This window comes from Solea solea, chromosome 18 (assembly GCF_958295425.1).
Source record: "Solea solea chromosome 18, fSolSol10.1, whole genome shotgun sequence".
Classification (NCBI taxonomy): Eukaryota; Metazoa; Chordata; class Actinopteri; order Pleuronectiformes; family Soleidae; genus Solea; species Solea solea.
The window spans coordinates 19,558,394-19,698,945 of record NC_081151.1 but is presented as its reverse complement, the minus strand read 5'-3'; the positions used below and the strand labels follow the sequence as shown (position 1 = coordinate 19,698,945).

The following is a 140,552-nucleotide window of genomic DNA, read 5'->3' as shown; positions in this document are numbered from 1 at the left end:
GACAACTTGGTCACAAGATAAGAATAAAAATAGAAAGATAATATTATGTATAAATTGTTATTTGAATTGCTCACTCTAAATGGAAGCGCGTTGCGAGAACATTGCAAGGTCATGACATCAAGACTGAACAAAAGTGAAATGGCCTTAAACTAGAGCTAAACAAATTATTATTTTCCAATCTATCAATCCATCTTCTACCACAGCAGGAGCTGGAGCTGATCCCAGGTGACAGTCCATCGCGGGGGACAACACACGGAGATGAACAGCCGTTCGTTCTCACACCCACAGTACTGTCAGAAACCCCTGCACACCACGTGGCCCCCCATTTTCAAGTCCAATTTGCAAATTGGAACAAAGCACTTAACAAATGGCAGAGGCTGCAATTAAATTCTTCTGTTTTCACTGTTCTTTTTTTAAAAACTGCGACTCAAAGTTCTCATCCTCGCAATAGAAGATGGAGTGGCGATGTGTGGTCACGCTCCACTACACTTAAGCTGATCTTCATCTTCATTTAACAATCGCAATTAGTTATTTCCTCCAAATGGAAAGCAGGAGATCATTGGACAACTCTTTAAACTGAAACCAATGCCACGTGCTATAAAACACCAAAGAGGAGGCAGAGGAGAAGAAGTAATGGACGATTAAACCCAGGAGAAAGCTGTGATGCAACAGCACAGACGCCAGTGGCCGTAAAACATCACCAACGATAACCCAAGTTTCACAAAGAAGTCTCGCAGGGGAGACGTTAACGTTTTCATGTCTGTGTTGTGTTAAAAAAAAATCTGCTCTCTCCGCAGGTGCTCTTCCATCTGGCTCGCATTGTTCGTTTGAACAAGACACATGTGGCTGGTCTGTGTCCAAGCAGCGCTCGGCCTGGAGGAGGGTCGCTGGAGAAGAGCTTCTGGAGAGAGGAGACATGCAGGGCACAACCCTGCAGAGCACACCAGGTCAGCTGTGTGTGAGACACAACATCTCATTCTTCATTCTGTACTGCTTTATTATTACTAGCCCTCATGTGGATCTCCTACCTTTTTAAGGGCCAGTTATTTGTTTTTTTTTTCCTGGACAGCTTGAGCCACAGATCTCAGTTCTGGTTGTCCACATTGTTTCCTTACGGTACCTACACACAGACAGGAACGCCTACTGGCAGTATAACATTACAACGATACCTTGCAGAGGCTTAATTAGACGCAGATGTAGACTGTGTTTGCGGAGCTCAAACATGCCTTTTTATACTTAACCTAACTGCACCATTCGTCTGTGTATTTGGTTCCTAACACTTTATTCGTTTTGCTTAATTGTGTAGTTATTATTTTTCTGTTTTTTTTCCCAGGTTACTTCTTATATCTGCAAGTGAGAGAGAGTCAATCTTTACAGGAAGCTTCCGTTCGGAGCGCCACTTTCCCTCCTCCAGTCTCGACAGCTGCCTGCCAGGTCGGCTCTTTAAGTCTTTGCGTTTCACCTGATTTAAGTTCTTGAGCCCGTTGAAATGTTGCTAAATCTTTGCTCAACCTTTCTTGCCGCGCAGTTACGCTTCTCTCTGTATATCCACGGTGACTTCAACGGCTCGTTGTTGGTGGCCATAGAGGACAATGGGACAAACACGGTACCACTGGTGTGGGAGAGAAATGGTCAGCAGGTGGACGACTGGGAGGACGTCGCCCTGCAGTTAACTGGCCTCCATCACGCGTAAGTAATGTCAGTCATATCAGGCTCCGTTAAAGGAAGGGTATACGCAATAATACAACATGGTGAGGAATACAGATTTGTTTTTTTTGATATGAGCTGTTGTTTCTCATATATTCGCATCCACATTCACATAAACATCACATTACACAATAAATGTCTGAATACGTGTGTGTGTGTGTGTGCTTTCCTCCAGGTTCCACATTCGGGTGACGTCTGTGTGGACACAAGGCTCCAATGCCGACGTTGCTCTCGACGACATTGCAGTTGGAGCAGCTTGCTTCAGTACAGGTGAGCGAGCAGTCGATAGCGGCATATGGAATGGTTTGCCACTTCCCGTTTGGCAGGCCGCGTCACTTCCTGTTTTTAAGTCTCTTTTAAAAACTCATCTGTTCCCTTTGGCATCTCACCTGTTGTGTACATTGTGCTCCGCGTTAAGTGTTTGCTTCATCACTGTACAGCACTTTGGGTCGACAGCGTTGTTTTTAAATGTGCTTCACAAATAAATTGGATTGAGGGGGATTTTTGTCCCATCTGGCACAAACAGCTTTAGGGTCACTGTCACCTTTTGGATTCATGAATAAAATATCCCGAAAATGCTCTGTGGGAAACTAACCCAAATTTGGCACAGATGTTTACTTGGACACAAGGAAGTATTGATTCAATTCTTTTCGGGGGGTCAAGGTCTCTGTGACCGCGCACATTAGTTTTCAGCCACCGATTGAGATGAATCGAGATGCTATTTCTACTTTAAAAAAAGGGCTTTGTTGTGAGACTGTAAACATTGTGGCCGCTTTGAGAACCTCAGGCAATTCAAAAGACTGGACCGCCTCACGACGTGCCGCTGTTTCTAAGTGATTCAGTGCAAGTGGCCAACTAAAACAAAAATAGCTTCTTAGCTGTTGTTCACTTTATTATGAGGACGTTTATTGCTGCTCAAAATGTTTCAAGGTTTGATCCAGCGAGTACAAGTTTTGGTCACAGAAATGATCTCCACTACAAACCATTGTCAAATGAGTTCACGCGACGACACGTCTGTGTCTCCGATAACAAGAGTGACACGTTTTTTAACGTCGCGACAGACGGAGACGAAGGCAGAGGCAAACGCAGAGGAACGCGTTTCTGTTGACGAGTTTCCTAAGAGAATTTTTGTTGCTAAAAATAAATGTGGACACTCCACAGACCCATTTTAATCACGACGGCAATCTTGGCTTCTCGTAAGCACGATATTAAAAATGTGTGCCGTGCCAAAGGAATGTGGAGCCAATCAAGCGCTCCCTAAACGACTTCCTGCATGTTGAATCAGAGCAGTTGCTGTTTTCGTGATCTTTACTTTCCTGGATGCAGTCTGGCGAATGTTACCTCTGCCACAGCCAAATGCACCCCCGCATGCAATGCATATGTATATATACAGTATATATATATGTCTGTGTGTATTGTGTTAGCTTTTCTGGCATAAAAACTAACATTGTCAGGACAGGAGTCCTCATGGAGAACAAAACCTGGTGCTAATGAGGCAGAACCTCATTTCAGTGTAATGTCCTCCGGGCATTAGTTCTATAAAAAATCATTACATAGTTTCACTGGTTTCTCTCACTGACGTCTTTTGTGTTATATGTTCTCTAAGCTGCTGTGGTCATTGTTTTGTCCAGACATGAGAAGTACCACCTTTTATTAGAGTGCCTGATTTGCATTGCAAAGCAAGCATCTATTGTTACTGTACCGCGTTTCTTCTTCTTCTTTTACTAAAACTCGTCCCGCAGCTTTGAGAAAAACCCTGCATGAATTTGGACATATGAATGGAAACTTTAAACGGGTCACAAGACTTGAGACTTCCTAGACTCACCTAGATTCACATGTTGATACTTATTACGGTTTTTAAACAAACGCAGTTTAAGTTTTATACTTTTTTTTTTTTGCACGCTTTCAGATTTTATTGCCGCTAGAGTAGCACAGTGAAACAAAAATCTCTAAAGAAACTCTCTTCCTGCCCACAATTTCCAACCTACACAGACATTTGTGTAATATAAAAATGTTGCTATGGTTGTTTAACCCTGTGTGTTGTTTTCATTTTCGTATGACTTGTGGTTTTTGGAGGAAAAGCGCAGAGAGTTCTGATTGACTCCCATGTTAAAACTCTGATTTTTTTAAAAATGAAGATGAGGGTGATATTAAAACCCTAATTTCTCTGTCAATTCACACCCGTTTCTCACAAATTTAAATGTTGGAGCTGCTGAAAGCGTCCTGGCGTTCACAAACCAAAATTTGAATCTATATCATAAACCGTTCTTCCAGTAGGACAACTTTAAAACAAGTTGTTTGCTCCGTTTTTTCACTAATTTGGACAGTTCGAAGCAGGTGTTTGGAAGGGGGAGGGGCTTGTGCAACCAGCTGCAAGTTTTAAAGGTTGATTCCACAAAAATATGACTTTGTCTAAATACTCAAAGTTATAAAGGTTCAATTCACCAAAAATTGGCAGCAAGAAGCAGGCACAATCCAAATTTCACTGCGGAATCTTCTAGTTCCTTGTTGCAATAACAAAACCGCAGGACAAGATTGAAAGTATATGGCAGCATTTTTTTAAATATCATCGTCTCCATTGTCGTCAAACCAGCAATAACTGGACAGTGATGTCCGCTCTTTGTATGCATGTGGAGTCAGGCGTACATTTAAATTCATGGTGTCACCCCTGCCCAGAAATCATCTTTAATAACAGCCTTTCGGATTTCAAATTGCTCTCATTTTCTTCCGTCTGCATCCTTTCTGTTTGAAAGCATCCCTACATCTGCCGCGTCTCTGCACTTAACATTTGTTTACGTGCATATAGACGCAGCTGATAGACGTCATATCGGGCCTAACGGATACATGACACATGAACTGAAACCCGCTTGGAAAAAAATGTTAACAGCACTGTATGTTGGCCACATAGGAAAATGCAAAAGTTTATTAATGTGTGTTTAATGACTCCTTTTCTGTCTCTCTCCAGATGTCAACTCTCTGCTGCCCATGATTGGATTGGAGGACATGTTCAGTCCCCTTCCAGAGCCCTCAGCCTCAGGTAGCATGCAGATCCAGCTGAAGCATCCTTTGTCCACCGTGCAGTTTGTAATCCATTCTGCATGCTGCATTTACACACCAGCTGCTGACTTGACGGTGCTTGAAGCTCAGTCTCTTGTATCAGCTTTAATACAAACTGCGTTCACGTGACACACGGTTGATTAGAAACCTCCTCCACGTGTCATACGCACATACGCTGCTCTCCTTCTTCTTGTAATTTCCTCCAGATGTATGTGTTTGTGTTCCTGCTCCTCTGCCTTCTCTTGAGTGTTTTTGTGCATTTTATGAAAGTGTCTGTCTTGCCGCTGTCTCCGTTTCTCTAGAGGTTTCTCTGATGACGTGGTGGTTTTACTCGTGCGGTGCCAGTGGCCCTCACGGTCCGACCCAGGCCCAGTGTGACAGCACCTACAGGAACAAAAATGTCAGTGTCACGGTGGGGAAGGACGGCCCGCTCAAAGGAGTCCAAATGTGGAGAGTACCTGCCACCAACAGATACCTGTAAGTGACAGAGAGGATGTGAGGCTCACGGCAAGGGGAAAGTGTCTCTAGAATTTAATTTAAACTTTTAAGGACTCTCTACAAGATTGTGACATGCACTGTAGACTTGTATTGTCTTTTACAAACACATGAATCCAATCTGCAGCTAAAACAGTGACAGAAAATGTTGAAAATTCAGTTTGTAGCCACATTTTTTAAGGTTTACTTATTTACAAATTTAGAGGGACCTCAAGCAATAAAGCTATTGATTTTTTTTCTACAGTATCTAAAATATAATATAATATACATGTGTATGTGTGTATATATATATATATATATATTTGTGTGTATATGTATGTATATAGAGTATGTGTGTATATATGTATACGTACATATGTGTATATGTATGTATATATGTACGTACATGTGTATATGTATGTATGTATATATGTACATACATATGTGTATATGTATGTATATATGTAAGTACATATGTGTATATGTATGTATATATGTAAGTACATGTGTATATGTATGTATATATGTACGTACATATATACACACACATATTTATACATGTGTATGTGTGTGTGTGTGTGTGTATATATATATATATGTATATATGTGTATGTGTATATATGTGTATGTGTATATATATGGTTATACATATATGTATATATGCACGTGTATGTGTGTGTGTATGTATATATCAGAGGTTGCGCTAGACTTTTTCGTTGTCTGTCATTTTGACTGACAGGGTCATAAAAATCCCGTCATAATCAATTTTTACCGGTCACTTTAAATGATAATAATGACATATTCAATTGCATTGTTCATATTGCAGTGAAATATGAACAGTTCACCTGTGGCCTAAACGCACAGTCTCACACCTTCCTCCTGGTCCACATGGACTTAAATCGCGTGCCTGCTTGCGCGTAGTTGCGCGTGGTAGGAAATCCCGCAACATGCGCTCCTTCTGCACCAGTGGATCAGCTGCACCGGTCACAGACGCGCTCCAAAGCCTCCTGTCCATAGCTCTTTAACACGCTGTCAGCACTACAAGGATAGCGAGATGCATTGAGTACGGTGTCCAGGTCAGAAATTATGCTCAGATTCTCCGATGGGAATCTTTATTTTGTCGCACAACATTTTTCTTTCCGCCCTCCTCAGCCAGGAGAACTCCCGCTCCCACTGAACTCGCCTAACCTCCTTACTGCCGCTTCCTCGCTCCGCTGAGGCCAAGGGCTGAGTTTGTCCTTCATCTGCATCTATCCCTCTTTTTTCACCTCTTTTATCAACATAGTTTTTAGGGGTGTGAATTGCAATCTGTCAAAATGACGGATGGCTCTCAGATTTTTCCGTCACCGTTTTAAAAAAACGGTCAATGACGGAAAATATTCGGTTAACGCGACCCCTGATATATATATATATATATATATATATATATATATATATATATATATATATACACACACACACGTACATATATATGTATATATGCACGTGTGTGTGTATATGTGTGTGTGTGTATATGTATATATATATATATATATCTATATATAAAAAGATGCTGTGAAAGCAGAAATATGGGAAATCCAGTTCCAATAGTCTTGCTTTTCATGCTGAGATAAATGTAGTACACAAAAGTACAAAAAAAAAAACTTGTTGATTTGTTTTTTAAAAGCCAGGTCACTTATGATTAAAAACCAAAAACTTCTGTGGTTACTTCGTGACTTGGAGTGTTGGTGGTTAAGTGGTAATTCAGAGGTGTGACCATATGCTCGGGGACTGAAGTGTTCCGGTCACGCTTCCAAAATCCTAAGCTGACCTCACTGCCTCACTCACCACTTGACATGTAGCACCATAAAAAATTGCAGCGCAATCATAGGATTTACAGGGTGTTGAATTTCTCTGCTTAAATTATCCACAGCTGTGCTTTCTGCCAAAATAAACAGGAGTGTGTGTTTTTAAGAGGAAATCATGGCAGTCTACACGTCTCATATCATAAGAACCATGGAGCCATGAGTCACAGTCAGCAGTTTATTCAACAACATTCACTAATGAGTCCATGTGATAACCTCTCCCAGGATCTCTGCTTATGGGGCTGCAGGAGGCAAAGGAGCCAAAAATCACAACAAACGCAACCACGGGGTCTTCATTTCGGCCATATTTCCTCTGGAGAAAGGAGATCTACTTTACATCTTGGTGGGTCACCAGGGAGAGGACGCATGCCCGGGGGTGAGTATTGGGCTTTGGGTGATGCTCCACACAGTGAATTCCTCCTCTGACATGGACCTCTCTCACTTGCTCTTGGTGTAGAGAAATCCCCACACTCAGAAGATCTGCCTGGGAGAGTGGTCAGTGATTGAGGATGACCTCAGGGTAGAGGCTGGAGCTGAGTGGGCTGGGGGAGGAGGTGGAGGAGGTGGAGCGACCTACATCTTCAAGGTTACAAAATTCCAGGCCTTTTACATCAACGACACGTTTGCACAAGTGCACTTTGTATTACCTCACTTACGTGACAGTCTGTGCTATTGAAAAAAACAGTTCCAACGGTTTCTGAAAGCTGAGAAATTGGTTATTACGGTAATTTCACTCGAGCTGTTTCATGATGCCAGAAAATGGGAAGAACACCTGTGCATAGTTTCCTTTCTTTTGGCCTGTGTTTGCACATTGAGAGACAAAGAAACAGTGAGGGACTCAAAAAAAATTTTTTTATTCAGTTCAAATTTCTAATTTAACACGCAAAATCTGTTGTTCGTGTACAACTGCAATGTTTAAATTGTTAAAACGGTATTTTTGACATGCAGTAAATTGTAAATAACTCAGATATTGGAAGTTATTGTGGGAAAATCACTTAGTTACAGGACATTTTGAGGGTTCACTCTAGTCATTCTCCATTTTCACTGTAATGTTGCGATGCAATATAATTGTTGAGGAGGCTCCAAACAAATGAGAGTTCTGTATTTCTGTCTCGTCAGATGGAAAACGGCGAGATGATTCCCCTGCTGATCGCAGCAGGCGGAGGAGGGAGCGCTTACCTGGAGGACCCGGAGTCCAGTCTGGACCACATACCGCTGGAGCAGTACGAGAACAGCACCCTACGTCCCAGCAGCAATGGTCGGACCGGTGCAGCAGGTGGGCAAACGTCTGCAGTACACGGTGTCGTCCTGTACGACCGGTTCAGGATCTGTTTGCTAAAACTGTCGTGAAGAGTTTCGGCAACAGCTGTATAATCTGTGGAACATTGTTGTCAGTCACTTCATTAATCTAACGGGGTCACTTTCACTGGTTTCTCGCTGGTTTCAATAGAATCCAGGATCTGTAAGTCATTAAGAGTGCAGAAAACATTTGTGGTTGGATTTTTTTGTTGTGTATCTTTCTGGCGTCATGAGATCGTCAACAAAGGCAGAGACGGAATCAAAGACGAGACGTTCTAAACATGCACTTTATGAGGTGTGCTTCAAACTCCCAGGGCCACTAGGGAACATTTCGATCTTACTTTGGTGTTTTTTTTAAGCAAACGTTCTCTGCGAGTATGAATAATTTTATATTTCATATTAAAAAATATATACACTCACCTGGTATCAGTTCTATCCTCGATGCTGGTGCTTTGAACTATCACCATCCACACACTCAATCTGTGCAAACATTTATTTAATAAGCCTATTAGACATGCAAGCTTCGGTCAGAGATCTTTAACGCGCCGACATTCCACATTATCAAAGGTGGATTACAAGGATAATAATACTATTTGCCAACTTGTAAACGCCCCAAAAAAAACATCGACTTGGAGGAAAAGTCTTCCCTGATTATGAGGACACAGTGTTTCTTTCCCCTTTTTAAAAGGTGGCGGTGGAGGCTGGAGAGACAGTCCTGGTCCTCACCTGAGAGCGGGCCGCTCTCTGGAGGAGGGTGCAGAGGGTGGGTCGTCGTGTCCACTGGCCCTGTCGAAGCTGGGATGGTCCACCTTCGGGGGTTTTGGAGGCGGCGGAGGAGCCTGCACAGCTGGAGGTGGTGGAGGAGGATACAGAGGTAACAACATTTCACACTGATTTATTTTGGGGTTTTTTCTCCCCACTTTTGTTTTATCCTTGGCAGAAGCAGAAGTCTTCTACGAGGGATGTACGATAGTGGACTTTTAACAGATAACCGCTCCCAATACTGATATATACTGTATGTATTTATATATAGTTTATAAACACATTAGTGTATATAAGTTAAGTTTTTCCCTGCGCCCAACTGCAGAGGTCATTTAGTCTCTTTCGTAGTGAAATGAACATAATATTTTTCATATATGCCTCAGCAGATGGAGATCTACATTTCTTCATTTTTAAAAAAAGTAATTGTATAATATGTGAGAGGAAATGTTTAAGATAATGATCACACACTGGCATATTATGATGGATTTTTGTGACAGGAGGTGATGCGACGCTGACGGATGAGATCACAGCCGACGGTCAGAGCGGAGTCTCGTTCATTCATCCGATGGGGGAGATTTTCCTGCAGCCTCTGGCAGGTGAGACTCATTCTGACACAGGAACATCTCTGTGTCATCTTTTAAAGTACACACAGTCAGATTCGGCACAGAATGATGTGACAAGCAGCCATATTCCCTCATAGCTTACAAGTGTGTTTGTACCTGAAAGAAAATTCTGAATGCAAGAAAATTGTAAAGATTTAATGAAAGTGGTCTGAAAACGCTCATACCACTACCACAAATCTCTTTTGTATGAATGGTTCTTACATGAGGCCAAACAATGGTGATACAGCTGGTCTGGTTGAGATATAATAGATCCTCACTTTGCTGATTAGAATCCCAAGATAATCTCATTAAGTAAGTAGAACTGGAGTTGAGTGTTTTGTTAAACTATAGAGGAGAAGATGGGGGGGGGAAAAAAGACTATGGACAAAAAGGTCATAATAAGTATTGTGTCATAAAAACCCAACAAAAGATGACATTTAAAAGTTAAGTAGGACAAATGAACAACCATCTCTGAGTCAAATATAACAATCTATAAGGGAATGTGCATCATCGTGCTGGGGTTGGATGCATTTAGCATGCAGTTGGGTCAAAAAATAAAAAGGCTGTTTGATTAATGGTGGAAGTAGAGATGAAAGTCTTGAATTGAAGAAAATCGTGTGTTTTTTATTTTTACTCTATTGTAAACAACATAAAATACTCACACTAACACACCTATGCACAAAAAATGTCCTCATTGAAACCCATTCAAATCACTCTTTTTTTTTTTTCATGCATCATAACAAAATATTTTTGAAACATTGTATGGAAAGGACTGATGTTGGTTTAAAAAAATAAAAAAAATGTATACAATTTGTTAGCTTCATTTTTTATGAAGACATTTTGGTGCTCTCGGTATGTTAACGTGAGTATTTTATGATAAATAGGTCAATGTGGGAAAAGTGAGGATATTAAATGAGTTTTAGAACTAAATATAACATGGAGTTGCATCATTGTCCTTAAACGTGATATTTAAGTTTTGCACATGATTTGAACTAAGATCACTTAGTTATCCTCCCAGCTATTGATCCAGCCACTGCTTCAGAGAGTGTTTGCGTGTGTGCGTGTGTGCGTGCGTGTGTGCGTGCCAGACTCAGACACAAATTCACAGGTACACATCGATATACAAGGTGTTTCTTTTCCTGTTTTTTTCGTTTGTCCTGTGAGAGTATAGTGGCAGCCATCTGCTTCTCATTATTCTTCGGGAGGACTGTTGACTAATTCACAGCCTCGTGCAGCCTGTTGCCTTTGGCGCCAGCAGAAAAACATCCATCCTCATGTGAAAGACCCTGTTGTTGTTGCTGCTGTCGCTGCTGCCAGTCACTGCTACAATGGCTGTTGCTGCTGCAGCATGAAATGCATTTAGTTAAAAATAATAATAGATGTCATCATGATCTTTTTCCACGCACAATTGATGTATAATTTAGCTCAATATTTGCAATTGTTTGTTTTTGTCTAACAAGCATATTTCTACCACGGAGTATTAGGGCCGAACGACAAAGAAAAAATAAGTCGTAATATTAAGAGAATAAAGTTGTAATATCAGAGACTTCGTATCTTTATTTAATATAATGTAATATTACGACTTTATTCTCGTAATATTACGACTTTATTCTCGTATTATTATGACTTTATTCTCATAATATTACGACTTTATGTTCATAATATAAGAATAAAGTCGCAATGTTACGAGAATAAAGTCGTAATGTTATGAGAATAAAGTCGTTAAAATTTTATGACTTTATTTTCATTATATTATGACTTTATTCTTGTAATATTACGACTTCATTCTTGGAAGGTATTTTTTTCTTTTCAGTTGGGCCCTATTACTCATATATTTCTTTATCACAAAACTTTCTGATATAAATTTAATTTCCGGGTATTATTTATTGATGTAGGATGTTTGTATGAGAAAACGGACTTAAAATAAACTCCAAAAATATTCCTCATCATAAACAAATGCATCAGCCACTGCACATGTGCGGCTTATCAATGTGTTTAAAACTGTTTTTGGTCAACAACTTAACAGCTTGAATAGATTTTTCAAACTCTGGCAGCCCAGACGACACTTGTTTGACACATCAATTCAAATTTGGCTCCTCCGACGGAATCAAATCTCATGTTACCAAACCATGTTGCAGCATCCTGCAAACTTATTGACCTCTCTTTTCAAACAAATAACTTGGTGTTTCATTGTGTGTTCATTTGTGCATACATGATTCTTCTCCACCCCCAGCGATGGAGAGTCATGGCGAGTGTGAGATCAAGGTGCAGCTGAACTGCAGCCACTGTCAGACGCAGAGCTGCAAACGCGACGAGGACACTCACCTCATCCTCTGTCTCTGCGACGAAGACGAAGATCTGGCCACGTGCGTCGATGCCGTCGGTGCGTTTATCAACTCAAATCAAATAGTCTCTTGAACCTCAAAGCAGCAAAATGCCACAGATAAATAAAGCACCTCCTCATCTCCTGTCTCTCTCTCTCTCCCTCCAAGCAGCTCCTCAAGGCCCGGCACCACAGGGCCAGATGTCCACACTGCTCATCATGGCGGTCGTCGTCTCCACCGTCGCGAGCGGCGTCGCGCTGGTCTGTGCCAGCGTCATCCTCAGTAAGAGACTCCTCCAAATCTGTGTGCAGTCTGTGCCTTCCACGTTCCACCGGCTGTGAGCTCAGCCGGACATTTAGACGCCGCACCTTTTATTTGATGAAGCGTTAGTTCGAGTGTCCTCTGGCTCGGTCTCGTACGATTGAAAAAGCTTTGGAGAGAAAAGTAAGATTGTAGGGTGCCGAGTCGATTATGAAACGAGCACATCTTCACTCTGTGTGTGTGTACGTGTAGTGAGAAATGAGCCCCAAGTTGTGTGAATGAAAAGTAAGTGGTGGTTTGCAGGAAAATAACAAATGATTTAGTCCCTGAAGTAGACGTAGGATAATTGCTCTTGTGGAAGCGTGAAATTATAGAGATGTACTGTAAGCACATCTATGTTGGGAAGAGGGAATTGACTTTCTACAATAATGAGTCTTGTGTGAAATAGAAAGAAGAAGAAGAACGCTAAACACAAAGCACTGAGCAGAGGACCAATGTGCCAATGTGTTTTTTTGATCTGAGACAAAACAGGACAGTCGGACATGACGGAAAAATGCTTTGCTGATTATTCTTGCACAAGTAAACCGCTCAGAATGGGAATGGTTAGGGAATTATGCCATTTTTATTTGATTGTTTAACTTTAATATGAACTCTAGCATTCATTTTGCATAATAGCTAATGTCGCATTATTAGTATTTAACGTAGTCTGAGAAGCTGCTCTGCAATGTATACTGTTACATGTTGACAAATGATCCTAAGCCTTGTTTTGTAAACCAGACATTCAGCTTTAACCAGTATAACAATAACACGCAGTCATCACGCATTGCTATAGGACAGTGAGGGATTATTAAAATGATTATACTCTTTCTTTTTTTTCTTTTTGGCACCTTTGTCACATTTTCATATCTGCTGCAGATAAGAGGGAAGGGAATCTTTATATGTCAGTTGACACATACCGTATACTGTATATCAGGTTCTTTCACCGGTTGTTTTTCCAAAAACTTACTAAACATGGTGAATATTAATCTAAGTACAACTGTAATGGTGGTTTTCCACTACATGGCCCCAGCGCAACTCGCCTCGGCACGGCACGGTTATTTTACTTTTCCATTAGTGCCGATACTATGCCTGACGTCAACAGACTGCCGGCCACTAATTGGTCAGAGTGTCGTCACAGGAACAAACGTCCGACACAAGAATCAAACCAAACAATGCCGAACTGTAGATCAATTAAAGAGACATAAAACACACACAAGTCAGGGAGGGCAAGAGAGAGAACAAAGAGAGAAAGAGCGTTTGCACACACACACACACACACACACACACACACACTCACACACTCTTTAGTTTTGTCCAATAAGCCGTCAACTAACTTGTTAAAATGAAACTTTCCACTTAAAAGTCCGTCTTTATCCATCGTTGCACCGTAGACTGCCAGGATTGTTCGGTTTGCCTGCACACGTCGCCACTGGAAGTAAACAAACAGCAATTTTTTTGTTAATTAACACGACAGCACTCATGTAAACACATAATGTATCAGTCAACATGGGTCAAAGGTCACAAATGCTTTAACTTTCTCACTCACTCAGGACCTTAATTAACGCCAATTCACCTGTCGTCATCGTTCACCTGTCCTCGTCGTTCACCTGTCCTCATCGTACCTGCCCTCATCGTACCTGCCCTCATCGTTCACTTGTCCTCATCATTCACTTGTCCTCATCGTTCACCTGTCCTCATCGTTCACTTGTCCTCGTCGTTCACCTGTCCTCATCATTCACTTGTCCTCATCATTCACCTGTCCTCATCGTTCACTTGTCCTCATCATTCACTTGTCCTCATCGTTCACCTATCCTCATCGTTCACTTGTCCTCGTCGTTCACCTGTCCTCATCATTCACTTGTCCTCATCATTCACCTGTCCTCATCGTTCACTTGTCCTCATCATTCACTTGTCCTCGTTGTTCACCTGTGCCTGTTGTTCACCTGTCCTCGTCGTTCACCTGTGCCTGTTGTTCACCTGTCCTCATCATTCACCTGTCCTCGTCGTTCACCTGTCCTCGTCGTTCACCTGTCCTCGTCGTTCACCTGTCCTCATCATTCACCTGTCCTTGTCGTTCACCTGTCCTCATCATTCACTTGTCCTCATTGTTCACCTGTCCTCGTCGTTCACCTGTCCTCGTCATTCACCTGTCCTCATTGTTCACCTGTCCTCATCATTCACCTGTCACCCTGCCAAAGTTTCTGGTGCGTGAATTTATTTTTTTTTTAAATTCAGGCCAACATTTTTTACTCGGTAACGGATGTGATTTCATACGTAGCAAAGTACAGTACTTCCAAAAAGACATACTTAAGTTAAAAAGTACAAGTACACAAAAAACCTACTCAATTACAGTAACGCGAGTTAATGTAATTCATTACTTTCCACCTCTGGATATTGTAATGGAAAACCAACCAAACCGTGTAGAGTCGAGCCAAGGCGAGGCAAGACGGCACTATGTAGTGGGAAAGCGCCATAAAACTTCTCCCCTTTCCTTATTTCTCCTGTGAAATGTGTCGGCCCTCTTGTCTCAAACATCGAGCAACAAGAAAACCAGGCATGACGAAAGCAGTTACATAAGTAATACTCCGAGGAACGTCTTACGAAGTAAAGCGGACAAATCTGGAGTTGTTTTTCTTGTTGGCAGTGAGACCCGACCAGCTGATCTCTGCTGTCTTAGGGGGGAAAGAGTGTTAATAAAAAAATTATCAGCGAGACATACTTTTATTTCACTTGATAATCAGTCCCAGAGGCAGATCATTATATGACAGGGTATTACTTTGGATATTGTGGCTAATGCATGTTTGGAATGAACACTTGGATGACAACACAGAGTTGTTTTTCTACAGAAGAGGCAGCAGAATATGTGGATAAAATGATTTCAGGAGATGAGAGATGTGGGAAATGGGCAACACTTGGTCATGTTTTTGTGGAAAAGGACAGGTGAGCCAAGGTTGCATCTGCCAGATTGACGAATATTAGTCATCAGGTCAACACTCTTCTCTGAATCCAAACAAAAAATAAACTTTCTAAGGGTTTTATAAGGTTAGAGAAACATAAACATATTTTATTCACTCAGATATTACTTTAACGGCAGATTAGATGGTCGTTAAATAGCAGTGGAGTGTAACTGCATGGCATCATACTCCTGTAATTAGCAGACAATGCACAAACTGGGCAGAACAAACAGGTTCTTGTTTTATTTAGTGTGAAATCTTAACTGTATTGTATGTATTTTTTTTTTTCTAAATGTCCAGTTGAATAAATCAAGTACTAAACCAGCTGGTGACATGTGCAGTACCTTAACTTTGCTTTGCTTTCAAAAGAGATGGCAAACGCACACATACACGCTTTTCCAGGTTAACGGTGTCTCTTCACCATAGCTCTCCCCCATGCAGGGAGGTAGTCTGTTTCCTGGGCGCCCCCATCTCCTCCTCCTCAGTCCTTCATCTCAACCTTCCCCCCTCCCCCTCCCCTAATCCCAACCCCCCCGAGTCCCTAGCATCTGCACCGGGCGATGGCTCGACGGCACCTCTTACCTGCACGCAACACCCCCTCCCTGGCAGACTACCAACCTGCATCGGGGACATGGGCTGCCTCCATGGGCGGGTGAGTCCACTGGCACTGACAGTCAAGGAGCAGTAAAGGAGGAGTGGATATCCCCTCAAAAAACATCTTATTAAAAGGGAACTCCACTGATTTTGCACACCAGACTCTGTGCACAGGTCTTGGGGGAGCTTGACAAGGACCTTTGCAAAAAGTGATGTCACTTGAGAAAGTTTTTATTAAATTTCATGTGTGCAGTCGCTTATCTGAGTTTGAGATCAGCAGCTCAAGATTATATTGTTCACTACCAGCATAGTACTCCATACTGATGGATGCATGGAATAAAATGTTGGTTCCATTAGGAGTCTGGCAACGTCAGGAGTGTAATGTGCGACGGAGTATTGGGGCCAAACTGAAAAGAAAAAAATATTAAAAAGTCGTAATATTCTGAGAATAAAGTCGTAACGTTGCGAGAATAAAGTCGTAATATTCTGAGAAAAAGTTGTAACATTGCGAGAATCAAGTCGTAATATTGCGAGGCTTAAGTCGTAATATTATGAGAATAAAGTCGTAAAATTATGAGAATAAAGTCGTAACGTTGCGAGAATAAAGTCGGAATATTGTGAGACCTAAGTCGTAATATTATGAGAATAAAGTCGTAAAATTATGAGAATAAAGTCGTAACATTGCGAGAATAAAGTTGTGATATTACAAGAATAAAGTCGGAACCTTCCGAGAAAAAAGTCGTAATATTACAAGAATAAAGTCGTAACATTATGAGAATAAAGTCGTAACATTGCGAGAATAAAGTGGGAACCTTACGAGAATAAAGTCGTTATTAATCAAGCATAGACATTCAGCTGCGACAAGATGAGAAACACCGAGCAAAGGTAAATTTAATAATGATACAAAATCTCGTAATATTCCGACTTTACTCTCACAATATTACGACTTTATTCTCACAATATTACGACTTTATTCTTGAAAGATTTTTTTTTTTTTTGCTGTTTGGCCCGAATACTCGTCATAGTAATGGCAAATTAGTGGAGTTCTTTTTTTTTTAAGACTTGACATCAGTGATCCACTTTCCCCCCCCAAAAAAACTCTCCAAAAGTCATTGAATCAGTAGCAACTGGACGTGTTAGCGCCACCTCTGGTGGTGAAACACGGGGAACGTAATCTTCTGTGAAGTGTGATCAATGCTCACTGTCATTTGGCCGCTCCAAGGTGTGCAAGTCCAGCAGCTACTCGTTCATTTAGTACGTTTCCATGCACAGACGAGTCGAGCGACAGTTGTCGCTGAACTACAACAGTTCAGATATTTGGCTGTTTTTGAGTCATTTTGAGTCAATCTACCATCCATGAACGTCTATATATATATATATATATATATATACATACATACATACATACATACATACATACATATATATATATATAAATATCTCCTTATCAATCCAGAACAATTGTACACACGCTCAGAGCCTTATCTGGGTATGTTAGTCCAACTTTTGGTCGGATTTCAGTCAAACGATCATGTGTTTACATGTTGTTTATGTGGATTCACGTGTCATGTAAACATACTGAGTGACTTTTGGAGAACGAGAATCTACACGGGCATTTTCCACAAACAAAATGTCAGGACGTTTCTTCTACACCTTACATGCCACAGTGGGGTTTGTGACGTATTTCTTGAAAGGATTCTGTGAACTAACCTTGTTGTGCGCCTCTCTTTGCGCCCGTGTGTCTCCAGTGTGGTACCGCAAAAAGAACGACCTGCACGCGGTGAGGGGCCGTCTGCAGAGTCCCGAGTACAAGTTGAGCAAGATCCGCTCGTCCACCATCATGACAGACTACAACCCCAACTACTGCTTTGCGGGGAAGGCTGCCTCGCTCAGCGAGCTCAAGGAAGTGCCGCGCAAGAACATCACACTTTTCAGGTCGGTTTGATGAAGTTCCTCGCCTTGTGTCAGTGCCCACAGGCACAAAGATTTTTTCAATCTTTGTCATTTTTTTGTCGTTTCCAGAGCTCTCGGCCACGGTGCGTTTGGCGAAGTGTATGAAGGACAAGTTCTGGGGATGAGTGGTGATAACAGTCCCATGCAGGTGGCCATAAAGGTAATCTATGAGGCACATCAATGCCAGCCGATGGCAGTTTACCAGGTGTTTTCGTTCATTACATCCCACAGCAGGGATCCTCCTGCCTCTCTTATCTAAAGGTCACATTTGAATAGGATTTGAAAATGACTGTTTATGGGGGGGTTTTGTGTAAGTATATGAAAGCTTTATTACTTCTCTGTGTTGGTTGGACAGAAAAACAAATAGGTGATGAATCGTCGTTGTGTAAATTGCAATCACACCCTCGTAGATCATAGGATAAGATTAAGATAAGAGGTCGTTTTATAAATAAAAACAATTGGATAATAATGAAAAACCAAGAATAAATATGAACCTCCTTCCAGAACAGGGGCATTGAAGCTCATTTCAGGCCCAGGAAGCTCATTTCAGGCCCAGTTATTTATTTATTTATTTATTAATGACCTCTGACCTTGGCTTTGTGCCTCCTAAAGCCAAGCGATGACCTTAGTCATAGAGCTTTGAGCCACTGGGTCCGTCTCAAATGCACAAAACAACCATTGAATGTACACTGAGATCACACAAAGACGAGATCTTCACATGGATTTTTTGCCTTGAATTCAGATAAATGTCCTCCTCTCTTTTCTCTCCACACAACACTCAAAAAGCATCTCATACTTTTTTTTTTCTTTTGCTGCACAGACACTTCCAGAAATCTGCTCTGAACAGGATGAGATGGATTTCCTGATGGAGGCACTGATCATGAGGTACACTTCACTGCAGCAATTGCCGTCACACGATTCAGTTCACACGATGACTCAGAGCCCACTCCGAACTATAAAGAAGCGGCACGTATCGATCCCTCCAAAGACTTGCGGGTTTATTTCAGCAATGTGTATAAAGTCAAAGCCTGACCAGGATGGATGGATCCGGGTCACCTGACATGGGACAATAGTGTCTGTAGTGACTAAATGGAGTGAAAGGCCGTCATACCTGTCGCTCATTAAGTTTCTTACCTGTGGTTCAGACGTGATGTAAGTCAGTGCTCTTGTTCTAGCTGTGCTTTGATAAGAGATCAGGCAGGAGGAGGTGGGGTGCACAGTATTATTTGCATTGATTTCAGTGCGTTGATTTAGACCTACAGATCACCAGCTTTAAGGTGGTAGGAGATTATTTTCTTCTTCAAACCTTTATGCTATTTAATTGCAACATTGCATACTGAGAAGATTATTGGTGCAGCTCACATGTGACTTTAAGTACAATTGGGTCAAAAGTCAGTTGAAGTTCTCCGATAAGGTTGAACGTATTAAAGGATGCGTAAATGTGTTAGATCCTAATCTCGTTGTTTGTCCACGCAGCAAGTTCAGCCACGACAACATTGTGCGCTGCATCGGCGTCAGTCTGAACATCTTACCGCGCTTCATCCTGCTGGAGCTGATGACCGGAGGAGACATGAAGAGCTTCCTGAGGCAAAACCGGCCGCGAGCTGTAAGTCTGGACTACACCTTTGTTTGTTTGTTGTGTGTGTGTGTGTGTGTGTGTGTGTGTGTGTGTGTGTGTGTGTGTGTGTGTGTGTGTGTGTGTGTGTGTGTGTGTGTGTGTGTGTGTGTGTGTGTGTGTGTGTGGAACGTTACGTAACGGAGATGTTTACCGTGTCCAGGGACAGACTTCCTCCCTCACCATGCGGGAGCTGCTGCAAATGGCTCGAGACATCGCCTGCGGCTGCCGCTACCTGGAGGAGAACCACTTCATTCACAGGTTCATATCCACACACCCCAATATTACTGTTGTGAGCTCAAACTAAATAGAAGACAATGCATTGTTCTAAGAAGTATACCAAATCTGTGTGTGTGTGAAAGACAGTGAGAGCTGAAGAAGATGTTTTGGGGTCAGTGAATGCCTTTGACTGAGGCAAAACACCTCACTGAGTATAAAAACATGGCCGGCGGTTACTCAAATGAGATGCACGTGTAGCTCGGAACTCAAAAATATCCCCTCGGTTCAAAAACAAATCTAATTGTAGTTGCACTTAACATGTTTGGGGACCAAGATCCTGCAGCTGAGAAGACACACATGGACGAGCAAACGTCCATCTTGGATCATTGGCTGTTCGTCTGGTCCCTATTTCATTGAAAATATTAGTGATGCATCAATATTTCACTGCATGTGCACATTTACTTTTTGAGTTTAGTGCCATCACAAACCTCCGTGTTTTTCAGAGACATCGCTGCCAGAAATTGCCTGCTCACCTGCCCAGGACCAGACAGAGTGGCTAAAATTGGGGATTTTGGCATGGCACGAGACATTTACAGGTGTGTAATGGACTTAAGGCACAGTTTTCAAACCTTTTGTGGTGTTTGCCTTTTCTTGTTAATCTGCTCACACTCTCCATGCTCCTCCTTTTCCCAGAGCCAGTTACTACAGGAAAGGCGGCCGCGCCATGCTGCCGGTGAAATGGATGCCACCAGAGGCGTTTATGGAGGGAATCTTCACGTGCAAGACTGACACGTGGTATAAACACACACACGCACAACAACAAAGGTTTCAAAAAGAATTCAGAAAAGAAGAAGAGATGTTTCATTTTTCTTCTACCTCTGTCTTGTCGGTGAAGGTTCTCAGTCATCCAGGTCATAATCTCCTTCAGTAGTCAGTCGTCCCAGTTTCAGGTTGCTGGTTTAACCTGATCAGTGTCAGTATTCAAGTCATGGAGCCGGGCTAGACAGCGCTCCAAAACCACACGACAAAACAAGTGGGATGTTTAGCAAATAGCACAATTTTTACTTTTGAAGACCAGAAGAAAGACTTGTTTACAGATCAAGTCAAAGTCTGAAGCACTTTGATGTGGACAGGATGGGCACGAAAGTCAAACACGGTGGTGGGAACATGCAGATCAGCTGCGCATTTACCCATAAAAAGAAGCATGGTCGAAATCTTACGGAGGGACAGTCTCGCTTCAAGCTGTTTGGACGAGGAGTCGTTTTCCATTAAGGGACAAATGAAAAAACAACAACTTTTCATCCACTTACCAGAAGTGAACCCCAGGGAGAAACCTAATACATCACATCGCACTGCGCCATATGTGAGGTTCAAGCAAAGTGCCACTCTCTTTGTTCTTTGAATGTAATTTATGCGGGAATATATGCATAATTAAGGAAACGGCACAGGTTTTTTACATTTAGATTCAGTTAATAGATCAATTCATCCAATTTGACTTAAAGGACAATGAAAGCTATTTCTGTTTTTAGCCTGTCATAAATGTCTGGCTGTACATGATTAAAAAAGAAATACCAGTGTGTAATTGCTGATCAGAAATAGGCTGTTATGCTCCAGGCAACCTACAATTGAATGTATCTGGAGGAAGACCACACCAAAGTCGAACTTTGTAGTTTGAAAAAGACCCAAAATTCACTACATATGCATCTAACTGTGTGTGTGGTGTACTAGTTCTGATGAGAGCAGGAGATGCCTCCCCTCCTCTCCATCAGTTGTTGACCTGTGTCTCCCCCTGCAGGTCATTTGGAGTGCTGCTGTGGGAAATCCTCTCTCTGGGCTACATGCCATATCCCTGCAAAACCAACCAGGAGGTGCTGGAGTTTGTCACCAGCGGTGGCAGAATGGATCCTCCCAAGGGCTGCCCAGGCCCCGTGTGAGTCCCGACAGGAAATCCATCAAACTCTAATGCACTGAAAACGGGAGTAGCACTTGACAATAAGGCAGTTTTTACTCCACGAGCCTGGATGTAAATCTAAGCAGAGAGGTGAAATGGTTTTTAGCTTGATTGGGTTTTCCTGCGTGAAGTTCTCTCATAAGGTTTTGGATCAGGAACCAAAACGATCAACATTTTGATTGTTGAATATCATCAACATCATGAATAATACTCCATCCACTCTGCCTGTAGATGTGTAGAGCAGTTATTTATGGTAGTTATGATGTAATGTATTTTAATGTTCATCACCATAAAACCTTGAGTTTAATAGTATCACATTCACAATATAATCTGTAACACGCGGCGTAACGGTGTGTTTGTGTTTTACCGTGTAGCTATCGGATCATGACCCAGTGTTGGCAGCACTGTCCCGAGCATCGGCCCAACTTCTCAACCATCCTGGAGCGAATTAACTACTGCACTCAGGTGTTCTGCGCTTCAAGAAAATTATATTTAATTGCACACATTTTATTTTTATTTTTCCCCTTTTCTTCCTACCATGTATTTACACAAACCTATGTTTTTTAATCAGGACCCTGATGTCATCAACACACCACTACCAGTGGAATATAGTCCCAACACAGAGGATGACGGTGGCACAGTCATCCGTCCCTCTGATCACACCTCCACCAGCCTCACTCCACTCCTGGTGTCCCACCCAGTTTCTCAGGATTCCTCCTCCCAGCTCGGACTTCCCTCTCTGGACCTACGACCTGCGCCCCTGCCCCCACAGCCCACCAAACCTCGTCTACTCCTCCAGAGAATCCCGCCTGTCCACCACAAAGTGACGTCCTGCCGTGAGGCGCTGCAGCCATCCTGGGCGGAGCCTGTTCCGGTCCCTGGTTTGACAGGAGCAGGGAGTCACTGGCTCTACCCGGAGCCTCCACACCACAGACCCTGCTCAAGAAACAGCTCCTCCACGGGGAGCCAGAGGCTGAAGAACAAGACTAAGAATCTGTGGAACCCCACGTATGGCTCCTGGGTCTTGGAAAACCTCAGAGGGAAGAAAACACTGGCTCACACTCAGTCCATGCCACTCTCAAGCTCCGACTCCTCCACCACCACCAACACACCCTGCCACATAACCTTAGATAGCAATGAGGCTGGGTGCAACAGTACCAGCAGCACCCACCTCAGCCCTTCCAGCCTCTGCACTACCTCGACTCAATCCCATTCCTTCCAGCCTCAAGCTGCACAGAGTGCGTCCACACATAAGACCCCAGCCGGTGGGACCACAAAGGCTGGCATGGACCTGGCAAAGCTTCAGAGTTTCCCCTGTGGCAACGTCAACTACGCCTATGATGAGCAAAGCTACGAGGCAGAGAGCCTGCCCCTGGTTATGTCCAGAGCCTCTGAAGCCGCCACGAACACCGCCTCGGCCCCGAGCGTCTCCTCAGGGCCTGGCCTGGGATTAGCAACAGGCCTCCAAACCCCGTTATCTTGTATGCCAAAACTGCTGCTGAAGCGCCACGCCAGCTACGGACACGAAGATGTAAAGAGACACGCCAAAGCTGAGAAACCCACGCGTGACAGAGACTCCGGCTTTTCTCTTTCCGAAGACCTCAGCGTTACCCCAATCTAAGAAAGCGGCTCACTGCAACAGGGATTTTAGGTTCATTAAACCGAAATGTCCTCACAAAACTAATATTCGAGCTCTGTATTTCGAGAACAAAAAGCATGACCCACAAGGGCTCCGACCCAGTCTCAGAGACATCACGTGATATTATTAGAGCTCCCGGAATGCTGGAAAACACACTTATTAACTTGACACGCACATAAACACCCTCTGCACTGTGACACACGGAGCCAGTGCTTGACTATTTCCCCTTGGCTTCTGATACACCGGTAGCTAAACACTGAAGCTGAAACACTGGAAAACACAGCCCTGCACTTCCTCAATGGCCACGCTGTTGGTGCAGGCGACCATACGTAACTGCTTTTAGTTTGACTCTGTTTCTTTTGTTGTGTTCTTGCAGCGTCGATAGTCGTGTATTATGCATTATTGTAAATCATTGTTTGGAATTTGTTGTGTTGAGTGTACAGAAACAAAACAAAAATAACCACTCACTAGAAGAGAATCTCCAAGAATGTGATTTAATAGAAACCTTTATGACAGCAGAGAAAAGTCAGAAAAATTACTTTTGTAGGAAATAATGAAACCTTCTTTTGATTGTGGAAATATAGTACGAGGATTTTTAGGCATACATCAGGAGCTTGTAGAGCTAGTTATGCAATACTGGTTTGCTTTCAACCCAAATAATGTGAAAACACATCCTCCCAAACTACTGCAATAACATGTTTCCTGAGAATACTGTGCCTCATCTTTTTGGATTTCTACTGAAGACGAGGTTGATTAACGGACGTAAATAGACGCCTTTATCGCTCCTCTTCGGTCCATTGGCTTCTGGTTGAACATGTTGAAGTGGTAAGCTACAAAACAATATTCTGATGTCTGTGTCCGTTGTTTATTCAGTTTTGATGCGTCGCATTCCTGAGAAGTCGGGGAAAAAAAACCCTCTCGCGTCTGTACTGTGACTACGAAAGCTACAGCTAGCGGTCACTTTGATTAGCATAAGAAAAGACGAGACATAAATGGAACCAGTAGCAAAATATGTACCAGCACCTTTTAAAGGCACATTAATTCATGAATTGAAACGTTATTCTGTCCTTTTGTTCGACAAAAACTAAAACTTGGGGGGTTAACAAGGTGTGTACCGTGTTTTTAGTTGTTGTGCTAAGCTACATGGAATGCTAGCTGTGCTAGCCATATAGTGTGTGTACAGACAGGGTGGTGGTATATCATTCTTTTCATTTAACTCCATAAGAATGAAAGCAATTATATTGTTTAACAATTTTTTTAGGCGTTGAGTATTTTTTGACTCTTGTCTCCCTTGTTGTGGTTTAAAATCTCTGTGTGGATGATGTGTTTGAATATTTGTAAGAGAAAAAAAAGAAGGAAAAAAGTCGAGTTTCCCCCCAAACTACATACATTTAATTTGACTTAATTTGCATGTTTTAGATTATTTTCGTCTCCCATGTAACAATATTTACTTGGACTGAATGGGGTTTCATTAATTTACAAAAATAGACTTTGACAATGACCGTGCAAGCTGTGAAATTATTGCTATCGCTATTTTTATACTCGCCTGTGACAATGGACTAACCTATTTGTAGCCGTCTTGTCATTCATTTGACTTTTTTTATTGTTTGTGATGAATGTGTACTTGTAGTTGATCACTGCCATTCGATGCACTACACCGCATATATGCTGATGTAGTTGTTTACTCAGCGAGAGGATGTGAGCTTTGAAATAGCAAACGTGCCGATGCTATGTTAATGAAAGATTCGGTTGTTTATGTTTAAGTATTTATACGTTCAGGTTATTCTTATTTAATCACTTAAATCGTTGTACTCCACAAACATGTTGATAGTTTATTTTTTAAAATGTTAAATGAACATTGCCATATAGTGTATATATATATAATGGTTCAGTTAGCTCGCTGTATGTTGTTTTTTTTTATTCTCAGGCTTGCTGATGTGTTTCATAGTTGCTCAACAGTCCACTTGGACGTCTTTACTAAAAGCATAGTTCAATTTGTGAGAGATTTGTGCCACTTACAAGTATTGATTTCTGCGTAGTTTCTTTTATAGAGGGAAAAAAAACCCTTTTCTTGCTTACAGTGGTCGTTTTTTTAAGGCCTTGTGTGTTTTTATTTTGCAGTCAAAGTTCAAAGTTTTATTTTCCTGTATTCCTTAAGTTGCCGTGGGTGTTCCGCCTCCACCGACAGTGTAAGACATTCTATGCAATATACAGTCTCTCACACTTTATTCTAACCTACCTGTGCCCCAAATAAATCAGTATATCTTCATCTCATCGGTGTAAGTTTTATCCGTTACACACAGGAAAGGCAGAGGTTCAGTAAGAGACCCTAATATAGTGTTTTACTGTTGAACATTTGTAAAAAGAAATACTTGTATTGTCCCCCTTTTTAATTCCACGTACATCTTCATTAATCTCATTAGTACACCACGTCTCTCATTATATTACATTATGAGAATATTTACAAAGCTCCAGTGTGTAACATGTAGGGGAAAGGATTTCAATTTGGCAACGATTTAAGATAAAATAATTAAACTTAATTCTTTAAAGTGTAAAACCACCTGATTGTATGCATTGATGTCTTTTTTTTTTTTTTGCATTATCCCAAAAAGAAAACCTCTCCAAGCGCACTCGAGGCATGAGCTGAATCATGAATCATCCCGCTAATCAGACGTTTGAGATTTGATGCGAAGTGAAGACATTTTACACACTGAATAAAAACCAATGATAGAAATATAAATGTGACGGTTGAACAAAGCGAACGTGATCGTAAAGTCCGCGAGAGTTTCCGACTGAGAAACATCACACCTGATGTTACACTGACGGTACCAAGTCAGACGAGTGAGTTTGTGACTCTTCTTCCCTCTTTCACAATAAAACCCCATCCCTTAAATGGACATGCACAAAGGCCACGCTTTCACTTCTGTTCATTTTTTAGGAAGAGGGAGTTAGTGTCAGTTAATCTGCTCAAACTGGTGAAATGTTATCTGCTCCTCTTAAAACCCAATGTTCAGCGTGAAATGGTAAAAGCCAGAGCTCCTTGCATGCATTTATAAGTCAAAGGTCACTGGCCAGCTGCATTTATAGTCTGACTATTTTCTTTGGTATCCAAGCAACAGGTTTGTTCACCGGTTGCGTTGTCGCTTACGGACTCCAGTGTATGCATGAGGTTTTCCAGTCCCCACAGGTAACCGTCCTCCCTGTTGCCTTCCTGCCAGGGAATGTCGTGGTTCAACACCTGGCCCTCCGGTAAAGCGGTGGTTTTCCCAAAGTCAATAATCCAGACCTGTGCGCTACCTGTGTGATCGTGGATGAAGAGGAGCGAGCTGCCAATCACCTATAAATAATGAGGAAGATTCTGCATTAGGATGTGCATTTCTATTATGTTAGACGGAGAACGACAAAAGTAAATCTCAACCACGCACCAAGATCCCGTCGAGCTAATGCAGCGTTTCTTGTCTTCACACCAAACATATGAGTTAAAACTTTAGAGGGAGTGAGAGGGTGGAGGACTGCTGCTAAGCTAGCTCTGTTTATGTGCAAATATGTCGTTAAACTACCACCAAAATGGTGAAAATATCACTTCTCTACATGTTATCGGAGCTTTTACGTTAATGTTCTGTACAAACACTCTGGATTCTGGTCCCTACTCGAGCAGGTAGGCCAGATTAGTGTGTGATGGCGGAAGTAGCCACGCCCCCCCCCCTGCCGTCAGTCTCGGATTAAAAACCGCATTTTCAAACGCTACAAATATGTAAAAGATTATAGCTCGCTGTGGGTATCATCATTTTTATAAAAATTACAAATAAACTGACAAAAATCATTGATGAATGGTTGAAATCTACGGCTAAAAGTAAAGTTTATTTGGTCTTTGTTCAGTCAAACCCCAACCGGATAAACACATTCAAAGCATCAATTTATCACTCTGCTAATCCTAAATAAAGTATTTTGGCGGTATTTTAAAGGCTTTGTTAGATTAGACAGATCGTGGCAGGAAATGGGGGACGGCAAACGGAAAGAAGGTGGCTGGATTATGTTTCGTTCACGTCAGTGTGCCAACAAATTGATTGCAAATCTGTTGTTTTCAAGCCATTTTTGACCCTAGGTTGCATGTTTTGGGTTCGTTTGGCACTTCCTGTGTGAGTGTGGTGTGGGCGTGTCTGTCAGTCTCTCAGGTGGATGTCAGCAACCAGGTGTCACACTGTGAGTGGCTCATTTAAAGGAGATTGGCTCACCATGAGTGGACTACAAACACCTGCACTCTGGGCTTCCTCCTCCTCCTTTCTTTGGAAAGAGGAGGTGGAAGATACACACACACACACACGCTACTTCTAGTTTACACCACAATTGAATGAATTGAATAAAATACCATCTGTGTGTTTTTTAGCTTGATCTCCTTGTACAGCCCTGAAGTTTTACACTGCCTATTTTGTTTTTGCTTTCATTTACTCTTCATCTTCCGATGACTCATCACCTCGTGTCGCTTGAAGAACTCGGAGGTCTTCAGCGCCTGTTGGATCTCCGACAGTCTGCTCAGGTAAGTCTTCTGCGTTTCAAGAAAGAAAAACAACAGTTAAGGATGTAGATACAACATTAGCCTGGGTGTAGACACAAGGTTCTGTATATGTGGGAAATGCCACCACCGCGGAGAACTCAAACAGCATTACGCCCCCGAGTGTTTGCTTTGTGCTGTGTGGATGGAATTACCCCGGCTTACTGTTGCAGTTCAAACAGAGCGACTGTTTTCATTTATCATTAGACGAGCCGTGACCTTTAATAAATGCAAGTGCCATATGTAAAGAAATATTTAAATATGTCCAAACAATGAAAACAAATGTGACGGCTCAGTCAACAGGCGTGTTTGTAGTTGGTGTGGTCACTCGGGTCAACGCCTGAGGCGAGATCGCCGTAAGCGGCGTATTAGTGTATCCGAATACTACGCATCACATGTACTGTACACAGTGTGCCACGTACTATGATGCTGACGTTCTCTCCGACAAAGTCCTGGAACACGTGGACGACGTCCTGCTTCGATCTCGTTTTCTTGAAGTCCGTTCGACACGTGCCGTCCCATTTCTACAGAGGGATGAAGACATGAATACACGAAGATACGTCATGTTCTACACAACACATCTGTGGTTATTAAATTCTTGCTAATCCTCCTGCTCATGAACCCGCCTTCCCTGGTGTCCCACTATTATGGAATACTAACAGTACACACCTTTGTCCCCTCTATCCTGAAGCCCAGGGTGTTGGAGGAGCTCATGGTCTCCCTCCACTGCATGTAGCGAGGCTTGGTGACGCCGCGTTGGGAATGCTCCTGGGGAGTCGGCCCTTCGTGATCCACCTCCACCATTTTGTTGTACAGATCCTCCCTCGGCTTGGGCCGCTCTCGCGCTCGAACAAGCTCCTCCTCCAGGTACGTCCTGAAACAACAGGAAAAACAGGAAATATATATATATATTTAGCAAGGTTAAATTATATATATATATATATATATATATATTTAGCAAGGTTAAATTATATATATATATATATATATATATATATATATATAGCAGTGAATGAATGATGAGGACAGAGGACGGGTGAATGATGAGGACAGGTGAACGATGAAGACAGGTGAATGAATGATGAGGATGAGTGAATGAATGATGATGAGGACAGAGGACAGGTGAATGATGATGAGGACAGGTGAATGAATGATGAGGACAGGTGAGTGATGAGGACAGTTGAATGAATGATGAAGACAGATGAATGATGAGGACAGGTGAATGAATGATGAGGACGGGTGAATGAATGATGATGAGGACAGAGGACAGGTGAATGATGAGGACAGGTGAATAAATGATGACAGGTGAATGATGAGGACAGGTGAATGAATGATGAGGACAGGTGAACGATGAGGACAGGTGAATGAATGATGAGGACAGGTGAACGATCAAGACAGGTGAGTGATGAGGACAGGTGAATGAATAATAAGGACAGGTGAACGATGAGGACAGGTGAATGAATGATGAGGACAGGTGACTGAATAATAAGGACAGGTGAACGATGAGGACAGGTGAATGAATGATGAGGACAGGTGAATTGGCTATAATTAAGGTGAGTGAGTGAAGTTAAAGCATTTGTGACCTTTGACCCATGTTTACATATTTTGTGAACATGCACAAGTGAAGAGCAGAAAAGCACAAAAACACACATTAGTGAGCTGCACAGCTGCTGTATCGGTGTATAAGTCGCTGTATTCAAACTGGACAATTCTGTGCAAACAGATGTGTATTTCAGTTTCAGTTTGTGAGTTCCACTTCCTCCGTGCTGAACAGGGAAGCTGAGAGGAGACTCCACTGTTGCAGGCTTCAACTGTGTGAAAGTGACAAAGTGTCTTTGTGCAAGTTAGCGGTTTTGCAGCTTTGCGGTTGAGTGTTTTTGACAAAGGGGAGTCTCCAGGGACACCCTGAGCAAGCGAGCGTGTGTGTGTGTGTGTGTGTGTGTGTGCAGCCTCGGTAAACATACTCAAACAGATGCTAATTAGACAATAAAATAACTTGCGTTATTATACGTTTAATGCATGTGTCCTGTGAACGTGCATGTCGGAATTAGATTTCACAGCAGGGTGCGCATGCACTGCACACTTTCATGTGTGCATTTATGTGTATACATGTGTATTTGTAAGTGTGTGTGTTTGTGAGGCTGCCTGTCTGTCTGCTGTGGCAGGAAGCCAAGCATAGAGCGTGCAGTTGAAACAGGTGTTCCCTTGTAGAGCAGGCAGCAACATACTGTCACCCAGTCTGCACTAATATGATTTATCAGTTTGAACAGAAGGTTTTAAACATAAAAACTTATAAGATATATAAAAAAAACTCCCTTACCTCACTCCCATCTTACAGTCCATGACGTTGGGTGAGTCAAAGTTAGCCAGCAGGTCGGTCATGTGGAGGAAGCACTCGCCGTCTTTTTCCACGACGCCATGGTAACCGGGAACAAACGGGAGCAGCGCGTCATTCCTCAGCTTCTCGAAGCACTGCACTTCGTTTTCGGAGAACTTCTTCAGAATGGTGCCCTCGTCTGCCGCTTTGAAGTTACCTGAGATCAGACGAGAGATGATCAATATTCAGGACTTACGTGAGCTCTGGATTTGACTTTAGTCCTGATTTATATACTGTACTAGAGGACATGTGGGAGGAAAGAAACAAAACAAGGATCCTCGGTGAAGGATCCTCAGTGAACGGCTCATACCTTTATGCCCGGCGAGCTGAACCCAGTTCACCTTCCTCCTCGGAGTCGCGCTGAACGGCCAGTGAACAATTGTCTTTAACTTCCACCAAGGCTTGCTCTGCAGATGACACGCAAGAAAACTAGGTGAGCACAACGGATGACCTTGGTCATTCACCACAATGTTTGAGGACAAATGTGATCTACCCCCAAGTAAGTCTGATGCCAGCGTTTTTGGGTTTTTCCACCGCGTGTGGCCTCCAATCTGGGTCAGTTAAATGCCATTTCTGTGGAAACTCATATCTGCGCGCTACATCTCTGTTCAGACTCTCGAGCTTTGTGTAATAAACTCTCAAAAACCTACTTTTTTATCATCAGGGGCATGAATTTACTCTGAGTTTCACGACGTCTACTTGTCCTTGTTTGTCATATGCTTTATTATTTATTGTTTCATATATGTCAATTATTATTCCTTGACAGTAAAATGTCATTTTTCTTTTAATGATTGGCTTTTTCGGTCTTGCTTTGACCTTTAAGCCCTTTAACACCAAGCCTATTGGACATATTTCACCAGTTTCTAAAAGCTAAGAACTTGCAACATGTGGTTATTACAGTAATTTCACTGACGCCGATGCAGGAAGCTGGCGAATCAGCGCCTTTGTCCCCAACGGAGCGAAGAGAGGCAAATTTTATCCAAAAATGTCCTTTCAAGTGATAAAAATCACTGCTGCAGTACATAGTTTTCAGTTTGTTGGCCTGTTTTGGCACATACACAGACAAATAATAAATGTTTTCTATTGGAAAATGTGTTTTATACTGTTCAAATTTCAAAATGAAAATGCAAAATCTGTTTTTCATGTACAACTACAGTGTTTTTATTGAAATAAAAACTGTAAAATCTAACTCGACTTGACCGTAATTTGTCATTTTGTTCTGGTAAAATGCATTTTGCATATGGGTGTTTAAGGGTTAATACCAACACAGTAACAGCTTGCCAATTTCACAGTGATACATTCGTGCTTCACATGTTGAAGACTGTTTTTATTGTGTCCAAGAACAGCGACTAAATCTCAATACACACTTTAACGCTGCTATTTTTATATTCCAGTAATATTCCAAGATTACTGGAAGAAAAATCCCTTAAAATGCCCTTAAACCTGCCCTTTGGCCTTTTGAGAGGTCATTATATTCCGTGAGTTCTGACTGAAACAGGAAATGAAACGGGGACTTCTTGTGTCAGTGAAGCGCCCCCGCTTGCGCTGAAGTGTCTCAGATAATAAATTCACACAAATAGCAGAACTGTGCAGCGGTCGTCCGAGGCCTCTCTTACTGTATATGTCCAGTCATATATGCTTTTTGCAGCTAATGTTTACTGATGATATCAAACATGTGCTTTATGGCTACAGGTGTGGTGTTGTCGCTTAATGCAGCCCAGTCATGTGGTGATTTACAATCATTTGAATCTGTATAAATCATGTTATATACACATACAGTACATGAAGGGGGAAGATATACTGTCTCCTCCAGAGAGAAGGAATGGAAACGGTTTCCTCTATTATGTAAACACAGGGACACGGAACAATATTTATCCTCAAAACAAAGTCTGACACAGAAAATGTATGTTATTGAAACTCCGTGCGCCTCGATCAGTTTGCACTGATAACACTCGGAATAATAGTGGCACCGCGTGAAATAGCGAGGTTTCATACAATACTCTTATCTCGTCTCATAAGCTGCGTTCAAATCACTGCTGAACAATTTTACTGTTTTTATTTTGGGAGTGTGAAAGTGTCTTGGGAGTATTGAATGTGTAGTATCTAGCTAACTAGCTATCTAGCTTACTAGCTAGCTAGCGATTATTTTTATAGCTAGCTAGATAGCTATTGTTGTTGTTTTTTTTAGATGAAGCAACACTGAACAACGCTGGACAACAAGTACATGTTGTACTTAAAAAATAAAAGTACTCATTTAGTGGTGAAATAGCTTGTGGGACTGGCAGTGTGTAATTACGTGTGTGACATGTTTACATGAAGCTTCTGCGTAAACAGACTTCTGTGGAGGGAACAACCGGTTTCCACAAACTCACAAAATACAGTTTTGTTCACTGCCACAAAATAATAATGACGCTAATTAGTCACTATTGGTCTTCTTGGTGTGTGTTATTGTATCTGTGGCTTTGAGAGGACAAAAAAACATCTTCAAGGGGCTTTTTCAGGGTTAAAACCTGTTTTCAGGGTTCAAATTTGGTTTAAGTTAAGGGTTATTGTTAGGCATCTAGTTAAGTTAGGGTAATAAACTAGAGAACACATTATGTCTGTTTGTGTGTACTGTACATGTCTTAAATAGGCTGTGTGGACCAAGTGTGTTATCAAGTATATGCCTACGAAGAATCTAAATTTAGTAAAGTAAATTTCTCGGAGTGGTTTTGTTGACCGATCATTATTCATGCTGACCTTTCATGTGACGTTATGAAGTGATGAAGGTAAACAGAAAGATTATCAGATTAATTTCAATCTGGCCTCTTTGCTGTCCTGTATATTTACCACATCCACATGCATTTAAAGCTTAAGTCCGTAAGTCTTATTAAGCCTAGGCTTCAGAAACACGTTTTTATTTTCCCCTCCCTTTAAATCCTGTTCACATCCTGGTAGCTACCAATGAATAAAGGGATAAAAGAGAAAAATGTGTGTGTTTGCTGGTGTTCACCTGTCCAACAGTTTATTACAATAATGTTAGGTGTTTTTTTACAGGTGATTGACACATGATGAAGTCGGTATTATGGCTGAACGATTTTGAATAAATATCTTATTGCGATTATTTTGACTGAACACACATTTTCATTGAAGAACATATTTCAAATGATTACGGTGAGATATTTGTGCAGATCTGTGAGAAATAAATATGTTTTGTTAGTTGAATGAATGATGACAGGTAAATGATGAGGACAGGTAAATGATGAGGACAGGTGAATGATGAGGACAGGTAAACCATGAGGACAGATGAACGATGAACACAGGTGAAAGATGAGGACAGGTGAACCATGAGGACAGGTGAATGATGAGGACAGGTGAACCATGAGCACAGGTGAATGATGAGGACAGATGAATGATGAGCACAGGTGAATGATGAGGACAGGTGAACGATGAGGACAGGTGAAAGATGAGCAAAGGTGAATGAATGAGGACAGGTGAACGATGAAGACAGGTGAAAGATGAGTGCAGGTGAATGATGAGGACAGGTGAATGATAGGACAGGTGAACCATGAGGACAGGTGAAAGATGAGGAGAGGTGAATAATGAGGACAGGTGAATGATGAGGAAGACAAGTGAACGATGAAGACAGGTGAATGAATGATGAGGACAGGTGAAAGATGAGCACATGTGAATGATGAAGACAGGTGAACTGGCGTTAATTAATTAATTAATTAAGTGAGTGAGAAAGTGAAAGCATTTGTGCCCTTGACCCATTTTGACTGACACATTATGTGTTTACATATTTTATTTTGACTGCACTTTAATTTGTAAAGCTTTGCCTTTAATTAAAAACAATTCATGTGAGATGTGTGTCCCCCTGTCCACTTTGCACGACACAAGAAAGAACCCCAATCTTGTTAAAAAAGTAACTAAGTAACTTTTACAGTACATTTTTTACTTTTTTACTTTAACTAACATTTTTAGACAATTTTTAAACTTATTTTTTTTTAGCAAAATAGTAGTACTTTTACTTGAGTAGAATATTTCAGTACTCTTTCCAACTCTGATAATTGTCCAAAATCCACAATAATGATTGTCCCTTTAATCTTGAGAGAAAGTGCCTCGAATTAAGGCCTTTTTCGGACGACCACATGGACGTCCTCTTGAATTAGAGAGGACAGCCGTGACTGTGAATTTTGAATAAGGGATGATTCAGAAACAAATTACGTAACCAAGCTCTAAGTGTGAACCAGCAAAGGCACTAAAAACATACTGACGCACGAGTGCTTCACACTTAAAAAACTCAAAAAAGCCGAGGCTGAAATGGGCAAAGTGACCACGGAAAAAAACAAATATACGATGGTGTGGGTGTGGATGTGTGGGTGTGTGTGTGGGCTGCGTGAAAAGGCCCTGTTTTCAGAGGTGACACAAACAACATTTTTTCCCCCGCGATGAGCTTCAAGGCCCAACGGAGCGTTTAAAAGAGCTAATATTTAGGAAAAGCTTTCATCGTGTTATGTTCAATACACACAATCTCTCTTCCATACACACACAAAGGCTAAACATGCAATGTGTACTCAGTCTATTTCAAAGACGGTGACAGCTACAGACCAAGTATGGCGAGGTACTGTACACACACAGACATACACAGACACACCATTGAATGTCCAACACGATGACAGTTTAGACAAAAAGCAGATTATGCTGTGGACGAGAGGGCTGAAACTATGAGGTGACTCACTCTGATCACAGCTTAACTTCCCCACAACTCACGTGGAGTGACGGCTCACACACACACACACACACACACACACACACACACAGTGTTCTCTTCAAATCTGAGTCAGAGTTGAATTTTTTCACGGCGATATTAAGAATTCCCACCTCCGCATGCATTTAAGTACATGTTCGGTAACACGAGGAATGGTACGGGCTGGAACCTCGGCGTCCTTGAACAAAAGGCCAATCCTTCAACACCAGTGGTGTGTGCTGAAGGAGGGAGGCGCCGTGTTAAAGGTTAGGACTCAGCCAAGCAAAACATAACATTTAAGGACGTGTCGATCTGTTTTAACATGGGTTGCGAGGGAAAGAAAACAACGACAGGATGCCGCGGTGTGTGCTTAAAATATTACATCACGACATGTCTTATCTTCAGTGTGCACAATGTGACCTCAAGGATATCACAGCCAATTGAAACAGAAGCACGGCACTCCGACTCTCACCACACAACAAAGGTTATCTGGCCTTTGAGCAGCTCCTTCATGTCGGTTTCACTCTGCAATCGTTACGGCGACGACAACACATTAAACACGAGGTGACATCATTTGATTCCAGGGAGGAAAATGACATTTCCTGTGCGCTCTCTTTCCCTGTACATTCTAGTTGTCAAAACAGCAACTAAAATGTCCCACATCTGGAAAATAACACACACGGGGCACAGAGAACACAGAAACATCTCCTCACATATAGCGGTGACTAATTTCCCACGGCAAAACATCCTCGACACAGAAGTTAATCTGACGACAAAGGCTGGAAAACCACTAAAAAAAACACAGACGAATGTAAAATACTGTTATTATTCCCTTCTTCTCTCTTTTGCAAATGAAAAGCAAATACAAGAATACAACACAAGGGGAGAACTAAACTAATAACTTTGATGATAGCCACATCAAACATAGATTAAAAACATTCCAAAACAGATTATATCTGCTTCTACAATCCCAGTAAAAAGCTGTAAAAGCTCGAGTGTCTGTGTTTTTGTGCCATGAATGCATCACATGGACAGATCGGCTCTGCTGTCAGGCAGTTTACAGAGGGAGCGACAAAATATGCAACAACTTAAACACAAAGTTCAACTCATGAACTCATCCTTTTGTTGCACAGTTAAAGGGATTCGAACAAGACGTCATTGTAACCTCGTAATTTCATTTACTTCTGAATAATTTCACGTGTATGTATACGTAAAATGTAACACTGTGAGTTGCAGTCTTGTATAATGTACCTACAAGGTGATACTAGAGTAAAAGTACAAGTATCTTGCCAGAAAATTACTTTGGTAGAAGTCACTTTTTATAATATTACTTAAGTAAAATTCTTCAAGTATATGACATTTACTGTAATTAAGTATCAAAAATCATTATCTGATATAAAATGATTTTAGAAGTAAAAGTAACAAAAAAAAGGGAGGTAGTATTGCGCCATGGTGGCTCTGGGGTAGGGCGAGTTGTTGATCAACTGGAAGGTTGTGGGTTCAATTCCTGGCTCTGCTAGTGACAAAGATAGTTGGGGTGAAAGTAAACGTTGCAAGAAATATAAATAAAGTAAAGTACAGAAGTATTTGTACTTTGTTACATACTTCCAGTTGAGTCGTGTTGTTCACTCACCTCTCCAGTGTCCACCAGATGCTCCAGAGTGACGATGCCTTTGCTTTTGCTCTCGTTGTCGCTCAGTAAATCATCCTCGGACTCCACGACAGAGGAGCCCGTGGACGAGATGGACGAGTTGGACAGTTTTCGCCTCAGCGTGCCGTCCACCGCATCGTCCCAGTCCTCCTGCTGCATCTCCCGGGAGCAGCCGCCTCCCTCGGGGGTGATGGTAACCTGCGGTACCGGCAGGCGCGCGTCCATCACAGTCGGCTCCCCGGTTGCGGACGAAGGGGAGACTTGAGCGGCTTTTTGAAGGAGCTCATCGCAGATCTGCGAAGACTTCGCGACTGTCCTCCGCTCCGAGCGGAGCCCCTCGTTTACTCCAGTCCCAGGGAGCCCGGAGTCCTTGGACGTCTTTCTCCTGTACTCTTTAGGCATTGGAGACCCAGAACCCGCCGTGAGTGCGCACAGAGCGGAGCGCAGATCTCTGTGCACTTCAGTCCTTAAATCTGGTCATTTCACTTATACACAGTTCACAAAATTCGCAGGCACTTTATGAGACTTTATGAGACACGAAATTTGCGCCACTTCCTCGACGTGGTCCTCGTCTTCGCACTCACACACTCTGTCAGCTCTGTGTGTGTGTGTGTGTGTGTGAGGTGAGGGGAACCCCTCTCTCTCTCTCTCTCTCTCTCTCTCTCTCTCTCTCTTGGTGGCGTGGCTTCGCGCAGCTTCACGCGCACGCGCGAGCTATGGCGCGCATACAACTGTACAAGGTTTATTATCTTCCGCATTATGTCGCTTTACTTCCTGACTGAAAACAACAACAACAGGACGGTTAGGCTGTTGTCCTCATACTAACTTTACAACGAGTTTAATCAACACGCGCGCACACACACACACACACACACACACACATGATGTTGTCAAACAAGGTTTGATCTGCGGAAATTAAAAAACACCGTTTGGTTTTTCAAAATAAAACGTGTGTTTATTGTGTAGTGCATTTTGTGTCATTCGTTTACTTGTACAGTCAAAAAAAGAAGTATACATACAAGAGTTAAACACGTATTTAATTATTACACAACCTTTAGAGAACGTTCTCAAAAACCTGATGGAATTAAAAGTTTTATTTTCAATGAACCAAAATATATACAAAAGCCTACACGAAATAAAAAATATAATCAAGACAAAATAGATTGCACACTTTAAATGAAAATAGAATAAAACCAAATGTAAATAAAATGAATATATAAATAAATAAACATAGACAGAAACATAGACATTTATATTTTACATGAGTTTCAATTGTTTTACAATTTAGGGACAAGGTGTATGAACTATGTTTTTTCTCTATATTCTCCAGTGAGACTACAACCACAAAGGCATTTCTTATTGAAGTGGACATTAGTGCAGTGGGGCTGTCGTGACAGCTGGACTTAAGGTAAATAACATCATTGCAACATACAAGAGTCAACATTATCCGCTGTAATATACTTGTAAGATACTGGAGCATCTTTTGATACCAGTGATGAAATGTACACGTTCATGCATCATTTAAAGGCAATTTAAGCAAAATAATACATTTTGGACATAAAGTTGACAAAATTCTACAATTTTTAAACAGCTTTTGTGTTTAATTTTCAGTTTTTTAACAGAAAAAAGCCAGTTTAGTGTTGCGCTGATGTACACTCCAGTCCAGCAGGTGGCGCAGAGAGATAAAAGGACGGTGTGGACGACGTTTATGTGGAGCAGCGAAATTGTAGCAGAGTGAGACCTCTCTTCTCCTCAACACAGCAGTTAGCTTTCGGTTACGACACTCAACTGCGTTTGGTTCACGCTCGCTTCACTTTTAGTCACTTCTGCAAGAGAAACCGATATGTTTGCCGTCAGGAACGCTCTCCGCCGCGGCTCCAGACTCTCAATCTCCGCAGTGGCGAGGAGAGGATGCGCTGGAGGAGCTGGCGTCCCCGTGGACGACGTGGTGAACGGACTCACCGACGACCAGATACAGGTTCAGTCACGTCACGACTTTAGCTAAAATAACCCGACTTTTTGAACGTGACGTCTGCTGCACAAGTCGTCCTAAAGTCGGTCAACGTGAAGAAAAAAGTCCATGGCGGTTTAATTTGACGCTCATTGACAAACACAGTCATTCTGACGCGGTTACGTCACGTTAGCTAACAGGAGAAGTCCTTGACGTTAGCCGAGATCACGAAGTTAAAAACAACAACGCATTGATTTCATACTTGACAGCCTTTAAATGTCACTCTGAATTAAACTATTAAATCAAGTGTGGAAGTTATCTGTGTGTTATTGTAAGTGTTTTCCAGCTTCAGGTAGCACTGTTTATAAACTGTCTCTGGTTAGCGTAAACGGAAAGAAAGTGGGGGTTATTAAGGTCAGTCTAACACTACCATACACTTCATATTTATTTATTTAAATAAAGTAAGATAGGGTTTTTTGGCACCAGGAGGAGGAGAAGGTGTGGTTCTTTTAAAGGATTTGATTGGACAGAAGTAGCTGTTGTGGTCATTCAGGAAGGTAGCAGAGCATTAGCAAATGTTTCTATTATTTTCTATGAGTATTTCTCTTTTCAGTTTTCCCTTAACCAAGAAATGATGTGTAGTCTGTGTGAGAACAAACACAGACTATTATGCACCTAAGTGCATAATATAGCAATATTTGAATAATATTAATTGTATGTACAAAATCAATTGCTTTCTAGTTAAAAAGGAATACAGAGAAGAATTAAAAGGAGAAAAATCACAATGTCACGTTCCCCTTAAAGCAGCCTTTAAACAATAAAAATGAATGTTTTGTGCAGATATAGAAGATACTTTCACAGAAATATATTTAACGTCAACAGAAAAATGTACTCTTGAACTTGAAAATAAATAAACAAAAGAATTTCTTATACATTGGTTGTTACAAGGATACTACGCAACCAAAAGCTTTGCAGCATGATGGCAGAAATGCCAGGTTGTATGCATTTCAAAAGTAAAATCCAAAGTATCTTGGAGAAGTTATTTGAGGGTCGACATCCCACATTGTATTTCTTAAAAATGTACCAGAACTCGCCAAATGTGGGCTTTTATGGCCGAACGAAACCTAGAGGAATACAACTATATTGATATATATATTATAACTATACCATACCAGAATCAACACTACAATTTCTCAAGCAATTTTATTGTGAACCTGTTGAATTTCCCAGGGGCTCGTACAAATCACTACTTTTGGGTCCCAGGACTCACTACATTGAAAACCTGTCACTGCTTCATGGTCATTTGTCCCCACAGCCATCAGGATTTTTAATAACTCAGCTAAGCCCGGGTGTTTTAGTGACTTCCCATGTTTTTAGAGTGTTTGCACTGTCCTCTCTGCCTTATCCAATGTTTTTAAGCCAGTAACCTTTATTATTTTATTGCTGTATGTTTTTATGGTTGGATGTGTGTTGTTTTTATTCATTTATATGCATTGTTAATCCAGTGTGAGCTACGGGATACTCAAATTTCTCCAAGGGGATGAATATAATCTACCTTCCTATCCATTCATCCATTCATCATATAACATTACTAAGAAATACTGTGCAAATAATGGTGGTAAATTGTGGACAAAATAAGACTTTAGAGAACCTCATTATTTTGAACTTTGGGAAACACTGAAAGACATACTTCAACATTTTTTTTGGTACTTGCTTAATTGAAGTCTGTTCCTGTCGTTGTGTTCTCACAGCTCAGACATACGGTTCAAAGGTTCTTCGCAGAAAAGCTCGCACCGTATGCCGATGACATCGACAAGACCAATGAATTTCCAGGAATGCGGGTGAGTTGATGCGTATGCAATTATCAAGATAATATCTGTTATGTTTACTTTAAAACATGCAGCAGAAATTCTGTATTGGTAATTTTTATTTATTTTTTTGCATTATCTCTTTTTTTAGAATTTTTGGAAAGAGTTGGGGGACATGGGGCTCCTCGGGATCACTGCTCCAGGTATTATAACTGGAGAAAAACACTCTCATACTACAGTGTATGTAAAAGCATCACATAAACTTCCACAAAAGTGGTAAATAATTAATCTATTAACAATCTTTGTTATTAACAATTTCTTTGGAGGTGTTTCTAAAACTTATTGTATGTCTTTCAGTGGAATATGGCGGCACAGGATTGGGATACTTGGATCACGTCATTGTGATGGAGGAAATGTCCCGAGTGTCGGCAGCCATCGCTCTCAGTTACGGTGCCCACTCTAATCTTTGTGTCAACCAGATGGTGCGCCACGCCAGTGAGAAGCAGAAGGAGAAGTACATGTCAAAGGTCAGAGGCGATGCACCTTGTACTGTTGGAAGATGGGTGGGAGAGAGGCCCTAAATTAACAAATAAATCCCTCATTTTCCCCCTTCATTGTTCTTCTTCCTGTTGACAGTTAATGACGGGAGAGCACGTCGGCGCTCTGGCCATGAGTGAACCCAACGCTGGCTCAGATGTTGTATCCATGAAACTCAAAGCCAAGAAGAAAGGTACAACACACACACACACACACACACAAGAAACCTGCAAATGACTCTATTCCATTAGTACTGCTGTACACATTTATTATTACACCAGCGAATGTGTTTTAATCTTTAGGAGCTGTGTGCTGTTAAAATGAAAGATTTAATAGCCCATTAAAACGTTAAGGGCACGATAAAAATTAAAGACATGTTTTTTTTTTATAGGGAAATTACTTGAAAACAATATAGTACCTTTTTTTGTTTAAACATTTATGAGTTTTTCTTTTAAAATCCATTTTGTATTTATTATTTTTATAATTATATGCCTTTATACTTACATACTTAGCCCTTTTCACACTGAATATTACATTCGCCAAGTGACTCTTACTCAGCAGGGCTGTACGTGGGTTGTACACTGTCAGTGTGAACATAGTGTGTGCGCGTCACACTTTACGCTAGGAAATATCTTTGACGGCCCATGTGGCCATGCATAATTAAAGCCGGACATACAGCGTTCTTCAATAGACACACGTAAGCGTCCCACACAAAGCCCAAATGTCACGATTCTCCGTTTATGTCGGTGTGCGTCGGTGTTTCTTTGAGGTGAAGAGTTCTGCTGCTTTTGTGAAATCCAAACTTTGCGACAACTTGCGGTCCTCATCAGCCATGTCACGTTTTCCTCGGCGAGGCGGCTTCTTTGGGCGGTTTGGATTCGGTTTCGGAGAATCTGCGTTTGGCACGCACGCCGGATACGGGAATTACGGTGTCGATCTTCCCCAGATTTCCCCCAAAAAATCCAATCAATGATTTAATTATTTGGCATTTTTTCCACTAGACATTTTGACAATTTTTATTAAATTAAGGATCTGTTATGAATGAAGTTTTTGTTTTTAAGTAAGTCGTCACAGTTTTCACTGATGAGCTGAATAACCTCAGCGCTAGATTTGTGGAGACTCTCCGTTTAGTGAAACCCGTTTCCTCTTGATAATATCCTGGAGTCGGATAATTTACTAGTTTCTGGACCACACAGTTTGCAGTTTTTTGTTTGGCAGATCGAAATGAAGTGAGATCAGCAATTTGTATTTTTTCCTCCAGAAAATCAGACTTGCTGCTTCTCACTTATTGCTGCTGCCCTCTGGGGAGAGACTGGGCTGAGTCGAATAAAGCAACTGAATGGCTCAGAGCCAATGGAATCAATGAATGCACATAATATATAAACATGAATTTCAAATGATCTCTAAACAAAATCTTATCTGCAGTCTGTGATCACCGCCTGTAAATACTGATTTTGTTGATCGTAAGGATAATGGTACGGAAGTGATGTGTGTATTATGTCTGTTCTGGGTTAACCACAGAGACTGAAGTGTTTCCTGGATGAGAGCATTTATCTGTTGCATAGACACAAAATACTCTCTCTCTCGACTTTCTTTTTTTTTTTTTTGTCTGCGACAGGCGATTACTACGTTCTTAACGGCAACAAGTTCTGGATCACAAATGGGCCGGATGCGGACGTCCTCATCGTGTATGCTAAAACGGATCCGGATGCACATCAAAGAGGCATCACGGCTTTCATAGTAGAAAAGGTAAATACTGTACGTCCATCAAGTGTGGATATTTTCATCCCCTCAGCTTCTGGATTGATGTGTTGCTCCGGGAATGTGATGGAGTTACACGTTGTGCTCTGTTTTCCGAGCTCAAACTTGGTCCGTGTGTCAGAAATCATAGCGTTTTACACTCTCTCTGTGTTTTGTAGGGAATGCCAGGATTCTCTACGGCACAGAAGCTTGACAAACTCGGCATGAGAGGATCCAACACCTGCGAGTTGGTCTTTGAAGACTGTAAAATCCCAGGTGTGTGTTTTGAAAACCTCAAGCTGCCACATGGCGACTTTTCCTGGTTCATGCATTCGTGTGCAAGTGGATTCGGTTTCTGTTGACTGAGATTGTTGATTTCTCCGCCCGCGCTTGTTCGTTTGTTTGTTTGTTTGTTTGTTGTAGAGGAAAACGTTCTTGGTCCACTGAACAAAGGCGTTTATGTGATGATGAGTGGATTAGATCTGGAGAGGCTGGTGCTCTCATCTGGACCTATTGGGTAAGTTCACATTCATAATAATACGTATCAGCTGTAACATTAAAACCACTTATCTGGGAAATGGCGTGTTACAAAAACTGAAAACCTAGTCTTACTACAATCCTTGAAAGAAGAAAACTAAGCTTGTGTGAGAAGATCGTGAAGTTTCTTTGACCTCACTTAGTGATTTGAGTGCTCTAAATTAAGTGCTGCTGCTCGTCACTCGGCCTCTGAAGAATATGAAAGCGGGGTTTAATTGTCGGTTAAGTCCTTTTGGTTTCTAAGTGCAGCCCAAAACAAGCAAACATCCCATTTAATGTTGTTATCTGTGTAGTTTATATTTGCCCACATGAGCCATTTATTATAGTTACAGCCATAATAACTGGAAACCTTTAGATGTGGTTCGAAAGTGGAAAAACTCACACTTTTGGCTTAAAAAACACTGAGCATTAAGGTTATTGTTCTTGGCTTCTTGCTGTGTATAAAGTCACAAGTTGCTGCTAAATGTGATAATAAATGAGTCCTAATTATTACTCCGCAGCATCATGCAGGCAGTTCTGGACTTTGCTATTCCCTACCTTCACGTCAGAGAAGCTTTTGGACAGAAGATCGGTCACTTTCAGGTTTGACCTTCACTTCATACAGTCCAGCATATTTTTAAATGCTTCATCATATACATTTTCTTAGGTTTGCGGTTCAGAATATCACGAGCGAAAGGGTCCTAACATGATGTCACGTTTATGTGTTATACAGCTGATGCAGGGCAAGATGGCCGACATGTACACCAGACTGAGCTCCTGTCGCCAGTATGCGTACAACGTTGCCCGGGCTTGTGACAAAGGACATTTCAGTGCAAAGGTGGGATCATTTTTAATTATACGTCTGTTAGAAAATATTGTATAATACAAGCAATTGCATGCCTTACTGTATATCTATCTGTTGTGTTAATTTGGTTTAATGCCAAAATCTTGATGCTTGAACTACCGCCTTAGTTTGTAAACGTACTGATTGAATAGTTTACTTTAAAAAAAAAAAAAAGTCTAAATCTTATAGTATCTCATATTATCTGATAGTGTTTACGTTTTCAAATTGTGTTTAGAATGCCGTGTTTTGTCCTTTTCTAATTTCGTCAGATACAGGGGAAGAGGTGTTTTTTGTTTTGGTTGTGTTTTTTTTTCGCACACACACAAACACACACACACACACACACACACACAGTGACTGTGTCGGTTTGTGTTGTCGTTGCAGGATTGTGCCGGAGTCATCTTATATTGTGCTGAGAACGCCACTCAGGTTGCTTTGGATGGTATTCAGTGTTTGGGTAAGTGCTCCGAACCGTCAGAAAACACACTTTATACTAAACTACAGGCTCTGCAGAGAAATTGAGGGATATAAATTGATTCAGTGTGGATATGGTTGACTGCATCATGTTAACATTATACCACTAGTCAAAAATCACTTTCCATGCCGGGCTACGACATGCATTCATCGTCTGGCCTTTAGCATAGACATTGTAGAAGTTGGGACAGTATTTTTTTGTGACGTAGAATCATTCGACTCAAGTAAAAGACTCAAATTTGTATGATTTTTCTCTAAGCTTTTTTTTTCTCTTGTTGTTTTCATTGTCTTCCTTCTCTGACTCACATTTGAGACACCACGTTTCAGCACAACCGCTGGCGATGAGAACTGTGTCTAGTGCCTTGCGGTGTAAATAAAGTGTCTTTTACGTGGAGGAATAGAGAAGGAGGTGTGGCTCAGTGGCAGTTACCGGTGCGTAACAGTAGTGAAATGTGTTGGTTTTCATTCCAGTGCTCATGCTAACAGGTCAGAGCAGCGTCTCAGCCTGTTAGACGCGCGTGTCTGGCACTGAGCGAGCCTTTTCTGCAGCGGAAGCCAAGTCCTCTAGCATTTTGGAAAAACGCCTCCCGGAGTGGGAAAATCTCTGTGTATACAGTAAATACGCTACTTTAGGAAAACGACGCCATCATATTCCCAGCTCTCTCTTGCGCTGTCACTCATTGTCTTGTGTTTGGAGATTGTTTGACAGTTTTTATCGACTACTGTCAATGAAAAGGAACTAAGGTCAGTCTGAGAAGACGCTAGATGTCACTAGAACACGTCAGGGTTTTGTTTTGTTTGAATAAACAAAACAGATCCGTGATTGTTCCACACACAGTCTTGTCTGTGACTGGGTTTATGTTCTCTGTGTGTGTGTCAGTGAATACAGTTAGATGGATCTCCCTTGTGCGGCAGAATTCCGCATTTTCTTTTTGTAAAGTATTTTGGTTTATGACAGAAAGTCGGTAGATTTGTTGCGAGCTGCTTTTTTTAAAAATAATTTAAAAAAGTCACACGGAAACAGCTTGTATTGTAATTGCAAACATAAACAAACAAGACATTATTTCCCTTTCTTTCCTCTGGATCGGTCCATTCTGTCTCCGTGTCTGTTATTATATCTGTAATGTGTAAAACGTCGTCTTCTCTCTTTTTTGGTGTTTTGGGGTTCCGTGCAGGCGGAGATATTTGCTGAAGCGATGCCGTCTTTACGGGGGGAACCTTTTCAATTTCCCTAATCCCCAAATCTGCATGTTTTTGGCCTGTGGGAGGAAACCGGACAACCCGGAGAAAACCCACCCACACACACACACACACAGGGAGAGAACATGCAAACTCCATGCACAAATACCCTTGTTTGGACCAGGTCTTGTGTGGTTAGCCATTTTGCATATAGTTCATTTTAGGTCATTTCAGTAAAGACAATTATACAGAATATGTCTGATCATATGTCCACCATTTTTGTAATTTCATCATATTAAAGAAAAACTAAGTCCCCACGGTGATGCAGTGGCGAGCATTGTTGCCTCACACCAAGACGGTCACTGGTTTATTGAATACCAATTTGACTGAGGGTCTTTCTGCATGCAGTCTGCATGTTCTACCCTTGTGTGTGTGTGGGGGGGGGGCTTTCTCCGACAGTCCAAAAACACACAGAGGTTAATTGGACACTCTGTAGGCGTGAGTGTGAGAGTGAATGGTTGTTTGTCTCCGCGTGTTTGCCCTGGAATCGGCTCCAGCCTCCTGCAAACCCTCATGTGGAGGATAAGGCGTTTTAGAAAATGGATGAATAAAGGAAAAAAAACTTCTCATCATGTTGTCATGAGCAGAAACCAAGTACCGGGCTATAATTGTGTCAATATGTTAATGACAGAACACGAGTTGAAGGGCAGAAGGTTTCACTCGGTGCCGTCTTCATTTTTCTGTCTAAACTAAACGGAAATTAAATTTGTGATGAAATGCAATCAAACGCTGTATTATTGATGAGCAGAGTGTAGAGAGCCGGGACAGATACAGTGTAGTAGCAGCGCTGCAGCAGACATGTATGCAGATAGTAAAGTGATTTAAGCTTTATATTAACCAGATTCTGACTGATTTGTTCCCTTTTATATCCAGTAAACTAATTCCTTTTTTTGTATATTTTAACAGAATAATTGTAGGAGTTAAAGCCTTAGTTTAAATTTATACTTCAGATTATTTTTGAAGATTAAAAATGGACTTTACTCAGCCTCATTTAGGCTTTATAGTCGCTACTATAATGATAATAATAAGAATTTGTGCTTGAATGTCCATGTCAAGTGTGACTGGTTTAGTTTCATGCTTGTGTTTTTTTGTGCTACCTTTGATCATCGTGTTTGATCGATATTAGTGAAGCCGTGCATACTGGTTTGTCTATGGAATTAGATTTGTGTCAAATTTAATCATTCAAAAATATTGTATTTTATTGTTTGAAAATACACTCTTTCTTTACACTCCCTCACTTGTTCTTTGTGCTCCCTCACTTGTTCTTTACGTTCCCTTACACTCCCTCACTTGTTCTTTGCGCTCCCTCACTTGTTCTTTACGCTCCGTTACACTCCCTCACTTGTTTTTTACGTTCCCTTACACTTCCTTACTTGTTCTTTGTGCTCCCTCACTTGTTCTTTACGCTCCCTTACACTCTCTCACTTTTTCTTTGCGCTCCCTCACTTGTTCTTTACGTTCCCTTACACTCCCTCACTTGTTCTTTGCGCTCCTTCACTTGTTCTTTACGCTCCGTTACACTCCCTCACTTGTTTTTTACGTTCCCTTACACTCCCTCACTTGTTCTTTGTGCTCCCTCACTTGTTCTTTACGCTCCCTTACACTCTCTCACTTGTTCTTTGCGCTCCCTCACTTGTTCTTTACGTTCCCTTATACTCCCTCTCTTGTTCTTTGCACTCCCTCACTTGTTCTTTATGCTCCGTTACACTTCCTCACTTGTTCTTTATGTTCCCTTACACTCCCTCACTTGTTCTTTGCGCTCCCTGACTTGTTCTTTACGTTCCCTTACACTCCCTCACTTGTTCAATAATAACACAGGATCAATAATCTGATGTGTTGAGACTGCTCTGATTATACACACACCTAAAAGATTATGTGTCACTTTCCAACAGGCGGGAACGGTTACATTAACGACTACCCCATGGGGCGGTTTCTGCGGGACGCGAAGCTGTACGAAATCGGCGCGGGCACGAGCGAGATCCGCCGGCTCATCATCGGACGGTCGTTCAACGCCATGTTCAAATGAGCCGAGCAGAAAAGAGGCGATCGCTGAGCGATATTTGAGTGTCTATCACCGTGGCTGTTACTCGCACTCTGGATTATACTGGATGATGATGATGATGATGAGTTGGCTTGACCTGGGATTATGATTCAGAGTTGAAATCACAGAGTTGACAGCGATGTTACTGCAACAGACTAAACTGAATGAAATTGTCTTTGACTGTGTGAAGTGGTCTTTATGTCATTACAGATTTTCCTGTTTTGTGATGAGAATTAATTTGTAAGACTTAAACCGTGCCTATGTGTTGGTTCTTTGTTTTATTTTCGTATGGATTTTTCTAGTTTATTTCAAATTTAGTTCAACTAACTGGGAAATGACTTTAGTTTTCATTTGAACACTACAAGAGCTCGAAAACGACTGCTGCTGCTACTGACGTCTAAAGAGAGGAAGAGGGTTGTGAATGCTGTATTATTCATCATGTAAGGAAAACGGCACTTGGTGTTAAACTCCAGGACATCTTGACCGGTCGCTGTTACAGAGTTGACAGGAAAACATCCCAAGGATTTGCTCATATTTGCAGTGATTCTTGTATAAAACAGAAATGTAAATCTAAACTTTAGAGAGAGAGTCACAAGTGCAGTGCAAACTGTTTCTGATCATGAAGCAATAACAGCTAATGTGATTTATTAAAAAAGAAAATACAAGACACTTTGGAGGCTGTGAGTTCTCTTTAAAGAATATTTAACTACCTACAGCAGAACACTATGAAAACAGATGATGTGTAATTCTGTTATTACAGTTAATTATAGGTTATAATTGACTGTAATAATCAACTTCAAATCAATCTTCATCATGGAAGGATGTTTTTTTTATTTATTGAATTGATTTTAATTTTTTTTTTCTATTAAAACTCTTTAGATTATGAGACGATGACAGTTATCGATCGCTCATCTCGCTCATGTTTCAGGGAACCAGGAATAATCCCTTAACCTAAAGCCCACTGCCGTCTCACGTCGCCTTCCCCTTCACATCGTCCTGTATCCCCGCGGTCGCGTGGAGCCGGCGAGATTAATCCGAATAGTGTGAACTCATTTGAACATAATCGGACTATTAAAAAGTTACACAGTACAGCTTTAAAGTAATAGTGTATATTCAACTTACTGCAATTGTCCGTCTGCTGAAATATCTCCAGTTTGGATGATGAATCCTCATCTCATGGCCTCCACTTGTTTCCTCTGGAGTAGATATTCCTTATTCTTGAGTTTGTTGTTTTATTTCTTTAACCCTAGTCGAGATTTAAAAAAAGGGGGAAGACCCTCATGTGCCGAAAGATAAAGATACTGTGTCTGCTCCCGTGGCTGTAATCAGAGACGACTGTCTTGTCTTGAAAAATGTGGGTGCATTTATGGTTCAGATGTATCCGATGGTTAAAAAGTAAACAAAACTCACTTCTCTACACACAGTTCCTCTGTGTCCACTGAATATAGAGCTCATTGTTTTCGAGGAAAGCCAGAGGGGGGGGGGACGATAGTTCAACAACTGAAACTGTCCCACTTCATTTGAATAATACGTGGGAGCTCCGTTTCACTGTGGGTTTTCCCTTTTACAGGAAGTCCGTCGTCTGTTTTAAACATTCATATCTGTGCCACTCTGAGCTCAGAGCTATCGGATTCGAACGTTAATCCGCCGAGAATGTAGTCTCAAATAAATCCAACCTTAATCTCTCACACGTGTTTTTATAATCATACGAAGTAATGTAAGAGAGACGTAAATAAAAGCCTTAAATGTGTCACTTTCTGATATTTCTACTCGACAGACCCTTTCAACTCTATTTCTGCTCCAACAACACCTGATTCTAATGGTCAGCTCAAACCTACGGCCCGTGGGCCAGAATCGGCCCACCGGAGGGTCCAATCCGGCCCATGGGATGAATTTGTGCAAATTGCACATGATCAGAATCCAATTATACTATATTTTCCAGATACCTGTGACTACATGTTTTGTGCCTTTATAGATCCACTGTGATCTGTAAATTGTGTTAATGGTCAATTTAGGCATAATATTGTTGAAATTGCATTTGTGTTTTGTAAAAACTAGTCAAATTGCACTGTATGTGGCCCCTGAACTAAAATGAGGTTGACACCCCAGACTTGCAGGACAGTGGGTCTCCAGGACCAGGATTTAAAAACCCAGCGTTAGGGGAAACGCTCTTGGAACCTTTAGAAAAACGTTCTCTAAAGGTTGTAGAAAAGTAGCATTAGTAGCATTAGGGGAACGTTCAAGGAGCCTTTAGAAAACGTTCTCTGAAGGTTGTATGAAGGTTATGACAAAGTATATATAATCATGAATCACTTTGTGAGGCTGGTGGTTTATTTCATGCATATATACTAACGTGCACAGTCCTGAGTAGTTGTAATGCAGAGTTCACGTCTCAGTGAAGGAAGCTGCAGTGTAACCGCTGTATGCTGACTGTGCTCTGACCTTCTGGCTGTATGGCTCTTTATGAAGCAGGAAGGACTCCTCCCTTTGGGGGGAGAGAGGTCCAAACTGAATGTGTTATTGTCAAGAAAAGGTTTCACATCTTACAATCAGCTTCAAGGGTGAAGTTAATGTGTTTGTTGGGTTTACTTCTTTTCTAAAAAACAGAAGTATAAAGATGAGATCACAACTTTACATTTCTGCATTGTCAGTATTGACTGATGTATAATAATAGACAATAAGACATCAAGGGCTTTACAGTTGAAAATAATAACTTCAAGAACTTTAAAGGTTATTGTAAAAAAATAGGCTACTAGTGAACAAAGCCAATAAATCCATGGTGTAAAAAAAAAAAAAGTGAATGACCACGTATAGATTTAACGGTAACATAACGGTCAAAAAAACCTTTTTACACCAACCCTAGCACAGCTTCTAACGGACATGTCCACCCAGACAAATTGCTAAATATCTTCTTGTACAACATCAAAGCTCCAAAAAACCACAAGAATATTTGCTCAAAGGCTTAAGGCCAACGGCAAGTAATCCTGCATTAGTCATTTAAACTAACGCTAAACTAAATTAACTTAATACTGTCTCCTACAGTGTCATTATGGACATTTTAGTCCATTTGGGCCTTTCCCTTTTTGTAAGAAAGTCTCTCTCTTGACAATTTATTGCAATTCAAATTTGAATTGTTGTAATAGATCAATAGAGCACTGTGAAAAAAACCGACCATACTCTTTTGTCACTGGAGGACAAAAATGTCCACCTTCAGAAACGGTTATAAAAACATTAAAGATTAATATATTTTTCTGGGTTTTTTTTCACTGTTGTTATTTATGAAAAAAAATATGAATCTGTACTATTTACATAGCAGTTTTTACACTTAAGGGAACCTTTAGAGGTTGTGACAAAGTACACTGGGAACTGTTCTGGGACCCAGTGATGGACTGGCGACCTGTCCAGGGTGTACCCCGCCTGTCAAGTGGGATTGGCACCAGCGCCCCCTGCTATCCTCACATGGAGGATAAAGCAGTGGGTGGTGAATTTGAAATCTAATTCTACACAAAAAATAATAATAAAAACTAATAATGCATCAAAGTCAATATTTTTGGATAAGCTTTGACATATCCAAGACTTATTATTATTATTATTATTATTACAATATGGAAAATAACCATTATTTTGTGGAATTTAAAGAGCAGGGCACAAAAAAATATGAATCTGTAATATTTTTATAGTTTATAGTTTTCTGCAGGTGGACATTTTTGTCCTCAGTGACTTCAGCAGGTAGTAAATTAAACTGCAGCCTGAGGGTAAAAAATGGCACTGAGTGTACATCAGAGACACCGTGGACTCGGTCACATGGCAGAGCAGGTTTTGTTCACACAGGAGTCACAAACCCTTCATTCAGCCCCGGAGCAGCAGCAGAGTTCGGCTCTAGTCCTCTTCCAATCCTGTTCTAGTCCTGTTCCAGTCCTGCTGTTGCTGCCACAGGCTTAATACAAGTGTCAAAGGAAGAAGGAGGAGGAGGAGGAGGAGGGAAGGAGGCTTAAAGACATTAACTAGGTGAGAGCCATCTGTCAACCACAGCCGGACTACTAGCACCACCACCGCCGCTGCTGCTGCTGCCGGGGACAGGGACATGTGGACGTCGCGTCCGTACGTGGCCCTTTAAGAAACTCCATGTTTTCTCTACACGGTGCGTCAACATAAAAAAAAAGAAGCGAATGATGCTTGTTATGTAAAAACACGCTGAAGTGACTCGTAGTTTCGCGGGAGCTCTGTGGAACAGTGGCCACGCGTGGACCCCGTGTCGTGGTTTTCAAAAGTCAGTTGAGTTTAGCAGCGGAGCAGCGCCGTCTCGAGCGAGGAAGACGAAGAAGAAGAGGAAGGGGAAAAAAAAAAAACAACAACCCAGAAAGGCTTCACGCGACCAACTCAACATGAGTCCAGTGTGTTTTGCGGGACGTGTACACCTGACACATCACCCACTCGCGCTGTGGACGTGAGTTCTGGTCTCGCTGTGTTTTCTACCCCGCTTCAGAGACGGTAAGAGTCTTTAAAAAACAACAACAGAAGGTTTTTAAACTGTCACGGTAAAACTGAAAGTGTCAGCGATGAGGTTCCGATCTGCAGCTGCTGCTGCTGGAGGTTGGAGTTTAGGTTTTGTTTCTGGAGCATTTTGTTCATTTGTTGTTTTGGTTTCAGCCTAATTTTGCATTTAGAAGTGTATTTAACCCTCTACAACTTCATATTTTATGAATAATACTTAAAAACTTGGTCAATAATTAACATTTTTGAGGTTTAAATGTCTTGCTGGGGTCAAATTGTTCGTACATTTGAGGACAACAGGAGGGTTAAATGTTTCGGAAATGATTGTTAAGTTAAAACACATTTCTGGAGTCTATAGGTTTTGTTTCAACATGATTTTGTCAATTTGTTTGGTTGGTTTCACCCTAATTTTGCATTTATAAGTGTGTTTAACCGTCATGTTCTACGATATATTATCATATTTAAAGACTGAAGTGGAATATGTTATTTAAAGGGCTTTATGGGTAGTCAACAAAGACACTTAAAATACATCAAGGGAATAATTTTAATTATAGAACATTTCTTAAGGTTTAAATTGCTGGGGTCAAATTGTTAGTAAATGCTAGGATAACGGGAAGATTAAATGTTTTTAAGTCAGATAAAGAGTTGGGATGAAGTTGACTAAAGAAAAAGTTGAAACACAGATGATCATTTTATATTTTATGTTTTTCCTTTGAACAGTCAAAGGAAAATATGCCATTCTGTGAATTCAATACAATATTTAGTCAAAATTCAAAAAAGAATTTAGTCAAAATTCATAATTAATTCAATAAGTGGCCCTAAACTCCAAGGTGTAACACAGAATTGAACGGCAATTTTTTTGACCGCAGAGGAAAGTAAGACATGCAGTAGGAGACATGCCTCTTTATGTACCTTCCACTACCTTTTTAGAAGGAAACATTGCCCATGATGTTTGTTTGTAAAACACACATGGTGATGTGATATAACATGTTGTAATATAAATATTATATGGGCAGTTGGTAAAGGAATCTCTTTAAAAAAAAAAAAAAAACTCTAGCTAGAGATGTTAAAAGTTTTAATAAGTGTTTTAATTTATCCTTTATTTAACCGGGAAGTTCCCTTTTGAGAAACTAGATCTCTTTTTCCAGGGTCTTCCTGGTCAAGATAGTACAAATAGTTACAGAGACAAAACACTTTCAGATATAAAACTCACAACATAATCTAAAAACTAAAAGGTAGTAGTTAAAGGAGAGCGATAATAAAGTAAAAGTACACAGGCCATACCAACAAGATCTGAACCCCTTTAAAAATGTAAAACAACATGTTCCTTCTTGCTAAAATTGAAACCGGGAACAGTTCACAAATTTGTCTTTTTTAATATGTTTTTAATCCAGAACAAAGCAATACAGATCTTTTTTATCAGTAGCAAAATCTCCCCGAACTTGTGAGAGCTTTTTGTTTTTGTTTTTGTTTTTTTAAATCCCGACTCCACATGGAGATTGTGAATGCACTTCTCTGTTTAAACTGTGGTTTGGTGCTCAGTCTGTCTATTAAACACTGGACCCAACAAGAGACGTCTTAACTTGTGGTGGCACATTTTTACACTTGTTAGTCTTGTGAAATTACATATTTCTGTACATTTGTGAGGTTGTCGATCAGGATTTGACCCGGGATCACCTCCTGCTGCAAAGTACGGGGTTTTAATGCATGAAATGCGAGTTTCTTGGGGAGTTCCTCTGCATAGTGGTACAGAAAAGGCCTGACAATAGGGCGTCGGTGTTGGAGGTGTTGAGTAGATTTGTGTCCGTTTGGTTCTCCACAGCCTTCACTGTTACAGCAGCAGCAGCAGCAGCAGCAGCGTGTTGGATCAGAGGTGCAGTGACATAATCCTATTATTTCTGAGGAAGTGTCCTGTTATGGCCACAGAGGAGGGGGGGTGGGATTATGACTCCCAAACGCTGTCCTCGCTGCCGTCACACAGGAGGCAAATGCATCCTGCTCAGATTCAGGCCATTAAACCTAGAATAATGTGGTTTATTGGTATTTTAAATGATTGTAATGTGGCTTTAGGTCGTGCTTTTAGTGTAATCAAGACAATTTTCCACCTCTGTGGACAATAAAGATCTATTCTGTTGTTTTCATCGCGTAAAATATTGCATTAAAAGTACTTTTAATGTAGAATGCTTTTCCCCCCACACACTTGTCAATATTGTCACACGGTGTTGCTCCACAGACGGATGTTAAATATTATCTAACAAGACTTCACTCGGCTCAGTGGGTGTGATTTGTTTGGATGCTGCTCAGGAGAAGTCGTGGTCTTCTTTTAGATGACTTTGCTGTCAGTCCATGATCTGCACCATGTTTCAGTGGTTTGAGCTGTAAGTTCATCGCATTTGTCTTCACCGTGGACGACTGTGAGTTGCACGGTTTTGGAAACCATGTCCTTTTTATGAATGATCAATTATCATTATGTATAATTCATGGCGGAAGTGGACATTTTTGTCCTTAATGACTTAAGCAGGTAGTAAAATGTCAGAAAAATGAAAAGGTTTACCAAACCTGGAAATGATGATGTTCTCAAACATCTTTGTTTTGTCCACAAACCAAAGATTATGACTTCTATGTTTATGTGGAGCAAAGAAAGCCGAAGAAACTGATTTTTGGAAAAAAAAACGTTGAATAATCGTTGCAGCCCCATGGTAAATTGTCAAACCATAATCAGAATTTCAAACGATGCAATAAGCAAAACTTTTTCACCGCGTTATACTTATTAACGATTTACCATTAAAGCTCTGGTGTGTAACTTCTGTCACTGAAACACTGGCACCTCATACCTCAGGTGAATCTTTAGAGTTCTCCAACTGTTCACCTTCAACGTTCATTTCGGAATCTTACTCATGTGTCAGGGAACGGGGGTTAATTCCTTTGCTGCCAAATTGCGATTCTGGAGGCTTGGAAATGGGAGTTCAGATTCTTTTTATTTACCACTTAACCACTTGATTTGCAATCGGCACTTGTGTATTTACAGGCGGCTTGTGGTCTCTCTCGTGTAAACAAACCCCATTCTTCACCTCCATTCATTGAGAAATATCTCTCATCACCAGCCTCTAATCATAATGAAGATAAGATTGTCATTTTCACTGTGGCGGGCAGAGGGCACGCTGGTTTATTTGACTGTCTCACTGAAGACACTGAACATTATGGCCCCAAACGATTATTACAAAACGGGGGCTTTCATTCTGAAAATAACACTTTGAATGATGCAACGGTGTCTGACTTCCTGTCCTGCTCATCATCTGTCAGAAATCGTATACATACAGGAAATAAATGATGTTACAGCAGCCAATGTACCACAGCGTCTTGAAGGAACATAAATCAATCAATAAATAAATAAAGTAGCCAGCTCATTTCAGCTTATCACCATTCCAGCCAGCTTCTTCACTAAATTACAGAAAATACTCCAAATGTTTCCAGAACTTATTAAGCTTATTTTGTAGTTGTGTAACTCGGCCACTGTGCTGCAACACGAATGCACACATGCCATCCATTGTTTAGCTTCCAAAAAAACCCACACACATTGAATAAAGCTCTTACATTTTTAGAGGTATAGCAACATTTTCTGGATAAATATTCAATTAGCAAGTCCGTGCTCCGCGCTTCCACTTGTTTCAAGTTCAAGTCGACGAGTGCTCGTTTCAAATAATCGGTATTATTATTATTGTTTGTTCAGGCAACATTGTCCCCGTCATTCCTCCCCTGCATATCTGATGTAACAGATACACGTACATTGAGTTCCGACTTGCACAATGGAGGCCCTTTTTATATCTCAGTACATTTGCAAATGTAGCATGAAGCACATGCTCGTAGCGGTTCTTTGCGTGTCGACTCTGGTTTTTAAATGCAGAACAGGCAGAACTCGATACTTGATGTTTGTTAACGGTTAGACGTTTAAGATATCGCGAATGAAGCTGAAAAAGGAACTTTATCGCGTTACTGACGGTTGCAAATGCTCAATAACTTCTTCCAAACCAGCTGGAAACTGGAGCTCTGAATGTCTGTGATAATCCCACTATCATCTGAGATCTGGGAATGTGGATAATATAAATCTCCCAAGTTAGTCTTGGAAGAGGGAAAATCAAGAGAAGTGGTAATATTCTCCCGTAAACTGTGTTGTTTGTTGTGAACACAGTTTACAGCCTGAATTCCTGGCTCAGCTCAGACCTTCTGTATTTACCTAGTGTCGCATGCAAATAGTCTTTCCTGTAATTTGGGATTATTGCCCTCATTGTGGCCGCACTTTATCGCTATATGACTTTGTTGTTGTTCTCAGATTTCAGCAGTTACATGTCGGGGCCACGAGTTTCGTTGTCTTGTCGTTTTCGTCACGCTGGTGCGGTTTCACAGGTAGATTTCGCTCTCTGAATAATCCTCGGGATTGAATGAGCTGTGCATTTTGAGTGGCTCATGATTAGCAGAGCTTGAGTTTTTCTTAAAGCCATTAGCTGCCCCCCCGGTCTGTCCCCCTTTCTTTCGCTCTCTTAGTCTCTCTTTCCCTTACTCACTCTGGCACGGTGCCCGAGACACAGCTGTGAAAATTACAGGTCTGTTTCATGGAAACGCAGAAGAAGAGGAGGAGGAGGAGGTGGAGGAGGCTGGTGTGGTGGGGAAGGAAGGAGAAAAGAGGGCAGAGACCCACAGCCCTGGCGTCAGCTGTCGTCCGAGTCCACAGCTGCAGTGGATGTGTTTCTCGTTTCTCACACACAGTGTGATTGTTCGTGTGTGTGTGTCTGTGTGTGTGTGTGTGTGTTGGAGTGGAGCGAGGCCTTAAACGTGCTCAAACAGAACAGAAGCCCTCACTGTGATTGACAAACATCAGGCTCCTCCAGTGAAAAGCACATGGCACCGAGCGTCCTTCAGCTTGGCAGATGCTGAAAGAATGAGTGAGTCTCTGGCAGGCGGGTGTGTACACACACACACACGCACACACACGCACACGTGCACGCACACGCGCGCACACACACGCACACACATGTACACACACACAGACTCCTTCTTTAGCTGGGTTAAAAATCCAGAGAGCGAGGCCTCCCATCAGAGAGTCATTGTTCGCGATCGGGATGACAATCTCCTCGCTCCGTCTCCATTCTCTGTTCTATTTCAATCCGTCACTCTCTTGTCTCCTCACCCCCCTCCTCCCTCTCCTCCCCTCTCCGCTCCGTCGCCGACTCCCACAAGTTGTCTTAATCTCCCCCCCCCCCCTTGTTCCCTCCGCCGCTCGCGCTCAAAGAAAAAGCCCGCGTCTGACGACTCAGTGTCTCAGCAGAGCTGTCGGGGTAAAGAGAAACAGGAGGGGCGAGCGCTGCAGGATGAGATGTCGGGTGTGAGGTTCCCTCTTCGCTCTCATTCATCTCTCGTGCTTTGCTTCGATCGCTCTGAGATCGGTCTTCATTACTGTCACTTTCTGTGTTTTGTTTTTTCCCCCCCGTCTTCCTTCTAATACCGTTTTTGCCAGTCAGGCTCTTTGGAGAGGAACGGCAGAAGATACAGATAATTACACTTCCTGTCCAGTCGGTGCCCTGTGCTTCTTAACTCGCCTATAAACTTTACAGCAGTAGGTTTAAGTCGAGCTGTCCTAAAATGACTGACAAATAATTGAGCTGTTGACGAGTTGGCACCATGTCGAGCAGTGAATTTGACGGCTTTTACATCTCTGTGCTATACGCCGTCGCTCGTCCTTTTACTGGTATGGTTAAAAAAAAAAAAAAAAAAAGAGCACATGGTTGGTTCTCTCCGGGTTCTCCGTCTTCCTCCCACAGTCCAAAAACATAAAATATGAGGATTAGGTAAATTGGACAATCTAAATAGGTGTGAGTGAGGATAAAAGCGGTAGAAAATGGATGGATGTCTTCATGGTCTAACTATGGAATTAGATTTGTGTCAGTATTTTCAAACAACACTATTCACAAAGCATCCACCAATAACCCTGCAGTCGACCAGTTCCAGCCGATTTCCCCCCACAAAAGCAGCGATTTCCTTCAAGTCTGCCTGGTTCTTTCCGCGGAAAAGATGCGTTTTCATGCTTTCCTCTTCTAAAACAACAGGTTAGAATATTACGACTTTATTCTTGTTAATTTACGACTTTAATCTCTTAAATTTACACTTTTATTCTCGTAAATGTACAACTTTATTTTCGTAAATTTACGACTTTAATCTCGTAAATTTACGACTTTAATCTCGTAAATTTACAATTTTATTCTCGTAAATGTACAACTTTATTCTTGTAAATTTACGACTTTAATCTCGTTAATTTACGACTTTAGTCTCGTTAATTTACGACTTTATTCTCACAACTTTAATCTCCTAATATTATGACTTTAATCTCATAAACTAAGACTTTTAGACTTTAATCTCCTAAATTAAGACTTTAATCTTGTAAATGTACAACTTTAATCTCGTAAATTTACGACTTTAATCTCGTACATTTATGACTTTAATCTCATAAATTAAGATTTTTAGATTTTAATCTCGTAAATTAAGACTTAAATCTCGTAAATTTACGACTTTAAATTAAGGCCCTAATACCCCTAACTTTTCATTGACAATTGTTGGTAAAACTCTCAAATAATCTCCAAACACACGACAATGAATGACAGCGCAAGAGAGAGCTGGGAATATGACGTCATCGTTTTCCTAAAGTATCGTATCCGCCTTCTACATGGAAAATGTGAGGCCGGCGTTTTGAGATTTTCCCACTCTGGGAGGCGGTTTTCAAAAAATACCGTTTTAGAAGTATGCATATTTACCTTAACCTGTTTCTGTGTGCAAGATGTTAGCCTGCTCCAACATACCCGTTTCAAATAAATGGGTCATTATCAGAGTTTGCTGATGACCATTTGAATCAGGTGTGTTAGAGCAGGGAAACGTCTAAAACATGCAGGACAGTGCATTCCCCAGCACCAGGATTGAAAAACCCTGCTTTAATATGTTAAAATGTGTTTTTCTCCACATTCTACTAGGGGGCCCCCGCATCACCAGGGGGCCCACAAGCAGCTGCTTAGTTTCGCTTACACCTTTTGCCGGCTCTGCTAACAGCATTGTCTTGAGAAATGCAGAATAGCGTTTCAGCTCGACTAACATGTTTCCCTGCATTTTAAAAGTCTGAGTTGTTGTAGTTTGAGTTGGACTCGCACGATAATTAGATTTCGACTGACGTTGAGAAATAACAGTCTGTTCTGCTGTGTTGCACACTCGGGATTTTTCACAGTGATGTGCCTTAGTGTGCTGGAAAGTTTTGTTTTTTTTAGATATTTTTCACCGCTGTCAGTGTCACGGCTGTCTTGGCGTCATTATATATACCCTGTTTGTTTTCATGCCTTTTACCTGGAAAATCCCCAATTTTCTACTTTGGTTCCTTTTGTTTGTGAACCCACACAAACACATTTGTGTGTGTGTGAATAACTCTCTCACACACACACACACACACACACACAAACGGAGCAGTCGTGTATCACACCACGGTTGCCATTAGCCGTACAAAACACAAACACGTCTCTGTCACACGTTGTAAAAACAAGCAAACATACACTGTTCTCCGATCCCGCCGAGTGATTTACTGAATCATTTGTGTACTGAAGGCGCATATAAGATAATTATAATATTGATGTTTTTAAAATAAACTGTACTCCTTTTTATTATGTTGTGAACTGGCCTGTGTCTGGCTGCTTTTCGTTATGTGCCTAAACAAATCACTCTGGTTTCGAGGTTTGGTTGTTTGTTACATTTTTGGTGTGTTAACACATTCCTTGTGTGTGTGTGTGTGACCACAGTCACAACACCCGGGAGGGGCATTGTTCACAAGAGTTGGAGGCAGAAAGACACAGTTTGGCGTTGTTGATGCGCCAACCGCTTTTACACATCGTGACGGCAAAACAACTCTCGGGGAGGTTTTTTTTTGTCATTGTAGATCATTGTGAATGATGACGAGGAGCGAAAATCGAGGAAGCTCTGGGACTTTAATGTGAACCTCATGTCTGGTCCGCGTCCGTTCTCCTTCAAACTCAGCCTGTGGCTTGTATGTTTTCTGTGGGGGACCAGAAGAGGAAGTGTGTCTGTCGGGGGGGACCAGAATCTGAATCTGGTTTATTGGACTCGTGATTGTCCATCGAGTCCGATGATGATGTCTTTGAGCGGTGAGTCTTCTGATGGCTGAATAGACCTGTCCTGGACCCACAGGTTCTGTTGCAGCTTTGGCGTGAACAGAATACTGTATGTGGTAATGGTGTTGGTGCCAGAATGGATGTAGGTCCACAAAGTGCTGCAGGGGGTACGCAATCCCCAGAAGCACTGTCTTTACCATGATGAGGTAATTCCTGTGGCATGGGTGGGCCCAGGACGGGCTGACCCACAAGGCAATGGGGCTATTTGCCCATAGTTGAGGGAGTCCACCGGTGGGGGGGGGGACTGCACACCACGTCTCTGGGGACACACGGCAGCTCCGAGATCCCCAGCCTGGATTCAGTGGTGCGGAGCCCAGTTACCATGTGTGGCCACGAGGAGGCGCTGCAGAAGTCTTGGTGGTTCAGAGGCTATGTACCGGCAGATGAGGCTTAAGCACTTGGCTCTTCTTCTCGCCCCCTCTAGGGGGGGCTAGCCAGCGGCAATAGTTGCAAGCAGAAAGTAGCATGCACTACCTACGAGCAATTCTGCACTACTGCACTCAACGTCAAGTAGGTTTTCACAGTAGTTTAGTAGTAGTTTGCGAAGTTTGCCTTGGTAAAAAAGGTTGAAAAGGCTGAGGAATAAATAGAGATTAAGGTAATTAACTTGTAAATTAAAAAGAAACAGCATAGGTACAAAAAGAAAATGGAGAAACCTCTACACAAACACAGGCAATCAGACAAATTGCCCAGTCCGTGTATACGTGCAATAGTGTTGTCAGCCATACGCTCACTTTCAAAAGGTTAAAATGACATTAATCATAATAAGACCAAGACATCAAAATTCAATTAAATATTAACAATAAAACAGACATTAAAATTATAAGAGATAAAAGTGTAATTTGCCAATAAAAGTTAATAAAATGCGCTAAAGTGATTATTAGAAAATTTAAGAGAAAGCTTCAGTAATCAATAATGTTTGGGGCAGAGTAACTGAATGCCGCTTCACTTTGTTTGGTTCTGCTTCTGAGGGAAAACACAGTAAACCTCTTCCTGATGATCTTAGAGCTCTGGATGCTTTATAGGGAGCTAATTAGTCTAGGATGAGCTTTGAAGACCAAGAGTAAGATTTTGAAATCCATCCTCTGACTCACAGGAAGCCAGTGTAGTGATCTGAGGACTGGTGTGATGTGGTCCAGTTTCCTGGTATTTGTCAGGACTCTGGCAGCAGCATTCTGGACTACTCGCAGCTGCTCGATTGTTTTTTGTTTTTTTTATTAAGACCTGTGAAGACACCATCATAATAATCTAGAAAATGAAAGCATGAACAGGTTTTTCTGTCTTGTTTAGACCCGAAAACCCTTGATCCTTGCAATGTTCTTCAGGTGGTAATTGCCAGACTTAGTGATAGCTTTTAGGTGGTTGTTAAAATTCAGGTCTGAGTCAATAATTACACCAAGTTTTCTGGCTTGATTTGTAGCACTCAATGACACAGAGTCAAGGAGAGCACTGACTTTTGACCTTTTAATTTTTGGAGCCAAAAAACAAGCTGCGCTGGAGAAAGTTCCCGGCACATTCACTCATTGATTTGATTGATTGAATACACTTGAAAGTAAGGGACTGTAGTCATGTGATGACTCTGAATAAAAACGTGTGTGTCATCTGCAGAGATGTTGTAATATGTTATTAGCTGTAGCTAGAGACTCGGTATGTAGATGTTGAATAGAAGTGGTCCGAGAATGGACCCTTGAGGAACCCCGCACGCCGTCTTGGTTCCCTCAGACTCATACTTACCACCTGAGACAAAGTATTCCCTTTCTTCTAAGTAGGATTTGAACCAGTAAACCTGTCCCTGCTGATCTCAGGGCTCTGGATGCTTCATATCCTCTGACTCACAGGAAGCCAGTGTAGTGGGTTAAATGCTTAAGTTTTGATTCAACAGCATTTCTCCAGAATACTGACTTGAGTATGTTTTCAGTTTTGTTTAGCTGCTAATTGCTCCACGATGTCCACCATCTCGTCACTAACTGTGTCCGTCTGCTGTTTGCCGTTGAGCAGGTTGTGTGTAGTGCTTATTTTTAGGGCCTTTTTCCCCCCCTCACTGTAAACAGATAAAACCACCAAAAAAACACGAACGACACAAACGGCAGCGAAATAATGCGCTGGAATTAGCTGCAAGGCTCCATAAACCCGCACACAGCTGCAGATTCAGGTGATAATTTATCTTTTCACAGTCACTTTGGCTCCACATTTATTACGTTCTCTCTACAAACCTTAGAGGAACATAATCTAATGAAGTAAATACTGTTTATCACTGAACTGTGCTGTAAAAAACGGGGAAAACCAAAGAGTATAATAAACCATGCTTAAAAACAACTTTACCTCCTTTACCTTTATTTCCTATAAATAATCTGGGAGTTCAAGTGGATGCTGTGGATATTTCTGTAAAGTTTTGTTTCGAGTGCTCTGATGCCGTGGCAGCTTGTAGGCGTCCGATTTCTCAGGCGGGGGGGGGGTGGCCAAGTAGAGGACGGGATCAATAAAGTATTACTGTGTTATTTCACTGGCTGCGGCGCTGTCTCTCCAACGCCAGAATGAAAGATTCTTCATCTTCAAGAAATCTCTCTGGAGACGAGGGTTTCTGGGGGGAGGTTGACGATCGTGGGACACACCTCGGTCAAGCTTCCATGTAAGGGACTAAAAGACAATTTCTGTTACGCTGCCCTTTTTCAGTGTTAATTTCTCTTGGTTATTTATATTTATTTCATGATGTGCCTTTTTCCTGAAATTTGGAAAAAAGAGTAAATCAGGGGTATTCAATTAAATAAATTAAATTATAACTTATCAGTCCCGCAGGGGAAATTCCTTCTCTGCATTTAACCCATCCTCTACTTGAAGTCTTCCTAGAATTAGGAGCAGCAGGCAGCCACTGAAGCAGCGCCCGGGGAGCAATGGGGGTTGGGTACCTTGGGGTGGGGACTCAAACTTGGCCATGGGCTGCCCAAATCCTGAGAGGTCCAGTTAGAAAGTGGTAAAAAAAACAAAAAAAAAACAGATTAGAGCTCTAATCTCAACAAAGTCAGTGTGGTTCACTTTAGCACCGCTGCTGTAATCATGTGTCCCGACCCCGGAATGAGGTAGGACGTTCAGAAAATGCTGACGCGCCGTATCCAGTGTGGCTCCAGCTCTCTGACGTGATTGGCCGAGTGTTGTTACGCGGTAATTAACAGCGCGTGTAATTGGTATTTATTTCCTCAAGGGCTGGAAAAGCTGCGGCAGTTAAAAAAAGAAATCCTCCTACTTCGACTTCTCTCTTTAGGGGTCACGTCGAATCATCTGCCGCCATCTTGCCGGCAGATGATTCTTGTTTGTTTTTTAAATGATTTATGGAAATAGGTCTGGGTTCTGATAGGACACGGTCTTGTACCGCTACCAGATGGTGAAGTGGGATACTGCAGGACCCCGATGTGCGAGTTTACCAGGGTCCACAATACGCGACGCGCACTTCATCATGTACTACAGGATGACGAAAACATCTTTGTTTTTCACAGATCTGCACAAATATCACACAGTGATCGTTTCAAACATGTTATTCAAACTAAAATAAGAATAATTCTGTAAAAAAAATCGGAATCGCAATTTATTCAAAATCGTTCCGCCCTATACTTTGGACATTATCACAGTTCCAGTGTTCTGTTTTACCTGCTCAGGGACAACACGTGTATAACTTAGCCCCAGGCTAACTCTGGTGCTGTTATTTACCTTCACACCACTTCCCTGTGAGAATAAACAAAAAAGACATCAATAAAAACACAAATACTGCGCCGATCGCTGACAGAATTCGCTTTTGATTCAACGACACACACGCACAGTGAGTGCGAGGAAGCGTTTATTCACCCCGGTTTGAGTTGTGCATCTCTCTCTCTCTCTCTCTCTCTGCAGTGCGTGTTTATTGCAGCGCAGGTCAGATCTCAGCAGTCTCCACTCCCTGAGCATCGCGTGGCGCTCATGCCTCATTAACTCGACACACTGGGCTCGTTTACAGCTGTTAATTACACACTGTAACGCCGATCGCGACGGAGACAATTAGCATCTATCCCAATTACGCCGGATTCCGATAACGCGGAGTCAGTGTTGGCTTGAAAAGGTTTTTAAAAGTGTTGATGGGAGCAGATGCAGATGAAGTTGAGTGAGTCCTGTAAGCTGAGCAGTCTGACTCTAATAAATGATGAGCACAGACAGATCACTCATCCATATTATTAGATTGCATGTGTCATTAAGAGAAGAGGATACAGTTAATGAGACTAATTAAGAGGGACGCGTGCCTTCTATTTTCTGCTGTGATTCATCTAAATGGAGGGAAGATTCTCTGGAATATTCCTCTAGGAATTCATTTTTCATTCTTTTTTTCATTCATTAATAACGTGACATTGATCTCATTACATCTACTTGGCTCTCGCACCGACTTTATGTCAGCTATCATTTGCATTATGTGGGCATTTATTATATTAGCCTTTAAATTGACAGCAAAAATGTTACGAGAGGTTAATAAACTGTCTTTTTTTTTATTTAGAATAACAGAATAAAACTCAAAGATACTCAAATTACTGTGATATAAAAAACACAAAAATGGATTTCTACAATATTTCTGTACAGATTTTATATAGATAGTTTTCTTAAAGGGACATTTCAGGTGAACAATGTATAAAGGGAAAAAGTAATGGTGAGATGAGCTTCTGCGTGATTGGAGGAAGTGTCTGAAAGGCGGAGCCAGTTTTTGATTGACAACGTTGCAGAAACGTACACGTTTTTACGTATTTACTCTGCAATATATACCATTATCGTTTGTAAATAACACTATTATGGCATTTCAGTTTTACATAATTATCATAATTAGTTAACTTGTTCTAGTTGTTCGTTTGCAGAATTTATGGAGAAATAACTGGGCTTGAAATGAGCTTCCCCTGTTTCTAATGGCACTTTTCCACTACGCAGTTCAAGTACTTTTTTCTTGTTTTGCTTTTCCATTCGTGATCGTACCTGGTACCTGGTGCTTTTTTAGTACCTGATACTAAAATGTGACATCATCATCTGTAGATCAGTTAAAAAGAATTTAAAAATCCTCATTCAGTCTTAACGACTCTTTACTTGCACTACTTCACCGCTGCCTGTACACCAGTGCATTTAATATTTATATGCTTACTGAGTCTGTATACACAATATCCACTATTTATTTATCTACCTGCAACGCAATATTTCTCTCACCTTCATTCATAGTATATAATGTGCATAACTTGTCCTGTACATAATGCACATAGACTATAGTCCTTTTTCTGTTTTTCTCTGCTTTATCTTTCTTTAATCCTTTAATAAATAAAGTTTAAAAAAATAAATACATTTATCTTATCTTATTTTGGTTTTATTTTCTTAAAACCAAAACCCGTCGGCCGTCAAGTGCGCGGACCCGGATTCTCCTCCCGAGTACCACCGCTGGTGCACGCGCCACACTTTGAGAACCCGCCATCCATTTCCTCACATGCAGCTCCTTTTAAACTTTGAGTCGAGCTGCCTCAGAGGCGAAACCTCGGCTGTGATAATAATCGATGTCAGATCGATAGTTTGGAGCAGAGTGCACGGAGAGGAGATTTTAAAAAACAACAACAATAACAACAACATAAAAAAAACAGTTTCGAGTGGAAATAGAAAGCAATTGTTCCACTCCCGAGTCCCTGTAGGAGGATGACAGCAGAGCAGAGGGATGTCCCGGTAATGCAGGCAGCGCATGGATATATTATCTCCAGCATGCCACTTCGGAAGTAGGTCACCGCTCACCGATTTGTTCACCATGTCTCCAGCTACTGTGAGCTGCTCTCTCCGCGGATCTCTCTCCGGCTCCGCAGCCCCGCCGACACACTAGGAAGTGGGCAGAAGACACAGCGCACAGGACGAGGATTAATATTATTATTATTTTTTTTAATATTATTACTGTTAAGGGTTTTGTTTGTTTTTTTAAAATCCATTTTTCCTGCGGATCGGCGTTCATTTCCGATGGGACACGCAAGGTAAACCACGATGAATCGCGACTGTTCGTTTCTGCCGTCACACTTGGAGACGCGGCGGGGATCGCGGGGTTCGTGAATTGTGATTTCGGCATCTCGCACCGAAAACTCGGCGTGTTGACGGCGGAGATTTGCTCCGTCGACGCACGGTGTGCGGCTGTTTAGTGACTCGTTTCCTCCACTTCTTGTAATCGCAGCTTGTGCTACAGTACGACAGGCGGGCTGTCAGATTAACGCTGTCCACCAACCAACACCAACACTAACACTGACACCACCATGGCCAAGTACGAGCTCCAGCAGAGCCTCTGCTTTATCACACACACACACACACACACACACTAACAGTCAGAGGACCAGCACAGCGTTTTCTCATATAAATGAAAATCATCCACAAATCCGCGAGTGGATGTGTGTGTGTGTGTGTGTGTGTGTAACTGCTGAACCTGCATGGAGGTGAAGGGTGGAAGAGGAAGATGAAGAGGAGGAGGAGGAGGTGGTGGAGGATGGTTCTAGTGTTGGTGGTGTAACAGTGTCACTGTGTTGGTGGACGTTTACTTTTCAAAGTAAACACTGCATTGCTGTAATCATGTGTGCACGTAACTTGTTACATCGGAAGCCGTCTGAGAAAAGCAACACGTGACGTTTTCGTGCACCCACCGGCCGCTTTATTAGGTACACAGGAGTGGTTTTTACACTTAAGAATAGTCCGCTTAGACTCGGTACGTTTGGGGACTCTGAGGCGGCGCTGCATCGAGGGTTGCTGAAGGAGACGGCGAGCGATAAACAAGAAAACTCGCTCATTTGTTGGTTATAATGCAGGGAAACTTCTGTTTCCACCACATAAGAGCAAAACATGGAGTTGCATCTCGGTTCTCAGTTCAATTAAGGGTGCATTCACCCCTGTCCTTCTTAATCAAACCCGAGTTTGTTTGCAAACACTAGTCCGCCTTAAAAACGTAGGTCTTCGTTCGCTTCAAGAGAACCCCATGCAGGAAGCGGACTACAATGTAGGGCATTGTGGGTACAACGCAACCAAAACATAGGCACGTGTAGAACGATAGCGGGGACAAATGCTTGAGTCCATTGTTGTAGCGTATATGTGTCGCATGTTCACATAAAGGTGTGAACGCGCAACCTTAAAAACCCAGGTCTCAGTTCTGCTTCAAGTGAACGGAATGCAGGAAACGGGACTACAACGCAGGGCATTGTGGGTAAAAACAACCAAAAACATTGCATTAACCAATAGAAGAGCACGTTTTCTTGTTCATCGTTCGTTCAACCGACGTTTTTAGGGGGACCAGAGTTTGCAACCGGACTTTCCGAGCAAAGAAGGACTGGTGTGAATGCACCTTTTAATGCTGCTGTAGCCTAATTCAAGCTTCGACATGGTGTGTGTGTGTGTGTCTGTGTTTATCTTGGTTTGATTGAGTTGCTGTTGCTTTTCTATAAATTATTCTGCACCTGCAGAATTGCTGCTCACTAAAATCATCCATTCATCCATCTTCTATCGCTTTATCCTCCACATGACGGTTGCGGAGGGCACTGGTGCCAATCTCAGCTGACATAGGGTGAAAGGCCATCAGTCCATCACAGGGACACATATAGAGACTAACAACCATCCACTCCGTCCCAAATTGTGCCTAAACCCCAAATCTGCATGTTTTTGGACTGTGGGAGGAACCTGTAGAACCAGAAAGGCTGCTCACTCACAGTTTTCTCTTTTTTTTTTTGGGACCATTCTGTGTTAACCCCTAGAAATGGTTGCTGTGTGTGAAAATTCCAGTCGATCAGCAGTTTGTGGAGTACGCAGAGCAGCCTCCCACATTCACAGTCATCTTCTTACCCTTTTTTTAATAACCGGTTCCATTTTTGCTGATTAAGGTATTTGCATTAAGTTGAACAGGTGTACTTACTAAGTAGCCAAGTGTTCACTCGGCAGCCACTCGGGTGCACACAGGGCACCTTTGAAAGTAGCATCTGCTTGGTTGTAATGAGTGGTTACTGTTGTCTTTCTATCATTTATTTATCGTTTTCAAGCAGTCTGGCTTCAGTAAGGTCATCTCTCTTAGAGAACTGCCACTCACTTGATATTTTCTCTTCTTTGAAGCATTCTCAGCGAGCTCTACACATGGCTTTGTGGAAAAAAATAATAGTGCAGCAGTTTTCTGAACCATAGTATGTTCTAATTCACTTAAATCATTCCTCATTCTGATGCACGGTAGTTTGAACTTAGCAGGTCATCTTCACTGTGACTAAACGCTCCAATGCATTGAATTGTTGCTATGTGATTTACTGACTAGATATTTGCGTTACTAAGCAGTTGAACGTGTGTATTTGTATATTATTGTATGTAATGCCCTTTGGAAAAATGTAAAAGCCAGTTTCATGTAAAAGAAGTGTCTATCGCAAAGGAATTCCTCTTAAAATTAGGGGCTGCGACTAATGATTCATTTCATAATCGATTCATCTGTCGATTATTTTCTCGATGAATTGAGTAATCGTTTGGTCCATAAAATGTCAGAAAACGTTCGCCAAACCTGGAAATGATGACGTTCTCGAACGTCTTGTCCAAAACGATTCAGTTTAAATGATTTCTTTGGTAAATGGAGCAAATAAACTAGAAAGTATTTACATTTAAGAAGCTAAAACAATCAGAAATCTTGTTTTAATCATGACAAAAAAGCTTCAAACTGATTAATCGATTGTCGAAACAGTTGCCCATTAATTTAGTAACTGATTAATAATCGATTAATGGACATAATGTCACCTTGACAGCTCTGTATTAATGTAATAATGTTATAAACACAGACTTTTCAAAACCCTTCCTTACATCACTCTCCTGCTGTCGTCAGGCTTCGACAGGCTTTTATCGTCACCCGGGCACAACTTGCGTTTCCTAAGAAAGTTTTTAATATAATGCAAATACTTCATCGTGCAGCCAGATGTCTGCCCGTCTGCCTGCCTGCCAAAAAAAAATACGAGAGAAACAGAAATTCATGGCATGATTCATTGTCACACACAAAAAGTAAACTAAGAACTAAAATGACAGGAACTCGGTCACCGTTTTAATAATGTCTCTAAGTAAGATGTCACTGAGATACTGGGGAACTAAAGTGTTGGTGTAGGACTGTTTAACTGCTGATTTGCTCCAGGAAAGTGGAACTACTGTATATGAAGCTGCACACCAGCTGCCTCAGGGCTTTTTTTTCTTTTTCTTTTTTTTCCTCCCCCTGTCTTGATGACAGCTTTACACCGTGTCCTTCTTCTGAATGAGTCTGTGTGACAGTCGGGCAGCACAGTCTCCTCCTCCTTTTGTAGAAGTCCAAGTGGTACAAATGGAACTACCGTCAACGGCACTTGTATAACAGGAAAGTCTTTTAAAAAGTAGGGAATTTTATTTTGAAATCTTGTTTTCCAGACCTCCAGGTTCTCCGGTTTCCTCCCACCGTCCAAAAATTGGACACTCTTTATTGACCATAGGTGTGAGAGTGGACAGTTGATTACTCCGCCTTTCACCCTATGTCAGCTGAGATTGGCTCCCCCGTGACCCTCATGTGGATAATAAAGTGGTAGAAGATGAGCGATTGAGTGTTTTCCAGACCTTAAAAAGTGAAAGTCTTAATGTCTAAATGTCTTCCCAATCAACTTTCGATTTGTACTGGTTTAGGGTTTGTTTCCAGAGGAGGGGGAGACTGAGAAATGGCTACCACCTCCGAGGAAGGCAGCAGACACGCAAATTACCCACTCCCGACTCGGGGAGGTAGTAACCAGAAATAACAATACAGGACTCTTTTGAGGCCCTGTACTACTTTAAATCCTTTAACAAGGATCCATTGGAGGGCAAGTCTGGTGCCAGCAGCCGCGGTAATTCCAGCTCCAACAGCGTATCTCAAAGTTGCTGCAGTTAAAAAGCTTGTTGTTGGATCTCGGGATCAAGCTAGCGGTCCGCCGCGAGGCGAGCGACCACCTGTCCCAGTAGTCCCGCGCGGTCCGAAAGCCTTTACTTTGAAGACAATGGGAACACGGCTTTTTAGAGTCTGCACAAATGCACGAAATAATTTTAAAATATGTAATTGTGTGACGAAAACCAAATGAAAACATGATGTAATTTTACGAGCTGGTCACACGATTGTGCTGGAGTGATAGCCAATCAAAGCTCATGTTCTTTAGCTCGGTGCTGCCGGCAGAAATGGGTCGTTGCGTGTTTTGACTTATCTGAAGTTTAAAAACTGGATTACACAAAGAATATTGTGCTAAAAGTGTGTGCTAAAACTTGGATATTGCCGGCATGGGAGAGGCAGTGCAAGAAGCACTCAAGTCTCTGTATACTTTTCTATCTATTCATCCATACATTTGTTCATTCATTCATTCGTGCTTTCATAGTTCTGACCGTACTCTTAATGAAATATGTTAAAGAAAAGAATGTGAATAAAGTAGGCCCTCAAGTGTGAAACTACATAAAGTCAAGGTCTCGAAAATAATGTTTTCTTTCTCGAAAAAGTCTGGAATTTGTATTTAGGAAAAAGGACAAAAAGAACATTCTAGTTAAAGAAATGTGTTTCGTTTACCTGCCATTTTCTCCATTATTTGCTTGTGTCTTTGCTTTTCTATTAAATTTTCGGTTACCCTATTACACTCAAACTACAGCAAAGATCTGATCTCTCATCTCTTCCAACATGGGAAAAACTAATCCAACCAATCTGAAAAAGAAAGGTCACTCTTTATCTTATTCAAGTAACAATCATGGTCCTTAAAAGATGGGGAAATCAAACCCTTTTAGCCTGTGTGTCAGTGCTGTCCGTCATGCTGTCTTCTTGGATACCCCATAATAACATAATGCATCATAAGAATGTTCTTTTGTAAAATGGTCAATTTAAAAATTCTTGGATAACAATAATAGTTATATTTTAGCACTAAAAATATCATTTCGGGTAAAGAGCTTCGACATACTGGTGTATATTCCACTATTTAAACTCCTAAACCATGTATTATTTGCGTGTGTGTGGCTGCAAATATTGAGTTTAATTTGAGTCTAAAGTCTGTCTCTGTGGTCGGCGTGGTGATGGTGTAGCCAGGGAGAAATAACGGCGCTCGTCAGCGAGCCCTCGTCTTCCCGCTGTGCGTGCTTGTCTTATTCAAATGGAACAAGTTGATTTGATATCCACGGACAGAAACTCAATGTGAGGCTCCTTCTGTCCTCTTGTTATCTGGAAATTAAATTTCTCCGTCATGGATTGCATTTCACGGTTCACCGAGTCGCTCAGTTAGAAGGGCAGACGGAGCCATGGGATGTTTTTTTTCAAAATGTCCAGCCAGAGAGTTTGTGTGCCCACTCCAGCTGAGCGGAGCCGCATTTGTACTGTTTCAGTTAAAACTCAACTCTGGTTATGTTTTCAATTATTTTTCTAGAGGTCAGGAAGGGTTTGGAAAATTGGAAGAAAGAATTCTAAGAAAAAAAGTCAGAAGTTCTGACTTTTTTCCTCAGGATTCCAACTTTGTATTATCTCAAAATTCCTACTTTTTTCTCAGAATTCCTACTTTTTTTCCCAGAATTCTGACTTTCTGACCTTTTTCCTCAGAATTCCTACTCTCCCAGAATTCCGACTTTTTTCTCAGAATTCCGACTTTCTGACCTTTTCCCCCAGAATTCCGACTTTTTTCTCAGAATTCCGACTTTCTGACTTTCCTCAGAATTCTGACATTAACCTCAGAATTTCATCTTTCTGACTATTATCTTAGAATTCCTACTTTTTTCTTAGAATTCCAACTTTCTGACGTTAATCTCAGAATTCCGACTATCTGACCTTTTTCTCACCATTCCAACTTTCTAAATATTATTTCAGAATTAGCCCTTTTTCTCAGAATTCCCACTTTCTTCTCAGAATTCCCACTTTAATCTCAGAATTCCAACTTTCTTCTCAGAATTCCCACTTTAATCTCAGAATTCCAACTTTCTGACTTTTTTCCTCACAATTCATGCTGGTTTTTTTTGATTTTTAAAATTTCTTTCAATACACTTGTGACCCACACACTCTTCCCTACAAATGATATCCTGTGTTTAGAAATCATTCTTCTGTTGTAGATCGGTGTATTGAACAACATAAACGTCTCCCAGTCTGTTCCCTGTAATTAAAGCTCAAGCTTTTTGGTTTGGCTGCCCCTTCATTAGGTTGTTACATGATAACAGTTTGTCATCGCTGTGAAGTATCATCATATGTCATGATGTCATGTGAAAACAGGCTCGACTAGATCTCGTTTGGACTCTTGAATCAACATCACCATCTAGGGCCCGTCTATGTGGAAACAGGTTCAGGTGAATACGTGTACTTTTTGTTTTAGGACCTGAAACTGTGTTTTCCTGAGTGGGAAAATCTCAAAACACCGGCCTCGCGTTTCAGAATATGATACTTTCGGGAAAACGATGACGTCATCTTCTCATCTCCACTAAAGTCAGTCTGAGAAGACACTAGATCAAATGCAAATACAAAGAAAAGCAGAAATCATTCCATATATCCTGTTTTTACACACATGCAAACGCTCTTCCTCTCGACTCAAACCAAAGTTGCAAGTCGGCTCACTGATAAACATTTATCACGATGTGACGCGCCGACGTATACAGAGAAACATCATTTGCAATAAAAGTGTGGCACTTCGCAGTCAGCTGCCGTCAGCACTCGCAGATTAAATGGTTGCAGTGCGTCGCTTTTTTTTTTTTATTCCCCCCTCCTCATGTGGAATATAAAAGCGAAGTATCCGCTCACTCAGGACTGACGTGGTTCCAAATATTATCGCGGATGCAGCAGTATATTTTTAAAAAAAGAAGTGTGAGATGATGAGGCACATAAACCTCTGTGGGAAACCAGCCCATAATTGACTGACTGATCCACACAAACGTATTTTTCTTTAACGTGACCTTTAGGTGGACAAAACAAGACATTTATGCGAGAAGCATTTGCGGTGACCTTTTTTTATAGATCAAGAGGCGACAATCGGCAGCCCCAGTCACCGTGAGCCGAGCTGTACATCCACGCTTAATTCTGTCTTTCTATAAATCATTCGAAAGATTTGTGAAAACTGCCGCACGGCATCTGAGATCCACTCACATGCTGGACACGTTCTTCCCTGAAAATTGACGTAAAACACGTGTATAGAAATGTCCCTTCTACAAATAGTTGCCTTAGTCATCATGTCCGCTGTGTAGCAGACATTAATGGAGTGTGTGCGTGTGTGTGTGTGTGTGTGCGGTTGTGAAAGCTGAATGCTCTCATGATGAGTCAGAGTCACTTAAAATATCAAAATGCCACCTGTTCACTTATTTTCTTCGAGGTCAAGTGGTGAAATTGTGTTCCTTTTATTTTCTGCTGCGCACACACACAGGTGTCACTGGCAGTTAATTCATCACTAACTCACCAGTGTTTCCAAGTATTTGGATAATGTACCGTAAATTATCTGGAGAAGCTTTGATTGAAGTGGTTGTATAGTTGGTGGAATACTGGGAAATGGCTGCAACTATCGATTATTTTCACGATTAATCGAGTAATTGTTTGGTTCTGGAATGTCTTGTTTTGTCCACAAACGAGAACGATTCAGTTTGAATGGTTTCTTTGTTGTGTGGAGCAAAGAAACCAGACGATATTCACATTTAATAAGCTGAAACAATCAGAAAGCTTGTTTTATTAATTTAAAAAAACTTCAAATCGATGATCAAAATACTTGACAATTCATTCAGTCATCGATTAATAATCGAGTAATTGTTTCAGCTCTAGTTGAAGCATTGCGACAACTCATACAAATCTGTGTATCATTCGTTTTTTCAAAAGGAAACGAAAAAAAACAAAGATACAAACTGTAATCTGATTTTCAAAATAAAATAAAAAATAAAAAAATAAAAATCAGATGTCTGCGGAAGATACCAAATCTAGTTCTTTGCCCAGTGAAAAGCGTTAAAGTGTGGGATTGTTGCCATTTGAATCATCCTCCTCCCTGAATGAAAAGTAGTAGCAGGTACAACCTTCACGAGAACCAAACTTTCACGCAGCCAAAGTGCACGCTCGCTTCCTGTCCGCTGTGGCCTCGCTGCTCCGCGTGCATGCAGTCGACTCTGACACAGATAAACAGACGCACCGCACAGGAGACACGGAAACAGCAGTGTAATCTGTTTGCTATGTTTTTCTAGAGCCCCACCCTCACACACCCTGTGCACTGTTACTCGCTGGATGCCACACACACACACACATAGCCTGAAAGCCACAGCTCCAGAAAATGCCCCAAACACAGCAAAGTGAGAAACAACTCATAAAGAGAATGCGAGTAAATCCAATTGACGGCTGAATACTCTCAGAAGACACTATATTACTCCTTCAGTCTTCTCATGTTTACCCATTCTTTGAAGCCATGTGGAATAAGTAATTGTGGAATTAAAGATTCACATCACTTCTCGAAGAATCCATCAAGCAGTACAAAAAAAAAGCGTGAAAGCTTGTCTTTGTTCTGTGCCTGAGTGAATCCTCGCAATGTGGAGCCCGATTGCGTCAGTCATTAATCTGCTTAAACATGGGTTTAAGACGCTGAAAATTGCCTTTTTTGTTGATACAAAGGATGAAAAGTCAAGAGGGGTTTGTATTTTAATTTCTTTTATTTTTGGTTGCTGGAAGAAGATTTAGTCTTAAGTGGTCGTGTTCTCTGGGGACGCGGAAATTGACGGCAAACTAAGTAAAACTGGTTGTTGAATAATGCATCACAAGATCCCGTTACATTAAGTCACTCTGAGATTCTAAGTCTGTGTGGTTCAATGTCTGATGTGTGTCTCCCCCACCCCCCTCAGAGCTTGTCTGGACCCATCTGACGATCCATGACGATGTTGACTGAAGGCCCTCTCTGAGCAGAGACACGCAGAGGAAGTGGTGTATCCTCTCCCAGACGCTGAGACCATGGTGAAAGCCCAGCGGAGCCAGCCGCTAAAAGGCAGGAAGCCCCACAAGGAGAAGGCAAGCAACAGAGAAGGTGTGAAGAAGAAGAAGGAAAGGAAGAAGGAGCTGAAGAGCAAGACAAGGAACGTTAAGAAAGATTCACACCAGCATCGGAAGAAGATACTGGCGGTGGGCGATGGAGAGGCACTCGACTGTTGCGTCCTACTCACCCGTCTGGAGGAGAAAGGCGTTCTGGGTAAAGAGAAGTATGCACCAAAAGCTGGGAGACAAAAGAGCGTCAGAGGCAAAAAGAAGCTTCACTCCAGCTCCGTTCAAAGAAAGACCAAATCCGGACTGAAGAAATCTTCCACAGCCCATCGAAAAGCACTGGAACCAAAAATCAACCGATCTGGCGCCTTACTCACACCTGTCCTCGAGCCCCGCCAGCGGAGAATGGCCTCTCTCAACGCTGAGGCTGTCAACAGCCTGTTGCTTGACAGAGACAATTCCTCGACAGCAAATCTCACGAAGAAGCGGCAGACCTCGAACGAAGGTCCAGCTAAAGACGGCCCCGCTAAAACTGAGCGTGGATCGAAAAAGGTTTCTTCAGGAGGAAAAGCGGCACTGAAAGAAAAGCCTAAAAAACAGAAGCGGGCGCCAGTGGAAATTGACTGGCTTAGTTTATTAACGCCGACCCCCCGGCGTCAGGCCGGCCTCACTGCTGCAACACTGCTCAAACTCACCAGTGCCCAATATGGAAACAAACGGCAAAAGAAGTCGGAGTCCAAACCAGGGAATGGAGGTGAAACGGCAGCCACGACTCAGGGTGAGATTAGCGGTAAATCTTTGTGTGAAGGAACGAAGCAGACCAAAAGAACAATGCATCCCAAACACGAGGAGCCACTGAAGCACAAACAGGGTACAGAGGATGTGGTCCATCCCCAACTGGGGCCTAACATCCAGGGATGCTGTAGTTTATGTAAGACAGAGGCTTTGGATCCTGAGTGGAAAGAATCCACAGGGGGACAAGAGTGCCTCAGACATACTCTCTACTGTGGCTCTGCTCTGGGATTCCCCTTAAAAACAATCAAAGAGGAGCAGGTGGAGACCAAGGTGTCTTCCTGCTACTGTTGCTCCCAGGAGAGGTGTGTCGAGTACTGTCACAGACTAGCCCTCTTCCTGAAGGACAAGCCCTTCAAGGAACCGCAGGACGGCTCGCCGTCCGACGTGTTCCACCACCATCATCACCACCATCACCATCACCACCACCATCTCCAGCCTCCTCACCCAGCAGCCATAACCATCAGCCCACACACGTACACCTGTTTCCCCGGGTACTACGTCCACTTCAGCCACCCGGACGCCTCCCCCACTCCTCCTCCCGTGTCGCCCCTGGCCTTGTGCCCAAGGGGTGGAAAGAGACTCAAACTGCTGCCCAGCCCAGGTCCACAGCCCTCAGGGATTAGCCATCCGGTCTACTGCTGCACCTCAGTGGAGGCCTGCTGCGGAGAGACCTGCAGGATCAACAGCTACTCCACGTATACCAGTGTGATCCCAGCCATCACCAGAGGAGGGTGCTCCTTCAACCCCACAGACTGCACCAACTGTAACCTCAGCATCAAAAGAGGTGAGTAGACCAGAAATCAGCATTATGACGTTTATGTTTTTCCTGCACACCGTTGTGGGAAACCGTCATCATGATGAGTTAAAGGTGGGTTTTCTCTGGGTTCTCCGGTTTCCTCCCACAGTCCAAAAACATACAGATTAGGGGATTAGGTAAGCACTGAAGAAGAAGAAGTAGCAGTGACGTCCGTCCACTGAAGAACACGAGTGCTAACTCCTAAGCTAACGCAAAGCTAACGTGACGTATCAGCCGTTTAATTTCACCCTATCCTTGATCATAAAGTCGGCGATTGCATACATGACATCAGCGTTTGTGTCATAAACGGAGAAGACGCGCCACGTTAGCGTAGGGTTAGCGTTGAGATAACTTAGTGTTAGCTTAGAGTTAGCACTGGTGTTACACCACATGAACCTGTCTCATGATTGGTTTAAATCCCCGTTTCTCTCATTGTCATTGGCTGTTTGGGTTGTGTGTGAAAACATGAAGTCCTATCAAAGTTCTATCTTGTTTTTATTTAGAGGAAAAGTTCTATCGCGATACATAGCGTTGTCTTATTATTGCCCAGCCTTTACAATCAGTTTTGACCTAACTCCTGAAATGTGTAACTGTCCTTTTTATACATCTACCGAAACCTTCAATCTTCCTTTTTTAAAGGGAGCCTTTCAAAGATGACTTAGTGGAGAGACATCAGACGCAGGTCGAAGGCCACTCTCTCAGACTTTTTCTTTGTTGGTTTACGGTTGGATTTATGTGTGCAAAGCCGTTCTTTGTTTATATACTCGACTTTCCTGTCAATACGCAAAACACACCTCTATTTAGGCTGCTGTGGAAATGGGAAGGTACAAGATGGTGGCCTCTGTTAAGCAAGGCCCTTGCTCAAAGGGTCATACAAAAGGCTTATTCATTAAGCTATGAAAACCAATTAAGTAAATAATTAATTCAAAGATACTATACATTATACAGCCATACTTGTGGAAAGCTTATAAGAAACCCCTGTTTGGACCTTTGATCATTTGGTAATCTACCACTGAGGGCTTATTACGTCATTGTGAGCTTTTCCAGAGAGGGATTAGAAAATAAATAATGATCTAACTCTATCCTGATTGGAATTATTTATAACGGGTGAAGTTTACTGTACCGTGCACTACATTTTCTAGTCATGAAACTCACCAACACTGGTAAATGACGGTATCAAGTCTGCGCCCTCCCTGGTCTTTTTGTGTTATAAAAGTGTCGTTTAATAAGCCTTTATACTGTGGCATTATCAGCCTTATGCGCTCAACCATGATAAAGCTCCCTACAGAGCCACAAAAAAACCAACTAAACAACTGTTCTCACAGGTAATTATGCCCATAATGAGTCACTTACAGAAAGACAGTAGGGTTTCCTAATAAGCAATAAATGTTCATAACTACACCATGAGTATACGATTCTTCTCCATGTGCTCTCCACATTAATGAGGCTGCCGAGTCTGTACAGTGTGCTGAGAATAGCTATTATGATTGGAATTAATTTACTATTTTTAATGTAACGTGAGTGGGAAGTAACAAAAAGCAAAAACTGCTTTGTCTCTTTGTTTGTAACACAAACCACAGACGGTTTAGTAACAAGCTGAGCTGAATGTTGTTTTTAGACTTACTAGTAGTCTTCACTGACCAACGAAAACCTGGTCTAAGGTCAAAAATGGGCCAAAAATGGTAAGGCCCTGGAATACTTCCATGCACAGCGAGCGGGCCCAACGCGCATCGTGCATCGTTGGGACAGTGCACGCGCAAACCGAATTTCCAAGAAGCAGATGCCAAGGATGGTCATCCAAGCCTTGACCTGGTGACCCTTGAACCGGCCGACACCTATTCCCCTGCCCGACCAGACATTTCTGAGGGAGCTCTAGCTTCTTTGGTAGGAATGCTATCCTATTCCCTGTGTCCAGACTTTTACTGCCACCCGATGGTGAAATGGGACACTACAGGACCCTGACGTGAGAGTATAACAGGGTCCGCAATATGCGACACGCGTGGCATGTGCGCGGAAGTATACCAGGGCCTTCAGGAGACGGTAGAGGGTCCACTAATGCGTCAGGCACAGGCGCACCTGGCTTTTAAAGGGACATTTCTGTTTGGCGTAATTGATGCTATGCCCAAAACACACCTTGCGAATAATTCAGACACTAAATATGACCCATTTGGGCCGGGAAATTGGAGTTGGACACGCACTAATGCATTTGCACCATGTACTTAGGACCAGTGTTTCCCAATCCCGCTCCAACACACCTGATTCAAATAGTCAGCTCATCAACAAGCTCTGCAAAAGCCGAGTAACGACCCATTTATTTGAACCAGGTGTGTTGGAGCAGGGAAACATCTAAAACATGCAGCGAAGTGGGTCCCAAGGACCAGGATTGAGAAACCCAGCTTGTGTGTGTGTGAGTTTATGAGCACCCGTGCATGCATGTGTGGTGGAAAAAAAAAACAAAACACCTGAATGTGACCTCAAAACAACGATCACACATGAACAGATGCGTCTCCCTCTCCCTCGCTCTCTCTCTGTGGTCTGCAGCCCAAACCAGGTCAGGCTCTGAGGGTTTGAGACGAAAATCCACATAAATCCACATAAAAAAATATGTGTATATAGGGTCTATATGTGTGTGTGTATATATACATACATATATGTATATATGTGTATGTGTGTGTGTATATATATATATATGTATATATATATATATATATATATATATATATATATATGTATATGTGTGTGTGTGTATATATGTGTATATATATATACATATATACATATGTGTGTGTGTGTATATATATATGTGTGTATATATGTGTATATATATATGTTTTTGTAGTTAGGTGAGGGATGTACCTTCTCATTGCACAGTTTAAGAAATATTTCACTTCAGCTGATCAATAATAGACTGTGGGGTATTTAAAACGGAGTCTCTTTATTCGTCAATAGTCTCAGGAAGGAGCTGCTGTGCTCAATAATCAAGGTCATATACTGTACACGGTGAAAGGATATGTCTGTCTAACAGAACTCCAATCATTGCAAACAAATAAGTGTATTTTTCAAACGAATAAAATGCAACATTTTAAATCGATATTGTTCTATTTTGATGTTGTGGTGGCATTTTTGTTTGCTCAATTCAAAAAGTGTTGTTTGCGATTTTTGAGCTTATTCAATGAGCTAACTGTGAACCAGGAGCGACATTGTCTTATGATGATGATGTATATTCCATAAAATAAAATAAAGGCTGGTGATGAGGTTTAAATGCAGATAGCTGAAAGATTACACTGAAATGAACTGACCATGAATTGTGTGTGTGTGTGTGTGTGTGTGTGTGTGTGTGTGTGTGTGTGTGTGTGTGTGTGTGTGTGTGTGTGCGTGCGCGCGTGCGCGTGTTGTGTTAAAGGCTATAATTGACCTTAATTGAGCCCCTGTGTGTTTTTTTCTGCTGCATTAGCAGAGCAGCTGAGTGCAATTCATGTTTCTATTACATAACCTTGTTAAAGGTGGTTGATCACCACGTTTGGTCCCTTTTTAAAGCACAGTGTGTGTGTGTGCGCGCGTGTGCTACTTCATCATCTTTGCTTTCCTTCCCCAGATGACTACTCGCCGACCCTCAACGACCACCACGGCCCCTCCTCCATCCCCATCTCCCCCGGTCCCAGAGTCCTCACTGGCTGTCCCGTCCCCACTGTGCCTCCAGCCGGTCAGTCGGTGCCCCGCGTTCAGACGTCGCTGTCCGACCCCAGCCAGCCGCAGCCTCTACTGCAGGTGGCAAAAGAGAGTCCGCAGAGTGCCAAGCCCCCCAGCGGGTCGAGGTCTGGCGCGCGCGGTGGAAGTGGCGGCGGCTCAGCTGTCTGCCCTCTCAACAGGGAGAAGAAACAGAAGCTCGGCTATCCCGGTGTCAAAGAGCGACTGGTTGCCAATCAGCCGAAGAAGGGCCGCCAAAAAACCACCAACGGCTGGCGGCCAGTTGGCCTGTCCTTTCAGAAGGAGGTTTTCTCCGTGGTATGTAGAAAAAACGTCACGCTGGGGCCTTTTGATGCCGCCGTGATTGTGCCACTTGTAATTAAATCTGGTGTCATTTAACTCGTCCCTAAAAAGGATTTGGAAGGATGTCACTTTCCGTTAAGACACAGAACCATCCAATACAAATTTCATCCTGCAGCTTTCTTACTCTGCAGCTTATCAGTTTCCTACTGCCTGTGTTGCCAGGGAGAGGAGGCTCTTGTGCTGAGGAAGTGTTACGAGGGAGTCCAGAGGGACGGGGAGCTGATTCGGGTCCGAGACGCCGTTCTGCTGAAATCTGGACCCAGGAAGAAGTCTCTGCCCTTCGTGGCCAAGATTTCCGCTCTGTGGGAAGAGCCTGAGTCAGGTAGGACGCTCGCTGAACCACGGTGTTTCCTCGCACTGATTGCTGCACCCCGAGGGCTTGAGGGTGAACAGTGTGTTTTCTCTTCTCTTCTCAGGAGAGATGATGATGAGTTTGTTTTGGTACTATCGTCCAGAGCACACACAGGGGGGACGCAGCGCTGGCATTCATTGTGAGGTGAGACACGAATCTGCTCATACTATGGCTGTGGTGAGTTAAAGATACAATATGTAACATTTACAAATAGGGAAATGGGGAAAAAAAGGATTAAAAGTCTTAACGATCAGTTGTCTGGATGTGCAAATAAATGGAATTCGGGAAACTCTCTAGCTGTTGGTCCATAACATTCCTCTACTTAGTGCAAAAGCAAACATTACTAAAATTATAATTTAATGCAGCGACACCATGCTCTCGGTGACCAAACTCCCAATATTTGCTTTAGAGCACTTCTGTCCATGTGTACTGACTATATTTCTGTTTTGAGCGAGCACAGTATGTAAACTCACGTCTCCTCCACCAGAACGAGGTCTTTGCTTCCCGTCACCAGGATGTGAACAGTGTGGCCTGTATTGAAGACAAATGCTATGTCCTCACATTGGCACAGTATTGTCGGTAAGAAAAAAGGGGCAACTTATTGTTTTATTAAAGTGCATTCGATGCCTGAGTACGCCAGATGACTTTGTGTTGTGTGCCGTGTCCAGATTCCGTGCCTTGTTAAAACGCCGCGGGGAAGGTGTCCACGACAGCGCCGCCGCCCTCGTGGTGCCGCCCATCGTTGGCAACGCCACGCCCACCCACCACTGTGTGCCCGACGACACCAACCCGGAGCTGGTGTTTTTCAGTCGACACGTCTACGACTTTCGCTACGGACGCCTGCTCAAGAACCTGCAGTAGCACCTGACGGGACATGGGACGTGAGCTAATGCTACTCGGGTTTCATCCTCCACAACTCTGAATATGCCGCTTTTCCACGACATGGTCCCGCCGTGACTCGGCACAGCACGGCACGGTTATTTTGCTTTTCCATTAGTGATAGTACCTGGTCATTTTTTTTAGTACCTGGCGAGGTTCCAAGCGAGCTGAGCTGATACTATGCGTGGTGTCGCCAGAGTGTCGCCACTGGAAGAGGCATGAGCACGACGTCCGAGACAAGAATCAAACCAAACAATGCCGAACTGTAGATCAGTTAAAAAGACCTCAAAATGCTGAAAACGTGCGTTAATCTCCAACATTTAGCAATGAAATGCCTAAAATGTCAATATTTAACAGAGGAGTCTGGTGTATTTAGCGGCAGCCGCATCACAACCCCTGTGCCTGACAGTGTCTGTACTGAACGATTCTGTGAACAAACGATTCTAATGATTCAGTACATGGAAAACAACTGCTTTACAAGTCACTCGTGTGTAAAACTAAGTCACGGCAGTTTCACGCAGCCGTACCGCGAGGACTCCGCCCACATTGAGGTTGTGGAGGTACTATATTGTAATGGAAAACCAACCAAGCCGAGTAGAGTCGTGCCGAGGCGAGCTGGGACCTTGTCGTGGAAAAGCGGCGTTGGCTACAAAAACCTACCTGCTGCCTCTGCCTGAGAGGAACTGGAAGTCAAAGATGAAGAAAAACGAAGATGAGGTTATTTTTTTTTTCTTTAAAAACATTGCCACACACATTTAGTTCAGTAGGACGTGATGTCTGACATACAGTGTTGTGTAAGAGTTCTTATAGCGAGTGTAATTGGGCTTTTCACGTAACGGCTCTCTGGTGTTTTAGCAGCTGCGAGGAAGAACCTGGAACGTGCTCTGCTGTATAAAACGCTGTTGTATCTCTTAGAAATGTGACATTTGAGATAAGTATATATACATATCTATATATAGAGTGAGAGAGCGAGAGAAACGTTGATGTTAAAGGTGATTAATGTTACGACCTGCCTGCAGATGTCAGACGCACAGAAGTGTCAGCGGCGCGTCGTGGAGGAAGATTTCAAGTTTGATTGGTTCGATTCAGCAGAGAAGTGGTTTTTAAAGAAGTCGCTTTGTGTGTATTCGCCGTCTCGCCGCGAAACAATAATGTTTTTTTACATCTGTATAGTAAATATAGATGGAGCGCCTGGAGCCCGTGAAGCAAAGCTCAGCATAAACACTGGAGACAGCTGTTTCCCCCTCGGCCTTTTTATTTTAAGCTGAGCTCGCCGGCCAGTGCCTCCAGATATATACATGTGCATATATGTAAATATATGTGTGTGTGAGTGTATATATGTATGTGCGTATATATATATATATATGTATATATGTGTATATATTTATGTATATATGTGTATATATGTATGCGTGTATATATGTATGTATGTATATATGTATGTGTATATATACATATGTGTATGTATGTATGTATGTATATGTATGTGTATATATGTGTACATATATGTATATATACATATGTGTGTATATGTATGTATATATGTACATATATGTGTATATATACATATGTGTATATATGTATGTATGTATATGTATGTATGTATATATGTATGTGTATATATATATATTTACTACACAGATGTAAATCTGCCAATAAGCCTAATTTGAGAAGTATTCCATGATTATACATTACCATAATGTACACGTTGGTCTCACTGACCCGTGAGGAAGAGTTATCGATCGGACACGTTTGATGAAATACGGCAAACGATGAAATGTGACATGTTTTTTTTTGTGAATTTGTGACAATGATTCCAATATTGCGGTGATTCTCGCGCCGTGGGACAGACGCGTCTACCTGCCTACAAACAAAGCACAGGTCCAACAGGCCTTGAGAGCATTGAGGGGATTATTGTTGTGCCAATGCTGAGGTTTATGTTTCTAAAAAAAACAACAAAAAAAACGCAGGTGTAAATTCAACCCCTGGGTGCAGCTGACTGTATATTTGCATTTGAGTCGTTTGCCCCTGGCAGATGGCAACAAGTTCGTCGCCTACCTTCTTGTTCCTTCACTTATGACATGCCGAGTAATGTGTAGCGCTGTAGATCCGTGGTAACGATTCATTCCTATGTTTTGAGAGAGAGTAGATTGCGTATTTATTTCTATATGGAGAAGATCTAATTTATTTTCAAATCAAGTCTTTTTAAAGAGAATAGAGTGCGAAGTGTGTCAGTGTAGCTGTGACGGAGTGAGCTTGCTTTCCCAGTAGAAGCCTTTTTTTATGTTTTTCTCCTCAGCGTCCTCCAGGCAGATTGGAGGACACGTGTGAAGGACGTTATATACACTTTGAAGGACGCCTGTTATCATGTGACCAGACGCTTAACCCGCGGGACCAAATCTGGTTGTTTTTTTTGGCCCCTCTTTTCACGTCCGTCTCCTCGGACAACGGAGCTCTGCCTCTTCACCTTTAATCACCGAACGCTACGGCGACTTAAACCCCTTAAACTTAATCCTGACTGTGCCCTCGATCTTTGCTGCCTTATAGAACGTTCCCAGCCTTTCGTTTAGACACTTGAAGTGCGTTTTCGTGTGCTGATCTTGATTCACAGATGCATCGCGGGTCCACGCGATGACACGCCGATCCTTTATCCGCCCCCTGTTTATTTTAAACAAACGTATGCACATGTTTTTATTGAAGTTTGAACGGGATGTACTCTGGACTAGGCCAGACTATACCCCTCTTGTGTAAAAAGAGATTTTGATTGTATTTACACAGAATATGCACTCACTAAAATGTATAAACGGCAACAGGAACATGGATTTACCCCTGGAATAATCTATATTTTAGCTGAAAAGGTTCTTGAAATTAGCTTTTTTCATCAACAAGTCTGTAATTTCTTAGTCCATATTGATGTGGTGGATTAAAATGTTGAACAATTAACTCGTTCTCTTTACACAAGAGGAGTATATTCTGGCCTAGAGGGGTAGAGTCTGGCCTAGGCTAATTTCTACAAATTTACCCGGGGTATAATCTAGCATAGACCGCTTTAACCCCGGGGTTTATTCTGGACTGGGTTTATATTATGGCCTGTTGCACCGGCTTTCATGTCAGAGGTCAGCGCACACCAGAAAATTAAGTGAAATTATCGCACTGCGCTAATCCCGGCTGTATCAATGCGCAGCGATTAGCGCGTTAGCTTAACTCTGACAGCCCTGTTCAGTTGTTATGACGATAGCTCGCGGTGGCTATCGCTACGTATGTGTATGAGATTGGTCTTGATCTTTGGACAAGACGACATAATTTCTTCCATAAAATACAAAAAAACAATAGTTTTATCCACAAACAGAAGAACCTGCTAAACCCGCTTTAGCTTTATATTTGTATTTGTTTTGTAGATGCGATGAATGCTGCTCCGTTTGGCAAAAAAGTCGAGAGAAAATCCACTTATTCCTCCTCTGAACTGTCCGCCTGGATGCTCGTGTTCCCCCAAAAACCATGATCTCTTTGCCATATTGTTGTCTTTTCATGAACTGCGTTTTCTTCCGTGGATCGCCCGCGTGCTCGTCGTCGCAGGTTAGCGCGTTTAGAGCTTTCTGTTGTCGTTTGGGTCGTTTCGGCCTCGTCTCAGTCGAACGATAGTGCGCGATCCGCTGATCGTCGTGTCATGGCCTTAGAAATCATTCAGCAGCGGAAATCTATTTATCCAGATGTGTGATAGCTGGTCCTCTGTGCCTGTCCCCCCCCCCCGCCCTCCATTATTAACCCTAAAATCCACTACTATTCCAAGCGTTTTTCCTTGAAAACAAGGACGAGCACTTGCCGTTTTTAGTTGTTTTTTTTGTATTCACCTTACAAAAATCTGACAAAAACAAAAAAAACACTTGCCTTTCTTTCTGTCTTTCTTTCTTTTTTTTGGGTCAGATAACACTGGTCTGATCTTAAATCACCACAAAGAACTGTTTGCACCAAAATAAAAGAGAGTGAAGTGGAGTGAGAGGACGTTCATTCCCCCGCCCGGTGTACAGAGACCCCAAAAGCATTTGTTCTTTCCTTCTCATGTGACATTTCTGTTTGTATTCTTTGCATGGCGTTTTCTGGAGATCTATCTTGGAAATATTATTAATCACAGCACAGATTATTTGTATGGTTTGAAATGGACCCCTGTAATATAAGAAAAAAAACTATTTAATTGTAATAAATAATATATGCGTTTGCACGTGTGTGTGAGAAATTTCATTCAGTGTTTCAAATCATATATATATACATATATAGTTATATATATGTATATATATGTATATATATATATATGTATGTATATATATATATATATATATATATATATATATATATATATATATACACACACATATATATACACACATATATAGTTTTGTTTAAATGTAAGGAGAGACATTTTCCCCAACAGTCACACAGCCTTATAGTATATGGATATATATATTATAGAAAAGTTTATTTTAAACATGTTTTTACAATGGCAACACATTCACATTTACATCTTGTCACATGTCTGAAAACAACGTCTTTATATTATTTGAGAGTAAGTTATTTCATGCTTAGAATATTATTTGCGCTGTTCGGTGTAACGATGTTAAAAATGCTAAAGAAGACAGAAAAGGCACTCCTGGTTAAGAAAAGAGGGAGAGGTGGGTATGAGGTATGAACATAATTATAGAATTTGGGAGTAATCCTTGGTTTACTTAAAATTGGTTGGCTGTAATTTTAGTATAAACCAGGTTGCCAGCTGTAGTACTGGCGATTGTCCACACGGTGGCGCACTTTGACAGGATTTGATCAAATACAGGGATCACAGCTCTGTGTAGGTTTATGAGCTTAGACATTGAAAGGTACCAGAAAATGACTTTGGTAGAGGTGGAAGTCACTTTTCTTTTTTATAATATTACTTAAGTGATTACTTAAGTATATGACATTTACTGTACTTAAGTATCAAAAGTCATTTTCTGATCTAAAATGTACTGAAGTTTGAGAAGTAGAAGTATTAAAAGTGGCTCAGTGGTAGGGCGAGTTGTCTTTCAACTGGAAGGTTGTGGGTCCAATTCCTGGCTCTACTCGTCTATATATGTGTCCTTGAGCAAGACACTAGAGAAGCGCTGTATAAATACAGACCATAGTACCAAGTCTTCTTCTTCTGATTTTATTTGGTCGTAACGAGGAGCAAAGTTAGTTAGAGGAAATGTAGTGGAATAAAAGTCACTAGAAGTATAAATAAAGAAAAGTACAGATATGTGAATTTTGTACTTGATTACAGTAACAAAGTATTTGTACTTAGTTACATTACAAACACTTAGTTGAGGCTTTAAGCGTCATATACACACGATGCACCTGATTGTTTATTCACCCTCTTCTTCTCTGTCACTGAAACTCCTGAGAATGATTTGTTTGCCTTAAGTTGTCATGGACACAACAGGAAACAATGCATTATCTACATCATTCAAAAGTCTGTGTGTGTGTGTGTGCTTTTCTATTTCATTCAGCCTCTCTCCACCTCAAGTGATTAAAGATTCCGTCTTATACGCGAGCGCCATGACACGAGGAGATGACGTCTGACTCCGATAATCAACGCTCAGGTGAATATGTATGAGGCCTGAATCAGGCGGTGTGAGCAGGTGAATCAGTGTGTGTGTGTGTGTAAAATACCGTAATACAATTAAAGAAAGCTAATAAATATTGATTCCCGAGACGGACAGAAACAGTTGTGTGTACAGAACTAAGCCATTTTTCTACCCACACTGTTTCCATATCCTGTCCCTTAATGTGCGTGTGTCAAACTCAAGGCCCGCAGGCCCACATTCGGCCCACCGTGCTCCTCAATAATTGACACACTGGAAACAAGAGTAAATGTGGTTTCCCTCTCTTTTATCTTTCAACATCGAGTAAAAGTGATTTTACAATAACTTTGGAACTGTCTACACTGTAAAAAAACCCTGTTATTTTTACGGTAAAAAACTGACAGCTGTGGTTGCCAGAATTCTACCGTAATAAATACGGTAGAACTTTTTCTTACATTACGGTAAAAGGTTGGCGGTTTTTTCCTTATTCTACCATTTAAATAACATTCTTTTTAATTGAAAGTAACAATGTTTTGCCATATATTTAACGTGGAAATACCATATAAGTAAAGTATTTCTCCATGAAATAAAACAGCATTTATTAACATAAAATACTACTTTATTTAACGACCTTGTTTTTACGGTAAAAACTGGCAGCTGTGGTTGCCAGAAGTTTTGGCTCTTATAAATATTATGGTATTTTTACGTAATTAACACAATGGTTTAATAAGTTTAACAGTAAGAAAATGTATTCTTTAAAAAAAAAAAACGCAAAAGATACAAGTTTGGGAGATTTCCATAATCAACGCAGTGCAATTATTTAACAGTAGATTAATGTAATTTTTACAGGAAAAAATATACAAAAATTACTGTTTCGGCAACTATATATATTTACGGTATTTCACTGTTACAAAATCTGTAATAAACTCTTTTTAAGTTTACGGTCTTTTTCTGTTATGGTTTGACGGTTTTTCACTGTAAAATCTACGGACATTTTTTTTATAGTGTATGGTCGTCCAGTGTTGATATTTGGTACAACAGCAGTACATTAATCTCCTTTTTCAAAACCCTCACCAATAACTACCCCTCAATACTCGCCGCTCTCCTTCAGGACCGCATCACTTGCACTCCTCCCACTTCCATCCTTTCAAAAATAACTATTGTCAGAGATCATTCTTTTATACGTGCCATAAAAATCTGAAATGAAATCCCCGTAATTGCGTTTTTGTCGCTTTATTCTTGTTCACCCGTGTTTCTTGACTGAGCCCGGCCAGTTTAAGTGTAACATTTAATCTTTTCCCCTGTGAAAATGAAATGAGAGTTTCAACAGGAAGCCAAATGTAGTTGGATAAACGGGGAAATTGGAAAATCTGTAGTTGGCAGTCGCGAAATGGGTAAATGGTTTATAGGATGAGCCACTCGGAGCTGCTTCACACTACAGTTTTGCCATTCACACAGTGCATTTTCTGTCACTCGGAGAATCAAACCCACAACCTTCAGGTGGAGTCGTGTTAATAAAAGCTAAATATCATCGATTTTCTCTTCTAAAACGTCGATTTTTCTAATACAGAATCACAAACCCTCTCTGACGCGACGACTGTGGACGTCACTGCTGTCTCCATGTGTGAGAACAGTGTGCTGAGGTGTCGAAATTGACTGAAATTAGATACATACTTGTATTTCTATCTTTGTGAGGACTTTAAAGGGCTTTTTCAGGGTTAAGGTGAGAGTAAAGGGCTAGGAAAAGCATGGATGGCTTTATGTTTTGGAAAAGTGTCAGGTTTTTAAGATGGTTGATGAATTCAGGGCATTTGTCATATTCATATTCATTTAATTATTCCTTATATTCATATTCATATATTATACATATATATCATATTAATTCAAAACAAGATTTCTGATTGTTTCCGCATCTCAAATCTACGATTTAGAGCGTCTTATATCCTTTTTTTCAGCGCAACCTATAGGCAATGTGATTTTTAATATTATTTTATTTTTAATACAGAAGACAAAGATGATTTCCTGCATATTCCACATTTAAATTATGCTAAAAAGACGGTGGTTTTGAACATTTGGACGCAATGAATTGGGTGATTTGAAGGCTGATTTGGATGTTCTCTCGAGTGTCTTGTATCCTTTTTTTTTCAGCACAATCTAAAGGCAATGTGATTTTTTTTCTTCCCATTTTACCAACTGTATAAACACACCTGAAGTCGGCTTGGCTCGTTTTTATGAACCAAAATAAAAGAAATACCGTCTATTTTTGTGTCTTCGGCACAATTATCACCGCTCACAGTTTTTTTTTTTAAAAAGCCTGTGACTTATAAACACACCCCCAGGATGTCCATATAAGGAGTTTAGTGTGTAGTATTCCCAGTAATTGACCAGTGAGCTCTGAGGGTTAAAAGGAAAACGCTTACTCAGACGTACGTAAGAGCAAATGCTCCTTTGTGTTCATCCTGCGAATTAAACACAAAGCCAGTGGAAACAAATAAGCACCATATTCTCATTAGAATTCTATTGTTTTATGCTCTTGTTGTACTTGTGCTTGATCAAAATTGGGAGCAGCGGCAAATGAACTAAAGAAAATGACAGATTGCAGATAGGCAGAACAAATAATTCCCCATGACTGAATTGATATAATTGCACATTAATGGTCGTTCTCTCTTTCTCCTTGAGCGCCAGCGTCTCATTGTCCTGATTATGGTAATGATACCATTTCAAAAGATCTCACATGAAGAGATTTCATTTCAGTATCACCTCTTTTCCACTCTTTGGTGTCCTAACTCCATTTTATACAACCCTTTTTTCTCTTTATAGACTTGTGAACATCTTGGTTAGTTGTTGGCGATTAAGGGCCTCAATCTTCACCTGTGCATTATGGGTAAGGTACGCTATAATAGCTATGTATACCTCCTTATGTTGTGCTTTATTGTTTTTGTCTATTTTTGTCTCATGCTAGCTATCACAATGTTGTGTAGAAGTCTGGAACTTATTTAAAAAAACAGTCAAAATAGTCAACGAAAACTATCAAAATGACAAAACAAAAATTCATTAATTCATTAATTGATAAAATGCTTTCAATTTGTTTTCTGTTTTGTTTATGACACAATACTTATTATGACCTTTTTGCATCTTGCACCCGGCAAATACTCCATACTACAAAGTAAAACTAAGCATTTACAAAAAATAGAAACTAATTAAAGCTAACTTATTTTAAAAAACAAACCGTCAAAACTAATATTATACTATTATAACCTCGGCACAGACGCCCTTTTACTCTATTCCCGTCTTAAAATGTCCAAAGTGAGACGGTAACACATCATTCATTCATTATCACAGACTCATTTATCATAAATAAAGCTCATTTAAATAAATACACAGTCAATAAATACAAAAAGCACATTTAACTCTGGCTTAAAGGTCATAATCAGCCCAAAAATACAAACATATTCAATCATTTGAAGAACTGTTGTTGTTGTAAATGCTCACACCGGAGCAACACAACTGCTCACAATACACGTTTATGCTCACAATAGCTGTAAAATAACCCGTATCTTCCTCTGAAAACACATTTTAAGCATAGTCCTCTTCAGGAACAGTGTTGCTCGCAGCACCGGGTAAATCCGCCGCGGCGGTGGACGTGTGCAGACGTGTCACTTTGGACATTTTCACGATGCTGGACCCTCGGCCCTGGTCCTTCCCCTGTCCTCTCCAGCGGGACAGGAAGCCGTGACACAGGTAGGACAAGACCTTGTTGTGCAGCGAGGCGTAAATGAAAGGGTTGTAGCAGGTGGAGCTCATGGCGAACAGGTGACTGGACACCTGGATCACGTTGATGTAGTTCTTGCCCAAAATGGAGAAGTCCGTGTCCAGGTCGCGGATCAGGTTCACCACCTGCAAAGAAAGTACAGCTTATAATTCAATTTAAAATGATGTTGTTAGTTATCCAGTATACTAAGTCATTTGTTGTCTTTGATAAAAAGATGATAAAATCAGTGAGTCACCACCAGAGATGGGAGTAAATCACACATAAAGTCTCAACTTAGAGTCTCAAGCAAGTCCAAAGTCGTCAAATCATTTGAATATTGAAGATGAAGATGATTTCCCGCATAGTCCACAGTTAAATTATGCTAAAAAGACGCTCATTATGAACATTTGTTTTGGTTCTGTGTTGCATGATGGGATTGCGTGACCTCTCCTAAAAAGTGACACCCTGGACATTTCACTAGAAGACGGGTGGTATCAATCTTCTCATCTAACGGCGCTTTTCCACTAGTGCGACTCGTCTCGCCTCGGCGCGGCACGGCGCGGCGCGGCGCGGTTACTTCGCTTTTCCATTAGCGATAGCACCTGGTACCTATTTTAGTGCCTGCTCTGGCGAGGTTCCAAGCGAGCCGAGCTGATTCTATGCGTGACGTCGTCAGACTGCCGGCCCCTGATTGGTCAGAGAGCGTCGTCAACAGGAAGAGTCATGAATCGAACCGAAAAATGCCGAACTGTAGATCAATTAAAAAGACTTAAAAGTCCTGAAAACGTGCGTTAATCTCCAACATTTAGCAAAGGAAACGTCTAAAATCTCATCACTTAACAGGAGTCTGGTGTATTTAGCGCAAACCCTGATGCTGTATTTCAGTTCAGTGAGTGATTCTAATGATTCAGTACGTCGAAAACAACCGCTTTACAACCGTGCGGCTCGTAAACAGAGTCACGGTTAGTTTCATGCAGCCGCGCTGTGATGACCCCGCCCACGTTGAGGAGGTACTATATTGTCATGGAAAACCAAGCGAACCGCGCCGAAGCGAGGCGGTACCATGTAGTGGAAGAACATTAGTAGTTCCTGCGATGTGTTAGCTATGAAACGTTCAGTCTACCTGCAATGGGAGCCATGAAAAGGCGAAACAGAGGACGGACACCAGCAGCAGGTAGAAGGTCCTCTTCCTCCGTTTGCTCCAGGCAGCCCGTGCAGACCTCAGCTCCGGACACGCCGTCAACCCAAACCTGGTCCTCTGCTTCAGCTGGTAGGATATCGCGCAGTAGGAGATGGAGACGGCTGCCAGTGGCACACAGTAGGAGAAGAAGAGAATGAAGCAGGAGTAGACGAGGCGACCTCGCTCCTGGCCGTCCCAGAACTCCTCGCACACGGCCATCTGCAGGCCCGTGGCCCGCAGGTCCAGGTGGACGACGTGCAGCGCCGTGGGAGTGGATAAAGCTAGAGAGGACAGCCAGATTAGGACCACCAGGCCCCAGCAGAACAGGCAACCCGCTCTTTTGCGGATGGGATAAGCCACGACCACGTAGCGGTCGACCGCAATGGCCATGAGGGACAGGACTGCCGCGTAGACGGCCGCCGACTGCATGACGCTGACAAAGTGGCACATGTGCGGTCCAAATATCCACCCACGCTTGTCAAAGGCGTAGGACGCCGTCAGGGGGACGCAGAAGACGCACATGACCAAGTCGACGAGCGCCAGGTTGCTGATGAGGAAGTTGGTGGTGGTGTGTCTCTTCTTGTCGCGCCACATGAGGAAGAGCAGGAGGAGGTTGCCGGAGAAGGCCACGAGGACCACGGCGGAGTAGAGAGGGATGAAGAGGAGCTTCAGCTCGTGCAGGAGGTCCAGGCCGGAGAAGGAAGGCGCCGAGGAGAGGGACTTTGAAAAGAGAGGGCTCGTGGCGTTGCAGCAAGAGGAGGAGGAGGAGAAGGAGAAGGAGGAGGAAGTGGACGCAGGTGAAGAAGAGTTCACACTGGATTGGTTCAGCGGATTGTCCCAGTCCATCTCTGCAGAGGCTGGAATAAAGAACAATTTAGGCACATTATATCATAATTAAAGGGCTGTTTCACCCAAGAATTCTGTTATTCTACAGATCATTTACTCATAAAACGTGTCGTAATGGACCGAAACACAGCGAAGGGCTTTTATTCTTTTCGAAGGAAGTGACTTTTTACGACATTTTTTCTTCCTTTCAATCCCAACTTCCTCCGTCGCCGTGGGAACGAGACGTGCACCTCAGATCCACTGTCTGGTGATATGGAATAACACATGAATCCATGTATTTTATGGGTGAAGTGGCCCTTTAGGTCCCCATCGCCACTGCTTGCAATCATTCACTCAACTATTTCTTCTCGCTGCTGCTGATTATATCCAACGAGGAACATGATGATGGAAGATAAAGACTTATTAGTCGAGGGTCAATAAAATGTCGTTACAAAGCTCGGGAACACATTCATCCGTCTCGTCCCTTCACTCTCTCACACACTTGTCACCCTTTATTATTCTCTGCCTCTCCAGATCTTTACCGTTGAATCATTGACACACTTAGGTCCAGTTTGATGAATATGTAACGTGGGCGCCGATAAGGAGAGGAGGTGTTTTTTTGTCCCTTTATTGTTTCATTTTTTTTTTGCTCCACTGCCCTGGTGTTTGTTAACAATTATTAATCCATTAAATCTTTGGTTCTTTTACCGTTTTTTTCTACATAAACTGACGCAGCTTCACGGATATCAATGGTTTAGCTGCAATAAGGAATATGTACATGTCTGAAATGAGACAATGAGGTGTTGTACAAGTTGGGGAAAAGCTCTATATTTCCCATCTGGATCAAAAAACAAGCGCATTTGAATGACTTTTCTATTCAACATTCACAATAATTCACAATAATGATGAGGATGATAGAAATCCCAACTCCCTCCACAATTTACATTTGAGTTTTTTTCATTCAAAATAATCCAGAAAATGCACAAATTCATAAGCACTTGTTGCCAGATGAGATGAAAGTGGAGTAAACTGTACCTCTGCGAGAGCTGTCGGTCAGCTTGAGCGCCCGTTTGTGTCCCTTTGTGTCTGCGGTAAGTCCCACGTCTGTGCTGCCTCACTTCTCCAATGCAGGGCACTTCAGAAGAAAGATATGTGCTCTCTCTCTCTCCATCTCTCCCTCCCTCCCCTCCCTCTCCTCCCTCTCTCTCCATGTGTGTGAGTCACTCCCAGTGTGGTTTGACTGAAATGGTCTGCTCTGCTCTGACATTTCACTCAGCATCTCACCCCCCCCTCTGTGAACAGTCATTATAATCTCCCATAATGTTCCTTTGGGGAACTGTAGTGACCCTCTGGCTCGTATAAATGGTGAATTTATAAACGGCGTTTGATGGTTTTTGTATGTAGTCGGGTTTATAGTGACACTAACACATTTTATGACTTATGAAAAATGTTTTTCATAAATTCATTGATCTTTGGCCGCCAGTGCTCACACATACATATTCATCCACCCTGAGCCTAATTTAAAAATTGTGAGTCTCGGCGACCCCGAGTAAAGCTATATTAGCAGCGGATTAGTGCGGAGGTCACGGAAATGTGCGTGGACTGGATAACAAGGCAAATGTCTGTGGTCACTGTAGGAACAATGTCCGTTTAAAGAGCCTATATGTGAGACACAATTTTAGCATTAACAGCTAAACATGTACATCCATCCATTTCCTACCGCTTTATCCAGGACCTGGTGTGTTTTCCTGTCATACCTTAGCATTGGCGCTTTGTCCCGGGTAAAGCTTTGTTTGTTGTCTTTTTGTTTGGGTTTTATTTGGCGTCATCTCTTCAGATTATTATTATATTATTATTATTATTATTGTTCCGTGCTATTGCGGTCATTGAAACTTTGCACAAAAGTGGCGACTGGCGAAAATTAGATCTTGGTATAGCGCCCGGACCTGTGCGTTGCTCAAGGGCTCTATAGCGCCCCCCCCCCCCCCAAAGTGAAAACAGAGCCACCGAATGTCCCGTAACTTGGTGGGAAGATGTTATAGAGTAAATGAATGAATAAAATGTGGTTCTTTGCTGCCCCCTAATGATAATACAGTTAAGAGAGGTACAACACAAAATCTTCCACTCGTTCTTCCATTCCTCCGCATGTTAGTCCTTCAATACCTGAGGGCCCTCATTCACTCGTTCATTTAAATCATTCCTCAGCCTCTAACCCCTTCCCGTGCCCTTTGATGATAATTTAGCATAAATGAAAGTGTATTCAATTTTAACATCCAGGCTTAAACAGTCACTCTTCCCATTTCAAATCATCTCTATGATGATGATGGTTCATTTTGAACATACAATTTTAAACTTGTTTTCCCAAAATAACATGATTCGACGTACAAAGATTAAAACCAGTTACCCGTTTTATTGTGCAAATCTGAAATTGAACCTAACAAAGCACAAAGAGCCTCTGCTATTTAACCAAACATAACAGTGAACATAGAATAGTTGTTTTTATTGCAACTGGGTTAAAACATTTTTTTTGGAAATCTACATGTGAAAAATAAACGATGTTACACAGTATGGTACAATATATTCAGGATTACATGACATAAGTCCTCCTACTTCAGGTGACACAAAACAACGCCTCTCTAAAATATTCATTGCTTGTGCCATATCTTGTAAATCTGATTAACTAATTAATTATGAATCACGACACAGACTAGATGCTAATTCTGAAATTAGGAAGACAAGAGAAAAGTCGACATTCAAACCCTTAGATTTTAGATTTGTGGTTGAAGGGATGACTTGTGTGTAACACTCGGTTGCTGGGGAAACCAAAAAAAAAGGGGGCCGTAATTACCTTCTTTCACCGCTGATAACAAAAGCTTTGGCCACAACAGGAATAAGATATAACACAAGTCAGAATGGATGCAGAGGCTACAAACTCACACATACTGAATCCACTTAAAATGAGTCCTTCAGTCTTTTTAACACACACCTATTTCTCAGGACTGTGAGTGTCCTGGTCCTCGGGGTCCTGTTTCTCTCCGTCTGTGTCCTCTTCATTTTGTGACTGGTTGGTTTCCGCTAGGTCCTTATTCTGGGATGGCCTCAGTAGATATTCCAGCTCCTCTGCACTGATGGCCACCTTCTCAGGTATCAACCACCTTTTGAAATGTTCCAGGGCACTGAGAAGGGAGGTACACAAAAAAGGCAAAGGGTGTTGGCAGAACAAAAGAAGACTTGAGAATACTTTTCATAAGACACTTGTCATCTCCTACCTGTCATCCAGGTCTCCTCCTTGAAAGAGTTCCGAGGTCTGGGCATCGTGCAGGAATCTATCCCAGCATTCTTTTTTAGCCTGAGACAATGAGCGCAACATGTCCCTGGACGTGACGTCACTGGTCTGGCCTTTTAACTTCTTCAGACGGTTCTCTGCAGCAAAACATGCAACGGCAGTGCAAGTTTTTAACAAGTCACATGGTTCACTGACAACAACCTCAGATGCTAAACTGATGCTAATATAAAAGGGTATACTTATTTTTGAGCTTGTTTTTTGTTTGTTCATTTTTGATCGTGTGTGTTGTATTTTTGGATTTGTGTTATGTGGGGCATTGTTGTGTAGGTGGATGTGTAACAGTATGTATTAGATACACTTGTTTAACTGCTTGATAACACCAATATCTAATCAGCAACACAATCCATTGACAATTTATACTTCTATTGATGCTCAGTTTACTAGTGTTCCTTACTATATTATGTTGTATTTCACTCCTGCTAATATGAGTGTTCTTTTTTTGTTATTCTTAATTTTTATGTGAAGCACTTTGAGGACCTTGCAGATATTGTGAAGTCCAACCAATCAATAAACATTGATTGGTTGATTGTATATTGTGCAATTTGAAGAATCTAAATAAACTCTTGATTAAAACTAGGTCGAGAAGCAGGATCATACCTAAACTGGCTATGTAGATCTCAGAGTCCTCCATGGGCTCCCACTTATCGTCACTGGAAGAACTGATGTGTGTCCCGTTATTCTGACCACTGACCACCACTTCCACTTGTTCTGTCGGCTGGAACGAGTCTCTGAACTCGGTGTTGTTCTCCGGAACAGCCTCGGGCAGACTGGAGCAGATCTCGGTCCAGAGCTCCCCGCTGGAGCGGGCATCCTGTCTCTCAAAGTCGTCGGTCATTCTGCTGCAGTCACACATGTCAAACATCAGTTTCCAGAGCCAGCTTTTATTGACCTGGTCTCGTGCGTGAACACCTTCACACATACAAACCAAAGACCGAAATGTTAAGTGTGAAGAAAAAACACTGAAAATAGCTTAATTAGGCTACATCAACATACTTTAGCTTAGGCGACTAATATGTGCATTTACATCACAGTAAATGACATATACATCTCACTAGCATTAAAAACCAGATAAACGGCCCTGTTAACATCATCTTACCTCAGCGAAAGTCCACGTTTAAATATGTTTATGGCCACCTTTCAGTGAATTTGAAGACTAGCTCACTAGCTAACTGCGTCCATCATCCACATACAGGCAGCGACAAACAGCGACAGCCCATTTCCTTGTTTTGGGTGCATGTGATTGGACAAAGTCAAGCTGCTCTGTGATGTGATTGGCTCTGACGGATAGTCGGCATGTGATTGGTCAGATGCTGTGCGTCAACAGGAAGCAAATCAACCTACTGTAGAAAGTATGTGCGCAGTTATTTGAGGTGTTACGATACCAGTGATTGCTGATCCCCCCCCCGCCCCCGCCCCCTTTATTTTTCTAAGTTTATCAACAGTAAAATGGTTTGTCACCTTATCTGAATGTTTGAAAACGCTGCTGTCTCTCAACGCTTTGTGAAAGATTTTTTATTTATTAAACAAAATCACACATTAAGGTACAGTAGCCCTTTAGCTACAAATCACAAACACAAATAGTTAATAAATAAATTAATGTTGTTTTTATCTATTTGTGTTGGTGATTTGCACCTCAGGGCCACCGTATTAAGGCAATCTGTACTCATTGCTTTGTAAACTGTCTTTGATGATTATTTTACAATAGCAAACTGTGTTATTGATGAAAATGTATCTAACTTTCCAGTTAAATTGATTACAAACTGCGATTTAACAACTTCATAACTTTTAACTAACTTTCAGCAATAAATCAACATATCATTACTTTTATGGATAAACTGACATTTTTGTTTAATATCCATTTTTGTGTCCTTTTTGTCCGCCGCAAGCACCCGTACCGTAACACCTTAAATAAATGAGCAATATTTTTTTTGCGTAGGTTAGCTTGACAGCTTGCACTCATGTAGGCTGTCAGTTGCCCGCAGTGAAGTTTGCCTCAGAGTGAAGGAAGTAAGGAGTGCTGACGAAGGTAAACAATCTCCATGACGTCTTATTCATAAGTACTGTCGAACGTTACCTCTTCATTTCTGTTCTAAACTGCAAAAGCTCACAGGCTAACTAGTCCAGAATGTTCTCGACTCTGTATACGCAGAACTGTCAGACACGTATTGTGAACTTGTAGTAAACGTGACGTTGCAGTTCGTGACCCAGATCTTGACTTTCGTGTCTCTGCAGGGAGACCCGGGTTATGAGGAGATGCTAGTCGCGTTACGTCTGATAGTAGTGGCAGTACCCATGGGCGTGCTGCTGTCCCGGACCATGGCATGGATGTCCAGTGGCAAAACACATCCAGAGCTCATCAGCAGACTGAGGGGTAAGTGACTGAAATCATCCCGGTGGTTAGTGTATATAACATTTAGACATTTAAACAAATGCCCTTGCATTCGAACCAATGTGAAATTATGATTGAACATGGCCAAGAAGAAAGGAATTGGACTTGTAACCTGGGGGTTGCTGGTTCAAATCCCATAATGGGTCAATGGCTGGGGTGCCCCTGAGCAAGGCACAACATCCCCCATTGTTTCCCGCACTCAGATAAGTGCCGTCCACTGCTCCTGCACCTGGTCTGTGAGTATTTGCTACTGGTGTAAAAAAGTAATTAATACTAATAACTAATAACTAATTCTATATAAATAGTTTACACAATGCTGACTAAACCTATCACTTCCAGTTTAGATCTTTTGTTGCCCAATGACCTTCCACCACTGCAACCAAAGTGATTTTATTTCAAAACAGTGTCAGGCAGAGTTCTGTGTGGCCTGCCACTTAATATTACTTATTTCTTTATGGCTTATTTTATTAATGGATTCATTTTTCATCATAAACACATTTCTATTGTTAACTATTTATCGTTACATATCCAGCACACACACTTTTATTTTGAAATCATGTGAAATATAATTATAAATATAATTTTTTTTCAGTGTCTTGTGCTCACTAGTCACCCCGGGTCATTTGAGTTTGAGACCCCTAGTGTAAGGCAGTGTTTCCCAATACTGGTCCTGTGGACCCAGTGCACTGCATGTTCTAGATGTTTCCCTGCTCCAACACACCTGATTCAAATGGTCAGCTAATCAGCAAGCACTGCAGAAGCCTGATAACGAGCCACTTATTTGAATCAGGTGTGTTGGAACACTGGAAAACACTGGTTTATTGTTTATTTAACAGGGTCAACACACACATTTTTACAGTTGTTCTATAGTTGGCTAATAACTTATAATAATATTATAAGTATATATATTATAAGTATATTATAATAATAATAATAATAATTTAAATCTGCAGTTCCTGGGCAGGCAAACAAACAAGTAGGACAGAATAACAACATAACACAATACGTAAGAATACATAAACAGTGTCATTTCCTTTTCTCTTCTCATTCAGATCATGGTGTAATCCGCAACGACAGAGTGTTTGATGCCATGCTGTCCACAGACCGAGCGCTCTACTCTCGAGACTATCCTTACACAGACTCTCCACAGTCCATAGGTATTCATTTCAGTCACTCCATAAACACAAAAACACGCACGCTTATAAGTATGCCAATGGATGTCTACGTAAATACATGACGCTGTAGTAAGTAATAGCTCCTTAACGAGCACAGATGCACGCTATGACTGTGTTATGATGGTTCTAATCACAGGCTACAGGGCGACAATCAGCGCGCCACACATGGTGAGTAATAAAATCGGAGATGAAATTTGAGATATTATATGGTTAGTGAGGCTATGTCATTCGCTTAAGTACGTCCTTAAATCATTAAATGTTTCCTCGCGGGCCTGTTTTGACAGCACGCTCATGCTTTAGAGCTGTTAAGTGAAAAACTAACGGAAGGAGCGTCGGCTCTGGATGTGGGTTCAGGGAGTGGATACCTCACTGCCTGCTTTGCAAGAATGGTAAGTTCTATATAAAAATGTAATATTTCCTTACGTGATTTTACACAGGACATTGCAACCCCTTCATTTCCCCTGTTTGTGTGCAGACGGGACCCAGCGGTAGAGTGGTCGGCGTTGACCACATCGACGAACTCGTTCAAATGTCAATGAAAAACGTGAGAGCAGACGACCCTGATCTGCTCACCTCTGGACGCATCAGACTTGTAGGTGAGTCTAGCAATGTTCAGGCAATAAACTTTAAACTGCACAGCGACACGGCAATAAAAAAAACAAACAATTCTTATATTTGTCCTCAGTGGGAGACGGAAGGCTCGGCTTCCCAGAAGGAGCGCCGTATGATGCAATTCATGTTGGTGCAGCTGCAGCTACCGTCCCCAACGCTGTGAGGACACATAATATGGATCTCAAAAGATAGAAAAGAATAAAAGAGATTAAGACGAAGGCTGATTTCTGACACGTGTGGATTACATACATTTACATTTTCCGGAATTTCAGGCTTTTTAATTGCATTGTTTTATATCTTAATTTTGTGTCTCTGTTGCAGCTCCTGGAGCAGCTGAAGCCAGGCGGGCGCCTGGTTCTTCCAGTGGGCCCTGATGGTGGAAGTCAGGTATTAGAGCAGTATGAACGGCAAACTGATGGGACCTTCTTGAAGAAAGCTTTGATGGGAGTTATTTACGTCCCCCTGACCGACAAGAGGCGTCAGTGGCCCGGGTATTGCACAAAAACACCTCTGACCTTTTCATTTTAAAAGCATGTCCTGATAAAAACCTGCATGTGTTACTACTATCACACATTTCTATAACATCCGCCCTCATGATGGCATCCATGCTATCCTTCCTTCTCTCCCCAGAGGTGAGCTCTGACTGCAGTGTGGTTGCCCCTGCAGGAGATGGCGTTGGTGCTGTGTCTCTGAGGCCCCATGAGTCTCCTCGTGGGTTTCACAGCTGAGCTCCAGAATGAACAGCCACCTGTCCTGCTGCGCTGTCCCTTGGCAACGTGCTGGAAGTACGAGTTATATGACCTACCTGCTCTGACTGTCTTCCATGAATGCTAAAAGAGTTAGTGACCCTCCACTGGACTAATGAACTTTCGACCAGAATACATGAAGTCAGTTCACCTGTACAGACTGATGAGTATACAATAATGTGAAGGACCGGAAAAAAATGGTTGTCAAAGATTTAAATTAATCTTAACATTGTTTGTGGTCAGTAAAGATGGCAAAATTGTAACTGCAGCTTAAGAAGTTGGTAAATTGTGTGTAATCTTATGGGGGAATTTTTGTATGAATGCAAATAAACCTAAATACAGGCTGAGAGACTTTAATAAGAATCCACAAAAAGTACTTATTTTTATTTTTATTTTGTGGTTTAGAAACTTCTTCTTATACTGTATGAATGTTTTGTTGACATTGTCACTATGGTAACAGGTAACAGCTTAATATTGATCAATTGAGGCACTTTGTTTTTTTTAGAACTGCATAAACATTACAATTGTGTGAAGGGTTAGAATTCTTAATAAAAACTTAATTGATATTGTATCACTCAAGTCAATTTCCTTTTTTTGACTGTGTGTGTGTGTGTGTGTGTGTGTGTGTGAAACTGAACTGGAGGATTGAATCAGGATGAACAGACAAAATAGAAGGTATGTGTTCACTGGATTCAAAATAATTTAGAAAGCGGAATCTAATTTACTTTAATGAAAACCAAACTTTCCATTTGAGACAAAAAGAAAACATCACAATAAACCTTTATGTAAATTAATCTTAGTCCAACATAAAACAAGCAAAATTTCACATAATTCCAGTTAAAAAAAAATAAAAAATACACTTCACTTTTTTTTAACATTTTTATTTCTTTAAACTTCTTGAACATTTTGAGATAAACAAAGAATATGGAAACAATATAAAATAAATACATTTTAAATACTTTTATTTAAAGACATAAACTTGTATATAAAAAAAAAGTACAACAAAAAAGAATAAAAGTACTCCTACTGTTTGTGAGGTTATTCTTTAGTAATGAAAAATAAAGGTCTTTGGCACATTTTGATTTTATTATAAAAGCATGCAAAGATTTGACTAAAATAAGCATAACATGAATCATTAGGTCTGATTTTGTCTTCTCTATTATTACACCAAAAATAATATCATGGGTTATCATTTATAGTAGTAACAGTGTGGTATTTTCTATTTAGCTATTCCATAACGTGTTTCCAGTCAAGTATGAGAGCACAAAAAGAATTGCAGAAAATACATTAGTTTACCTAAAAGCCACATCTTAATTTTCTAAATTCGCTGGAAGGGTAAATATCATTCATTATTTTGAAGTGGATTTATTTTGTTATGAGTGGATGTTTGTTGTGAACATGGACCGGAAGTTGTTGTGGTCGAAGCCAAGGGCTCTTATTTTGAAGGCCAGAGTAAAAAGGTGTGTTGGGGCGAAACGTTGGTCCACTGTGTCGAATTGCTGGTGTTCTGCACGTCTCCGAATCTCATTTATTTTAAGCTGCACAGTGTATTTATTCCAAAAAACAATCTGCTATAATAGTTAATGACCAAATCTATTTAGGCATGTAACTGGGCTACTCGTTGACGTCATCAACGCGCGTCACTGTGAAGGTCCTCCGGCTGCAAAGCAGCAAAAGCGATGCACGTGAGTTTTGGAGGTTTGAAAAAGTGTAGTTCTCTGCTCGTGACGCGGAATAAAGTTGTTTGTAGAGCACGAGGCGGTGTTTTAGCTCACAACGTTCCGGCGTTTGTGAATCGTCAGAAGAGCAGCTCGACCATGGAGCAGGCAGCTCCTGCTCCACACACTCCCACACCCGTGGAGGAGGAGGCGAACGCCCCGGCGAACACGCAGGGAATCGCGGTTAACGAGGCAAAAGATACCGGCAAACGTAAAAGCGAGGATTCGGGTGGAGCTGAGTCAAGTGGCCGAGGTAAGAGGCGGAGAGGAGCGGGGGGGAAGAAGCACAGTCCGGGAGAGAGATACGTCCCCCCTCCGCAGAAACGAAATCCCGGTGTCAGCTTCAACCAGGAACATTTCAAAGAAACGTCCTACTATTTCGAGGGTGGTCTCCGCAAAGTCCGTTCATATTACTTTGACTTCAAAACCTACTGCAAGGGCCGGTGGGTTGGGAAGAGTCTGCTGAACGTGTTCGAGAACGAGTTCAGAGCCGAGTCTGTGGAGTATTATAAGCAGGCTGCCAAAGAGGGTCGCATTCGGCTCAACGACACACCTGTGGAGGACCTGTCAGTGGTGCTCAGGGTCAGTAACAACACCACACACCTGACACTTCATATTAAAGCAAGCTTAATTTGTATATCACCTTTTATACACATAAAGGCACAATATACACACTAATCCTAATCATCCTCGACAGCACTCTCTTTCAAAACCCATATCATTAATCTTACACTGTCCGCCTACTTCCACCTCTGTAATATTAACTGTCTCCACCCCTCTCTCAATTCCCACACCACTGCCATCCTGGTCCACAGCCTTGTCAGTTTTCACTTTGGATTATTACAACTCATTTCTGTCTGGTCTCCCTCAAAAATCCTGGCTCAGAACTCTGCCGCCTGTATCATCTCATAAACCCCCTCCATCCATCACATCACACCCGTCCTACAGCAGCTCCATATTATTTTTTTGAGTTATGCAGCCCACAACATAACATCTGTGTCTTAGACACTGATCTGATACTGACAAACTAATCTTTTTGAATGCAAATTAAAAGGTTCACATGCTGGCAGTGAGTCCGGTAGTTTCTAATCTGTCCCTGCCCTCCACAGAATAACGACCTCTTGAGAAACACCGTGCACCGCCACGAGCCGCCTGTGGTCGGCAGACCCATGGAGGTTCTGGTTGATGATGGTGAAGTGCTCGTGGTCGACAAGCCTGCCTCCATCCCAGTCCACCCCTGTGGTCGCTTTCGTCACAACACGGTCATTTTCATCCTGGGGAAAGAACAAGGCATTTCTGGACTCCATACTGTCCACAGACTGGACAGACTCACCTCTGGTGTGCTGCTGTTTGCCAGGACATTGGAGACTTCAAAGAAACTGGACCAGTTGGTGAGAGACAGACAGGTGCGTTCCATCTAGTGCTCACTTTCAAGGTGATGAGGTAATTTTTAATTATCGAAATATAATGATTTTTAAATACTTCATCTTTTTTCTTAGCTTGAAAAAGAGTATGTGTGCCGAGTGGAGGGGGAGTTTCCAGAGGATGAAGTGATCTGTGAGGAACCCATCCTGGTCGTTTCTTTTAAAATCGGCCTGTGTCGGGTTGACCCAAAGGGAAAGGAGTGCCGAACAGTCTTCCAGAGGCTTAGCTTCAATGGAAAGACGAGCGTTGTCCGCTGTTTACCCCTTACTGGCCGCACACACCAGATCAGAGTCCACCTCCAGTACCTGGGCTTCCCCATCCTCAATGACCCCATCTATGGATCCTCAGCATGGGGTCCTCACAGGGGCAAGGGGGGAATGATGGGGAGGAGTGACGAGGAGCTGCTCCAGGCTCTGCTGGAGGAACATCAGTCTCAGGAAAGTCTCCACCTTCTGGACATTCCGGATGATGGGGTTGGACAGAAGGCGGAGAAAAAGAGGTCATCTGTGGAAACAGACAAATCGGACTGTGCGTCTGAACCTGGCAACCTTAGTAGTCAAAGTCATCCAACGCCGGTGTTGACTGATTGTAGCCCAAGCAGTACGACAGTAAATGAGGCGAGTCAGGTCTGCAAAGACCAAAACGACAACGGCACCTCGCTCAAGGAACCTGAGAGCCATGTACCGATCGAATCCAATGGAAGTCAAAAAGACACGACTGATTCTGCCGATACTAGTGACCACCTGTGTAGCGAATGTAAGCTGGTACGACCAGATCCCACTGAGAAGGAGCTCATCATGTATCTCCATGCTTTACGCTACAAAGGACCTGACTTTGAATATTCCACAGGACGGCCCGACTGGGCCAGAGAAGACTGGGTTGAAGATGATTAAAAAAACTGCTGATGACTTTCAAACCTTTTCCCCTCTGATGGCTTCTGATTTTATTAAATAGATATTTTTTTTAATTAATGCTTGACACAGAAATATTTTGTTGAACTATTTTTCTCATTTTGCCGTTTTAATGCCAAGCATATAGTTTTAATTTAATTTCCACCGTTGAAGCCTGTTATGCGTGGTACTCCAAACAAATCCATTAAAAGCCACTATGCAGGAAAAGAAAAGTTTGTTTTTTTTCTTTATTCCAACTTTGTGAAACATGAACACAAATGACAGTGGTGACAACCCTCTTAGCGTTGATGAATTTCATTTGTTTCGAAGGCAGATTGTTGTACCATAGTGATTTTCAAAGTAAAGGACCAATGAAGAATTACCAGCTGTCAAAAGCAAACATCTTTTATGAAACAGCTTGACATTAATCCTCCTCCATGCACATTTGATATATTAAGGCTCCTGGAATAACACTGAACCTCCAACATCTGTTGTTTTCCATAAATGCACCTTTTGCACATATGGCATACATTGTTGGAGCCTAATCGGCTCATAGAACCCTGTTGAATAAAACGCTAATACGTAAATACTGTTATACTAATGGAATTTGAGACTTGTGTAATGTGATGTTTTCGCTATGGGACGGGACGAAGACAAAGACGTTCTCATATAATCGCTAATTATCCGATAGAGTTTCTCTGAGCAGTACAGCAGCAGCAGCAAGGTTTGTATACAAACTATTCACTATTGAAGCAATAGTTGTATGTAATGGTACAACTACTGCACTAGAAAGCTCCCCCCCCTCCTCTTTACAAAGGTTACGCTCTGTCAACAGTGTTTAATGACAGTACAGCCTTTTAGAATTGGTACATAATGAAGTAAATACGACATTTTGGCACTGACATTGAAACAAACAGCAGGAAATCTTTAATGTATTTGACCGTTGAAACATTTAATGCAACCAAGCTATGGCATTTTCTACACCACGGTAACAAAAGATGATCTATACATGTTATTGTCATAAAATTGTAAAGACGGGTAACTGTAAGTGACAGTTGTTTGCTACTGTAGATGTGATGGCAATTCTTGCACAGTCTGTACACAGAATGAATCTTTTCTCACAGGTATCGTTGATATTGATAATTGCCTTGTGTATGGCTCGTTTAGGTTTGTTGTCGAATGAAGAAAGGCCAGCAGCAGATGCACACAACTGGACTGCGTGTGCGTACAGATGTTTAAAAAAAAAAAAAAAAAGTTCCAGGCACAATTTATTCTGCAGCAGCAAACTGCAGAACTGTCAAACTGTGACAGAACGGAAAGCTTTGTCATTTTGATTTTCTGCAAATGCAGGGTTGGACACTTCATGCTTTGACTTGGACCTTTTTGCTCATGCTTTGACCTCATCTGTAACAAAAAAACCTGTCACATGTTACACTTGCAGTTGGCTTATATTTTCCCTTGAGTGTTGATACAAAATTAAAACTGTATGCTCCTTTCGTAATTCCTATGGGCTACTATATTTTCCATTTAACGCACATTGTATGCTTAACATGTGTCCTCTCGTTTTCCATCTCTCTTGATCCAAACATCTGGTAAGTCTGGCTTGCTGTTGGGTATAATGACCACCTCCTCAGTCTGACTGGTACGCCCTTTATTAGACGTCTCATAAACAGTTTCTTTTAGCGAGAGACGAAGCGTGTCTCTCTTCCCGTTGAGGTATCCTGGTTGTAACTGAACATCCTCTCCTTCTCCTTCTCCTTCTTGTAGCATGGCTGAAGGTCCTGGCTCAATGTCACTGAGGCACGTTTCACAGGAATCCTCCAGACCCTCGAAGGAACTCTGGGACTGGAAGGAGAGGCATCCCTTCTTAGAGTGGTGGTGAAGGCACTCCTCAAAGGTTTGTTCCTCTTGACAGAGAGATGGCTGCTCAGTTGTCTCCAATGTGTTGCTGATTATTGTGTCCTGCATGCTAGAAGATGAGGAGAATGAAGTATTGCCCCAGTCTGTCACCCCAGACTGAACTCTGCATGTCTTACACAGCAGCTTGTCCTTAGCAAGGTCCTCCTGTCCCAGTCCTCCAGGCCGTAGGGTGTTTTCTCTGTAAGGAGACGAGGTCTGTAGGGCTGGTGGCGATTGGCAGATCTTATGTTGGCGGCTGCACATCTCGTCATTCTCGCCATCCATGCTGTTTGCACCAGTATCTTTCCCGCAATATTCAATCTCGTCAGAGAGCACCGACGGCCGGTTGGACAGTTTACTGGTGCAGGTGCTGTTCTCGAAGCTGTCGCTGAGCCGGTAAGCCAGTGGCTGCAGCTCATACTGCTCCGGTCCCCTGTCACCGCCTCGTCCTCTGGTTTGCTTCAGTCTTTGCTGACGTTGGTGGTCGGGGTAGAGATAGCCGCCCGACTCCTTGTCATAACTCCTCCTCACTCTAGATCGGCCAAAAGCCCCGTTCGCTGCTGGGGAGGAGCCAGGTTCTGCTGCCGAGCATGAAGACAGCACACCGTCAGTCTCCTCTGAGAAACACGGCAGCGCAATCGTGCCACAGTTTTTTTGCGGGCCAAAAAAGCAACACAGGGACTGAAAAAAGAAGGTCGAAAAACCACAGGCTACACACTTCACCAGAAACAGGAAAATCCCCATTTTTCTGAATAGTAATGCTGTTGCAGGCAACATGATGATCCCCATGGAAAAAAATGCTCCCGAAATGATCGCTATTGGACGCCCCATCCGTTTAGTGGAGTGTGCTACTTTTCCAATTTTGTCTGAATGAGGAGCCAAGCTGTATGATATGCAATAGTCGGCAACAAAGTCAACAGACAGTCCCGCGGCTGATGATATAAACAGAGCCTCCATGCCGCTCAGCTGCCATTCAAGAAGAACCAGGAGGCCAACTGTGACAAACACGCTGCCTCCGACAGCGACAGTTCCATAAATACTCAGAGGGATATTCCAGGTGGTAAGAAGAAGCAAAGCAAACGTGACCGCTACCGAGAAGCCAGCTACTACCAGAGTCTCTGAACTTAAAGACTGCTGTAGATCAAAAAGAGACAGCTGACTGATGAACCAGACGTTCTCCAGCCCTTGAGGTGCGCCCGATTTTTCTAAGTTAAACCATGTCAGGATTTCTTTGTACAAAACACTGGTTCTGCTATAGTTGAAGCTGTAGAGGTATGTGGTTTTGAATGCCAACACGAGGGCAGCTATCCTGCCATCTGGCTGGAAATACAGGCCTCCACTGTGGGCCAGATGGCCCTCGGCATGCTTCTCTGCCAGCATCATACTGAGGCAGTTCTCAAAAACGCTGGGCGGGTAGGGGAAAGGGATGTCATTACAACAGAAGTGAAGGGCGCCATCACTCTCTGAGCACCGTCTGACGGACACCCAGTGTATTAGCTGCTTGATGAGGCAGACGTTGTCTGTCATAATATTTCTGTCCTCGGTTGAAGGAGGGGAATAAAAGCTCTGGTTCTGGACTCTTCCGCACAGGTCCCTTAACCAGATCTGAGCATCTGGTCGGCTCATGTTGAAGTATGGGTCAAGCACTAAAGACCCATTGCTTTTAGGGTTAAAGTGATCCCCGTTATCCGTCGCTTTGATCCCCCACACCAGCGTCAATGTCACAGCCTTATCCTCACCATGTCTCTGCCTCTCAAACTTAAACATGTGGCGATATTCAGCGTCGTATCTCTCAAACGGGTGACTCGAGCGGAAGAGCTGGCCGACCTTGCTTTCCAAGGTGGGAAGCTTCATGCCTGGGTCGATGCAGGACATGTACGTCCCCCCAGCAGCGAGCACTGCGAACCAGCACACCCAGATGTACCGGAACTTCACCACTCCACATGGCGCGATTTTCAGAAATAGCAAATTCGAAGTGTCAGTCAGCCCTCGTCTTAATTCTCTCAACTTCTGGCCAAGTGTGAAGAGGCATCTTTTGCGTGAGCTCGTTTCCCAGAAGCCGCCTGCATTTTTGGAGCAGCATGGCCTCCATCCCTGCACTGCCATGGAGGCCGAGGACGTCTCTGTGTAGTGCTCTCGCAAGACAAAAGAGCAAGGCAGCCACACTAGCGCTAGGAGCGAGCTGATCAAAGAGGCACTTCCAAGATAAACAGAGAAACATCTGATTGCTGTGATGCTGCTGAGATAGCCGGAGAAAAACGCTGCACTGGAAGTCAGCCCGGATGCTAAAATCAAATAGCCCACTTCCTGCACAGCTCTGTGCACTCTCTTCTCCAGGGAGGCAGGGGGCTTTTGGGATAACTGCAGAATCCACAAATCGGCAAAGATGAAAACCTGATGGGAGCAGTTTCCCACAAGAATCAGTGCTGCAGTGAGGTTGACCAGCGGGAAAAAAGTGAGGCGAAATACGACTTTGTAGAAGAAATAAGAGGTCAGGAGGGAACCTGTGATTGCTATCAAAGATAATGCCACTATGAAAAGAGAGTGGAGATACAGAGCCATAGTGAAAAGAAGACAAACAACTGCTAAGATGGGATAGACTGAATCTCTTGCAAGGTAATGCTTGAACAGTGACTCCTTGATTCCAAAGTCCATGCCGGTAATCGTCGTGTTATTGTACGTCAGCTCCCTGCCTTCAAAACTGTTCATGTATATCGCCATCATGTGCTCCCCTTTGTTCACAGGTAAGAACAGGAGGCTGTACTTAAGGGTCGGGATTTGGTATTCGACGGTCTGCGGGCCGAGGAAGTCTTTATCGACCAGGAAGTGCAGGATCTGGAACACCACGCGGGATTGCTTGCAGCAGGGCGGCACGGAAGAGCAGGCGCCGTGTTGAGGTCTGTTGACGCAGTCGTCTGTCAGATGTCCCTCGTGATAGTACAAAGCACACTTCCTGAGGAGGTTCAGAGACTCGGCGACCTAGTATGAAAAGAGGAAAATTATGAAATTATGAAACAGATTTAGCCTGCAAGACAAGATGAGTTCAGTGACTCTGATTGGCATCATCTGTGAGGGCCCGACGCCAAAAACTGATTAAATTGGGGCTCGTAATACAAAATAAAACGGTGAACACAATCTTACTGTAATTTAAGCTCATTTTGTTGAGATTTCCAAGGGGGGGAAATTATAAATATTCAAATGTATATGGTCATTTGTTTGAGTGAGACTGTACCTGGTGGGAGGTGAGGCTGAGGCAGCAGGACGCATTAGCGAGAACAGCCAAGTAATTCCCCAGAGACCAGCTCGGACAGCAGCTGCTTCTGGACGTCCCCTCGGCCTCCACCCTCACATGCTGCTGACACAGCTCCTGGAACTGAGCCTGGGAGCGAATCTGAGTCAGATGAGAGAAAGACCTTTTTTTTTTTTTTTTTTTTGAAAGCATGCCCAGTTTTGAATTTTAATATGACAGATAATGAAAGTAGGGGTTTGACAAAAGAGGATAACTAAAGGGATGAAGAACGAGACAGAAATGTGAGATGAAGAGCTGGTTAGATGAGAGCGAACCCTAGATTCCTCCATCTCACACATGGCGTGGATGGCCTTCAGGCTCCAGAGGCTGGCTGAGTTCTCCGAGCGGAACACGAGCTGCGCCAAATGTTCGCCTGCGTGGAGACGGACAGATGGATTCAACATACAGTAACAAGATGACCAGCAGTGACTCATCAGCTCGTGGGGATGGCCAAACTGTTAGTCATGAGTAACATGTTTCGGGGGGGGGGGGGGAGAACAAATCCATAAAGGCAAAACGCGGCTAACGAAAAAACTTTACTGTGTGTTATATCCTCCTGACTGTGCCGAGTACAAACTACGCATCATATAATGAAAACATCAAGGTTCAGAGTTGCTAATAAATCCGTCCGGGGAGCCGCCTGTGGTTTACGAGGCAAACAGAAGTCAACTTTGATCTTTATTTCAAAGTAAGAAAATCTGTGATAATCCGCCTGAGGAGAAACGCTCTGCAAACTATTCTCTTTGAAGCCGCACTAAAAGCTCTTATTCAGTTCTTATTGTGATCTCACTGTTGAAGTTGAACCCAACCAGTTAGTTGTTATTGTTTTTGTGTTGCCAGTCGTGCTGATCCCTTCCTAACAAGCTGGATTGTTTTGTTTCCACACATGTATAATTGGCACTCATCGTATTTCCATTTCATTCACTGCACAGGTCTGTTCTTGAACGGGTAACACATCTACAATAAAGTGGTATTTTCTTTGTTTCAGTTTGGCGCACGTTTGGAGGATTTATCCCCCCCTCCCCATCACAGACGTTATGACAACTGGTCGTTGGAGGCGCACCTGGATCATCACACAGGAAGGTGTCGGGGGACGAGTCTCTGGCCAGCATCCTCTTGATGCGACTTGTGGCATCACCACTGCTGTCGCCGCTGACGACGGCCCCAAAACTGCAACACAGGTAAAACGCATGAAGGAATACGTCACCAATTTGCATTTAGCTTTGTATTACAGCTATCTTTGTTAACAGTTACGCTAACGGGACCAAGCGTCACTTGACTCATTCCTGACTTCTCAGAGAAGAAGCCCAGTGAGCTTGCTCAAATTTAGGTGCCAAAAAAAGACAATAATCTTAGACCAGAATCATCTGTGATTGGGTAACACTGTCATTGTCAGATTATTAGCGATTGAGTTGCTATACCGTAGAGGTGAACATGTCGACAAAGAGTCCTTACTGAGATTCATGAACAGAATGAACAATTGAAAGTTTACAAATAAGTTTATTTGGTAAAGGAAAGGGTTATTTCTCTCTGCAAACCCGTTGTCGTTGATCACATTCATTGTAGTCATTCATTTTAAACTCTTTTTTTTTAATCTTTATATATCTATTATTAATTGTTTTCAAGAACACTATGCACATACTAATGGCACTTTTCCACTACATAGTACCGCCTCGCATTGGTACGGCTCGACTCTGTACGGGTTTGTTTGGTTTTCCATTACAATATAGTACCACCTCAACGTGGGCGGAGTCAGCACAGCACGGCTGCATGAAACTGCCGTGACTTTGTTTTACACGCAACAAATTAATGACTTGTAAAGCAGTTATTTTCGATGTACTGAATCATTAGAGTCAGTTCACTGAACTGAAATACAGCGGCCTTCAGCAGTGCTGTCGCTAAATACACCAGACTCCTTTGTTAAATATTGACATTTTAGACATTTCCATGCTAAATGTTGGAGATTAACGCACGTTTTCAGGATTGTTATGTCTTTTTAACTGGTCTACAGTTCGGCATTGTTCGCTTTGATTCTTTGTGTCGGACGTCTTGCTCACGACTCGTCCAGATCAGGTACTAAAAAAAAGTACCAGGTACTATCGCTAATGGAAAAGCAAAAATAACCGTGCCGTGCCGAGGCGAGGCGAGTAGCGCCGGGACCATGTAGTGGAAAAGCGGCATTATACTCCGTTGTACACTACAGTGTGTGTTTGTACTGGTGAGTCTAAACCACTGCTGACCTTTTACTGAGCTGCTGTGGTAGAAGAGACAGCGTTTTGCCCAGGCCTGTGTTCTCCTGCAGCTTGGACAAGCTGGACTGACGAACTCCGATGTATGTTCCCCGAGGCTCGAAACCCTGAAAATACAGTACACATCAAAGCTGAAGACACACTGGTGCGCATCAATGCTCTTCACAGTGGCCAGTGAGTGTTTTCCACTCCCCCGGATTATATTCTCTTTTTATGCAAATCTATTACAAAAGGTGACTCATTGTTGTGAGTCGCATTATCTGTCTAATTTCAAAAGGTGAGAAGATGTATTTAATTACGATGACAGCGGTTCATTGAATCGGTAAATGGACAAGTTCATGAGTCACTCGGGAAACAGTAATTAACACTCAGCCTGAGGTGGCGAGGGAGGATTTAGCCTCTAGATGTGGTGGAGGGAAGATTGCAATGATTCTATAAAGGACTTGTGGGCATTCAGATAATACTGTGTGATGTTTTTTTGTGTGTTATTCACCAGCAGTGGGTCAGAGAAGTCGGGCAGTGGACCAATGAACAGTCCTGCCACGGAGCATCCCAGCAGCAGCAGGGCACAACCCACCAACACCGCTAATGGGTAGTCCACTATCATCTGGGAGTAACTGGCGAATAGAAAAACCACAGATTAGTGTGTGACATATTTGGGTTTTAAAGTGAAAAACACGTTTAAAGTACTTACTTTCTCAAGATGCAGTTAAGTCCTCCATCCCTGCAAATGCAGCAGTTAAAGTTAATGAATCAAACATTTTTATTTTTTTTTTATTATCATTACATTCACGTCGCCACCTCTCTGGTACTTTAAACGGACCTTACTGTCACCACATGCCGCTGCGTTGCCTTCTGTGTGCCGCTCTCGTGTGACCCGTGCAGCCAGTGGCACCTCACGGCGCCGTGGCACGACGTCTGACGGGCGGAGCTGCAGCCGTGGTCCATTTTCACCGCCACGCCTCCTCCTCCTCCTCCTTCCACGCGGGGACCCGTCGTGTTTGGTCTGACCGGCCTGTGGTGGCTGCAGTGGGGGCAGCTCTGGTGCTGAGGAGAGTCGTAGGCGCCGACTATGCGAGGACCCTGCAGGGTGAGCAGAAAAGGGAATATGGAAGTCTTGTTATATCTTGTGCATTTCTACTTTTTTCATCAGACTACCCCCAAAGCAACACGCTGTCAGTGTTCCGCCGTACTTGATATAGCTGGCAGGAGGAAGATGGTCTGCCGAGGCTGCTGCAGCTGTCACATAGCTCCCCCCCAGACTGGATGACTGTCAGTGGAGCCTCGGCGGAACACAAGCTGTCAGGAGGACACAGAGAAACGGCTGGTATGTCACTGAGGGGAGAAGAGGAATAAGAAGACAGGGGGTGTTTTTTTTTTTAATTTGGGTTTGCACAGCATCATTATTAAGTCGACAAACAAAAAAACACAACTCAAGAATTAGGTCTCCGTCTCTCAATGTTTCAAGCTTTCAGATATCCATTTAAACCTGAAACACAGCCACAGTTCTTATGCTGCTTCCTGCCTTTCAGAACCACAGAACTGTCTTTGTCTTACTGGGGAATAAATAAAAATAAAAACAAAAACCTCCGCTGCCAACTCTGCAGTGATTTGAGTTTATGAAAATCAGGCATAATCATCACTTTCTCCCACTCTGCACTGTAGCCTTTGGACTACATTCATGGTTTTGGGCTTCTTCTGTGTCTGTATCCCTTTCTCATATTGTATATACACTCGGTAGCCATTTTATTAGGTATACACAGGTATATACTCTCTTCTGCTTCACGGCTGTGCATGGCAGTGATGGTCCAGAGAACTGAGACCCCCACTGAACGTTTCATCCTTTCCCTGTAAACGCTAGGGATGGTAGTGTTGTGCGAAAATCCCAGAAGATCAGCAGTTTCTGAAATACTCCTACAACTATTTTGATAATCAATTAATCGGTCTGAGTGTTTTTAAGGAATTAAAGTAAGTATTTTTGATTTTCAAGCTTCTTAAATATGAACATTTTCTGGTTTTCTTCGCTCCATATAACAAAGAGAAGAATATTTTTTGGTCTTTGGACAAGACAACAAGATGAGACATTTGAGAATATCATCCTTTCCAGGTTTGACAAACAATGAACAACATTTTCTGACATTTTAGGGACCAAACGATTACTCGATTCATCGAGAAAAGAGTAATAATTGTCCATGAATGTGATTCTATGTTACTTTTAAAGCCCGTTACCCTGTAAAGTGACGCTCCACTTGTCTCAGTGAAGGTCAGGAGGTGTGTGTCGTCTACCACGTGCTTGTTTTTCCACAGCAGACGCAACTGCACTTCCTGTCTCGTCACCATAGGAACGGAGCAAGTAAGTCAACAGAGCCTCGATGACCTCACGCAGTGTTTTGTCACAATAAATCTGTAACGGGGTCTAAATAATAAATAGCTCACCATGTCCTCAGCAGCTCTTAGTCACAAGACGAGTGTCTGTCATTTATTTTAGCCTACTTAGAAGCTGGGGTGACTAAAAATACTGTAAAACAATATCAAACATGGATGTTCCGAAGCTTAATTCAGAGTAAATAGTCACTTAACCAAGGCCTGGCAGTTTCCTTACAGCAGGAGGACGTTTAAGTCTATTATTCCTTCTTTGGCTGTTTTTCACAGCGCCGAGTTTATGTCGGACTCATCAATAATTCAATAATTCAGTCTCCGAATACAAAAATAAATCGCGAGGACGTGTCACTGAGCTGCTCCGCCCGTGGAAAGCATGCACTGATGTCCTCGTGGTTTCAGGCGAACTCCACTTCTCTGGCTTAACCTTTTAATATCAGCACAAACTGCAACTTTCTGACCTCCTGAGACCAACAGTTTCAGTAAAAATGTGTGGCTTTTGTTGCATAAACCGTGTTAGACTTACTGTATTAGACTCAATCCATCATTAACTGCCAGTTGAGCGTATGCAATGTTAAAAAAAAGTATTTATAGCAGCACTCTGTGACTGAATAGTCTTCATTAGAGGTCAAAAGGGAGAATTTATTGTCCAAAATCGAATATGCTGCCCCATGACTTTGTTCCTATAAGACTATAATCACTTTAAAATAATTTAATAATATTTTTAAAGCAAAAGCCTTGCTTTACGGAGGCCACCACTTTATACAGCCGTGTGTGTATAAGTACAATCTTACTGTGCAAACAACAAAAGAACCGCATCCTTTCTGGTATGGTTCTGTAGTTGATGTCACCTATTCTTAAATATACAGTTAAACTAATAGTAGTATTAGTAGTAATAATGTACTTAGTAGTGGAAAAAGTACATGACTAGGAGCAGCTTTACAGAGCTCAAAACATGCCCTCAAACATCTCCCCTGCTGCCAATCATGCAACATACAGTAAAAAAGCAGGACTGGATCAGTCTGTGTGCAGGAGAACAGACTGTTCCTGTCCTTAAAAAACCTCCCCAGATCTGGTTCTGCAGCCTGCAGGTATAATCAAAGGATGCAGACAAAAGCACTCACACTCATCCTCACAGAGACACAAACGTGTTGTGTCGCTGATCTGAGGGGAGCGGCAGACCCTCAGCTCTTTCATGTTTGAAGCCTCGTGACCATTTGATGATTCATGGTTTTTTCTTATCATGCAGGTCTGCTGTGTGGAGTGAGTGACCAAAGGCAGGAGGCCGGTGACACTGCACTCGGCAGCCCTCGCCGCTGAGTTGAGTCAACGGAAAAGTGTGAGTGTGAGAAAGATTATGCGCGTGTTACTGCTGTCACTTGTGCCGCCGCTGCTTAACTGCAAAGCTGTAAATCTGTCAAAGGTAGGAATGAGGGCATAAAATCATGTTTATGAGTTGATAAATTCACCCAGGCGCTGCAAACTGTGCCTCAGTTAATGATGCACTGCTGGATAGTTTACCCAAAAATGATCGTTCTGGGAGGTCGGTTATCAACAAAATGCCATGCATCATTTAGTTTGTGCTACAGACACAGGAATTAATGTCATGCTGGAAATAATTGCAATCGGTTAATGGTAAAATAACCACTAGGGTTGCATAAATTCCCATGATTTCAATGGAAAGTTTCCAATTGGTTTGCAACCCTAATAACAGCTCATGTGTGTCTATTGCTCTATTTTTTTATTTTTTTTTTAAGATTATAGTTAAAAACTCAACTAGGATTGCACAAATTCCCAGAAATTGGAAAGTTTCCCAAATCCACCAATAACTATCACATCAAAAATTTCTGGAAATTCACCAGAAACATTGCAACCCCAACAGCTCATGTATGTCCATTGCTCTTTTTCAAGTTTATGGTTAAAAAACCCAACTAGGGTTGCAAATTCCCATTAATGGAAAGTTTCCAATTTGGAATTTTTCCAAAATCCACCAATTAAAGTTCCTCTATCCCATGGAAAGTATCTGGAAATTTACCAGAAACTATGCAACCCTATACAACAGCTCATGTATGTCCGTTGCTCTTTAACTTTTTTTTTTCTTTTTTTAGAAGAAACTAAGGTTGTAAAAATTCCCATAAGTGGGAAGTTTCCAATTTGGAATTTTTCCAAGATTCCCGAATTAAGGTTCCCAATCCCATTGATATTTTCTGGAATTTTACCAGAAACATTTCACCCCTTTTGCAACCCTAATAACAGCTCATGTCCTACTCATAGTCCTATTGTCCACAGCAGAGACTGAGTGTGTGTGTGTGTGCGTGTGCGTGTGCATGTACTCACAATCAAACCAAAACATAGTAAGAAAACACACATGTCAGTTGTTGTTTTTTTACTCCAATAATCAAATAACAAAGTGTCAAATCAATGTTGGGAAAATAAAACAAAGGGACACAAAATAAAAGAAAAGGGAAAAACCCACCTTTGCGAAGCCTCCTGAATCTCCCCCCTCTCATCTGAAGGAGAATCATCCATCACTATCGCGTCCGTGCTCTCTCCTCTCACTGAGCAAGCATCCATCCTCCTCCTGCTTCGCTCTATCACAGAGACGATCGAGAATTCCCCTCCCGTTATTTGTTTGAATTTAAACAAAACACTCTCACATCTCGGGTCCACGAGGATCAGAGGTGCGAGCTTGTTTTCTGATGCTGCTGCTCCACACACACACACACACACACACCTCAGATCCAACCGGGGCTGTTTGGGTTAATCTGCCCCGAGCTGCGCTATGATTGGCGGAGCCGCGGTGATGCTGCGGACGCTGCGCGGTCGCTGTCCAACCGGCCGCGGTGCTGGAGATGCGAGCCGCGACTGAGCACCAGTGTCTGCTGCTCACACGGTCTGTCTTACCCTGTTTTATACGCGCACAAAAGAGAGACTGCACATTATTGTGAAAACGACACACTCATGAACGGAAAAGTAGGTATTAGGGCCACATGTACAAAAAAATTGAAAGAAAAAAAAACCAGCAGGAATTCTGAGATTAAAGTCAGAAATCTGAAATTAAAGTCAGAATTTGAGATTATAGTCAGAATTCTGATTGAGATTAAAGTCAAAATTCTGTAATTAAAATCGGAATTCTAAAATTAAAGTCAGAATTTGATCTTATAGTCAGAATTCTAAAATTAAAGTCAGAATTTGAGATTATAGTCAGAATTCTGAGATTAAAGTCGGAATTCTAAAATTAAAGTCAGAATTTGAGATTAAAGTCATAATTCTGTAATTAAAGTCAGAATTTGAGATTAAAGTCATAATTCTGTAATTAAAGTCAGAATTTGAGATTAAAGTCAGAATTATGATTGAGATTAAAGTAATATATATAAATATTTACGCATTTACAGTATTTTATTAGTGTTCTTTGTGTTCTCAGTACAACACAAGAGTATGTTTATGGCTTTAAACAACCATTTCCATCACATTCCTGAATTAAACTGCTGTTCTTTATCCTTATACTTATTTTGTATATTTTTTTTAACTGACTTATGTTTTTAACTCTGCTTTAATTCCATAATTTACTTCCTGTACATTTACATATACTGCTCCACAAAAGGCAGTTGCCTTACTTACTTACTTACTTACTTACTTACAGTGTATTAGGAAGTCACCAACACCTTAATTAATGGTTAACTGATTTTACTACTGCACAACCAAAACTGAAAAGCCAAACACTAACTAGAAGTTTTCACTACCTGGCAACCCAGCTATTACTCAGCAATGTCCTCCTCGGGTCTGAAAAAAAGGGTCTTTTTTAAAAACAAACATAATAAAATGAAAATTTAAAGGTTTGTGATTTAGTTTGATGGACTATTTTGGTCCATTTTATTAATCAACCATTAAGCTAGGTAGGTATATATGTATAGGTAGCTAGCTAGCTAGCTAGCTAAGTAAGTGTAGGTAGGTAGCTAGCTAGGTAGCTATAGGTAGGTGTATGTAGGTAGGTGTACATGTATAGGTAGGTTTATAATAAAATAATAAGTGTGTGTTTTCTTTATGCAGTGTCTACGTGTCAGTGTTGCAGCTGCAGACATGAGCTGGAGTTCATTTATAAGAAGTAAGCAGAAAACATAAATCCTCTCATGCCGCGTCTCAAAACCCTCTTTGATTTGTTGCCATTCTTTGCACATAAAGAGACTCACAAATCTGTTCTCATGCTTTGAGCTGCAAGATGTGGACTGCACAAAAGGAAAACAACATGAGAGAATTTACAGCATTTTTTTTATAATGATATGCTTCCCCCTGTTTTTTATTTTTTTATTTATTCAGATTTATACTGTTATGTAATGGCCAAATAAATCTTAAATGGCTCACAACAAAAACAGTTTTAGTGGGTGAAGATGTTGCGCAACAAAGTAAGGGGAAAAAAATGGGAGAGAAAAAAGAAAGGATAGGACTTTGAGCTCTTTATTAAGAGGAAGAAGAGAGCAAGGCAAGGCCATGTGGCTTAGAAGAAAGGGGAGAGTGTGATGCAGACCCATGTGATCCGTTGCTAATGAGGTGACCGCTGGTCTGGCTCTGGTTATAAATATGAATCATGGCACTGGGCCCTTCTCTATGAGGGACTATGTTGGGGAAAAAAAGGGGGTGATTTATTGAAAGAAAATTTTGTAGGAGGGCTCAAAGTTTTATTTCTGGGTTTAAATAAGAGGCAAAGACAGTGGAGATGTAGAGGTAACAGTGTTACTTCATTTGCGTCTTTAAAGGCATGGTCCAGCCTCGTCTCACCTCAGCACGGTTTGGTTGGTTTTCCGTTACAATATAGTACCTCCTCAATATGGCCAGAGTTAGTTTCCTTTTTAACTAAAGTACTTAAAAAAGTACCAGGCACTATCGCTAATGGGAAAAGCAAAATAAAATGTGCCTAGGCAAGTTGTTCCGGGACCATGTCGTGGAAAAACTGTTATTGACGAAGCTTTACATTGCTGGTGAACGTCCCTCACCTCACTCTTCTCGTCCAAGTGTGTTAAAGAACATGTGTCGCCTTCAGTTAGCATCAAAACCCCAAAGTTTGTTTAGTTTGTCCATTCATTCATTCATTCATCCATTTTCTACCACTGTATCCTCCACATGAGGATCTCGGGGGGAGGCCACTGGCGCCAATCACCTTGGTGACATAGGGTAAAAGACGGGGTCACACCCTAGAGCCAAACAACCATCCACTCTCACACTCACCTACTGTCAATTTAGAGTGTCCAATTGACCTAATCCCCAAATCTGCATGTTTTTAGACTGTGAGAGGAAACCGGAGAACCTGGAGAAACCCCACGCACACACGGGGAGAACATGCCAACTCCTTGCTGAAAGACCCTGGTTCCGACTGGGGTCACAAACCCAGGTCTTCTTGCTGCAAAGGTAAGAGTGCTGTTTAGTTTTTTTAGCCCGTTATGTGCTATTGTAAAAATATGGTGGTCCAAAAATATTGGCCTCTATCGAGCTGACTCCTGATATAAATATATAAAAGGCCCATTCTGTGGTCGTTTTATCTGTAACACATACACGCTGGACCTTTAATGGGTCATGATGTGAAAAGTAAACGTGATAAGACCTCACGCTCAGGTTGCGCTCACATAGCGGCTGCTGTGGTGATGGCTGGCACGTCGTTTTGTGAGCAGCCTGTGCTGCAGCTGACACCGCTCATGCCTTGCTTTACTTGAGACACTGATTAACTCACACACACACATAATGAGGGGCTGAAGAGCGAGGGGAGAGGGGGTTTGGCTTCTGGCTGGTGCTGAGGCGACAGCCATGGTAATTTCCTGTGGCAGATTTCTGGGAAACGCTTCATTACAGCCTCAGCGCTGCCTACACGTCTGTGAGAGTCAGTGGTACGGAAACACACACACACACAACGCCGTGCACTGCAGTGTGGAAACCCGGAACAACAGTAATGTGTTTCTGTGAATCCTATACATCCAACGATTGTGGCTGCTTACGATTTTAGGGCTGATGATTTGAAGAGATTATCTGACCAAATTAGTCTTCACGATTTCAAATTGTAAGGATTAAAACCCTTTATCGGGCAAGTGACTATAAACGGTAACTTCCGTGGCTATCCAAAATGGCACCTGGGCTATGCGACACAGTGAGGTTGGAAAGTCGGTGACTTCTCTCAGCCAATCAGCGAGGTTCAGCTACACCGCGCCATTGGACCAATCAGCAGCGGGTTAGGGTTAACTAACTGTAACCCTAAACACTAAAAATAAATGTGTTTTTCTTATAAATTGTTATATAATCATCTTTTAGAACATTTTTTTTCCCTAATACCCATAAAGAGTTGATTCCCTCAATAGCTATTAACTGACGGCAGTCCGCCTCGATGCCTGTTCTGAAGTCATGTTAAATTGTGAGTTTCTTTGAGATCCCAAATCCCTGGAATCTCCTCCCTGAAATTGTTTGATTAACCCCTTAACTCCTAAGGGACTTTTTTTTTCTTATTTTAACCATAAAAGGGCCAGAAAATGTCCTGTGTGTCCATTTTTCCACAATAACTTTCAATATCTGGCAGTTATTTACAATTTACTGCATGTCAGAATAGTGTATTAACAATGAAATGAATAGTTTTATTGAGAAAAAACATGAACACCAGATTTTGTGTGTTAAATTTTAATGTCCAGAAACAGTCCAAACAATCTATGTACACCTCTCTGGTGGAAAAAGACGCTGATTCACTGTCTTCCTGCAACAGCACGAGTGAAATTACCCCAATAACCACACGCTGGCTTTGACGTGGCAACTTTCGCAGCTTCCGTTGGAATTTTTCCGATAGCACAAAACCGCCGCGCAACTACTTGAACGCAAAGTTAAAGGATTAAGCTTTTTAATCTACTTTAGACAAGGCTCTTCCATCTTGTACAGCCGTATTTCCCTGATGTGCTTGGGAAAGGGAAGGGCGCTTGTTGCAATCTGCAGTCTCACCATTAGATGTCACTAAGTCGCACACTCTGGGCCTTAAAAGCTAGAGAAACACACAAGCCTCTGCCAAAGGCCACTGTTTTACATCAAAATCAAATCATATACGCTTTAATGTCATTATACAACCGAAATTGCACAATAAAATGTCGAGGTCAGATGGAGGCCTGATCTTCTAACATGATTTGATGATGGAGGAAACCTCACGCAGACGCAGAATTTCTCTAACCAGGAATCAAACCCAGCACCTTCTTGCTGTGAGGCAACAGTGCTAACCACTACTAACCGCCCTCTACCTCACGTCAGGGCCATAACCTACATCCCCACACATGTTCACCAACATCTGTCCCGAGTTATGCTGCTCACAAGCAGACAGCTGGCAACAAAGGGAGGCATTGATGTTGCACTGGGAGAAACTGAAAGGACTTTTGCTGCCACCTGTTGGGCAGATAGTGCAGGTGGCAGCAGATTTCCCCTCAATCTGTAAAAAAAAAAGACAGCTGTTTAGATAATAACCTGATAACATCCACGTTGTTTTATAATCTAAATGTGAATCAACGAAATATTTAAAAACATTTTTTACACACATTTAAAATCAAATTTAAAAAAAAGTGTTTCTCTTTGTTTGAAATAAAAGCGCTTAATTGGATTATTATCAGTCGGCGTAATTGATTTAGATCCTTGGATCAGCTGCGGGAGGCGTTTTAGCGCGCGGAGTGAGTGACAACATGAGGTCGAGCTCTCCTGCTAAGCTGCGCGGCGGGTGTAAAGTTACGAGCGCGCAGGACACACCTCTAGAGGGAGTTGCCTGGGAGGTGGAAACAAGGAGCTGCTGCGCCGCTGCTGCTGCTTCTTCTTCTTCTTGGGCACTAAAGTCTGGAGGAGTTCTTCCACTTGGAGTCAGCGGTGGTCGGAGCCTGCGGCCGTGCGCGTTTTCTGCAGCAGCGGCGGCGGCGGCAACAGCTGTGCCACGATGATGGCCAACTCTTTACGCGCGGCTGCGCTGCTGGCGTTCGTGGTTCTCTCGATCCTCGTGTCACTGTTGATCAGCAGCGTGCAGCAGTTCGGAGCCAGAACATCGCACTTTTCCAACGCGACTGTTGCCGCTGCTGATGAGGAGGAGCTGTCGCTGCTCCGCGGGGCGTTGATTCACCAAATCAACGAGAGGCGCAAAGAGATCATTCCGCTGCTTTTACTTCATGAGAAAAAATCTGATAATAATAATAATGATAATAACGAGGACGAGGACAGCGCGCCATCAGTTGGGACTCTACTTTCCCCACAACTTGATGTGGATTATAATCTGTGGGACGAGATCACGCACGGCTCCAGGGAAGCGCACTTGGATGGAATGGGCTGCGACTCTCTGGTGGACATGCAGGCGGTGGAGATCCTCGGCTCTGGATACACCAAGCTGGTGGTGAAAGTGAATCTGGCCGGAGGTCAACCCGTGGCCCTGAAGCTCGTCAACGAGCAGGGGATAGACATGGGGAAGTGCGTGGAGGACTTTAAAGACGCGCCGGGCTGCAGGGAGCTCGTGTCCTACAAGCTGCAGAAAGAAATCGTGCTGTTGCAGAGGCTGCGGCATCCAAATGTCATAAAGGTGAAGTGTCCGTCCCCCCCTCTTTGTTTTCCCCTCTGTAAACCATGTGATTTATGAGCCATGATTTGAATTTAACACGATATTAGGGTGCCGATTTTATTTGTATCGTGATTTATGCAATTCTACAAGTATCGCGATTTTGATACTTTGATTCAGTCTGACTCTGACTCGTGTCTCAACTGAATTGGCACTGAGCTCGTGTTGTAATAAAGTCAAATAAAATCCCTTTTTTAAAACAGGACCCAAATGTGAACATTTAAATAAACAAACTTTGAATTTAAACCCTGGATTACGTAAACATAACCTCCAAAAAAGCATATTTAAAATCATCCAAAACAAAGTCACAACACATTTTACATTTCTTTCATTTATGATTAAAAATATAAAGTTAGTCCTCCAGAGTGTATTTGACGACAGAGTTTGAGGAGTGTGTGTGCTCCATCAGCGACGACTGCCCACGTCTTACCTCTGGAAACACTATTACTAATGTTTTCCATAATCCATGCTCCGCTGCTCATATTTTCCTTTGTCTCAGACACAGCAAAGTAAAGTGAAGTGAAAGAAAGGCCCCGCTCGGCCCTGCGGGACTTTCCCATGTAATTAAATTAAATTCAGTGACCCCGTCCTGACCTTTCGGGTCCAGTTTGGCAGGAGCCGACAATGTGCCTCTGTCCTCTCTGCTATCCACGGTTGCATCTGAAACCCTCCAGCGTTCGCTCACTCAAGTCGTTACGGCCCAATTTAGAAACCAGTTTGGAAGTCAACAGATGGGCGTCCAGCGGACACGCGTGACAGCACTGCGTGACCAACGGCCCGATCCAAGCGCACCGCATTCCCCGGTTAGCCGTAATGTGATTTTTATTGTCACAAGTCTTGAGCTAAAAGTGAGGGCTGGCAGAACATCACGTCCTCTCACTTTTCCCCGCACACACACAACGTGTAATTATCATAGAGTTAAAAACACATTTTCTTTTTATTCTTCTTCTTCTTCTTCTTCTTCTTCTTCTTTTAATGACCGTTCCTCTCCTCTCTCCACTCCACAGCTCAAGGGTCACTGTGCAGGAAATGCAAGAGGCCAGGGAGGAGAGAGGGGGAGAGTCGCAGTCATTCTGGAGCAGGGGAATCCACTACAGATGATCCAGTTGCTCCAGAGCCCCTGGGAGGACAGATTCAGGGTAAGCCACGTTTCCTTCTACTCTGAACCTCTCTCGTATCCACACACACTCCCGCACACATGGTGCTCATCATGCACGCGGAAGTCCGCGCTGCTCCTCCTGGCACAACCAAGAAAAGGTTGAAAGATTAGGGAGCTGGACGTCGTCCACGAGTGTAGAGAGAACAACTGGACTGGCTTGAGTTTAGTCGGAGACGTTCCGCCGCTCATTCATTTTGAATCCAGCTTTTTTGTTTTCCAGAAGAACTCTGCCAGCCAGAGAGTTGTTCTTACCGCCTGTGTCTGCAGGAGTATGGGTCGGTTGGAACGAGGGCCTTCCCCGTGTGTACGTGGGTTTTCTCCGGGTTTTCCGGTTTCCTCCCACAGTCCAAAGACATGCAGATTTGGGGATTAGGCTAATTGGACTCTCTGAATTGTGACCATAGGTGTGTGAGTGCACGGTCACGTGGAGGGTAAAGCGTTATCAGTAACCAGTATTGGTCCAATACTGGTCAAAATCCCCTGGATTGGATATCGGACACATATAAATATGTAAAAATCCGATACAATCAAAAAAAAATCAAATGCTTTATTTGTTTATTTCTTCTTTTTTGGGGAGAACAACATTTGTCTGTTTTAAAATGACTGTTACGGACTAATATCGGTAGCTGCAAATGACAGGATTAAGCCGCCTCTAAGTCAGCCTCCGAACATCTCTGGCCTTTTGTTAAAAGACGATTTAATCGTTTCAAATTAAGTCCCCCCCCCTTTAGTGACACACGAGCTGAAGTTACAAGTGCATATTGCCCCACTTGCCTTTATCTGCGCTGCTGAAGATGGACATTTGAAACTCCTGGAAGGTCTGACATCTGTCCCTCAAGAGTATTTGATCAGGCCGGGGATTGAAATGGAGATGGGTCCTGGAGTTAATCCACTGGAGGCTAGGAATGTCATGTGTCTCACACACACACACACAACCCCCCCATCCCAGGTATGCTCACAGTGGGAGTCAACAGAGGCTGGATTTACACTGCAGGGATCCAAGTATGTAAGTGGGGACGTGGAGCGGCAACACACACACACACACACACACACACCAGAGCGTGCACGTTGTTTTGTTTTGTGGATTTAGCGGAAAAAGGAACGTCACAGTCCATGAGTGTCATTCTCAACCACGGGGCCTCATTTCTGCTCCATCATTCAAACAGCCGTTCATAATATCTCACCCCCCCCCCCGGCCCCGGAGCCTCTCAGCCCCCCTTTCAGCTACGCTGCATCTGCGCAGGCTACAGTAATCCAGGGGTGTTTGGTTTCAGCCAACCCCGCTGCTACAGCGCCCGGGTCCCACCGTAGTGACGTCCAGGAGACTCGCGGCATGACCTAACGCTGCAGCTATGTTTGCAGCGAGGGGACCGGATCATTTCATGCTCCGTCAGTGCGCGGCTAATGCCTTCACTTTTGCCTTTAGTGGCCTACTTATTTTCTCTCGTCGCTGCTTTTATAATAGGATTTAAAGGGCGCTATAAAAACAGGCCGAGGGAATGGCTCGCAAATGTGGTCTGAACTGGTTTACAAGCAAGTTTTTTTTATTATGAAACTCATTTATATTGTTCAAGGGGAAAAAAGACATGAAAGGAACCAGAAGAAGAATTTATTTTCATTCTTTTAAGGAAACGAGCATCGGTTTTATGACTTATGAAGCACAATTTCCAACAAAGAAAAACTTTTCTCTTGTCATTTTTTGGTGTTTTTCCTGTCAAAATTAATACCTCAACCTAATGATTTATGGAAAATGAAGTCTAAGATGACAAAAATGAAATGGGAAAGAATTCACAAAGGCAAAAATTGTTTTTTTAATTAAATCTTTTTGTTTTTTCATCACTTTAAATTCTCAAAACAGTATTTTAACATGCAGTTGAAAGTTGTCCTGGAAAAATACTCCATTTATGGTTCAAATAAGCCAAAAAAAAACATTAAATTAAAGGGTCTGACGGTGTATTTATCATCAGGTTTTGTGTGTCCCCTTTTCCTGCCAGGTTTGTCTGGACCTGGCGCGGCTCCTGCACTTCCTCTCCCAGTCCCCTCTGGGCTCCGTGGCCCTGCTGGACTTCCAGCCGCGGCAGTTCGTCACCGTGGCCGGCGAGCTCAAGCTCACCGACCTGGACGACGCCAGCGCCGAGGAGACGGCCTGCCGCGGCGACGCCGACTGCACGCTGCAGTTCCCGCACAGGAACTTCACCCTCCCCTGCTCGGCGCGCGGAGTCTGCGAGGGCCTGAACGAGAAGAGGAACATCTACAACGCCTACAGGTGAGAGAAGTGACAGTGGTGATGTGGATAATTGCTTAAATATAGCCTTTGAGCTGTCACACGTGGCTGAAAATGTGCATTTAAGTGGAGATGTTTGAAAGAAATTAGTAGTTCCTGTTGTAGGGAGGGAAAAAAAAAAGGAGCATCTCCCCTTTAAGGTTTTTTTTGACAGCTTTATGAAGTGTTTGTTTTAACACCGACGCGAGACAAGTCGTGCTCCGACGGGGCTCGCCTTGTTTTCTCCCCGCCCGTCTCAGTGAGCTTGTCTCTGCTTTCGCCGCAGGTATTTCTTCACCTACCTGCTGCCTCACCAGGCTCCGCCCGGCCTCACACACCTGGTAGACCACATCATGAACTCCACAGGTGAGTGGGGACGCCCGTCGTGACACGACGAGGCCACTTAACTCCCGGCGGGGGAAAGGAAAGTAAATCACTCCGTTATCGGGAGTCGTGTAATTAAGTGTTTTCACTGTTTTTTTAATGAGATTTTTTTAGAAACACTAATAAAAACATGTTGTTATCTGTCGAGATCACACAGCGGGGGTTAGACAGTAGCGTCAGTAGTTGTAGGAGGATAAATCACCGATACTGGATGACTTTACGCCTGTGGTGAGTTTGACTCGGTGCATTGTGCGTGTGTGTGTGTGCGTCTAGGGGAGCTGAAAGCTGACATCAATCAGACACTGGAGGCCTTTGAACACATCCTCCTCCTTTACAAGTCTGGCCTGCACCTGGACAACCTGCCTCCATCAATAATCCGAGGTAAGAGCTGACGGAATTCCTTTTTTTTTTTTTTATATGAAGTACAGTGGGCCCTCATGTACTCAAAATACTTTTTTTTTAATCACTGAAAGCCGACTCCACCTTCCATTATGTATCTTTAAGAAGAAAAAAAAAAAGGGAAGGGAAGGAGGCGGGGTGTGTTTCTCCCTCTCAGACTGTTTTGACAGGTTTATTAGGCAGCTGGAATGAATGGACAAGACCAACAAAGTGGGATTAATCCTGCATGTCTCGGGCTCGCGAACCGCAGTCGCTTAACAAAACAAGAGTTGCAATTAAAAAAATCGAGCTCCGCCTGTTTAGGGTGATTTAAAAATGAAGGTTTGGATTTGTGTGGATATTTTCAAACGACACTTTTTAAGAAGCGAAACGACCGAAATCGGAAATAACAGTGATTTTAATCATTCAAAAATATCGTCTTTTATTTGTTTGAAAATACACTTTTTGTTTGCTATGATCGGGAATTCACTCTTTTTAAATTAGCGCTCCCTCACTTTCCGAACATGGGCGGGCCTTAGGAAGCTGCCCGCCGATTGGCTAGCGAGTTTTGGCGCCGCTGTCCGTCTGGAACTCCGACAAAATAATCGTAAGTTTTGCAACGTTAGTTAAACTGTCGACGGAGGGGGAATACTTGACTACTTCCTGGTCGCTCCAAAACTCAGTAGCCAATCAGCAGGCAGCTTCCTAAGGCCCGCCCATGGTCAGAATCGCAAACAAAGAAAACAACTGTGCAAAGAGCAAATCGGAAAAACGAAAATTCTGATTCTGAACAAAAAGTGTATTTTCAAACTAATTTAAATACAATATTTTTGAATGATTCAATCTGTATTTTATTCGCAATTTGTGTATTTTGATTTTCTAATTCCATACGATAGAAAATGCTTCAGTTTTAGCCGCTAAACGTTCCCTCCCTCCCTCCCTCCCTCCCTAACTGCCACCCCTCCTCCCTTCCTCCGGCCCCCTCCTGCCACATGAAATATTAATAACAGACTGACTGGCCCAGCGTTCCTGCGGTGAGATTTTTCCGTCCCCCAGATGCAGGACTGTTTATGTAGCAGCGCTTTGTGAATTTAATCACAGATTGAGGGTAAGGAGGCCTGGGCGAGCCGAGGCTGACGTCGAGAGAGAGAGAATGTTTTAGTTTCCCAAGTCGGTGCCATGAGCCACCCCTGCTGCTGCTGCTGCTGCTGCTGCTACTGAGTGTGTATGTGTGATGTGACGTGTGTGTATTTTCATTTGCCATATTCTTGGGGGGGGTTTGTTGGAACAGAAGTCGTTTTTTTTCACATCGAGCACAAACCCTGGTCCCATTTTGTGTTTAGTCTGAGCGTCACCAAGTCGAGCTCATAGTTTGACCTTTGGAAATATTAATTCATTCACCTTTCTGTCGAAAACGAGATGACACGTACACACTTTGTCTCGGGGAGAGAAAAAAAACAACAAAAAAACCTCCTGCAGCTGGAAGTTGCCAGTTAATATAATTATTCGTGCTTGGCTCGGTCCAGAATTTGGAAAAAAAAAGAACATGTTCGATCGTTTATTTAGGGTTTTACAGGTCAACGACAAGACTGGAGGAACATTGTGTTACCGGCCAAAACACTCCAGGACATAATCCCCTCTGAAAGTTCACTTTCATTTCACCTTTTTTAACTTTATTCATCATTTAATGCTCGCAGACTGATTCGCTTTCCTGCCAACAGCTATTAAATTAGAATACCCACTCGCATAAAGTATAAAAAATATGACTAAAGCTAGTTTAAAAGGAAAGAAACAGCCACAACGTTAAAAACAGACTCTCCTCTGAACGCTCTACTTCAGAGGTGATGGAGGTTTGGTTACGAAACCTTTCAGTAATCAGCGCGTTGTTTAGTCCCAAAGGTCGTTATTAGCCGTTTGTGGATAAAGCTGCAACCAATCAGAGCAACGAAGCGCGAGACGCCGCGTGCTATAAGAAAAATCTGCCGTTCAGATCATTGAAGACAGTTTCTGTCCACATCTGTGGCGCTCATAATGTCTCACGTCTCAGGTCACATGTCTCTGTGGGAGGGAACGGCGGAACCTTAGGAACGGGTTTAAGTGAAGTAGCAGCAGTAAATACAGAATTGTGCATCTAGGTTTATGACAGGAAGTCGGTAGATTTGTCGCAAGTAGTCGTGTAAAGTCGAAAGAAACATTTCTTTCCAACTTTCCTCTGGCTCTGTTCTTCATAACGCGTCCCCACGTCTTTCTTCTCTGTTTTTGGTCTAACGTCACAGCGCCACTCGCAGTCCTGGCATGTGTACTGCGGCGTGCGAGGAAAAAAAAGATTGTTTACGTTCGGCGTTTTCCGTCTAGACGCGGCCTTTATTGGAGAACTGAACTGTTCAATCAGGCCTCCGGTCGGCCGCGAACTGTAGCTGCAAATTTAATTTGATTTGATTTGATTTGATTTAATTTAATATAATGAGTGGCAGTAGCTTCTCTTCTAACTCTGAGAACAAGAAGCCGATGTGCCCCGAATGTGAAACAAACAAACAAAAAAAAGCTGTTGCTATAAAGGATTTAACAGGAGAAAATCAAATCAAACGTTCATGCAATTATATCTTAAAAACCCACGTGGGCTAATAAACAAACTCAGAATCGCAGCCAAATACACAAAATATAACGCTAGAAGCCAAATGGCAACGCAGCTCAAAGAGCGGCGGCGTGTGGAAGAAGAAGAAGAAGAAGAAGAAGAAGGGAAAAAAAAAGATGCTGATCTCGTCCCCACTTTTAATTTGAAATTGCTGACAGATGGAGATTCATTGAACATGTGGAGGAAACTTTTCCACAGCTGAGATCATCCGTGATTTGATCAAATAATCTAGTCAAGACTCTTAGCTCAGGGAGTTCTTTTGTTTTTTAAAAAAGAAAAGTTCATTTATCGAAATCCCGAGTACTCCCCTGAATATAAATACTTTATTATTTGGACACACAGACTGATTGCACATAGACGTCCTCTATTTACAGTACGCGTCTCTGTCTCCACAAACACTCCAGGCCAGCAGCCGCTCTCTGTCTCCTCAAAAGGCCTCGTTCTCTCTCTCTCTCTCCCAGGAGAAGGATCCTCTACGTAGCCGAGACGTCGGGGAGTGTAGATCCTCGTGTCCGCTTCCTCCCAACAATACTCCTACACACACTAGCCCCTGCCATTTAGGAGGGTTAACAATTTGTAACAGAGTGCCTCCTCCATACGGACTCACAGACCAGGCTTTTGTGCATCCCTGTGTGTGTGTGTGTATGTGTGTGTGCGCGCTGCTCTCTCATGGCTCCCGCTAATGTGTAGCAGATGATTTACGAGCCGATGCAACAGGAGTCTGACTGCGAGAGTTATAATGATGAATGAACACAAATGTTGGGCACGGGAGACTAAAGCTAGTGTCAAACGGAGGGATAACGAAGACCAGAGTAGATGTTAACATGGTTATTGGTTTATAAACGAGCCCTTGTTTTTTTGTATTTGTATTTTGTGTTTTGCTCACGTGTAAGTGATATTCTTGGGTTTCGTTTTAAATTTGCGTTGAGACAAAACATGTAAATAGTTGAGATTTTTTTTTTTCCCGGAAAATAACGTAATTTGCAAGTTAAAGTGGAATTAAACACCGACACGTTGGCGTTACCGTAGTCATGTGACAAACTCAAAAAATGTTAATGTAAACGCGTTTCATACTGTTCCAATTTCAAATGTAACACTTTCTAAACAAACCCCCTTTGTTTTTCTTCAATTTAAATAGTTAAAACAGTATTTTAACATGAAGTAAATTGTAAATAACTGCCAGATATTGGGAGTTATTCTGGAAAAATGCACAAAAGCACTGCCTCACGGGACATTCTCTGGTTCTTTAATGGTTAAATTGAGCATAGAGTTTTTAAATCTGTATTAAACTGTGTTTCTCTCCCTCCTCCTGCGCTTAGACTACAACGTGATCCGAGGAATGGGGACGTCCGGGAACGCCGAGTACCGCTGCTGGCCGTCGTACAGCCAGCAGGGCTGCGTGCTGTCGGTCTCCAGCGCCCGAGAGGCCGCGTACATCTGTAACTCCCACTCTCAGTGCAGCAGCTTCACTCTGACGGGACACACGACGTGGACGGGTTAGTAGAGCCGCGAAATAACACCACTCTTTCATTTCCAACATATAGCAAAGGAAATGTCTAAAATCTCAGAGTCGACGTAGATAATTCAAGATAAACAACATCTGTTAAAGTGAGCGGCCATTGTCGGGAGGTTTCCACCGAGTCAGCTTTATTCCTACAATAAAAATAATAATTATGTGTCAACACTGCTAGTGAAGTCACATGACTGGGACTGCTGAGTAAACTTAAGTTTTTAAACCCTTTAAGTGATTAAGGGAGTCGAGTCCGAACAAGTTATTTAAGTGATGTTGCCAAAGTGTTAAACATGGTTTAACTTTTTTTTTTTCCTCTCTTTTGTTGTGTGTGTGTGTGTTACAGGACGCCTCCTGGCTTCTTTCAGGAGCAGCTTCAGTCACCTGGTGCCTGACGGGACATCGGAGGTGTACGTGAAGAAAACCAAAGCTCCCGAAGCGTCGCCCGTGTGACGCGAGGAACCGCGGGTGGGGGGCGTGTAGTCGAGGGAATGTGAAGCTAAGAACCTTGAAATCTTTGCGCTTAAGATGAGAAATAGTGTCGTCCTCGTGAGCTCTGCGGGTTCACGGGAGAAGCGCAGGAGGAGGAGGAGGAGGAGGAGGAGGAGACGTTTGAAGTGAGGCAAGTGAATGTGATGTATTTATAGGGCTTCTGCTCACTGACTGTTTGATCTGCCTGCCAGCTCTGCCAACTACTATTTAAAGGGATTTCCCTTCAGGTACAATTATGCAGGGAGAGCCTTGTGCCCTTGACATGTATTTTTTTTCTTCTTTTTTTTCTACCTTGTCTTTATTTGCCATGTGTGTTGGTTTTTCCTCCATGTACTTGGACTTTTTAAGCCAAAGAGGTAATGAGAACAGCCACTGGAGCTCAGCGTTTGAAGCCCGAGGACGAGGAAAGAAAACAAGCTCTTATAGAAATACACTTTGATGTTAATGCGCTGAGGTTGCGGCCGTTTTTTTTTTGTTGTTTTTTTTTTCACTCACGGTTTCCTGGCTTAGCCGCACTGTGGTACGAGCTGGCAACAAGCATGTAAGCATTTATACGTCAACAGGGAAGCGCCCACACGTGACTGAAACCATTCCAGAGTCTGTTTTACACACTTTTGTAAACTTCATAGTTAATAGTGCTTTAGTTCATAAATGATTATACGGTCAAATTAAATGTAAATGTTCTTACATGATTGTGCATTTATAGCTTAACGTGCACCTTGTGGGTGAAACTTTTTATTTTCAATGAAAAATAATTCACTTCAGTGTTTTTTTATACTTCACTAATTGTAACTGTACAGTTTTTCCATTTGTAATGATATAAATCTATTGTTTCTACTTTTGGTCGCTCACATTTGTATTTTATAACTCATCAGCACACGGGCTGCAACTAACAACGGTTTTCATCATCGATTCACCTGTCGATTATTTTCTCGAGAAAGCAGAAAACGTTAAAAATCCGGAAATGATGTTGTCGAATGTCTTGTTTTGTCCGCAAACCAAAATAAGTCACTTTTAATTAGTTGTTTTAATCATGAAAAAAGCTTCAAACCAATGAATTGATTATTGAAATAATTGACGATTAATTTAATAATCGATTAATCGAGTAATTGTTTCAGCTCTAATCAGCATCTAGGGGTGGAAACTTATGTTTGGGAATTTTGGAAATATTCCAAATGGGAAACTTGCCACAGGAATTATGGGAATTAATGAGAATCAACTGGAAATTTGGGATAATTTAAAGAAACGGAGTCATATATCGACATAAATATACACCTTTTTGTTTTGTCATAAGCAGACATTGTTGCAAAAGGACGCAATTAAAAAAACCACGACGCAGATTTATTTGTAAGTAGAACTTTACTATCGTTAATAACAATCAATTATTTCACTGAACAACAAAAACATGAAGTCTTTCCGTCAATTTTAGCCTCCACACACTGGACGGCATACGTGGCGTTTTTCTGTTTAATAAAAACATGCTGGAAAGGTCTTCAAAACATTTTACAGCTGATGTAAGAAATCTTGTGTGGTTATATAAAACCGTGTCCCAGGAGGCAGAAGAAACGGCGCAGCTAGCACCATGATAAGCTAGCCTCTTTAACGAAATGGTGCTAGCTAGCTTACACTTAGCATATGTGGTTCACCAGTAAGATAGCGATACATTTTGATTTAATAGTTGCTTGTTAAACTTTAACACCATAGATGAAATATCATCTACCTCATTCTATCATCAACATTTACTCGACTTTATGTCGTCCTTTGGCTCAAATGTGTGTTGTGGGCTCGGAAAAAGTAGCTTTAATTGTTCTAGAAATCACCGTGCTTGTGTTTGAGGAATACACTGCAAAAAATGAAGTGTAGTGTAATTCACTTAAATCCAGTGTATTTATCTAATTGCACAATTTTTTGGGACTTATTTTCTTAATAAGGCTTTTTTTTCAGGTAATTTCCCCCCTTACAGTGGTTATATTTACTTGTTTTTTTAGAGCCATTTATATATTTGTGCTATATGCTGTAGCATACCGCATGTAGCATTTTTTGCAGTATGCTGTAGCATATTATATTCAACTGTATTCACATCACATCTGATTGTTTTAGCCAAGATTAAACTACAATTTAGTTTTTTAGCAACTATATTTATGTGCCCAACCTAAATTTTTCCATTTCATTTTCCAGTTTATTTCCATTAATTCCCCTGAATTCCAACTTGGAAATTTGCAACCCCACCTGTGTGTGTGTGTGTGTGTGTGTGGGCGCGGGACGGGGGTGGTGAAACTTGTGTACACTGACCTGTTTCTGTGTGTGTTTAAGTCCCTTTATCTAATCGCGTGCCCCCACATCAACAATCCGTGGCTCCTCTCAGCGGGTGGCACTGCAAACCTGTGGAGCTCCGCAGAGTTTGCACAATACCAGAGGAATGCATTCAAATGCCGCGTCACGCTGGGCTCATTATGGGCCTTAATTAATACATGTGAATTAGCTTACTCACTTGGCCCCCTTTTCTCATGGGGAGGGAGGCGGTGTTACTGTAAGACAAAGGCAGTCATCGGGACAATCGGAGCTCAATCTGTGGTTTGCACACGAATGGACTTGCCATCTGTGCCTGCCGGGAGGAACCTGGTGAGGTTGAGATAATAACAGGACTGCAGGGTGGCGAACTGATGTGTAAAGGAACTGTAAGGTCAGGACTTGTAGGATGAAGATTCATCGGCCACAGAATCTCTGATTGTCCCTCCCCTCCCCAGCACAGATTGGGTCATAAAAATGTAATGCTTTTAAAACATTATTTATATTGCATAACATCCAGCTCCTGGCGAGATAAAGCCAAAAAGAAAAATGTAAAAAGCTAGATTCCAATCAAATTTTTGGTTTTGATTCCTTCACCGTTCAGCCATACCACTGACTTGAAAGAACACGTCCCGTCCACAAATTACACTTTTACGGCGGAGACAGTGATGAGTCCTCGGGGTCCTCTTAGGTTCACGTTGGCCCCTTTTTGTCTGGACAAAGCCGGCTGATTAGAGTCTGATTCTGGAGATTAGAGAGTCTGAGTCAGATTAGATAAAAAAAAAAAAACCCACACACACACACAAAACCTGCTTACTCGACCAACACAGCGAGTCTGACGAGGTGTATGCATGCCTGTGTGTGGGAGGGGGGGAGGGGTCACCCCCTTAACATAACATTTTTATTTTATTTTTTCAGAAATGTGCATATTTGCCTCTTTTTTTTTTACAAAAGGAGATTGAGTTTTTTTTTTTTACCATGTTTCTGAGCAGCAAATATGCTGGGGAATGCAGGTCATGGCCCCAAGGGATTAGATTTGTGTAGTGATTTGGATGTGGTGGTAATCTGGAATAAGAATCTAACGCCCAGTTTGAGCGCCATTTCTTCTTTTAAGGCATCATTTTGTGAAAAAAAATCAAAAAAAAATCACACAGCTGTTGCTAGACGCCATTTATCACACGTAAATCATGTTTAAATGTTCATGTAAATCTTTTACACTCCTGTTTTTCTAACTAGATTGACATTCCATTGAATTTCCTTTGCTTCTGGAGAAAAGCAACCTGTACTCCACTGAACCGGCCCACGCACACATAACCTTTGCGTCTTCACATTGATTAAAAAAAAAAAAAAAAAAACTGGTCCACACCCATTGAATTTCTTTGCAGTGATAAGCTTTTTGATTTATTAAAACTTCCAGCTGTTTTTCATCCGCCTCCACATCAGCGTCTGGCGTCTGACTGTCGAGGTCTTGGCAGGAGCTAATGGATGTTCTGGCTTCATGTGAAGCTTGCACGTTTTTGTCCAAATGTGTGGAAAACACAGCGCGAGAGTAGAGCGGTGATGGATGGATCGACCGGTGTATGAAAATGCGTCTGGGGAGTTCGGGCGGCCGTTCCAGAGGAGGGTCCTCACAGCAGAGTTTTTGTGTTCTCACTCGAGTCTGAAAGTATTCCCTTTCTTTTCCTGACTTTGTTTATTTAGGTGGAGCGCTGGGAATAATGCGAGGTGATTTGAAGGTAGAGCTGCTCTGAGGCCCCCCACCCCACACCCCCTTTTTTTGTTTCATGTCATAGTCAAATATTTAAAATCATGTGGTATTACTGCACTCGTGGCTGGTTACAGTGTTCTTCTGTTTTAACCGTGTAATTGACAAGTTGTGGGGGGTTTTGCTTTTTTTCAAAAGGTTCAGGGATATGGAGTCGGGGTTTGTTTTTTTTACTCGGCTCCATACGCCACCATTTCTGTTTTTTTTAAGTCTCCAGTTTCACCCCGACTTGTTTCCGTCGGGTTTTATTCATGACCTCCATCTGGAAATAATATATGTTCATGAAAACAAGCCATCAGCAATTTTAGAGACGAGTTCACTCTGCGTGTGTGTGTGTGTGTTTGCTCAAATATGTGTGTGAGTATGTGCAGGGACGGGGGGGGGGGGGGCGTTGGGGCCCCTTCAGTGGAGTTAACACTCAATGTAATGTAATGTTTGTGCCACATAATGATGCATGTACAGTACGTGTATGTGCCTTCGCTGCTGTCTTTCTCAAAATCCTGGCTTTGATTCATGACCAAAGTAAGTCATAGAAGGTTTAGAAACCACAGCTGTGTCAGGCGGTTCTCTGGCAAATACGTCTGACCTTGGCTCCCGACTAAAACTATGCATTAACTCGGTGAAAGCCTGCATAGTTCTGCGAGGGGAAAGAAGATCTGGCTTGTGTTTGACTTTGCTCTCTGTAGCGTACGCGGCCTGTGACCGGGGGAAAGAGAGATAGAGCAGATATTCACTCTCCTCGACTCCGGGCTCACAGAAACACCTCTGTGTGCCTGTGTCTGCCGTCTTGGCCGCCGCACACAGGAGACCGGTCAGTCACACCTGAGAGGCTCTGAAGAGTAGCCAGACATTTAGCCGGGCCCCGTCCCGAGCACAGAGCTCTCTTAGTGTGCAGGTCACTGTCTGTATATCTAACTGTCTAACTAACTATTTGTCTGTCTGCCAGGAGCCGATCCTATCTCTTACAGAGTCATAATGGCTTTAGCAGGCCCTGAAGCAGAGAGCAAGTAAGTGTGTGTGTGTGTAAAGGTTTTCATTTCTGTCTGTCTGCTGTGAAGGACAGGGGGGGTTGTCTGTGTTTGTGTGTGTGTGTGTGTGTGTGGGGTGGAGGCTGGATCATGTTTTAAAAGCCCTGAAGTTAACCCCAGTCATAAGGTTTATGCCTACCACTAAAGCCACAGAGGCATCATGAAAGGTGTGCACGGCTCAGCATTGTATCAAGTGACGTTTCCGCGGACCCACTGCGTCGTTACCTGGCACAACAGTTTACTGCAGTGCTGCAAAATACGCCCTATATAAGATCACGGGGAATAAAGCTGTATGTTCATGAGTCAGAATGTCTGTGCTTACTTGGGGGGGGGGGGGGGGGGGGGGAAGATCTTTTTTTCATTATGATCCCCACATGTTCCTCTGCTGCCTGCATTCCCTCCTGCTACATCACAGCAGCAGACTGGGTCATTTTTCTTTTGAACACCCCCAATCCCCCCCTCTTCCTCACCAGTCCACCCATCTGGAACCTCCTTTCACCTCACCCATTCACCTCTGCTGCTGCTGCTGCCACTGCCCTTTCTCTCTCTCAAGCCACTATTAAAATTAGGGTGGGAGATCATTTTCTTTTTATTGTATTGCTTAAAATCCTCTTCCCAACCCGATTGTAACCAATTAATTAATGCATTCCCAGCTAGCATGTCCATGTGGCCCCAATAAAGGTTATACTTGGACTGACAATACGGGTCCCAAGCGGGTTTGTCCTTGGTTTCCATGGTGGACCGACTCGATTTCGCATGGGCTTCTTACATTGGGCTTATGTTACTGAAACCACATGGGACTTAGTACCCAGGTAGTCTGGAAGTGGGCATGGGTTGAACTGGGCAAGCACAAGTAGGGCCCCCATGGAAACCACGGACAAACCCACTCAAGACCCATAATGTCTGCCCGAATATGACCCTTAAGGGGCCCACAAGGACATGCTAGCTGGGTTGCTAGCATGTCTAGCTGGGTTGCTAGCATGTCTAGCTGGTTGAATGAACAATGTCAGTCACCTGTGGAGCGGACAGGCCTGTCATCCTCTTTTATTGGATGGCCCAAATTGGATCGTGATGCATCAATCAAACGGCCATCTGCCCCTACCTCCCCCCTATGTGCGTACCCGTCTTTGTGCGGTAATTGCACATGCTCAGAAGACAGCGCCAAAGCTTATGCTAGCTTGCTTAATCCAACTTTCGTTGGAGCGAAAGACGGTTTTTGGGAAAGCTACTGCCAAGAAAAAGGCTGATGCAGATCAATCCAAGACCAGTATGAAAGGACTGCAAGGTGGCTCCGTTTCTACTGGACCGGTAGGTTAACTTTATGTCTTTGTGAACATTTTATTTATCGTATTTGTTGTTTTTCCATCATCACGTTGTCAATCGAACAAGTATCCAAAAAAAACTTACCCTACCTTTAATTGAGGCCTAGGCCACTGCTGTTAAATTGTTGCCATCCAACAGAAAACTCTAGCCCTACCAGTCTTCCACAACCTCCATATTCTTTCCAAGTCACAGCCACGACTGCTGTGAAGCATCTGCAGTCGCCCCCCCACCCCCCCACCCCTGTCTTTCAACTGGCCGAGACCTTAGGGCAGGACTGCTCAGGATCAGGGACTGTGGTTAGTGTGTGTGTTTGTATTTGTTATCTATTAAGGACTTGTTCTTGCATAAACACTGACCAGGTGTGTTTGTCAGGAGCAGTAGTCCCAAATGGAGACCAGAACCTGGTCCTCATGACGCACGACCTATGATTTCTGAGACACTGGTTTAGCTCAGATTTCAATTGTGGTTAGCCTGTTAAGACATACCCACAGTTAATGAAGACCTGCTCCGCAATATTAGAGTTCATGCATGTTCTTGGTGTCTAAGGACATCTAGGGACATTGGGGGAATTTCTGTCCTCGTCTGTTTTTGTTTTGTTTTTGTTTTTTACAGAGGCTAACACCATGCTAACACCATGCACACAGATGCCATTGATCCCCTTTAGCAACTCCTTGACTACAAATATACCACAATGTGATGATAATTCAGTAGCCTCTCCCCTTTCAACGGACTACAAAAATGGCTTTTTTTGTCTAGTCCAACGTTCCAAAATGAGCCCAAGAAAGAATAAAAGCCATTTCTAAACATTCATTCTTGCACTTGATTACATGTTTATGACTTGTTTTGTGAGTATTCGCGCCTTAACTTTGAGCAACAGTTAAAAAAAACAACACATTTGGTTTGTTTTACTACGTTTTTATAGCGGGTGAGTAGGACGGTACTGGTTATGGTTTAGAAGAATAGCTGCATAAA

General features: G+C 42.3%; 10 protein-coding genes and 1 long non-coding RNA gene across 17 annotated transcripts in view; 7 read left to right on the top strand and 4 right to left on the bottom strand.

Moving 5' to 3' along the window:
- Nucleotides 1–24,899, top strand: part of ltk (leukocyte receptor tyrosine kinase) — a 49,988-nt gene extending 25,089 nt beyond the window's left edge. Inside the window, exons 7-29 of the mRNA XM_058614913.1 lie at nt 798–947; nt 1,334–1,434; nt 1,529–1,689; nt 1,883–1,977; nt 4,673–4,744; nt 5,067–5,241; nt 7,308–7,458; nt 7,540–7,668; nt 8,202–8,358; nt 9,070–9,255; nt 9,641–9,739; nt 11,979–12,128; nt 12,241–12,351; nt 17,666–17,852; nt 17,940–18,030; nt 18,691–18,755; nt 19,347–19,476; nt 19,649–19,746; nt 20,208–20,300; nt 20,398–20,499; nt 21,500–21,634; nt 22,030–22,120; nt 22,227–24,899. Coding sequence (XP_058470896.1) covers nt 798–947; nt 1,334–1,434; nt 1,529–1,689; nt 1,883–1,977; nt 4,673–4,744; nt 5,067–5,241; nt 7,308–7,458; nt 7,540–7,668; nt 8,202–8,358; nt 9,070–9,255; nt 9,641–9,739; nt 11,979–12,128; nt 12,241–12,351; nt 17,666–17,852; nt 17,940–18,030; nt 18,691–18,755; nt 19,347–19,476; nt 19,649–19,746; nt 20,208–20,300; nt 20,398–20,499; nt 21,500–21,634; nt 22,030–22,120; nt 22,227–23,276 — 3,779 coding nt within the window. The 3' untranslated portion in view covers nt 23,277–24,899. The remainder of the gene's footprint in view (nt 1–797; nt 948–1,333; nt 1,435–1,528; nt 1,690–1,882; nt 1,978–4,672; nt 4,745–5,066; nt 5,242–7,307; nt 7,459–7,539; nt 7,669–8,201; nt 8,359–9,069; nt 9,256–9,640; nt 9,740–11,978; nt 12,129–12,240; nt 12,352–17,665; nt 17,853–17,939; nt 18,031–18,690; nt 18,756–19,346; nt 19,477–19,648; nt 19,747–20,207; nt 20,301–20,397; nt 20,500–21,499; nt 21,635–22,029; nt 22,121–22,226) is intronic.
- Nucleotides 23,775–37,253, bottom strand: itpka (inositol-trisphosphate 3-kinase A). The gene is made up of 7 exons (XM_058614915.1): nt 36,586–37,253; nt 30,534–30,630; nt 30,167–30,380; nt 28,516–28,720; nt 28,269–28,370; nt 27,769–27,840; nt 23,775–26,631 (listed from the first exon to the last, which is right to left on the bottom strand). The coding sequence occupies exons 1-7, from the start codon at nt 37,003–37,005 to the stop codon at nt 26,359–26,361; spliced, it is 1,383 nt and encodes a 460-aa protein (XP_058470898.1). The 5' UTR covers nt 37,006–37,253; the 3' UTR covers nt 23,775–26,358.
- Nucleotides 37,254–38,306: 1,053 nt separating this feature from the next.
- On the top strand, nt 38,307–48,010 carry ivd (isovaleryl-CoA dehydrogenase). The gene is made up of 12 exons (XM_058616184.1): nt 38,307–38,581; nt 40,306–40,395; nt 40,514–40,565; nt 40,720–40,889; nt 40,999–41,092; nt 42,518–42,648; nt 42,819–42,915; nt 43,063–43,156; nt 43,677–43,758; nt 43,889–43,993; nt 44,384–44,456; nt 47,605–48,010. Exons 1-12 carry the CDS (start codon nt 38,447–38,449, stop codon nt 47,736–47,738), a joined length of 1,257 nt encoding a protein of 418 aa, XP_058472167.1. The 5' UTR covers nt 38,307–38,446; the 3' UTR covers nt 47,739–48,010.
- Nucleotides 48,011–51,746: 3,736 nt separating this feature from the next.
- On the top strand, nt 51,747–90,935 carry bahd1 (bromo adjacent homology domain containing 1). 3 transcript variants are annotated; one of them, XR_009233749.1, is made up of 9 exons: nt 51,747–52,244; nt 75,287–76,998; nt 80,606–81,015; nt 81,223–81,382; nt 81,477–81,556; nt 81,900–81,991; nt 82,081–83,008; nt 87,808–87,900; nt 90,703–90,935. XR_009233749.1 is itself a non-coding variant. In XM_058615145.1 (7 exons), exons 2-7 carry the CDS (start codon nt 75,393–75,395, stop codon nt 82,271–82,273), a joined length of 2,541 nt encoding a protein of 846 aa, XP_058471128.1. In that variant the 5' UTR covers nt 51,747–52,244; nt 75,287–75,392; the 3' UTR covers nt 82,274–83,632. The 3 variants fall into 3 exon arrangements, 2 of the variants coding, with proteins under 2 accessions (XP_058471128.1, XP_058471129.1); XM_058615145.1 differs by lacking the exons at nt 87,808–87,900; nt 90,703–90,935 and having other exon boundaries at nt 82,081–83,632; XM_058615146.1 differs by lacking the exons at nt 51,747–52,244; nt 87,808–87,900; nt 90,703–90,935 and adding an exon at nt 66,064–66,465 and having other exon boundaries at nt 82,081–83,632.
- A 523-nt stretch (nt 90,936–91,458) lies between these two features.
- Nucleotides 91,459–93,659, bottom strand: prlh2r (prolactin releasing hormone 2 receptor). Its single transcript, XM_058615609.1, has 2 exons — nt 92,757–93,659; nt 91,459–91,779 (listed from the first exon to the last, which is right to left on the bottom strand). Exons 1-2 carry the CDS (start codon nt 93,657–93,659, stop codon nt 91,459–91,461), a joined length of 1,224 nt encoding a protein of 407 aa, XP_058471592.1.
- A 2,369-nt stretch (nt 93,660–96,028) lies between these two features.
- Nucleotides 96,029–98,242, bottom strand: ccdc32 (coiled-coil domain containing 32). Of its 3 annotated transcripts, none has more exons than XM_058616191.1 (4): nt 98,081–98,242; nt 97,582–97,893; nt 96,908–97,061; nt 96,029–96,814 (listed from the first exon to the last, which is right to left on the bottom strand). In XM_058616191.1, the coding sequence occupies exons 2-4, from the start codon at nt 97,844–97,846 to the stop codon at nt 96,625–96,627; spliced, it is 609 nt and encodes a 202-aa protein (XP_058472174.1). In that variant the 5' UTR covers nt 97,847–97,893; nt 98,081–98,242; the 3' UTR covers nt 96,029–96,624. The 3 variants fall into 3 exon arrangements, with proteins under 3 accessions (XP_058472174.1, XP_058472175.1, XP_058472176.1); XM_058616192.1 differs by having other exon boundaries at nt 97,582–97,823; nt 98,081–98,239; XM_058616193.1 differs by having other exon boundaries at nt 97,582–97,820; nt 98,081–98,193.
- Nucleotides 98,243–98,901: 659 nt separating this feature from the next.
- pcmtl (l-isoaspartyl protein carboxyl methyltransferase, like) lies at nt 98,902–102,477 on the top strand. 2 transcript variants are annotated; one of them, XM_058616188.1, is made up of 9 exons: nt 98,902–99,010; nt 99,217–99,355; nt 100,426–100,530; nt 100,685–100,716; nt 100,833–100,937; nt 101,024–101,144; nt 101,234–101,319; nt 101,482–101,651; nt 101,827–102,477. In XM_058616188.1, the coding sequence occupies exons 2-9, from the start codon at nt 99,238–99,240 to the stop codon at nt 101,861–101,863; spliced, it is 774 nt and encodes a 257-aa protein (XP_058472171.1). In that variant the 5' UTR covers nt 98,902–99,010; nt 99,217–99,237; the 3' UTR covers nt 101,864–102,477. The 2 variants fall into 2 exon arrangements, with proteins under 2 accessions (XP_058472171.1, XP_058472172.1); XM_058616189.1 differs by having other exon boundaries at nt 101,791–102,477.
- Nucleotides 102,478–103,530: 1,053 nt separating this feature from the next.
- Nucleotides 103,531–106,987, top strand: rpusd2 (RNA pseudouridine synthase domain containing 2). Its single transcript, XM_058615664.1, has 3 exons — nt 103,531–104,206; nt 104,734–105,030; nt 105,124–106,987. Exons 1-3 carry the CDS (start codon nt 103,586–103,588, stop codon nt 105,940–105,942), a joined length of 1,737 nt encoding a protein of 578 aa, XP_058471647.1. The 5' UTR covers nt 103,531–103,585; the 3' UTR covers nt 105,943–106,987.
- Nucleotides 106,988–107,414: 427 nt separating this feature from the next.
- On the bottom strand, nt 107,415–118,471 carry disp2 (dispatched homolog 2 (Drosophila)). Of its 2 annotated transcripts, none has more exons than XM_058615662.1 (10): nt 118,232–118,471; nt 114,570–114,711; nt 114,200–114,459; nt 114,071–114,100; nt 113,870–113,993; nt 113,368–113,483; nt 112,191–112,297; nt 111,403–111,500; nt 111,071–111,229; nt 107,415–110,817 (listed from the first exon to the last, which is right to left on the bottom strand). In XM_058615662.1, exons 1-10 carry the CDS (start codon nt 118,327–118,329, stop codon nt 107,485–107,487), a joined length of 4,467 nt encoding a protein of 1,488 aa, XP_058471645.1. In that variant the 5' UTR covers nt 118,330–118,471; the 3' UTR covers nt 107,415–107,484. The 2 variants fall into 2 exon arrangements, with proteins under 2 accessions (XP_058471645.1, XP_058471646.1); XM_058615663.1 differs by having other exon boundaries at nt 114,570–114,675.
- Nucleotides 114,619–121,152, top strand: LOC131444940 (uncharacterized). The gene is made up of 3 exons (XR_009233779.1): nt 114,619–114,703; nt 117,005–117,094; nt 121,035–121,152. It is a non-coding gene; the product is annotated as an uncharacterized LOC131444940 (long non-coding RNA).
- Nucleotides 121,153–123,530: 2,378 nt separating this feature from the next.
- On the top strand, nt 123,531–134,012 carry pkdccb (protein kinase domain containing, cytoplasmic b). The gene is made up of 7 exons (XM_058615987.1): nt 123,531–124,318; nt 125,362–125,493; nt 127,508–127,779; nt 128,063–128,142; nt 128,434–128,541; nt 132,493–132,669; nt 133,030–134,012. Exons 1-7 carry the CDS (start codon nt 123,689–123,691, stop codon nt 133,134–133,136), a joined length of 1,506 nt encoding a protein of 501 aa, XP_058471970.1. The 5' UTR covers nt 123,531–123,688; the 3' UTR covers nt 133,137–134,012.
- The last annotated feature ends 6,540 nt before the right edge of the window (nt 134,013–140,552 follow it).

What these genes read in the sequence shown, in the direction of transcription:
- ccdc32 (XM_058616191.1), bottom strand. Translation starts at nt 97,846, where the DNA reads ATGTTTGACATGTGTGACTGCAGCAGAATGACCGACGACTTTGAGAGA. An exon ending in GATCTACATAGCCAGTTTAG is followed by an intron (nt 97,062 to 97,581) that starts GTATGATCCTGC and finishes GTTTTGCTGCAG; the next exon opens with AGAACCGTCTGAAGAAGTTA. An exon ending in GGAGGAGACCTGGATGACAG is followed by an intron (nt 96,815 to 96,907) that starts GTAGGAGATGAC and finishes CTCCCTTCTCAG; the next exon opens with TGCCCTGGAACATTTCAAAA.
- bahd1 (XM_058615145.1), top strand. Translation starts at nt 75,393, where the DNA reads ATGGTGAAAGCCCAGCGGAGCCAGCCGCTAAAAGGCAGGAAGCCCCAC. An exon ending in AGAAGGAGGTTTTCTCCGTG is followed by an intron (nt 81,016 to 81,222) that starts GTATGTAGAAAA and finishes CTGTGTTGCCAG; the next exon opens with GGAGAGGAGGCTCTTGTGCT. An exon ending in ACATTGGCACAGTATTGTCG is followed by an intron (nt 81,992 to 82,080) that starts GTAAGAAAAAAG and finishes TGCCGTGTCCAG; the next exon opens with ATTCCGTGCCTTGTTAAAAC.
- itpka (XM_058614915.1), bottom strand. Translation starts at nt 37,005, where the DNA reads ATGCCTAAAGAGTACAGGAGAAAGACGTCCAAGGACTCCGGGCTCCCT. An exon ending in GACTGTAAGATGGGAGTGAG is followed by an intron (nt 28,721 to 30,166) that starts GTAAGGGAGTTT and finishes CTGTTGTTTCAG; the next exon opens with GACGTACCTGGAGGAGGAGC. An exon ending in AGTTCTTCAAGCGACACGAG is followed by an intron (nt 26,632 to 27,768) that starts GTGATGAGTCAT and finishes CATTATTTATAG; the next exon opens with GTGATTGGCAGCTCGCTCCT.
- pcmtl (XM_058616188.1), top strand. Translation starts at nt 99,238, where the DNA reads ATGCTAGTCGCGTTACGTCTGATAGTAGTGGCAGTACCCATGGGCGTG. An exon ending in CTGCCTGCTTTGCAAGAATG is followed by an intron (nt 100,938 to 101,023) that starts GTAAGTTCTATA and finishes GTTTGTGTGCAG; the next exon opens with ACGGGACCCAGCGGTAGAGT. An exon ending in CAGCTACCGTCCCCAACGCT is followed by an intron (nt 101,320 to 101,481) that starts GTGAGGACACAT and finishes TCTCTGTTGCAG; the next exon opens with CTCCTGGAGCAGCTGAAGCC.
- prlh2r (XM_058615609.1), bottom strand. Translation starts at nt 93,659, where the DNA reads ATGGACTGGGACAATCCGCTGAACCAATCCAGTGTGAACTCTTCTTCA. An exon ending in TTTCATGGCTCCCATTGCAG is followed by an intron (nt 91,780 to 92,756) that starts GTAGACTGAACG and finishes CTTTCTTTGCAG; the next exon opens with GTGGTGAACCTGATCCGCGA.
- pkdccb (XM_058615987.1), top strand. Translation starts at nt 123,689, where the DNA reads ATGATGGCCAACTCTTTACGCGCGGCTGCGCTGCTGGCGTTCGTGGTT. An exon ending in GGCATCCAAATGTCATAAAG is followed by an intron (nt 124,319 to 125,361) that starts GTGAAGTGTCCG and finishes TCCACTCCACAG; the next exon opens with CTCAAGGGTCACTGTGCAGG. An exon ending in GCCTCCATCAATAATCCGAG is followed by an intron (nt 128,542 to 132,492) that starts GTAAGAGCTGAC and finishes TCCTGCGCTTAG; the next exon opens with ACTACAACGTGATCCGAGGA.
- rpusd2 (XM_058615664.1), top strand. Translation starts at nt 103,586, where the DNA reads ATGCACGTGAGTTTTGGAGGTTTGAAAAAGTGTAGTTCTCTGCTCGTG. An exon ending in ACCTGTCAGTGGTGCTCAGG is followed by an intron (nt 104,207 to 104,733) that starts GTCAGTAACAAC and finishes TGCCCTCCACAG; the next exon opens with AATAACGACCTCTTGAGAAA. An exon ending in AGTTGGTGAGAGACAGACAG is followed by an intron (nt 105,031 to 105,123) that starts GTGCGTTCCATC and finishes CTTTTTTCTTAG; the next exon opens with CTTGAAAAAGAGTATGTGTG.
- disp2 (XM_058615662.1), bottom strand. Translation starts at nt 118,329, where the DNA reads ATGGATGCTTGCTCAGTGAGAGGAGAGAGCACGGACGCGATAGTGATG. An exon ending in CGGCATGTGGTGACAGTAAG is followed by an intron (nt 114,101 to 114,199) that starts GTCCGTTTAAAG and finishes CTGCATTTGCAG; the next exon opens with GGATGGAGGACTTAACTGCA. An exon ending in CCACAGCAGCTCAGTAAAAG is followed by an intron (nt 112,298 to 113,367) that starts GTCAGCAGTGGT and finishes CCTGTGTTGCAG; the next exon opens with TTTTGGGGCCGTCGTCAGCG.
- ivd (XM_058616184.1), top strand. Translation starts at nt 38,447, where the DNA reads ATGTTTGCCGTCAGGAACGCTCTCCGCCGCGGCTCCAGACTCTCAATC. An exon ending in CCTCGGGATCACTGCTCCAG is followed by an intron (nt 40,566 to 40,719) that starts GTATTATAACTG and finishes TATGTCTTTCAG; the next exon opens with TGGAATATGGCGGCACAGGA. An exon ending in GGATGGTATTCAGTGTTTGG is followed by an intron (nt 44,457 to 47,604) that starts GTAAGTGCTCCG and finishes ACTTTCCAACAG; the next exon opens with GCGGGAACGGTTACATTAAC.